At 37.8% G+C, this 144,179-nt stretch overlaps 1 protein-coding gene across 2 annotated transcripts; it reads right to left on the reverse strand.

Moving 5' to 3' along the window:
* Positions 1-4,758: 4,758 nt before the first annotated feature.
* On the reverse strand, positions 4,759-108,501 carry CYYR1 (cysteine and tyrosine rich 1). Of its 2 annotated transcripts, XM_070597247.1 has the most exons (5): positions 107,932-108,323; positions 102,589-102,691; positions 20,524-20,614; positions 19,420-19,577; positions 4,759-7,453 (listed from the first exon to the last, which is right to left on the reverse strand). In XM_070597247.1, exons 1-5 carry the CDS (start codon positions 108,002-108,004, stop codon positions 7,435-7,437), a joined length of 444 nt encoding a protein of 147 aa, XP_070453348.1. In that variant the 5' UTR covers positions 108,005-108,323; the 3' UTR covers positions 4,759-7,434. The 2 variants fall into 2 exon arrangements, with proteins under 2 accessions (XP_070453348.1, XP_008512367.1); XM_008514145.2 differs by lacking the exon at positions 20,524-20,614 and having other exon boundaries at positions 107,932-108,501.
* Positions 108,502-144,179: the final 35,678 nt, after the last annotated feature.

The raw sequence follows: 144,179 nt of genomic DNA on the forward strand, positions 1-144,179 counted from the left end.
AAGATATTTTTCTAGGACTACGAAGTGATACATTTACAATTTCTAAACCTTCAAAATGGTGATAATAATAATACCTACACCATGGAATGGGTAAATGTACTTAAACGTAAAGTTCTTAGACTAGTGCCTGGCACCAACAAACGCCCCAAACTATTGTTGTTATTATTATGATTTAAAGTAACATATTTCTAGGGATATTTCATTGAGAATCAATTTTTTTTACAATGGTATTACTGCTTTTCAGAACTTGGATAAATGCACTATTGCTCTCTGTACATATTAAATAATAATAGCACAAAAGCTGGTAGCCATTTTGTTATCCATTTCCAGCAGTTTTAGTCTTTTCTGTTTCATTTCAGGATACGCAGTGGTTTTTCAACACACCCTGAAGAAATGATAACGTGCAAACTGCGGCATCTTATTTCAGTCAAACGGTCTTTAGTGAATCCTTTGGACACAGCTTTTGAAGTCTAAATTACATTAGAATTCATTCTATGGAAATGTGATTTATGAGGCAATTCTTTTCTGATATTTGCTTGGTATTCTTTTTATGTAAAAAACGAGAAGCTCAATTTTAATCTGAAGAATTATAAAAGTGCCTCTCCCGAACCGGCACCTTGTCTCATTCCCACTGAGTCAGTCAGGATGAGCAGGCTCATTTTCTTGAATGGACATGTGTTAATCCTGTGCTTAATGACACGATCCAACTGTATCTGGATTGAATAAATCATCAGTTAAAAACTATGAAACGATAGCCTTTTTTCCAGTTCTCTGACCCATATCTTGGATTATGGACCCCACTAAGAATATGCTCCTCATCATAAACTCCCTTCCTCTAATTCTTAAAGTTATTTTAACATTCTTTAATGTCAAATATGATTTGCTGACTTAATATATTCAATCATTTGTTTCATGTGCCCAATATCATATAGATACCTCCTGGGGACTACAAATGTCCCAGAGGCTGTCCTTGCTCTCAAAGAGCTTACACAGTCTTCTGGGGTTGACAGACATTTAACAAATCTGTGACAAGGGATATGATAGGAGTACAAAATAGATACCAAAAATGGCAGAGGTGGGAAGAAATGAATTCTGGATGGAGAAATTATCAGACCCCTCCTCAGAGTACATGCCCTTTACCTACATCTGGAAAGATGAGCAGAAGATCCATAGAAGCAAGACACCCATCCCCAGGCAAGGAGATGAGGGAGTTTGTGTTGTGTGTTCAGATGGTGGTGACAGACCCAGGTTGTGGGTCTCCAAAGGCATTTTCACAGGCAAAACAGAAAGAATGGAACACCGACTCCTTAATCTTCAACTGCTTTTAAGTTGTTCTGAGTCAACAGAGAAGTTAATGCACAAGATGTGTGATAATGGAGACATTTACTTATAATAAAATACAAAAGTGGGAAAATCAGATCACTTGGTTCTTTTTGGATGGTAGTCAGAAAAAAATTAAATTATCCATCTTTTAGGCCATGGAATCAATATGAGATGTCTTAATCACTTGTCGCCCACGACCAAATGGGATTCAGAAAATGATTCCCACGTCTTCTCCTCACACTAAGAAATGGCAGGTGGCACACACTTAGAAACTGCTCCTGACTGGGCTAGAAGATGGGAAGCAGAGCAGAAATAGGCATCAAAGAGTCTAACTGTAAACAACTTTTTTAAACCAATTATCCCCTAAAGTCTCTAGAGCAAGCAAACATTCCAGTACATGTTTCTGCAGTTACCAACATTTCGTTGGATTTGTTTTCCATTTTTAGTGAAGGTATTCGGGATTAGGTGAGGTAGCAACTTGATCCACTGAACACTCACCTGGAAACTTGTCTTGGAATTCTTTTCTGATGAAGATTAAATTTCTTGGCCGAAGTTGAAACAAAGGGTAGAACTGGGGCCATGTTAAGACTTGTCTATAAGGTATGTGGCATGTGCTATACTTCATTTCCTGCCCAAATGAGATGTGCTTTAGTGAAGCTCATAAATGAAGTTCATGAGAAACACAAACGTTGTATGTCTCACTACCATATTCCTTAGGAATGCAGCTCTTACGCCGTTAGCACAGCCCTCGGAAAGTTGCTGGCTCCATTCTACTCCTGTCTGTTCGCTAAAAGCGATTTGATCATAGCCAAGCACGGCCCTGGGATCTTTCAGCTATTGAACTGGTACATTCCTGTTAGAGGGAAAATTGCCTAAACTCCAAATAATGAACTTAAGGAGGATGAGATGAAATATCCCTGCTATGATAGGCTGATTACTAAGATAGCTCCTAATGCTCTTTGCCTCCTGGTATTTGTGCCCTCCTGTAATCCCTTCCTCTTTTGTGCAGCTGGACCTAGTAATCTGATTCTAAGGAATGGGATATGGCAAAAATGAGGGGATGTCACTTCCAAGACTAGGTTTTAAAAGTCTGTGACTCCCCTCTTGCCAGCACTATCTTTTGCTAACCTGCTCTCTCACTCTATGGCTCTCCTTGCTCTGGGGAAGGAAGATGACATATTTCAAGTTGCCCTATGGGGAGGCCCATATGGTAAGGAATTGGCCGACAGCCAGTGAGTAAATGAGGCCCTCAGTCCAAATGCCTGCAAGGAATGGAATCCCGTCAACAACCATGCACGCCAGTGAGCTTGAAGGCAGATTTTCCTTCAGTTGCTCACTGAGATGACTACAGCCTGTGAAAGTTGCTGAGCTGGAGGACCCAGCTAAGCCATGCTCAGATTCCAGACCTATAGAAATCAAGATAATAAATGTTTCAAGCCACTAAGTTTTCAGGTATTTGTTACACAGCAATGGATAACTAATACACCTACTTATAGAAGTGGTAAGGCTTGCTAGTGGGAGCACAAAGGTTGGAAAGAGAATGGGTATATTCATTTGTGTCTGTCTGAGTCACCAACCCAGATAGGATCTTTGTGACAGATGGTCTCCATACACTGTTTATAATCACTGCAACAACCTGGGAAAGGTAGCGTTATTCATATATTTTGGCCAAAACTGAGGTTATGGGAGCTTAGTTACTTGGCTCAGAACACATAGCTAGAAGATGACAGAAATGAGAGAGAAACCAAAGGAACTCTTCCTCTGAAGCCTTGGTTCCTTCCTCCGCATTAATGGGTCAGAAGAGGCAAGCATGAGGTTGGGGTGGGGGCTGGGGGGGAAATCAGAATCACCTGGAGATCTTTTTAAAGCTAGTTATGTCACTTTCCTTTCTGGAGGTCCTGACAGTTTGGACTGAACCACAGCACACAGTGGAGTTTCACCAAAACAGCACTGAACTTAACACAAGTTCAGCCATATTCCTTGTAGTTTGGGCCTGTAATCAGAAAATAAAAATTGCACATGTCAAGCAGGTTCTGGTTGAGAATCGGGTAGTCCTTAGAAGCCTCCATGGGTATTGAGGAAGGTGATCATGTGACTTTGGCATTCTGGTGTTGGGTTGTTTTAGCTAAGTTAAAAATAAAATAGCACCCAGAGCTCCACTCTTTGATGGGCTCAATATACAGTCTGATGTGTGCTGCACCCTACCACATCTATAGCCATAAGCTGGTAAAATAGGTTTAGCTAAAAAAGGACAGGTTGGGAGTAGAGTGGATGAGTGGCGGGTGTGAATGGGTGGTGAGTGCTGCTTTCATTTGACGGTGGGAAGAAGATTGTGAAATAATGGAAGAGTACACTTCAATGTTGCATCTTAAAAAGGCATGGGTGGCCCTGGATGCTCCTGTAATGGCTTCTAGAGCTGAGCAGAGCAGCTGCAGAGTTGCTTAGACTCTGAGAACAGGCTGTGGCCCTGTTTCACCAGCTCCTGGGCCAGGTCCTGGGTCTCTCTTCCACCATCAGTCCTTCAGCTCTGGCTATAGCTTCTCCACTCCTGGCCAGGAAAGCCTGGGTGGGTCTCCCATGGCTCATGGGTTCTCATGCCGGTCCCAGCCTTCCTTCCATATGACCTCTTTACGTATTTGTGAGGGACATCACAATTAACTGACAAAGCTTGGTTTCTCCTGGAAAGGATGACTGTAGTGTCTTCTTCTTCATCTCCTTCTTGCTACCTCATTGCATTTTGCATAGAGGATTTTTCTAGAGCAGCACTGCCCAATGATGTAGCCACTAGCCACATGAGGCTATGCAGCATGTAAAATGTGGCTAGGGACTAGGGAATATAGTCAGTAATATTGCAATAACTTTATATCATGACAGATTATTAGACTTATTGTGGGGATCATTGTGTGCCAAATCACTATGACGTGCACCTGAAACTAATAGGATGTTGTATGTCAATCATACTTCAATAAAAAAAGGAAAAATTGAAAAGAAAAATGTGGCTAATGAGACCAAAGAACTGAATTTTTCATTTGGTTTAATTTTAATTCATTTAAATTTAAGAAACCATATGTGGCTGGTAGCTAATGTGTTGGATTGCGCCATTCTAGAGGCTGTCATCCTTATGTTATTCTTTTGTTAATTTATTTTTCTTAATATTTATAGAACATTTCCTATGTGCCAGGCACTATAGTTAGAATTTTTGCATGTATTCATCCAATTTTCACAAAATCTGATGAAGCTGATTATATTATTTACATTTTCCAGAGCAGAAAGTTGAATTTTAGAGGGATGAAGTGTCGTGCCTCAAATCACACAGGCAAGAGACAGGATTCAAAATAAAGTCTATCTGGCTCCAGTCCTGTGTTTCCCATACAGAAGAATGAGGCTAAATCGGTAGGAATGGAGAGTAAAACAAAATGGACAGAAGACAACATATAACCATTGTTATGAGTTATTTCATTTTATTGCATATTATAAACACTTTGGCCACAGGAAATACGTTAGTTTTTAAATAACCATAATTCAAAGCTTTCACATCATATACTATCTTCCTCCAAAATGTATCATCTACAAAAATAGTGAACTCCGAAAGTCTATACTGATAATATGCACATTTATGCTATTGTGACCCTAAATACAAAAGTGAAAATACTCATCTATTGTCGGCCTGTGGGTTTGTGATATGCCTCAAAGGCAGCCATAAAATGACTCAAAGAAGAGAGATGGTGTGGACTGAAATGGCTCCTATGTGGGTAATTTTTACGGGACGTAAGAGGTGCACAATAAATGTTCATTGACGGCGAAGATGATGAGAACTCACTTTCTGCTGGTCTTTCCCTCTCCATTTTTCTTAGAGAATATATGGTACATTTGCAAACAACATTCTGGAAGTCACAGAGACCCTGGCTGCAGTGTAACTGGGACTGATCACACTTGCAGAAGAGAGACAAATTAAAGCATATGTACTGTTAAAATTTTGCTAAAATCTCAGTTACTAGAATAGACTGGAACTCTTGAATGCTTTGTGTCTGTAAGTAAGAAAATCATCAGTGCTCAAAAATCAAGCAAGTCATTCAAAACAAATCTAGCTTTTAGACCTCACTGGCAGTTAGACCATATTTCCATCAGATCAATGTATTTGAAAATGAGATATGCTACTTATATTAACTACTAAGCTCCCAAGTACAAATATGGCAACTATAATTTATACCTTAACACATTACTTTTGATTGTTTTGGTCAGCAAAATTCCTGGCATCATTTTGGGCTTTCACTGAATTATGATGATGATGTTGGATTAAACACTTTAGGTTTAATTGCACAGTGACACAAAAATTTGATCATCTATTCCCAATATTTGACAACATACAATTTTGAATACATGAAATTACCCACATAAAAATATAAATGCTAAAGTTATTTGTGGCAAAATATGGCATATTAGAATTATTATTATTATTATTATTTTTTTTTTTGGTGAGGAAGATTGGCCCTGAGCTAACATTCATGACCAATCCTCCTCTTTTTTGCTGAGGAAGATTCATCCCAAGCTAACATCTGTTGCAAATCTTCCTCTATTTTGTATGTGGGCCACCACCACAGTGTGGCCACTGACCATTGGTGTAGGTCCATGCCTGGGATCCGAACCTGGGCTGCTGAAGTGGAGCATGACCAACCAACCACTGAACCACTGAGGCTGGCCTGCACATTAGAATTATTTGTTAAAAGATTTTACACCTAAAGGTAGGCACTTCATAAAATTTCAATTTTGGCAAAAGGCAATGGTTTGATGTCAATATCTTAACCTTTCCATTAACTGTATAACTTTTTCAAGGGAAGAGATTGTCAAAATGTTACAAAAGAGAAACATAAATTTGTCTAAGCTACATGTGAGTGGGATTCCACAGAAGGGAATCCACACTTCATTTTTCCCCTCTCCTTTTTGTGAGTTGCTGTATATCTTCATGGTCAAGTTCTGAGATTTTACTCCCTGATATAAAGTCTGGTGGGAATATTTGGCTTCTCATCTTTTAATCAGAAGTGAAGTATTTGTTGCTTGTGGAACTTGATACAATTTTTTTCAGTTGGAATGAGCTTTGTCATAATACACTAAATCAGGTGATTTTTAGGTGGCAGCAGCTGGCATTGAAGAGTTCTTGGCTTCAAGCATCTATTGAGTCCCTTTGATCCTTTTAACTCTCAAATTAAATAGATAAGATTCAACTATTCCTGTTGTTTCCATTCTGGGAGGCATAGAAATTCACCTCACATCTACCTAAGACATGAGCAGAACTTTTGGAGCCCGATGGACCCATCTACCATTTGATTTAGCCATCCCTTCTAGAGCATGTCTCTCTACCAGATAGTCAGCCAGGTTCACTGTGAAGTCTTGGTAACGAGAACTTCACAAAGCAATCTAGTCAATAAGAAAGCTCCAATGGCTCTTTCTTATACTAAAACCAAAGTTCCCATTTTGTAGTTTCCATCCAGCGCTTCACACAGCGGAAGGCACAGAGTAGGCCCTCAGGCACTCAATCTGCATTTATTGTTGAACCAAAGAATGGGAATTCTAGTTCTGACTTTTAAAGAACACAGAATATAGCTGTTTCTTATGTAGTCCAGGCTATTCTCCTGTCTTATATAAATCTTCTCTCTTCCAGGATCAATATTGCAACTTCCTTCATCTGTTCCTTAAGCAACATGATTTTCAGATGTTTTGTTTATCTCATTACTCTTCTCTGAATGTGCTTCCATTGATCAGCAGAGCTCTTCAAATGTGGTTCCACTGAACCAACAAAATACTCCAGATGGGGTCAGCTCTGTAGGGGAGAAGCCCTGTATCTCTTAGCCTGGACATTCCACCTGACATAGTATTTGACCCCAAAGAGTATTCCTTAGAGCAATCTTTTCCTGTTTCTGAGATGTTCTGTTTCTGAGTAGAGGCATTTATTCTGGGCAAGATCTCTGACTGGCACATATTCTGTTCTGGGAGAAGGATTATTTCCTTGAATTTCCAGGATAAGGAGGGGGTGGAGAGCGCTGCGCTGAAGCCTGAGGGGTCGGGGAGTACGGAGGAGGCAAGTCTGCACAGTATTCCAGCTCATGGTCGTAACTATAGGGGGGTGGTGCCACTGGAAAAGAAAAGGAAAAAGACATAAGGAATTTAGCAAATATTTGAGTGTCTACTATGTTGAAGTCACGGGGCTAGGTGCTTAGGGAGGGGACATAATTTTTACCTGCAAAAATCTTAGTTTTATCAGGTCAAGCACAAATATGTACGAAAGGGTGAGTGCTCTATAATATGGTGCCTCTGGCCAAAGTATTTAGAATTGGCAGCTTAGGGAAAGTTTCTTGGAAATATGATGCTGAAGGGGCAGAGAGAGAAGGGGCTAAGGGATAATTCAAGTTTGAGCAAAAGCACAGAAGCAGAAGGACACTTTTGTTCAAACAAAAAGTATATGGAGGAAGAAATGGCAAAAGATGTTGAGGAATCTGGTTGTATCATCTTCATGATGGGCTTTGAATATCACATAAGGAGTGTGTGATGTGTAGTTATTGGAGATTTTTTGAATATGCTAGTGAATATGCTTTGGGAAGATGATTCTCTCAGTGGTATGGATTGAGGTGCACTGAAGACAAGCTGAGATGATGTAACAGCATATGTGAGGGATTAGAAGGGACTCATGGCAGCGGGGGAAGATCCTAAGAGCCCTTGGGCAGCTGAGTGCTTAGGTCATGACTGAGTAGGTGGAGAAAGGGGTAGAGAGTAAAAGAAGGTGTCAAGGTATTGGGTCCCCAGTCCCGCTCCCAAAACTCAGAGGGTCATAGAGCCATTACAGGAATAAGAAAAAAATGGAAGACCAGCAGCTTTGGGAATGAGGATAAAGAATTTAGTTGTCTAAATTTTATTTGAAAATTTTTCTTAAATTAATTTTTTTACTGTAATATACCTCAGTGTGTTTTAAAATCACATTTAATACACTTTATCATGACTATGTATGGATGTCTATTTTGTAGTGATCTCAAGTCGATCTCCAGGTTGGAAGAGAGGGACCCACGGAGTTATCCATGTCTTCAAGAACCAAATCATTCTGCAACATGTGAGCAACCTCTCTGAAGATTTGCCAGTAGTTGAATCATCATCAAGATCATGATTCTAATTGGAAATTGACATGCCTTAACCGCTTACTGTGAATGTAGCCTAACTACAAGACTAGTGTCATAATAATGAAATAAATGGCCAAGCTTTTAACCTTAGAATGGCAGAGAAGAACGAGGAACATTTCAACAAATTTATTTCTAAAATGTCTTTTCAACTGTGCTTTTACCAATAGGATTATGCTAGTCTTCTGATCAACATGCATGTACAAACATAGGACTTCCTCCTATATGCAAACATAAACTATTTTTCCTTCTGGATCCCTTTACCTTGCTTCTCTTTACCAGGAGCTCGATGACGGGAACCATTTACTGATCTGCCTATACTCAGGGATGTGAGGAAGCAGGACTGAGTCACCCAGGAAAAGAGGAAGATGGAGACACAGAACTGGGTGGGAGGTCCCCCAAGAACTACTCTGCTGAGCAAAGGCCTTACAAGTCTCTAGTGGGCTGAGCAGCCTGTGGGCTAATGGCAGAGGACACAGCTCTGTAGAGAAAGCAGCATGAGCTCCTCTAAGCTTTGTTTCCTACAACAAAATGGAATAACTCCTGTGGAGTCTAAGCATACATTCCCTCTGCACTGCACCCACGCCTTTGGTTCATTATATCGAGGAAAACTGAGACAAAGAGATTTATAATAAACTTCATCCAAGCCAAGAAATGAAACACTGCAGCTTCCACGTACGATAGGTTACAGCTGGATACCCATGGAAGTGTTTCTTATAAGCATGTGGTTCTACGATGCTTTTATGTTGAAGCTTTTCCCTGCCTCCCACTTGAGGAGCACACTGGCTGCTTCTACAGATTGACTCTGCGTCATTCCCTGTCATGAAGCCATGGTGTGTGTTTATGCTTCAGTAACAAAGCGTTTATAGTCTCCCATCTGCATAAAAACTGCTGGAGGACATTACAGTGAGAATTCGCATGGTTTATACAGCTGCATGTTGAACGCGAAAATCTAAGATGTGAAACAGTATTCTTTCATTCTACAGCCTTTGAATTTTGATAAAATGGTAATATAATGCTGAAGAGCGATATTTTGAGGACTATCCATCATGAAATAAACACAGCACATCTTTTATAGTACTAGCTACTGGAAGACATTTTAAAATAAAACTTGTATAACTGTGAATTGTGCTATCTTTCTTTCCTGCAGATAATAAGGTTTCACTAGAAAGTAAACTTTTCAAGGTATCAATTTTAGAATTCTTAATTAACCCTAAGAGACTTCGTTCTTTCTTAAGGTCAACTCATCTAGAAAAGATGTATGATGCAGAAGGAGATATAGTGCCTTTGAAATTCTTTCACAATCACTATTCCAATTCTGATTTAAGAGGGGCAGATATGCCATTTATCCCTAATGTCATTATAGTTGTCCACAATATTATAAAATTTAGGGATGCTCTGAAATTCATAGAAGATATTTAATGTTCTTCATCCACTCAGGCCAACATTTCTAAAGCGAATGTACAGGGAAGATGCATGGGGTTCTCAAAACTATACAACGTTATTTTAGAAAATTTGGAAACAAGGGAAAATCATCCATAATTTTGTCATCACAATTTAACAAACAATATCTTTATATACTAGCTTCTAGTCATTTGTGGTTTTTTATGTCCTTGTGGTCATACAAAATTGTATACACTTTTTCACTTTATATTATAGCATACTCTTTTTCATTCTGTTTATTTTTCCAATATAAATTTCCCACCATCTCACTCTCTGGATGTACTCCTTTAAACATTTATATTGATTGTTTCCTCTGCTCAGAATGCCTTTGATTGAGGGTACCTTATAGCTTACACCGCAGTAACAAACAGCTCCAAACTAAGTGACATAACCCCACAAAAGTTTATTTCCTGATAAGTCTTTATGAAAATATTTGTGTGGGCATGAGGGGCAGGAGGCAGGCAGAGGGAGTACTTTGCCCCAGGAAGTCTCTCGAGACGCAGATTGATGCAGACTTGGCAGGTGATTTCATCTCTTTGCATTTTCTCATTAATAAAAAGTGAATAAGGATGTCTACCTTTGCACGTCTGTCAGGAGGATGAAATACGTAAAGCACTTTTCTGATGTCCCAAAGAGAACATTCATTCTCTCTCCCTCTCCCTTTCTCCCTATTACTCTCTCTCTTCAACACCTGTAAGAAACATATTCCATCACTCATTTTGCCTTGTATGATAATTATTTTTTTGCCTGCTAGATTTTAAAGGTTGGAGGCCACAGCATGTGTCTTTTCCATTCTTCTGTCTTGTAAGCATCTAGCAGAGTTTCCAGTAGACATTTAAAGATACTTGTTGAATGGAGAGAACTCATGATTCTCGAACAGAATAATGGCTTTTTTTTGGTGCCATGAAAACAGAGGTGTTTGATAAACATATATTAAATGAGTGAGTGAATGAATGAATGAATGATGTTGCTCTGCATCTCAGACAAAGATGTAGGCATTGAGTGTTCCATGTCAGTAAATTTTTTTTTAATATTTTTATTTTTAAAAACTTTAAATAAATTTATACCCTTCATCCATTTCTCCCACCTCCCCACCTCTGACATATTCTTAATGAGAGTTCTTAATAATAATATATTTATACCTGTTTCATCTTTTCCTCCCACCCCCTAATCCACCCCTCCAACTCTGTTATATATTCTTAACAAAGTTTTTTGTTAATGGCTGCATATCATTCCACTGACATTCACTTATTTTGAGGTTAATATTTTTTGGGGAGGGCCATGGGGAGATTGGCCCTGAGCTAACATCCGTGCCCATTTTCCTGTACTTTATATGTGGAACACCTGCCACAGCATGGCTTGACAAGCGGTGTGTAGGTCTGAGCCTGGGATCCGAACTGGCAAACCCTGGGCCACTGAAGCGGAACGTGCAAACTTAACCACTATTCCAACAGCTGGCCCCAAGAGATTAACAATTTTTTATTCCTATAAATAATGGAGTGATTATCATCTTCCTACACATAGATTTTTTATTATCTTGAAATAATTCTTTAGAATAAAAATCCAGGAATTGACTAACTGGCTCAAATAACATGTTCATTTTGGTGCTGAGAGCACATTTTCAAAAAGGACTCTTTAATTCTGTAATGGCACCATCAAGGCATATAGGTATGCTATCATTTAATATTTTGGTCATTTAATAGTGAAAAAATATAGCTCTTTATTTTACCTTTCTTTGATAGTAGCTAGGTTTGACATTGTTTTATATCTTGTTGCCTATTTATAATTCATATTGGGTGATGTTTTTGTTTTGGACTGATACTTTATAAACTGGGATCTTAATAAGAAATAATTAAAATAAGAATTAAGACATAAACAAGTGTACAAAATTATATATCTTTTCTATATATCTTTCTAAGAATAACTCTTTGTCAAAATGGTTTATTTTAGGGGCCCACGGCCAAGTGGTTAAGTTCACACGCTCTGCTTCGGCGGCCCAGGGTTTCCCTGGTTCGGATCCTGGGCATGGACATGGCACCTCTCATCAGGCCATGTTGAGGCAGCATCCCACACGCCACAACTAGAAGGACCCACAACTAATAACATACAACTATGTACTGGGAGGATTTGCCAATCTTAAAAAAAATTGGTTTATTATTTTTACCTTGTTGACATACTCAAGTTTAAAACTCATATATAACAAAATACATGTGTTCTTCATCTTTTTTATCTCTTCAGTGTTGCTTCCAAACTTAAAAATTTGTCTTCTTTTTCAGATATCTTACTCATAACCAACCTATTTCTGAGTTTTTCCGTTTAAATTTTTATATTTAGTACTTCCTTATATCTGTTATTTTATCTGGCGCATTTTTGTGTCAAAGTTTATCTTTTCTAAGTTTTTAATTTTGGTTAAGCCAAATTATCTAAACATAGCCTCTTAATCCTCACTTCTCACATGGTTTTGTTATCCCTCCTTTAGAATTTGTAACATTTTAATCTACTTGTTTCATTCTAATGACTAAAGTATATCTTTTTGTACCAGAAACACCTCATTTTAATTATTATTGATTTTCAATGGTTTTAAACGGTAGGACAGGTGGATCTCATGACACTACTTTTTACAATTTTTTTAATTGAAATATAATTGACATGTAACATTGTGTAAGTTTAAGGTGTACAGCTTGTTGATTTGATACATTTATATATTGTAATATGATTACCACCTGTTAAATTAATTAAACAAGGAGGCCAGTAGACTGAAGTGACTCTAATGCTTGGTACCCATGAGAGCAAACCAAAATCTAAGCCTGTAAATGCCTCAAAGTTACAAAGTCAAAACACTAATGACAACCAATCACAAGTAGCCAACAAGGTTTTAAGCTAGAGCCAATCAAATAATTTCTTTTCTTTGCTTCCACATTTTCTTGATATAGATGGGGAGCTCCTAACCACTTCTGGTTTTTGCTCAAGTAAACTGTTAAAATTTTAATATGCCTCGGTTTATCTTTCAACACACCTTAGCATTAGCTAACACCCCTGTCACTCATGACTTATTTTTGAAGACAACTTCTTTGTTGTCTAACATTATCGCTAGGAGCAAACTTCTGCTCTACCCTTTTGCAAACCCCACTACTCACAGTTTACTTAAACCCCCACTCAGAGCAAAGGCTATAGAGCTTCTGGCAAGGCCTCCACTTCCTCACCCTCACACCATACAAATACATTCCTACCCATTTCTCTTCTACAACGGCCTAAATTGCCACCCCTGAAAGGATGCTATCATTGGAACCTATCATTCTCCTTCCCCTCAGATAACATCAAGACAAGTCTAGTGATGTTTTACATCCCTCTGTTGCCATGAGAAGGACAAGCTCCCAGAGCGTCCTTCATTGTAGACCTTTAGCTCTGCAAGGCTTTGTGCATAATGCTATCAATTTTCCAAGCTTTCCCTACCCGCATTCACTGTGCTCAGTAGAACACAAAGTCTGTCATCAGAAAAGGTGCTCTTTGTATCCTCACCCTCTTTTTATCCTTTTACATGTTACTCTAGCTCAGATTATGAGGAAATTCTCTACTGATTGTGTCTGTTTTCTCAGAGAACTAAGATCTGCTGAGAAATCATCTGCTGAGGGTGAGAAAGGCTGATGGTTTTTGTTGAGTTTTGAGAAGACAGAAGAATGCATGAGATAGTTATCTCAGGGAGCGGAAGTGAACATTCACGTCACCTTCCTATTTTAATTAAAATCTGATTTTCCATGAGAGGACAGCTTCCTCTGCAGCACTATAAATCAGAGCTGTTCTTTTTCTCTCACATCCTACAAACTACAGGGCCAGAAGGTACCCTGGGTGTTCTCTGTGATTCTCATAGCCATTTTTCACACTGTTGGCCATTCTCCCTCTTTAAAAACCCGTGCTCTTCTGTAGCACATGCCATGAGATTATACTACTTTCTGTTGCTGCTTGTTCTCAATATTTGTGGTCCTCTCTGCCCCAAACTCTCATTCAGCAAAGATTTAGCATCAGGTCCACTGTCTTTCTCTCCACCACGACTTCTATTATCATTCTCAGTGATTTCAACATCCACGTAACCCTGCCTCCCAGTCCCTTGGACTTTTTTGCTTTCAAAAATTTTTTCTCACCTTCTTATAACCAATTAACAGTACCAATTTGTAAATCTGACCACTACTCTTTATCTTTCTGAAATACCCATTCCAACACATCTTGGATCTCACCTCAATTTTTAATTTAGTGACGGCATTTTAAAAAAATTAATTTAAACTGATGTCACCTCTTTCCTGTCTGCATGTCTTTCTTTATTCAGCTTAGATTTATGGTCAATCAGTAAAATTACTTCTGTGCATCTACTGTCAACTTTCTTATCTCTTTCTTTACTCATTGCCTGACAAAACCCCAATCCCAATTAAACACAATACTTTGGTTAGCGCAGATCTGTATCTAGCAGCTTAATGTGGCTAGAGAAATATGCACAATCGTGCTAACTGATTTCACTTTAAATGAATAACCATTTTCTTAAATGTGGAGGCTCTTGGCATTGCTTGGAAATTATACATTTCTTTATGCATTTCACTACCCCTCCATTCTCTGAGATCATTTTTTCACACTTTTTGCATTCTCCTTAACTACAAATACATCCTCGACCCACTTTCAGCATAAGACTTGCTTCTTATTTCACTAAGAAAATAGGCACAATCAGAAAAGACCATCCTCATATCACAAAATCCTCTGATGAGGACATGAAAATCTTCCTCTGTTCAGTCTATGTACTATAAGGTTACCCTCATTTGTGAATTCAATGATGCAAATAGAGTTTTGAGTTCTTCATGAAATATTTCCAAGAGATTCTAAAGACTATAAGACAATTATTTTATACAATGTCCCTCAACTTGGGTTTGTCAAATATTTTTTCATGCTAAGTTTTAGCCTGTGAACTTCCAGCCAGAACAGTACACACTACACAACACGAAGTTGTGTCATCCTGAGTAATACACAAAGGTGCAAGACATCCATGTGCCCCTCTTTGGTGATCTTAGTTTTTACACCTGATCAAGATGTCGTCTGGTTTCTCCACTGTGTAGTTACTACTTTCTCCCTTATAACTAACAAGAAGTCTGGGGATAGACACTTTAAGAGCATGCAAATATCCTGCTCCTCAGCAACCCTTCCCCCCAGATTTAGCATCGATTGATGATTCTTATCCCAAACTTTTCTTACGATGGTTTTCAAATGTGATTTTTGCAATTGCACAACTCCTGTCTACATGTATCCTTTGGCATTTTTCTGTTAGCAACAGCTTCCCCTCCTTCTCCATTGTTTATCTATAACATCTATCTACGTATCTATGTATCAATCTATCTATGTTTCTATCTATCATCGGGGGACTCAATAGTGTACTTCAAATCTCAATTTTCTTGACAGCATTGAAACTCCTTGTTTTCCTTTTGCTGGCATTTGATTTTTATATCTTTGCCAAGTCTTTTGTTATCGTCTTTCTATATTTTCTTTCAGGTGTGTATCATCCAAACTTATTTTTTTTAGAAGGGGTTAACATGATCACTTTCCTTTGTTTAGACGGAAGTTCTGGAAAGTATGGAAATGTAAGACTTGACAAATAAGTCTTATTTTCATACTGATGGCTTTAGAAATAATTTTAGTTAAACAAGAGACTGTTAATTTTACCCAAGATGACAGTAGTAAAAAACTACTTTGGACTGTCACTGTCCAACAAAGGGTCAGGTGTGGCAGATAACGTTTTCTTGGTAATCTCCCCACAGTGCAGAGTAATACTCTTCGCTGTAGGATTACCTCCTGGGAATTTTCACCAAGGAATCATATAACCTTGGCTAAATTATTTTCTCCTCATTTATGTGGCCTCCAGGATTTGGACAATACAATAATTTGGGTTGTTATCTCAATTATCACAGTGTTAATTAATTAATGTGGATAAAAACATTTTATATTTCCACAGATGAAAGATTTTGAAAAGTATTCAATACTACTCTGTGTTGTTTCCTGATCCTTTAAGTAAAAGCTTAATTAGTGACTTTGAGAAGGAAATGGGAAGTAATCAAGCACATTATGTTTTCAAAGACCTAGCCTTTTTGCAGTAAAAATACTTCCACCAAGGTTCATTATGTTTTTTGCATTATTCAGTTCCAAGAACAATGCACTTACTGAAAATGCAACATGCCCCTGTGATCTGCCAGTATAAATGGTGCCACTATAAAGTTTTAAAAGCATGTTTCCATGCATGAAATAGAAACCTCAAACCTAAGAAAGCACAAGACTACACATTGAAATATTTTGTATCTTCTATTCTAATTTTATAAAAAACATTTTTAAATGTTTGAAAAATTAATTTTAGGGGCTGGTCCAGTGGAGCAGTGGTTAAGTTTGAGCACTCTGCTTTGGCAGCCCGGGGTTCACGGGTTTGGATCCTGGGTGCACCTACACTCTACTCATCAAGCCACGCTGTGGTGGCACCCCACATATAAAATAGAGGAAGACTGGCACAGACAGCTCAGCAACATCTTCCTCAAGCAAAAAGAAGATTGGCAATGGGTGTTAGCTCAGGGCTAATCTTCCTCACTAAAAAAAATAAATAAATAAAATTAGTTTTGACTAAAGTTTTTTTGGATCAAGCAAAAATGCATCTGGAATGTTATCAACAGAGTGTTTCTCCTTGCCGTCTCCCTAATTATTGTCTCTGCCTGACTCTCCTTTGTTCTTCTCCAGCTATGGGTTAATCAGGTGAAACTGGGGAGACGTGGAAAATAAAAAATAATTCCCCCTATTTTTCCCTTATACCCTAGTCCTAACATCTTACACTAACCCCAACAATATTCTTAGTAAGCTGGGAAGATTCAAAATTGTAAATTGCTTTTGTCGTGAGTAAAAGCTGCATAGCCAACCCTGGAGGTCTAGATTCAGCACTATTACCACCAGGCCCAGATTCATTTCTTAGCCTGTCTGTCAGTTATCACACTGTGGTGGCTGCATGTTGCTGTGATGCTAAAAGCGATGCCACCAGGATTTCTAATACCAGTAGGGTCATCCACAGTGGACAGATTTCAGCAGAGCTTCCAGACTAAGACAAACTAGGAAGAAGGAAGTGGCCACCCACTTCTGAAAAAATTGGCCATGAAAACCCTATGAACAGCAGTGGAGCATTGTCTGATACAGCAGCAGAAGGTGAGAGGATGGCACAAATAGACAGGGCAGCGTTCTGTTCTAGTGGACACAGGGTTGCTGGAAGTTGGAATCAGCTTCATGGCACTAACAGCAAAAGCTACATATTCCAGGGTGAAATTTGAGGTAAATTCCATAGCTATTGCTATATAGCAAAATCAGATCTTGTCATGAGTTGTGTTCTTCATTTGTTCACATTTGTTCAGCCATGTCTACTGAGTGCCCATTAAGTGCTAGTCTTGATCTTATCAGCATGGGATTGAGTAGCGAACAAAATAGACAAAGATCCCTGCCTCCTAGAGCTAATATTCTAGAAGAAGAGGATGGACAATAAACAATAAACTTAATGATTAGGTAAACTACATGGTATTCTTAGAAGATTAAAACATTCTGGAAAGGAAGTAGAGTAGAGTAAGGAGGATGGGATGCTGTGAGGAGGGACATGTTACAATCATAAACAGGATGATCAGAGTAGCCCTCATTCAGAGGTGGCCTTTGATCAAAGACTTGAATTAAGTGAGGGGGTCAGTGTTCTAGGCAGAGCCCTAAGATGGGAGTGTGCCCTGTTTCTTCATGGAACAGCAAAGGAAAAAGTGTGACTGGAGCCAGAATGGCAAGAAGGAGAGTAGAAGGCAATGAGGTCAGAAAAATAAAAGCAAAAGCCAGATCACACATTGCCCTGCAGGGTCTGATAAAGAATCTACCTTTTACTTTGGATAAACGAGGAACCACTGGCTTTGACTCTTCCTCTTGGGGAAACGGGGAGCCACTGGAGATTTTGAGCCGAGGAGTGATATGATTTGACCTCTACTTTAAAAGGTCCATTCTGCCTACTGTGTTGCGAATGGACCCCAGGGGGCCAAGAGTGGATGCTGGGAAACCGGTTAGGTTGTTACCCCATAAATGGAGGGAGGGCTGGTGGTGGCTCCCACCAGGAGTAACAGTGGGCACTGTGAGAAGTAGTCAGATACTGAATACATTTTGATGATGCAGCTGAGAAGATTTCCTGGCAAACTGCATGTAGGTTTGAGGGAAAGACAAGAGTCAAGGATGACTCTAAGGCATTTAGCTCGAGCCACTAGAAGGCTAGAGATACCATCAGCTGATTTGGTAAAGGCTGTGAGGGAAAGAGGATTTGAGGGGTTAACCAGAATCATAGCTTTAGACATGTTAAATTTGAGGTATCTATTAGACATCCAAGTGGAGATGTCCAACAGGCAGTGGGATCAAATGAATCTGAAACTCAGGAAAGAGATTTGGAGCAGAGATATACAACTTTGGGAGGCATTAGCATATAATGGCACTTAGTACCACAAGGCCAAATGGTATAACCAAAGAAGTGAGTGTAGATACAGGATGAAAAAAGACATAAGACTGAGCCCCGAGGCACTCCAACATGAAGATATTGGAGAAGAGGAGGAACAGACAGAAGAGGAACAGGAGAAATGGTCACTCTCTCATTCATCTGAAATTTGCTCCCTCAAGTTGAAGACGATAGGGGAAAGGTTAAGAGAGGAAGGAAGGATCAGGGAATTGACATACAAGGCAGATTGCACGTAGAAGGGATCATTTTCCTTTCCTATAGGGATGGAGAGAGAGGTTAGGAAATCATCTTCCTAAGGATGTGTTAGATTTAGAACTTGACTCCTTTCTATATGTCACATTGTACATAAACAGATTGACTTAGAAAGCACTATTGAAATCATCTAATGCAAAATGCAATATTTTGTTTACAGAGTCCTATGTGTTCAATATATTTATATGTGAAACTTCTAGCAGATTCTCAACAAATACTTGTCAAATTATTAATTTATTACTTTTGCTCTTTGTTGAGAATTTTAATATTATATTAAAACTGTTTTCTTTGCATAAAGTGGACACATAAGAACTTTCTTCAATACTTTTTCTCAAGATCTATCAAATTACATGCCAGCTTATTCAGATATGTGACTTACACTTTTTATAACTATTTGTCAGAAGTCACCAGATAATAGTCGCTGTTGGTGTGAATTGTCTATTTCTCTTAACCCTGGCTGATTGGCAACTGTGGTCAATGAGACAACCATCGAAAATAAGACTGTCTTCAAATATGAGATGGATTTTATTATTTGGATCTAAGTAATCTCCATTCGAAGTTAGAGCTCCAATCTACATTTACTTAGAATTACCCTATGCACTTGGAGATTCTTCCGGTGAAAGTCTTTAATGCTTCCTCTCTCCAAGGAGTAGAGCATAACTAACAAATATGACTCTTCCTTCAGAAGGAGTAAGCAATTTTGCTTACCAGGATAGGAGGAGATGGCATTGATGTGGGTGGTCCTGATGACGCCCACCCGGGTCCCACGATTGTTTTTCATGCACATGCAGATACATATGGCAATTCCAGCAATGACCCCCATGATGAATACAATTCCAAACACTATGCCAGCAATTGCTGTGCCCCTAAAATGAGAAAACAAAAGTACATTTATAGTAAAGGCTCTTAAATATTCTTCAGCCTTTCAAATACAGCTCCGTAACTATATGACAAGTGCTTCTTTACAAATGTCCTTAAGGATAATGTTAAAAAAGGATAATTCTCTGAATTGGTCAAGGAAATAGTCTTGTGCATTGCTATGGATAGGAAAAAGGTATCAACCTTCAGGGAATCGTCTTCCAGCAAAATTTACCCATCGTTCAGATTCTGGTTTTAAAAATTCATGTATTTATACAAAGCACAATTCTCCAGATATGCTCTCTAAAACGATAATTAAAAAACCATTCTGCTGTGTACTTATACAGCAAAGAACTTATCTATTGTTTGTCAAGTACGTGTGTTTAATGAAAACAACTTGATAAGTGCCAAAATATTAAACAAAATTTAACATTTATTCCTGATTAAAACTCTTCATAAAGTAGAACCAGAATATTTTCTTTTCTAACAAAACAAAGAAAACCAAACCAAACATCATTTTTTTTATTATTCATAGAATGGTTATGACAAACAAGTATTCATTCCCATTAAATTCAAGAACAATATAAGCAAAACCTTTACTTCTATTAATGTTCATGTTTTTCTCCAGAAAGTTTTATCTCATGCAACAAGATCATAGGAAGAAAAAAACACTGCAAGAAAGAATCAACAATATCATTATGTGTAGATACTATGATTTGTAGGAGTCTACATTTGTCCACCATTTTGGAAAGTAATATGGAAATCTTTACCAAAATGTAAAATTTCACCATTCAGTATCATTTCTATTAATGCTTCCTAAGGTAATACAGCACATGTGTGCACAAATAATGTAACAAGAATGTTCATCAAAGTCTTGTTGCTAATAGCAAAATATCAGAAGCACGCTAATGTCCATAAAAAAGGAATTGACAAAAAAGGAAAAAAATACGATACATCAGAGAATGGATCCTCGACCACGATAGAAAGGGTGAAGAGGTCCACGTGGATTGAGGTGAAATGTTCATGACACATGGTTAACGTAACACTATGAACAAAAAAAGCAAGTATTAACAGAATAATACCAGTATTATCAGAAGAATTGCAACGGGGTAAACTATATTGTTATATATAAAATTTTTCAATGTATATTCAATGTGTATATACAAGTGATTATCTTGTAGACACGGAAAAGTAAAGAAAATTTCCATTTTCTAATTTCCGTACTCCCCAGAGGCAACCATTTTCAACTCTCTCAGCAATTTTTTTCGAGTATTTTTCTTCCTATTTCTCAATATTATTACATTCTTTTAATTTTTAATTTTTATTTTTACATATTATCTATTGGCTCCTCTTATAGCATTTGGGAATGTGATCCCTTAGACAAACTTAATCCTTGGTTACATTAGTCATCAGTGGTATTTATTTATATTACCATGACATTGCTTACTGCTGAGCCAAGCGATGTACTCTGCTTACCTTTCATTTCTCTTATATTTATTTTTTTTTTACGGAATTTCCATGAGTTCTCTTTTTTTTTTTTTCATCTACCTATTGCTGGTCCCCTTCCCCTGAAAAATTCTTAGAAATCTTCCAAACAATTATCAGCAACTTTTTCAAACACTCAAACACAGTAACAATCACTTTATCAGTTCTGTTTTATCTCCATGGAGACTTCTGTCTTACTCCAGTGGTTCCTCTGGAGTTTGGAACTGTTTCTAGATCTGTGTGGTGGTCCTCAGGTTTCTAGTTTCTGGACCCCATTCCTGCATTTTCATGGTGAACTTCCCTGTTTGCCAAAGCACATTCCTGAGTGGCTTCTTACAGAAAGGTTCAGGGGAGATAAATGTTTTGAGTCCTTGTATGCTTGAAACTGAATTAATGCTACATACATGATTGATAGTTTGGCTGTGTATGGAATTCTAAGCTGAAAGACATTATTTCTCAGGAATATGAAGGCATTGTTCATTGTCTTCTAGAATTTGGTATTGCTGTAGAGAAATCCTATGGCATTCTAATTATTTTCCTTTGTGTGATAGTGTTTTTTTCTCTTCTTTTTTGCTGGAAGTTCTTAGCATCTTCTTTTTACTCCTTGTATCCTGGAACTTCGCAATATGTTTGGATTTTTTTAAAAAATTATTTTGCCAGGCCCTCAGGATTTTTCATGCTAGAGACTTACATTCTTCAGGTCTTGTAACTGTCCATAAATAGATAATTTCCTCTCCATCACTTTCTCTGTTTCTCTTTCTGGAAGCCTATTCTGAAATAAGTCTCTGAATCTCCCAGACGGCTTTTCTAATTTTTCTTAACTCTGTTTTCTTGAATTACTTTCTGGGGAATTTCATTGACTTTATCTTCCAAAGTTTTACTGAACTTTTAAATTTCAGCTACCATATTGTTAATTTCCAGGTGCTCTATCTTATCCTCTGTCACATCCCTCCCTTTTTTTCATAGTGTCCTGTTTTGCTTTCGTGGATGCAATTTCTTCTCTTAATCTCCAAAGATACTAATGATATACTTTTAGAAACTTTCCCTACTCTTCATATTTCCCCTGTGGCATCTAGGTTCCCTTTTATTGATTGTTTATTTTGACCTATGTCATGTTTGACATTTTCCTTAAATGTCTGGTGATCCTTCAATCTCCTCCTATTTAAAACAGAGGTACTAAATAGTTGCTTGGAAATCCACTGTGCAAGGCCAGCATTGGACAGGTGAGCCCCACAGAAGAGGATCACCTGAGATCAGTCCTCATAGTCTTTTTTATTTGGGGCTGTTCATTTTTCTCCATAAAAGGAACCTCCAATTTCATACTTGGGAAGCATAAGCTGGGCTGCCAGCATCCCAGAGCCTGGGGATTTACACACAAGGGTACGAACTTTCACAAAATCCTCCTGCTTTCAGCTCAGAGACTCCGTCTCTCTGCTGTGACTGTGGAGGCTTTCAGGATAAGTCTTCAAAAACAAAATCTTCGTGGCTTAAAAGCATGACTTCTGAAGCGAGACTGCCCGGATTCCAGGTAGCTGGGTAACCTTGGGCAAGTCGCTCAACCCTTCGGTTTCTTTACTGATGAAATGAAGGTCAGCTTGGTGCTGCTTTCATTCTCCTAAATTCCATGTCATGAAATATCTGTGCTCATGGCTCTCTTGCCAGACAAATAAGTTCTTACTCTCAGACCTATCTGAATATCTATCTTATACTTTTTCTAGGACAGGTCCATATTCTCTCATCCCAAGCCCTTGGGGCCACACACATCTTGTAAATCAGGAATTTTCAGATTTTGGACAGGGGATACAGTATATACACTGTATATTGTATGATACTCCCAGGGCTAGCATTCTGAGCACAATGAATTTACATGTCTGCAGCAAAGGTGGGAATACTAACCCTCATGGATTACATAGAGACTAGAAGAAAGCCCCAGGTTCATTCAGGTCCCATCTTGCCACCCATCGACTTATATCAAACCTTTCATTTTCCAGAGTTTTTTGAGGATTTCAGAATTGCAGATAAGGCATTTTGAACCTGTATTCATTCTTTTCAGAAGAGAATTTTTCTCTCTAAGTCTTTTACACATTCACTTAGAAAACCAGAATACCGTTAAGAATTCCAATAGGCTCCCTTGAAATATTCCTACATGCATTTGTACGTTGTTAGCAAATTAGGAAAGCAGAATGAGAGGCATATTAGGATTGCACTGCTATTACTAATCAAAAATGGCAGAGTCTAGAAGTTTAACAAATAGGGCTTTTCAAGAAAAAAGATTTATCAAAGGAGGTAATATGAAATAAGAAAACTAAAAGTAATCTGGAAACTTCCTTTTTATTGTAATTTTCAGGTCTAAATAAGATTAAATTGGAGGGCTTAATTGATGTTCCAGAAATAATCAATAGCTCAATTATGCAGGCATAGAGTTTCCAAAGTATGTATTATGGAAGCTGTTAAGATATCAAATTGGGACATATTTATATTCATTAATACCCTTTTTAAATAGAGGAAAGTAGAAAATTACTCACATTTTGTTTGCTTGTTGGCAGCTCCAGCAAACATCCCTGCTCTTGAGGTCAATAATGAGGTTGCAACTAATGTGTTAAATGAAGTTTTTTGATGAAATCATGATTTCGATGTCCTTGATCCTTTGATACCCACCAGCAATTGTAAATTAGTTATTTGAGACATGGCAAGTATAAAATTTATAGTATTATCTACTCTGTTATTAATTAAAAGAAACAATAAATAAACCTTTCAGCATATAAATAATTTGGTTTAGTCAACTGTTGGAAAAAGAGAAGCTATTAATTTGAGAAATGCGGCATCATAAAAACTTTGAAAAAATTGCAGGGATTGCACTTTTTTTGAAAGAACACATTGCAGGGTTTGCATATTTTTCTTTTTAAAAAACTTTTATTTTGAAATAATTATACATTTATAAGAAGTTGAAAAAACAGTACAGAATGGTCGTGTGTACCCTTCACTCAGTTTCCCCCAATGGTTACATCTTAGGTAACTACAGGACAACATCAAAACCAGGAAACTGACACTGGTATAAAGTGTGTGTATAGTTCTATGTCATCTGAACACATGCAGAGATTCATGTAACCACTATGTGAGCAAGATTCAAAACTGACCCATCACCATAAAATATTTCTTCTGTGCTACTCTTTTAGAGTCAAACTAACCCCCGCTCCCCACCATCAATATCTCCTCTAACCACTAATTTCTTCTCCATTTCTGCAGTTTTACAGTTTCAAGAATGGTATACAAATGGAATCACATATGTGACCTTTTGAGATGGCTTTTTTCATTCAGCATAATGCCCTTGAAATCCGTCGTAGCTTTTGTGTGTATGAAAACATTCCCTTTTATTACTGAGTAGTATTCCATGGTATGGATATAGCATAGTTTGTTTAACCATTACCTATTGTAGAACATTTTGGCTATTTCCAGTCTTGGCTTTTACAAATAAAACTGCTATGAACAATCATGTACAGGTTTTCATGTGGACATACATATTCATTTCTTTGGGACAAATGCCCAAGAACGTGGTTGTTGAGATATATATGTTTGATTTTTAAAGAATGTACTAAACTATTTTTAGAGTGGCTGTACCATGTTACATTCTCACAGTAACGTGTGAGAGATCCAGTTTCTCTGCATCCTTGCTAGCATTTGGTATTTTCATTATTTTTAATTTTAGCTTTTGTAATGAATGTGTAGTGATATCTCATCGTGATTCTAATTTACATTTCCCTAAAGGCTAGTTAGGTTGAACATGTTTTCATGAACTTATTTACCATTTACATAACTTCTTCAGTGAAGTGTCTCTTCGTGTCTTTTACTCAGGTTCTAATTGGATTGTTTTTTTGCTGTTGAATTTTTGAGAGTTCTTTATACATTGTAGATATGAATCCTTTATCAGATATATAGTTTAAAAATATTTTCTCCCAGGCATGGTTTGTCTTTTCATCCTCTTCACAGAGTCTTTTGCAGAGCAAAAGGCATTCATTTTAATAAAACCCAGTTCATCAATATTTTTCTTTTATGGATCGCGCTTTTGGTGTCATGTCTAAGAACTCTTCACCAAGCCTTAGGTTCTGAAGATTTTCTCCTGTTTCCTTCTAAAAGATTTATAGTTTTATGTTTGATATTTAAACCTATAATCCATTTTGGTTCCATTTTTGTATAAAGTGTCAGATGTAGGTTGAGGCTGATTTTTTTGCTCGTGGATATCCATCCAACTGCTACAGTACCATTTATTGAAAACTGTCCTTCTTCCATTGCATTGCTTTCACAACTTTGCCAAAAATCAGTTGGCCGTGCTTGTTTGGGATTATTTCTCAGGTCTGTACATTTTCCTGTTGTTGGATAGGGTGTTTTATAAATGTTGATTAGATTCCGTTGGTTGATGACTTTTGGTTCTTCTAGGTCCTTGTTGATTTTCTGTCTAGTTGTTCTAATTGTCGAGAGAAGGATGTTGATGCCTCCAATTACAACTGTGGATTTGTCTATTTCTCCTTTCAGGTCTATCAGTTTTGCTCCACATATTTTGCAGCTCTTCTGTCCTGTCTAGGCTCTCCACTTGACATTCACTGGTAGGCGTTGGAGGGGCTGTATTTTTTTCCCATGGTGTTTGGCTGTAGTCACATTGTTATCACGTAAAAGTTTTCTGTCTTGCTAAGCAGCCTCTTTCCGGGTCCTTTGGCTGAAAGATCAGACTTTGGTTGGGGCTTAATTGTCTGCGAGCATTGGTGTTTCCAGATTGCCAGCTTCTTTACTTCCAACTTCGGGAGAAATGAGGCAAAAAGAAAACCCAGGGAGCTCACTCTTGTGTTGTTCTTAACGCCACAAGGTTCCTAGCTGTTCTGTTCACCTTTCAGAGTTTTCTTGTTTGTTTTAGATACAATGTCTAGGGCTTTTAAGTTGTACTTAGAGGGAGGAATAGGAAAAAGTATGTCTACTCTAGCAATGTATTTTTGAAAAATAAAATACTGTAATAAAACGTATTCTTTAAAAATCATTGTAAATTGATTTTTTAAAGCACAATATGTAAACACCTTTATAGAAGAGATGAAAACTGTGATGAATATCTTTAAAGACACAATTTTTAATATGACTTAGGTTTTTAGGGCAAAAACAGTTGTCATTGACATACATACATACACATATATATATATATATATATATCTCCTATGATTCCAAATCATTTCCTATGCATATTGAAGATGCTTAAAAAATCTGTAATAAATACATGAATTAAGCTACTTCACCCACATTCATTAAACTATTATGGAACTATTATCCACAAAATTCTTTCTTTGTAATGAAAATATTTCTTAACGGCACATCTTAACTCTTAAATCAAACCTGAAAGGGTGTTTTTCTCTGGAGAAGAAAGAAATACAACTTCTTTTTGATGCTGTAAATTTTTTAAGTTTTAACCACTGATTTTCTGGATTATAAGGCATAATTTGGATAAATATGTATGCAAAGAGAAGTTTCTGTCTTCAGGAGGTGACTCCAAAACCTTTTATGAATTCTATAAAATTTCAGAAATAATTATCTTCTCATGGTATCTAATAATTTGGTGGAGCTTAGTACTAAACAAAAACGTTCAGTTTTCTTAGTTACATACAATAATCAACAGGCAAAAAAATCCAAGGTTGTTTAAGCAAATTATTTTTCAAATTATTCATTATACTGAATGCTGTTTTAGTCAGTTTAGTCCAGGATTAGGCAAACTAAGGTCATAGGTCAAGTTGTTTTAATAAATAAAGTCTTATTGGAACAAAGCCAACCAATTTGTTTACATGTTGTCTGACTGCTTTGTGCTATAATGTCAAAGTTGAGTAGTTGTGACAGAGACCACATACCTACAAAGGCTAAAATATTTACTATCTAGCCCTGTATAAAAAAGTGTACTGATCTCTGATTTAACTCACTTGTGAATAAATTAGTGTTGCCTTTCCTTGGATAACTTCTTCGAAAAAGTTATGCCATTAATGATATTGTAACAAAGCAAGTAGTAGCATAGGCGGGGCAATTTGCACTAAAAATCTAACGTTCTATTATATTTGGAGGCTCTTTTAAGTCCATTAATTGGAAACTCACAAGAGTTGCAAAGTTTGAATGTTCTTTTGGATTATCCCTAGTAATATTATTTTCTATAGTACATTTCTGATGCTATTTCAATACAAAAACTACTCATGCTTTGTGGTGTAATAAAAAAATAAGTATTTGGTCTTTGTCCCAGGTTCTTGGCACACAGCTCTTAAAACCCTTAGAATCTCTTGAGTGATAGAAGTGTCTTTTGGATGCTAATAAGAGGACTGGTGGCTGGAGGCCCCTAGATAGCTTTAAGATGGAGACTACTCACCAGAAAGACCAAAGCTTGATTAGAGGGTTGGAACTTTCAGCCCCACTTCTGACCTCTGGGGGATGGGGTGGGGACTGGAGATTGAGTTAATCACCAATGGCCAATGATTTGATCAACCATGCCTACACAAGGAGACCTCCATAGAAATCCCTCCATGATGGGGTTCAGAGGACTTCTGGGTTGGTGAACACACTGTGCTGCTGGGAGGGTGCAGCTCCTGGAGAGGATATGGAAGCTCTGGAAGCTCCATACCCCTTCCCCTATACCTTGCCCTACGCATCTCTTCCATTTAGCTATTCCTGAGCTGTATCTTTTGTAATAAATTGGTAATACTAAGTAAAGTGTTTTCCTGAGTCTTGTGAGTTGTTCTAGCAATTAATCAAACCTGAAGGAGGAGGTTGTGGGAATCCCTGACTTTGTAGCCAAGTTGGACAGACGTGTGGGTAACCCAGGGACTCTATACTTGTGACTGGCATCTGAAGGGAGGGCAGTCTTGTGGGACTAAGCCCTTAAGTCTGTGGAGTCTGACATTAACTCTGGGTAGTTAGTGTCAGAATTGAGTTGAATTGTAGGACACCCAGTAGATATGAGAATTGGTTGATGTCAGGAGGAAAAACACTCCCCATGCTTCCTTCTCTGTTCTTCAAAAATCTTTGTAGACGTATGTAAGTATCAGTGTGTATTGTTTAGCTCCATGGGTAGATATTGACCACTTGCTGACAACAAGAAAATTTTGAACAAAATTATGGATTGAAAATTTATACCAAAATGAGACTTTATAATCAAGATACTAAATGTATTTGTAGTGGCTCTAATGATACTATGAAATGATGGTTTATAACAAGGCTCCAAGAAAATATATTTCATTTCATAAATGGCTTTTCATAAGTAAAAAAGATTCTGATAATGTTGCAACTGTTACCATAATATTTACAGCACACTTTTAGGCTCAGCTCTGCTATATAATAACTTAACACAGATATCTTGACATGGTTTTACTATCACATAATGTTTAAGGTAAATAGTAGATATGACAAGAATATCATTATAATATTTCCCTTCTTCTCTGACATGACCAATTTACAAATGCATTTTATGAAACAGCATAATACACAGGACTTATGAATATTTTATGCAATAATTTAGTAACATCAGTTCCAATAAAATAGGAAAATAAAATCAGGTCACAGAGATATTTGATGTCCAAATAATGCAGGCAGAATTATAGAATATTTCCATTAGGAGAAACTTTTCATAGAGACATAAGAGTTTTTAGGAAGTGCATAAGTGAGAGGTAAAAATTTTAGAGGAGAGTTTACTAGGAAAAAAGGCCACAATTTCAAAAGAATAAACTTAAAATGAGTTCATTTCCTATTTGATGAAAAATAAATTATAAGTATAGCAAAGGCATTTTTATCTTTCTATTAAAGAAGGGACTATTAAATAATCTTTTATTTATAATAATCCATACATGATGAATTAAAGCAATAAAAAATATTATTCCAACTGTAGGGATAAAAGTAAAATGTACACATGAGAAAAATAAAATGTGGCAAAATTCTTCTTCAGACTATTCCGTTTGCTCAATAATCCTTCCTTTTGGCCAATGCGTTAAAATATTGTAATACAATATTTTCATATTCATAAGTCTTCAAAACCAATATTTTATTCTAAACTTATTGGGAATTTATAAGGTACATAATTTAGTAATTATGCGTATAATTTAAAAATGATGTGTTTTCCTCTCTATTGCTTTAACAAATTATTACAGAATGGTAAGAATAGAAAAACAAACTCAATGGATTATAGTTTTCAATATTAAGAGAATATAGTTCTGGGACCAGCCCTGTGACCTAGAGGTTAAGTTTGGTGTGCTCCGCTTTGGTGGCCCTGGTTCAGTTCCTGGATGTGGACATACACCACTTGCCAGCGGCCATCCTGTGGTGCTGTGGCATTGTATGTGGAGACCCACATACAAAATAGAGGAAGATTGCTATGGATGTCAACTCATGGCCAATCTTCCTCAGCAAAAACCTCCCCACAAAAACCGAATACATAGTTCTGTAACTTCCACTAATAACAATAGGACTCTAGAAATCCGTCAATATTTATGTCTATATCTAAATCTGTATCCGTGTTTGTGTCTGTCTGTACCTATATCTAGCTACATGTATATCTATCTATATATTTATCCAATAAGAAGATTGCAATTTCAAGTGGTTAAATTATTACTAATTGTCATCAAAATTCCATGTGTCAAATGTTTACAGAGGGTAGAAACACCGATCCATATGATTTTCTCAATACGTCTACATAACTTGCAAAACAATTCTGTAAAATTCAGATACGCCAAAGATGTTTATTTTGCCTTTTTTCATGCTAGTCCTTCTCTCTAATAACTTGACTCATCATATTCTCTTTCTTCGGGGCTTTATGGATAACTTCTCTGCTATTCTCAGAATAACAACATTAAAAACTATATCTGATTTACTGACTCTATTCCTGTGGTAGAGACATTTTCTACTTCAATATCTATCCTCTACATTGTCCTTGATAAAAGAACTCTTGATGGTTAACCGGGTACACGGCTACCTGAAATAAATACCATATTTTCTAGATACCTTTAAAGCTAGAGTTTTTCATGTGGTAAAGTTCTGGAAAATAAATTGTAAGTAAAATATTTTGTGACATCTTTCAAGAAACTACCTTAAAAGATGGATGGAATGGGCTTTTGGCCCCTTCTTTCTCATCTTACTTTCCATCTTGCTTTCTGAAATATCGGTGTAATGGTTGAGCTCTAGTCTCCAGTTGGACCATGAGGACAATCTGCCTAGGGATGGAGGAGGTATGAATTTGAGGGAGTGTGTATCCCTAATAGCTACATGGAGATGCTATATCAGCCTCGAGTTGCCTATCTTTGGATTTCCTTTTCATGAGAGAGAAACAAACTATTTTTTTAAACATTTCATTAAAACTTCTGTGATTTTAGTTTGAGTGTGTGTATGTGTGTGATATGTGCTTGACCTAATCTTACCTAGCACAACTCCTTTGCCAAAATTAGCACACAGTGCAAACAGAAAGAAATATTTAATGTGGAAACAGCAGTTTTAAGGAGCATACAGGTACTCTGAGATTCCCGTGAAAAGGTTCCCAAAAAAAGCATAGCAGAACCAAGAAAATATGAGACTGCATACAACTTCTATGAAATTGGGACCATTTATCTTCCATCCTATGTAGAGTTAAATTTTTATGATTCACTCAGGGACCTTCAAGAAATCTCTACATTGCCCAGACATCAAAGAGGTATACAAAATGAGAATAAAAAATTGTCTTGCATGTGTTGTGAATGGTAGGGTGACCTACACAATAACACTTCATCACTGGAGTTCAATGGCAAATGATTTGATTGATGAAGAAAGCAAGAATAATTCAAGCCAAAAAGTACCCTTTGAGAATTGGTTGGTTTGCACTTATATCCACTGATCAAATTTTCTGAACAAGTGCCCAATTCCTATATTAGATTCATAAAGCAAGTTCAGTGAAGAGCAAATGCCTATAATAAAACAATAATAATATTAAGAACAGCAATTAAATGTTGTTTTCCAGATACATATGTGCATGTGTATATACATATATATATGAATATATTTGATTTGTATTTAGGAAACTGAGTGGAGATTCTCTGAAATATATTGCTTGATACGTTCTGTATGCTCTGTGGATTCCAAAATGTTATTATCTGATCAACTGTCAGTATAGCCTTGAGATAGCACAACACACCATCCTGCAAGTCAAAATCTAAATGCAGTCATTCATAGTTACAGACATTTCCAGAACCTTTTGATCAATATAAATGAATGTGATTCATTTCCTTGTTTACTTAACAGCAACATTTGGAAAAGTAGTACTGACCCACACTTAAGTTGGTTTAATTTTCCAGTGATGCCCTCAAGGCATTTGATTCATTCGTCATTATGCCTGCAATTCCAAATGGCTACCACCAGGTGGCAACATTCATTAATTCATTCATGAAATCTATACTGCACACATATCATGTGCTAGGCACTATTCTGGGTGCTGGGATAGAATGTTGAATGATACACGGTACCTGCCTTCAAGGATTCTAGACCCATGTATGGGATAGTAAGCCAAGAGAGAGATTGAAAGTCAACTATCTCCAGGCATGGAAGACGAAGACAAGAAAACAAAGAATTTGATCATACTCAGCAAAAGAGAATTGTTTTTTAAAGAAACAATGGGACTGTAATAAATTAAAGAGAGTAGTAATGATTTCTTAATACTTCTTAGATACATATAACAGTTTTTTGACCCAGAGGATGCTTTTGTGAAATCGAATCCAATACCCTTGTTTTGCAGGTGAGAAAAACAAATCTGTGAGAGGCTAAAATAAAGATCTTCTTGTGAGTTTCACGGTAAAGAACAGAGCTCAGCAGTCCTAATTTCCACCACAGGGCTGTTTATACTGCAGTGGACTGCCTTGTTCTCATTCCCTCATCCTCTGGGCAAATGTTTATAGAGTCTCTTCACTGTGCCAGATGCTCTATGAAGCACTAGGTATATAAAGATGAGCAAAGTCTTGTTGGGAAGCAGAAGGGGCGAGAAAAAGGATTCCTACAATATCTGGGAAATTGAAGCTCTGAGACTTGATGACTGACTGAATTGGGGAATGAGAGGCAAGAGCGTGGAACGCCTTCCATGCAGGTGACTGCCCCTTGCTGCATAATATACAGTTCGTAAAAACCTGGTGAAATCAAGAATATATGAGACATGCAATCATAAGTTGGATTTAAATAGGTACAGCCACTGCACACAGGCTTCCCTGCCTTTTGCCTTCCAAACCTAAAAACTTCCCAATTATTTCTAGATAAAATACTCCCATTTATAATACTTTGGCACAGTACACCCTTTTGAAGTAATCTTTGCTGAAACTTCACACTGAGCTAATTACCTTAACTTACTTATGAGGATTACTTTAGACAAGACTGTCTTTTTTTTTTTCATTCTGTACCTTTTTATCATCTTTTGAGTGGGAAAAAAAATCACAAACCAGAATTTTTAACAGTGACTATAAGGATTTCTATTGAAAGTCTATTTGTTGAGATTTAAGTCCTGAGAGCATGTAAGACTTAAGAGATTGAATCTGATTACGAAAATTCAGAGCCCTTAGAATAATCTGCTTACTGGAAGGAAATTCCCATCGACTCCAGCATGGAGAACTTCAAATAAATATGGAGGCTCACACAGTTATTGACCTGGCAGAATAGCTGCTACCTTTAGCGCCTAGACATTTAAAAATTTAACAAAGTTCCCATAGGACTGGGGTGGATGTTGGAGGTTGTAAACTTTTCCAAATTAACTGCTGAAGCAGGTAACAGACCTTGATGGCGTAATGGACTGCTGGCAGTGAGCCGACATCCCTCCGAACTTGCCAGTGTTTTCTCAAGTGGCTCTGCCACCTACTAGACCATACACTACAAGCTGGCCTGCTCACCTAAACAATTGCTATCCTCTTCCTGGACCTAGCAAATCCCCATCCTTTGCCAAGACAAGTCTGCAATAGATCGCTGACTGCTGGGGAGGTCTCTGTTTTAGGCCTGCCACTGATTTGCTCAATTCTAACATTTATTATTTACACACAACTCTCATGAGTGTGGGGCTGCCCAGGCTCAAGAGCTGCTGACTGATCACACCTCTTGGAATGCCTTGCTCCCAGCCTCACCTGTGCAGGCCTCCGTGGGTGATCAGAACTGTCACAATTTGGCTTCCAGATAGGATCTAGCTTCATGCCCATTTTAATGATTCTTGAAGTTATTCACAGGCGATACATCCTCATCATAGCATCAATATCATTCTCTCACTGTAAGTGGCTGCCTCTACATAGCTTCAAACAGTTTCCGAGTTTTATGCCTTACAATTATGAGAGAAAAACTGATTCCAGCCATGTCTCATTCCAGTAGATACAATCCCAGAGAAGGAATGTTGATTGGTCCAACTGGAGTTGGGGACCCACCTCTGGATCAATGCACTTGGCCAAGGCCAGGAATACCATGATTGGCCCAGCTTGGGTCATATGTTTGCCCCCAGACCTGCTATATGTAACCAATGGGGAAACTCACGGGGTAGATATAGGTCAGTTCAGGAGTAGAGCCAAAGGGTTTGGCAAACAATGACCCAGACATTCACACACGCTATAATAGTTGACGCTATTAGGAGTCCAGGTCCAAGTGTGAGTTTATGGATATAACCTAGAACTATAAAGAATGAAGACAGAGACAAATGCCCCCGAATTTCAATTCTGTTCATCCTTCACCTAAATATATAAGTGGTACCACAAAGTCAGAAAGGTGACTTTAGGCAAGTATGCAGGTGTGGGACTATGAGGATTTCTAGAGACCATCTGTTCTGAAAGACCTATTTAAAAAAAATCATTTAATCTCAAGATCGAAGAAAATCATATATCATGCAACACAAAACATTTTTTTTTTTTTTTGAGGAAGATTAGCCCTGAGCTAACTACTGCCAATCCTCCTCTTTTTGCTGAGGAATACTGGCCCTGAGCTAATATCCGTGCCCATCTTCCTCTGCTTTATATGTGGGACGCCTACCACAGCATGGCTTTTGTCAAGCGGTGCCATGTCCGCACCCAGGATCTGAACTGGTGAACCCTGGGCCGCCGAGAAGCGGAACATGTGAACTTAACTGCTGAGCCACCGGGCCGGCCCCACAAAACATTTTTGAGTATCTCCTCTGGCCTAGATATGGTGTCAGAGATTCAAAGAAGACAGAGACTGAGGAGGACACACACACGCATATAACCATAATGCACAGCATTAAGTGCTAATGGGGGAAGCATGGACTAGGTTCCATGAAAGGAGAGGAGAGCAACTAATTCAAATGCATTAGCGTGTGTGCAGGCATGTGTGAGTGTGTGTATGTGAGAGGAGATTGAGTGTGTGTGAGTAGAGAGAGGGTATATGTGGAAGTGTATGTGAGAGAAAGAGGGTGTGGGTATAGACGTATGTTCGGTGGGTGCTTAAGCATAGATTCCTGAAGGAGGTAACCCCTCCTGAATCTTAAAGCAAGATTAGGAATTAATCAAAGTGAATTGAGGGGATTCCATCAGAAGCACATTTCAGATTAAAAAATAACACAAGTGCCATAGGGATGTAATATATTGTGATGTGTTTAAGGGTCCATGAAAAGCTGGGAGCTGCTAGAATAGAGAACAGGGAGGTGAGGATGCAGCATAAGCATAGACTTGGGTGGCAGATTAGGAGGGGCTTCAATGACACTGTAAAGAACTTGGACTTTTTATTGGAGTTTATGGAAAACAAGTAAAAAGCTGTAAGCATGGATCAGTCTAAGAGTAATATGGAGAGTGGTTTGATGGGTACCAGGCTGTACCCAGGTGCTTATATTAAAAGACCATTGTAATTATCTGGACAAAACATGGTGAAAGACTGAACTTGATGATGGCAGTGGGGCAAGGAAGAAGGTGGGGAAGAGAAAGTTCAAGAACAGCATACAAGGTAAAGTTGGCAGTGCCGTAAGTCATCAAGTTCAAATTCCTAAACTATTACTATAACTCTGTGCTATCCCCAGTCACTCAAAGCTTTTGCACACTCCCAGTACTTAAAAGTCATGATGTCTATAGACAGTTTATTCCCTTATGGAAACTACCGTGTAAGTGTGTGACACTTCAGTATGATTTAGTTCATCAGATCTCTTCTCTCTCACAAAGAAGGGACCTTTGCAGAATGAAAGCTCTGATCTTTCATAGGAAAGAAGGGTCAGGTCCAGATGTTGTCACGGAGAGGATGGAGAGGGCAGGAGATAAACTTTGCTTATCCTTGTTGCCTACTGGTCCAACTTTAACCAAGTGTGTTCTCCAAGATGAATATGTTTAAAAAAGGTATATATGCTTTTTAATATTGTGTTACATAAACTTTCACCACAATGAGCATGCATAGCTAAGAGGTTCAGTTTATTTGTATAGTCAATGAACTCTTAGTTGTTCTCTGAAACTAATGTCCTTAAACCTCTGTAAAACATAAATTAAAAATAATAGTCCTTGAGTTATTCTTATATTGCTTAATGCAGTCTGATCTTCCTAGCCAGGTCTTTGTATAGTTAGAACCTAATTGGATCAGATGATGCCTGAGGTCCCCTCCAGCTCCCCAGTACCACAGCTAATTAGTAAAAATTCTACTTTAATAATACAGCTGCTGCAGGTCAAGAAAGGAAAGTAAAGCAGAGGTGGAAATCTCAGCCTAATGAACACTGAAAAAAAGATTAGAAGAGAGATTTTAGTGTGATAATTAATTACAGTCCAACAAGAACAAAATTCTATGAATATTGGTTAATTGTAATTTGAGTTATATTTATTTACACAAATTTCTCCCCAATATCACCTCCAATTCTGAGGTAGAAAGAGAATATCTCTTTTCAATAATTCTTGTCTCATTTATTGTCAATATAAGCAACAATCTCAAGTGTTTGGACATGTAATAAAAATCAAGGTAGTATTAAATATTTTACATAAGTAATTATAACCGAATGTACTCATTCATATTATCAAGCCAGCTCTTTATTAATTATTGTTACTTTGGAAAGACATAGTTTTGTCTCAAAGATCTTGGCAAAAATGGCTATACCATGACACAATAGTTGGTATGGAAGAGAGATGATGTCTTTTTAGACAAAGAATAAAAGATTAAAAAATCAAGTGGATTTTCAGGGCTGGCCTAGTGGTGTAGTAATAAGTTTGGCTTGCTTTGGTGGCCCTGGTTTGAGGTTTGGATCCTGGGTACAGACTTACACCACTCATCAAGCCATGCTGTGGTGGTGACATACAAAACAGAGGAAGATTGGCACAGATGTTAGCTCAGGGCCAATCCAAGCAGCTAATATAATGTGCTTGAATGTTTCGCTGTATTCTTTGAAATTCCAACAGGCCAGGGGGCTACTCACTCTTACAGCCATGCAACTTACAAGGAGGGAACTATGCCTGTGTAGTAAGGCATCACAGTTTGTCTCTTTCGTATGTCTCAGAAGTCAGTCCGACTTCATCTTGTTCTGTCTATTAGGACACGCAAAAGGGAGGAGGAGTGCCCTGAGAAATGACAGTTCTCCTACAAGGAAGAAGAAAATTAGCAAATATAAACTGTGTAGCCTCGTGAAGTAAGGCAAAATACAGTTATTCAAGTAAATTTTATTGACTGTGTAGACAGGCAGAATAGCAAATTACAGTGTGGGTCATCACTATAGATCACTAGCTGATCAAAAATGCAAGTTGGGCAGAGAGAGACAGATCCAATAGGGGGAAACACAGCAACAGGGAATTAAGAGAGTAACCATTTTTAGTTCTATAGGTCCATCTAAGGTACGAAAGTGCTGGCAGCAGGCTGGGTAGGAGAGTGCTGGCAGCAGGGTAAGGTAGGAGAGTGCTGGCAGCTGGCTGCAGAGACAGTAACAGTCAAGTGGTCTTCTACATTTCCCAACTTCCTCTGCATCTTGGAAGGGAAGGGCTGTGTGACTAATTCTCCCCAACAGAATATTAGAGGAAGAGATGCATCACTTCCTGTCAAGGTCAGTTAAGACTTAGTGTTTCTTCCTCACCTTTTACTACCTAACCTTGTCTGTGTGACTAGAATCAAAGGATTCTAGGATGGCAAGCCTACAATATGGAAGGAGACTGAGTCAAAGCATGAGAGAGTCACACAGGTGAGCTGCTGATATGATGAAGAAATAAAATGGCGTTGGGCTAAGTCACTGAGATTTCAGGGTTTACCTGTTTCTGTAGCATAGCCTAACCATCTGGACTAATGCATTGGTGTGATTCAGAGCACAGGATGTGGATTCAGCAAACCAACGTTTAAATCCAGTGTCCACCGCTAATAAGCTCTGTGACTCGACCTCTCTGAGCTTCAGTTTTAGGTGCAAGAATCTTGTTATCAGATGAGACATGGAAGCAGTTTCAACTCAAGAAACAAAATGGAAGTCCAGTGGTGGGCCCTGGAAATACTACATTCCAAGACAGATGAAACTTCTAAGGATGTAGGTGTGACTATCGGGCTCCTTGAGTTATAGAGCTGAATGGGCCTCTTGGGCAATTGATTTGGTAAAGAATATGAGACCCAATCCCTTTTTGCTTCATAGTGAAGGCTGTGTCCTCAACTCTGGCTTCACATTAGATTAAAATTAAATCACCAAAAAAATCCTGACACCTGGGCCTTAACTCAAATCAATTAAATAAGAATCTTTGGGGATGAGATTCAGATATTGTTATATTTTCAAAGTTATCCTGGTGGTGCTAATATAGAACCAGAATTGGGAATCACTGAGTCGGAGTAACAAAAAAGTCTAAAGCTGCTTAAGAGCTTGCTGTCTCAGCTCAAAGTGGTTCAGGAGGTGAAGGACGGAGCCCAGGTAAAAGAAGCATCAGGTGGACTCAGATATGTGGAACTGGAAAAGGAGGTAATTTTAGCAGCAGGTCCAATAAGATCCAAAAAAAGAGACAATAATTTAAGTCAAAACATTTCCCTTTACAGAGATTATATGGAAGAAATATCATTATGAACATTACTATTATTTTCTTTCCAGTATTCATTCTATTTCATATTCTGAGACTACGAAATGCACTTAACATATGGGAAGAAATCATGGGTGTACAAAATAAATATTCAACATAAAAAAGTATTTCTGATTGGTAACATACAAAAGTAGTAAAACATTAACAAGACATTACAGAAATATAGATACTGAACGATTGCTTGCAATCTTTTCTGTTCATATGTAGCCACTGTGAGATATGTTAGACTCTATGAAAACAGGCAGAGTAGTGCTTCCCAAATGGGAAAAAATTTAGTCTAGCAACCTAGAAATTGCCAGATTGATTCAGACCCATTTTTTATTCTATGCTCTGTTCTATTGCTGACATAACCCACATTCAGCAAGGAAGATCAATTTCCTACCAGCTGTGAGTGAATCTTAATGGCAAGGTGGACCTTAATTTCCTTTAGTCATTTTTAACTGTTACTCAAATTTCTCCTAACCGTTTTTGGACCACTAAGGTCCAGCGGGATGACAAACTTGAAAATATCTGCTGGTAATGAAAGGTGTTAATTGGACAGTAAGATACTAAATTACTTGGTTTTGATGATGTAGAAAGATTACTAAGGAGCCCTCAACTTAGTTACACGAAGCTTTTTTCTTCTTTACTTGAAATAAATGTCCACAGTCTTCCTAATTTTGGCTGGTCCTTGAAATATTCTTACATTTGTCCAGATTTAATTTGCAAATGAGCCCTTCCCTACCAATCATCCAGTACTCTCATCAGGAAATCGAAATCATAAAAATTCCAGGGAACACCACCCATAATTTATTTTACGTAAACAGCTTTGGATTATGCCAATCAATTCACCAGTTCATGATTTCAAAGATTGTTTCATCAATCTTGTATCACTCAAGTCAGAGAACATAAAATAAGCCCTTTAACGAGAATTTGGATTTGATTCTCTAAGAAAGACAAGGTTATTTTTAAAAAACCAAGTGAGCTAACAGGAGCACTATGAGAAACATGCCTACAAAGAAAAATGGTCACATTGCCTTTCAGTTCTATGCCATAGATCTTAACCTTTACTTTTTCCTTCTGCTGCTGGTGGATAGTTTGCTTCTTATATTATTCCCTAAGGGAAGCTGTAACACCACATGGGGTGAAGAAATATAATTTGGTCTTTTACTATTTTAAGTTCAAGTTATTAAAATGCCATGGACTCAGTGAAGTGTGGCTCATGTCCATACGACCAACCTGAGAAAGAGTCATACACACTGCCTCCAACAACGATATTGCAATAATGTGAAACTCATTGCTTTTTGGGGGATCAATCAATTTAAGATCAAGCCCCCTAAATGTTATGTTTCAAAATGCCTAAGAAACGCATATTCTTTTCTACATTGAAAGACAAGCAAAACATGGGTTTTTCAGGAGACCCATTTGTAAATATTGATTTTATGCCCTCCACTGAATTAAAAAGTCTGAATTGAATCTCAAATTGAGTTCCCACATTTCATTTGTGTAGTATATTTTCATTTGGTTTGAAATCTCAAGCAGCTAAATTTGACATCAGCTTTACAAGATTTCCATCTCTTAAGTTTGATAAGTTCTCAAACAGGAGTGAGGAACATATCTCTTAATATATTAATTAACTACGGATGAAGTACTTAGTCAGGTATTTGTCTCAGAGTTATGGATACAACAGTGATCCAGAAGGCTTCTGCTTTGACCTCTACTGGGGAAGAAAGACAGTTAGACAGCAAGATATTAAGGAATATTAAGGAAGCAGTAATCAAAATGAGATTTGAAAGGTGAGTTAGTCAAGGAAGAAAAGAACGAGTATTCAAGAAGAGGAAGCAACCTGTGGGAAAATGAGGGAGAGTAGGGCATATTATAAGAGAGAAAAGTTCAGTACAGCAAGTACTGTACACAGTTTCGATGGTAGGAAGGTGTTTGAATAATGGTGGTGGACAGGTTTGGGCAGTGAGACTGGGATGAGCTTGTGAAGGACCTTGAAAGCCATGATAACGGGAAGACTGTAAAGCAGGGGGAGGTGGTGGCAGCAATAGAGTTTCGGGAGGATGTCAGTTGAATGACAAACAGATTGTCAGAGGCAAGAATAAAGAGAGGGACTCCAACTGGGAAGTTGCAAAAGAGGTGAGGAAAGGCACCGGCAAATATAGTGGGTTGAATGACCGCCTCTCCAAAGGTATGTCCATATCACAATTCCAAGAAACTTTTAATGTTACCTTACTTGGAAAGTGTCTTTGCAAATGCAATTAAATGAAAGACCTCGAGATCATCCTGGATTATGTGGGTGGACTCTAAATCCAATGGCAGGTGTCCTTATGAGAGATGCACTGGGGAGATTTGACAGACAGAAGAGAAGGCAATGTGACCACAGAGGGAGAACTTTGAGCATGAATTAAGGAATGTCAACAGCCACCAGGAACTGGAAGACGCAAGAAGGATTCTCCCCTCGAGCCTCCAGAGGGAGCACGGCCCCACTGGGACCTTGATTTTGGATTTTTGGCCCCCAGAACCATGAGAACAAATTTCTCTTGTTTTAATCTTCAGTTTTTGGTAATTTGTTATGGCAGCCACAGGAAACTAACACAGCAAGGCAAGAGAAAGACACCGGGGGAGGGAGAGGACATAGCACACCGCACATCTGGGATGCTGCAAGAGTTCAGTAGAGCAGGATCTAAGGGCGTTCATGGGTGAGGCCGGAAATGAGGCTGGACAGACAAGCTGGAAGTTATATTAGTGAAAAGCTGCTGGGTCTGAATGCACATGGAATGCCAAAATATCAGTGAGTGGATCAGACTGGTTGAAGGAGAAGAATTATGGTCTTGAGCATTGAGAAGGAAAATTGGAAAAGGAGGAAAAATGAACAGAATGTGATATTTTCTGGCCAGAGGAGGGGTCTCTAGTGGTGCAAGGAGGGAGGGGAAAGGGCTGGTCTGGGGAATTTAAACTCCAGCTACAGATAGAGCAGTGTCTTATTCAGCTTGGGCTGCTATACAAATACCATAGGCTGGGTGACTTAAACAACAGACATTTATTTTCTCAGTTTTGGAGGCTTGAAAGTTGAAAATCAAGGTCCCAACAAATTGGTGAGTGCCTTCTTCCTGTCTTGCAGATGACTGCCTTCTCACTGTATCCTCACATGGCAGAAAGAGAAAGCTCTGGTGTCTCCTTCTCTTCTTAGAAGGGCACTAATCCTATCATGGGGGTTCCACCCTCATGACCTCATCTAACGTTATCACCCCAAAGGCCCCCACCACCTAATACCATTACCTTGGAGGCTAGGGCTTCGGCATGATTTTTTGTGGGGACACGAATATTCAGTCCATAATAACATGACTTAAGATGATTTAAGGACCAAAAGAGAGCAAAAAAAGTCATACATCTGCCAAATTTTCAGCCTTCAGAGGGGAAAAGCTTCCTCTAAAAAGGTAGTGGGATAGAGTTGTCTTTTGCTTATCTATTCTGTGAACATAGCATCATGCTTGTTCAACACTCTGTTTAGACATTCAAAGAAAAGGACCAACATCTCCCCCAAGAAATACTAGTAATCAACATACTTCCTCACAACACAGTCAACAAGATGGCAAAGGACCCTTCTGAACAGAAGCTTCCCCAATCCTTTAGTGCTAAATTTAGGATCCACAAATCATGACATGACTATTAAATAATGCTTTTCTCTAATTTTATCCTTTCTTATAATTCTCAGAAGTTTTCTACAGACCTTTCTAAAACATCACACACAGGTTCCATTTGTTTTCCCTAGCCAAGAGAGAGGTCTGTAACAAGGTGAATACAAAAGACTCTGGATCAAGTGCTGGAATTGAAAAACCATTTCTACTTTGTTCACACAGACTCTCTCTTTCCCCTTGGTTCCCCGGTTAATCTTTTGGTCTCATTTTCTTCATCTGTACAGAGGAGATAATGGGTCCCAGTTTCATTCTGTTATCCCAATGGAAGGATTCCCACAGTTAGACCGAATGAAAATCTGACCAGTAATGCCCACTTACCTACCTCTCTGAAATGCCGTAAGAATTAATGATGGCCTGCAAAATGTCCTGAAGATGAAGAGCACACCATGAGAGAGAACTGATGAATATTATTAAAAGTGTCAATGGATAAGTATATTTTAATGATTGTGGAAAGAAACATACAGCAAAGGATCTTGGCTTCCTTGCCCTAGAAGCTCAATGCCTTAGGGTAGAAAGGAATATGCATAATGTCTCAGTAGAAAAATAAAAACAAAACTAAACCTGACAATCCAAGACCATAAATACATTAATAGTGAAATATTCTTTCCATCCTAAAAAATCCAGCTAAATTTTTAAAATAAAGCGCTGATTTATGCTCTAAGGATGTAATGAATTAAACAAGGTACTTTGGAAATTTAGAATAGTCTATAAAGGAAGGCAAAGGACTAAAAATAGAGATGTTAAGGAATAAAACCAAAACAAAGACATCACAGATACCTTCCTCCCCAATTCAAAACGCAGCAGGGGCATAATTCATTCACCACATATGAATTGGATAACTGCTTTTTTTTGGGGGGGGGCCCAAAAAAGAGATGAAATGGAAATATGAATGTTACTTGCTTTGGAGGATAGTTGGAGCTGGTGAAAATGCCTAGCAAATTTGACAGAAACAGTAAGCTACATTTATAGAGCAATAAGAGAAGGATAAGTTATTTATGAATTTCAACATTTTTAAAGAAAGTAAAGTCACTGCTGCCTTCCTGTACACTAACTATTTCAGTCTGTAAACCCTCCAGCAAATAGAGAATGGTTAGATTATTTTTTCCCCTTACAATTTCTCTTGGTCTTTGCACCTACAGGGATGAAATTTTACAACGGCTGTCTTTTCTTTTGGATGGCTATGGTTCCCTTGTATACATAAAACAGGTGTCATAAGTCTATTTATAACATATTTAACTCCAAATACATTTTCTATTTCATATTGTTTGTCTCCATGTTGTAACACACCAGTAAGCTGTCACGAATGTTAAAGCAAAGATAAGGCATTTTACCTTCTCTTATCTCTAACACCATATGTGGAGCAGGCGGTGCTCTGGTCCTGTAGATGAGTATTGTTGATGATGAATTTTTTTCTTTTTCTTCCTTAGTCACATGTGCTAGTTTATTTTTGCCTAAATGTTTCTATTCTGCCCTGTCAATATGATCTGAGCGTATTTGCTGCCGTCAAAGGTGTCTGTTTTATGGTTGATTCTGGAGGGAGGTGGGACAAGGAAAATAAAAGTGGATGCACTTCACTTAAAATTCTTTTTTCTTTTTTTCACGAGGTTCAATCTTAGACCTGCACTGGAGTCTGTGAAAAATCAATCTCTATGACATTAATTCTAATTTCAGTAGGGTAATTTTATCACCATTAAAAACACTTGGAGATACTGTCATAATGGAGAGAATATTTGGAGGACTCATTTATTTAGGATATTAGTGAGATAATCTCGACTGAATCTGTTCTTAAGCGTTGGGGCATATTTTCAAATGTTTAAGTTATGACTTCCCTAACCCCTTATGTCATTCTTTAAAAAAGAAAATAATTTAGGTATATGATCAAAATGGAATCAAAATTATGTATTAAGAGTATGTTATTGAACATTACATTTTATTGATAAAAATTCAAACATTACTAAATAAGTCCTGAATAAAAAACTAAAAATCCCATATCCAATTTAAGAAATTAATGGCAGATGGAAAATTTTCCTTTTTAACTCCTCTCTCCGAGACACTAGAATGTCCCGATCTCAAATGTGCATACATTTCTTCTGAATTCTTCGTTTTTCCAATTCACCATCTCATCTTATTTTCTGTTCACTTTTGTGTCCTCCGCAGTATCTACCTGGAATCCCATTGCCTGGAGACCACTTTGAAGGACATCTACAGCCATGGCCTCTTGGAGATTTAAGACATCTAATGAGGAGCTGACAGAAAGCATCAGCTTGCTCCCAGCAAGTAGCACTTTCTAAAGTCACAATAAAACACCTGTCTGGACATTACCTATTCAGGTAATCATAACAACTAAAGTATAGGAAGCAACGGAGAAAAAAATACCTTTTGAAAAATCTAAATTTTGCAAATCTGTGCAAAAGGGAGGTGGGACAAAAAAAATAAAATCTGCACTTTTTTTTAAAATAGGACATTTCAGGTGTTCCCACGTTGCTTATTTATTCTAATTTTAAAAACTATTCTGAAAGACTCTATTATCTGTGTTTACGGTTCTATTATTTGTCTATTAACATTTTCTTTAGCCCAAAGGAGCTTTGAAGCAGCAAATTCAATAAAATGGCATAAGAACAACTGTGAAAAAAGTCAATGATAAACAAGATAAATGCAGCTATAAGAACTCCTTATCTAAAAAGAAACAATCAACAAAATGAAAAGGCAGCCTACAGAATGGGAGACAATATTTGCAAACCATATATCTGATAAGGGGTTAATATCCAAAATATATAAAGACCTCATACAACTCAATAGCAAAACCAAAAACAAAAAACTCCCAAATAATCCAATTGAAAAAATAGGCAAAGCACCTGTATGGATATTTTTCTACAGAAGATATTCAAATGGCCAACAGGTACATGAAAAAATGCTCAACATCACTAATCATTAGGGAAATAGAAATAAAAACCACAATGAGATATCACCTATGCCTGTTAGAATATTAGCATCAACAAGACAAAAGATAAGTGCTGGTGAGAATGTGGAAAAATGGAACCCTTGTGCATTGTTGGTGGGAATGTAAATTGGTGCAGCCATTATGGAAAACAGTTTGGAGGTTACTCAAAAAATTTAAAATGGAACTACTGTATGATACAGCAATCCCACTTCTGGGTTTATATCCAAAGGAAATGAAATCATTACGTTGAAGAGATATCTGCACTCCTGTGTTCAGTGCAGCATTATTCACAATAGCTAAGACATGGAAAGAAGTAAGTGTCCATCGACAGATGAACAGATATATACATACAGCGAAATACTATTCAGCCGTAAAAAAGAAGGAAACTCTGCCATTTGCATCAACACGGATGGACCTTGAGGGCATTATACTAAGAAATAAGTCAGACAGAGAAAGACAAATACTGTAAGATCTCACTTATATGTGGAATCTAAAAACCAAACTCTAGAAGAAGAGATCAGATTTGCCAGTCAGGAGGTGGGTGGAGGAATTGGGTGAAAGTGGTCAGAATGTACAAACATCCAGTTATAAGATAAATATATACTGAAGATTTAACATACAACGTGATGACTCTAGTTAACAATACTGTATGGTATATTTGAAAGTTGCTGAGAGAGTAGATCCTAAAAGTTCTCATCACGATTTCTTTCTGGTAACTATATGAAGTGACAGATGTTAACCAAAGAGATCGTGGTAATAATTTTGCAATATTACATATGTCAAGTCACTATGCCATACATCTTAACTTAAAAAAAAATCAGGTTGCCTTCTAAAGAAAGACAATATAATAATAATTTTGGAATATAACAAAATAGTACAGAAAAACAGTAGAAAAAATAAAAAAAACTTTATATCAACTTGGGACATTCTGAATAGAGTCTAAGAATTCGAACAGTGTCCAAGGATCAAGAATAGATTAATATATGGTGGAAGATGTGCTCTGGTTAAGAAGTAAGGATTGTATTCATGCTATAGTTTGCATTTTTGAAAGATAGTTAAAATATTTTTTAAACGTTTGTGCTCGAAGGAAGAAAATTATGTAAACTGGAAATTTTATGTGAATTAAAACACAGCTTAGAAATAAAATTAGAAAAAATGCCCCCTTTTCGCTAAACTTTTATGGTTTTGATGCTATTAATTACACTTTGTTTTACATACGATGCCTCATGGTCACCACAGTACAGTAAATTATTTAGAATTAATATTTCTTCCCCCAATTTTTATCCCCAAGCATGTAAAAAGTAATAAAATCTTGAGCTGCAAATAAAGATGTACTTCTCCAGGAGAAATTGGTGGCTGCTGGGAGGTCGAACATTCCAGAGAGCTTAAGATTGTGCTGTGATAACAGACAGACCTAAATTTCTGCCACGTTTCACAATGCGACCACACATTGGCGGCTCAACCTCATTCAACTTCAATTTTCTGGTAGGAAAAATATTTATTGTACTTAGCTCATGAGGTTGTGAGGAAATGAAATGAGTATGTATGTAACCAGAGTGTCTGGAACATTACAAGTGCTTAATAAATATGAGCTATCATCATTATCATCCTTATTAGGTTAAATTAAACCAATATAATCATAAAGTTCTGAGACTGAGTTTGAGGGCAGTTCCAGAGCCACATCACTAATCATGAACTGCTGTTTAAGAAAATGAGAGGAAGTTATTGTCTACATAACACTACACAAAGAGTGCATTCTGAAGAAACTAGGTTAATGTGAAAAAAACAAACAAAAAAAGTTATTAATGTTTTCAGAGCCAGCTCTGGTGGTCTAGTGGTTAAGATTCACCGCTCTAATCGCCATGACCCAAGTTCGTTTCCCAGTCAGGGAACCACACCACTAACTAAAAAGTTAACTAACTTTTAACTAATGAAAAAGTTGCTCACTTTTAGAATAGGAATTCCCTATTCTCTAAAGCAAACAGTAAAACCTTAGGAAATATATTCATCTATATAGCCACAAGGTTGTCCTTCTGCGGCAGCTGTGTGTTGCTGTGATGCTGAAATCTATGCCACCAGGATTTCAAACACCAGCAGGGTCACCCATGGTGGAGAGGTTTCAGCAGAACTTCCAGAGTAAGACAGACTAGGAAGAAGGACCTGGCCACCCACTCTGAAAAAATTGGCCGTGAAAACCCTGTGAATAACAGCGGAGCATTTTCTGATATATTATCTGAAGGTGAGAAGATGGAGCAAAAAAGACCAGGCATTGTTCTCCTCTGCTGTACACAGGGTTGCTAATTATTCTTGAGAGAAGTACAAAAGTCAAGGTCTTGCCCAGTTCAACCCCATCTCTGCTTTGTTTATTCTTTACTGAGGTATAATTTACATAACTAAAGTATATAAATATTAAATGTGCTGCTTGATGAATTTTATGATTTTATGCACATGCCATGTAACCACCATCCCACCAACATGTAGAACTGATCCATCATCTCGATAAGCCCCCTTGCGCCCATTCACACTCAATACATCCTCCAATCCCCAAAGGCAATCACTCTTCTCTTGATGATATGAGGCTTCAGATGCCCTTCCCAATCTAGCAAAAGGACCCTTGAGAAATTTGAAGCCCTGATTCTCTTCCTTCACTAGACTTGACTCCTAAACCATTGCTGTTACTTTACTCACATTCTGTGGTCACCTTGCCTCTAACGTATGTCAATCCTACCATTAACATGACCCTAATCTAATTAATTGGCACTATGTTGAGTATTCTCCAGACATGAATGGCTTATGAACTATGACATCCTTCTGACATTTAGGGGGCTTTCCCCCTATTTATGTTAATGATATTTCACTGTGTTTTTTGATTCACAAACTCTATAAATGTTATTTTCTCAACCATCATTGTATTGTGTTTTACAAGGCATCCTGGGCCAAGGCTAAGTAAGGAGACAAAGAAAATGAATTTTAAGACCTGAGGGTGAACTGTAGGGGCAACTATACTCTCAAACTCAACTTTCCCAAAGAAGATTTTCTGATTCCAGTTTTAGAATTAAATCATGATGCTACAGAAGAATGAGCTTGGCGTTCTTGGTCTGAAGCAGCTCTCCATGTGTGTCTGTCATTGGTGTCTCCTGTGCCCTGAATCTTACCTTGGATACCTTACCTGGGTGCCCATGTTGTGAATCTTCCATTCTAGGGAACAGAAACAGACTCAACAAGTGCATGGAGCTCTGTAGGCCCGCGATACAGTGTAGGAGGATGCCCACTTGCTAAAATGACCCTGGCCCCTCATTTGAGCACTTGACTACTGGTGATTCTACGAGAAAATGAAGCCAATAATGAACAGAGGATCAAGGTTTATACCTGATCACAGAGAAACTAGACTCATTTCTGACATCATCCTTTTCATAACAGTGCTAGTGAGCTCTGAGCTTGGATTTTTCCACATGCTGCATGAAAATATGAAGATTATAATAACACAACTTGGAAAAAAAGTCAAATAGTACCTATGAAAACCCTCAGCCCACAGGTTCCTGTGATTTTCACTTGAGTATGCTCAAGAATTCATTTTACTTTCGACTTTAAAATTCACATTCAATTTTGACACGAGACATATGACTCAGTTCTTTAGAGTACCAATCCTGTAAAAACCAGTGACTCAGGCACCAGTTATAACAGCATATTATTGCAGTATCCAACCAAACATGCCTTATGCTGTCTAGAGAGTTTTCAAGTTGATGAGGCAAAAACAGCAATGTCCTAACTCAGAACATATGCTGTCCTCTAATAAGAAAAAAGCCAAATATAAATACTAAATAACACTGCATCCCTGAAATGTAATCCCTTGAGAAAATCAGGCATCTTTACTTTTCCCGTTATTTGATTATTAATTTTAGAATAGCTGTGCTCTTTAATGAAATCTATTTTTACAGAAATTTCAGAATTCAGATGCCCATATGAATCAAGACACCAGAAGCTGATTTTTCTCAGCAGGTTTCCCTTTCATAGCCAGAGCATTTGGTGCACAAGAAAATGAGGTCAGCCCTAAGAAGTATGGTAATCATTTAATAACAACAGCTGCAAGCCAAAGAAGAATTACAAAGATAAATCAATCTGGAACAATAAAATGCCAAAAAAAAAACCCCAACCCTGAGTAAGAGCAAGTTTGATATTAAAGTACTGTTTATTTTCAACTTACCCAACAAACTGCTGAAAGAAATTACTACATTTTTCCCTCACAAAGGATATGACAGCACAGCACCACTTTCTACCCACCGAGCATCACAGGATGGGTATCGAGATACAGACGTGACATCCTCTTAATTATGTTAACACCAGGAAACAGAGCCAGATAGTATTTAGAATATTAATTCATTTGACATAGACTGAGTACCTACTATGTATCTACTATGCCTCTGTCTTAAGGGGCTTGGCATACAAAGAGTTGTCTTGTGGGGGGTGACAGATGTAAGCTCAAAGTCACCATGGAAATAAAGTTACCTGAAGGGGAGATCAGAGAAGACTTCACAAATGGCATGACATATGCAGAGGCTGAAAGCAGTAGGAATTTGCCAGTTAGACAAGGTGAAAAAATATTCCAGCAGAGGGCATATGCAAAGTCACAGATGTGTGAAATAGCTTATGATGTTTAGAAAACAACAATGAGCTTTGTGTGGCTGCAGCAAAGGTTGCCATCTAGACATGGCAAAGGATGTTGCTAAATATGCAGGCAGGAATCTGATGATGAGGGATCTTTAAACCCAAAGAGTGTCCTTGCATAGAGGGGAGTGACACAACCAGATCTGTGTTTTAGAAAGATGCTTCCTGCAGCAGTGTGCAATGAGAGAACGGGGCCTGAGATACCATTAGGGGCTGTGCCAGCAACCACATGAGAGAGAGTGAAGGCTAGATTTGAAGTTGTGTTGGAGGAAGAGAGACGAAAGGGCAGATCTGAGAGGTGTGTGGGGGAAAGAACTTTTAGAAATGGTTACCACTCTCTGGGGTTTCTAACTTGCTTGAGCTACTGAGGAAATGGGGTTTTCTGAACTGAGAAAAGAAATACAGTCAGCCTGATTTCTGAAGTAGGTAGGTGGTGGTGGGAATGGTTTTATTTTTGGAGACACTGTGCCAAAATGTCTTTTGGGTATCGAGGTGGAAATGACAGAGTAAACAGTTTGTGAGATCAATGCGTTCCCTCTGTCATTATCTAGGATGCTCCAAGTACTGGTTTCATAAAACTATGAAATTACATCCAACTATTTTTTGAAGATTTACAATGGAGGTTCAGGAAAATAAAGACTCTTGCAAGGATTTCTTTGATAGCTTTATGGCAAGTGTTTCAAATCATGGCACTGTGGCCTAGGATATCATTGGGAATGTTAGATAGAAGTTTGATTGTCATCAATATAATTTGCACACCAGCATTGGTTTGGTGAGAACTACGCATGGATCACAACGACAAATGAACAAAGCTGGAATTATATTGCAATGACATCATCCATTGCATGTAATTGTTTAGTATCATAAATATGTTTTTAGAAGACAATCTTTTAAAAATGTAAATCAAACCATGCACTGCATCACACTTCTCAATGGTTTCTTTTGTGCGTGTGTGTGTGTGTGTGTGTGAGCAAGATTGGCTCTGAGCTAACATCTGTTGCTAATCTTCCTCTTTTGCTTGAGGAAGATTGTCACTGAGATAACATCTGTGCCAATCTTACTCTATTTTATGTGTGTTGCCACCACAGCATGGCTAGACGAGACATGCTGGGTCTGTGCTCAGGATCTGAACCTGCAAACCCTGGGCTGCCAAAGTGAGTACATGAACTTCACCACCATGCCACTGGGCTGGCCCCTTCCCACTGGTTTCTGATTTTACTCAGAGTAAGAGCCAAAGTCCTTACAATAGCCCACAAGACCCTCCATGACATGGCTCTTCCTTCTTATCTCTCTGACTCCATTTCTCATTATTCTCCCTCTCCCCCAGTCACTGCATTCCAGCTACACTGGCCTCTTTGCTGCTCCTCAAACATCAGATGCCTGACAACTCCTTTTGTCTAGAATGCATTTCTTGCAGATGTCTATATAGTTTTGAGTTGTTGGTCATGTGTTATCTTTTAAGTGATTACTTCCTTGACCACTTGATGTAAAATTGTGGCACCTAGACCTAACCAATCCTTATCACCTTCTCCTGCTTTATTTTTTCCATAGCACCAGAGAGCAGTTTTTGTACTTCCTTTAAACAACTTAATGAGAGATAATGGTGAACTGCTAATAGCAGCTGTGGAAAGGATCTAGATGAGTCGTATTAGGATAGGCTGAGCTTATGCTGCCGTGACAAACAAGCCCCAAATCTTAGTGGCTTAACTGAGACATTTTGTTTCCTTCTCAATCAAAGTCTGCTTAAGTCGTTTGACTCACTGGGACACCTCTCCTCCATGCAGTGACTCAGTGATCCAGGCTCTTTGCATCTGTAGCCCCACTATCTCCACACAGGGTCTCCATGCTTCCCTCCAAAAAGGAAGAGAGAGTGTTGAAAGTCCCACAGAAGCTTTTATCTAACCCAGGCCAGACATGACACACATAATTTCTGCTCATGGTCCAATGGTCAGAGCTAGTGTACAGTCCCACTTAAATACAAGAGTGCTGGCTGGGAAGTGTAGTCTTCCAAGTGCCCTAGAAGGAGAGGAGGCCTGGATATTGGTGAGCAATTCTCAGATCTACCACAGCAGCCAACTTTGGAATGATATTCTATTTGTCAGTTTTCTATATTCATTTAAAATTCATAGATTGACAGTCTAAAATACCAGACACCAGAAACCAGTCAGTACTAGGGTAACTAATACACAAAAATCCATATGAGAATCTTCTAATTGAACCTTGCCATGGAATTCTCCTGCCGAGTCACTGGCCCACATAACTTTACTGGGATGAACAAAAGAAGATGGATTCAATAAGCCCAGCCACAAATAGATACCCACAGTCACGCGCTGGAACGCAGACAGCATACCAACAATCAGATGAAGCCTTCTGAAGCAGAAGGTCACTGAACCAAGATTTCTGACACATACCCAAGTGCTGGCTTTTAAAATGGAGACTAACAGAAAGCACAGTGAATTTTATAAGATATTTTATGCAATGTTGTGATAAAATAGGACCAGGTTATAGAAAAGGGAATGGTCCTTTGTTTCCTTTTGTTGACAAGTTATACTACAGCTTTGACTCAAGGGTTTGGGTTACTTCCCCGTCCCACAGAGATCACAACCTTGAGGATAATTGCTTTTCTCCTTGTATTCTCTGTAGATACTCCTTCCATCCTCTTTTATAAAAGACATTCAGAGGGCTGGTCACAGTACCAAGCTGATGGTCATAAATTGTGTAGCTCTTTTGGAATGGAGAGCATAGAAAAACAGAAAGTCAATGTCAAATGTCCCTCTCTACGTGGCAGTTCAAAAATGGGTCAAAAACAGTGCGTGCGTGCACATACACACAAACACGCACAGCTTCAACTATGGCAGCAGTCTCAGAACTGGCCTCGTATTTCACATCTCTCTTCCCACTAATCTATTTCTTACGCAGATTTAACTGTATCGTGGCTGTCTTTAACAAACACCATCAATGACTTTCCACCAGGCCCCTGTGTCCTACAGCTCTGGGAGTATCATTCACATTGAGTCTGTATCAGGGTTGGCAAACTATAACCTGAGGGCCAAATCTGGCCTGCTGCCCATTTTTGTATGGCTTATGCACTAAGAACATTTTTTTTTTACTTTTTTAAATGGTTGAAAAAAATCAAAAGAATAATATTTTGTGAATTCAAATTTCAGTGTCCATAAATAAAGTTTTATAGGGATACATCCATGCTCCATCACTTACATATTGTCTGTACCTTCTTTTGGGCTACAAAGACAGAGGTACGTGCAACACAGACCACATGGTCTGCAAGGCTTAAAATATTTACTATCTGAAAATAAAAACAGAAAAAGTTTGCCAACCTCCAGTGTATAAGAATAGGACTCCTTGGAGTGGAGCAGTGTATAGCCTGTGTAGCTGTATACTACAGCTCTCATCTCTAATACTCATCATATTAAGGACTTTTTCCCTAGCTGAGCATTTAAGATTTTCCATAACGTAGATCCAGACCAGATTCTCTCTAGCCTTCCCACCTACTATGTACTCTTTTCTCAGTACCCTGTGTCTGCTCATGTTGCTTCTCTGTTCTAGCTGTGTATTCTTTATCTGTTTGTTGATATCTCATCTAATGCTGAAAGCTAAGCTCAAATGTCACTTTCAACATGGCAGCTCAGACATGTGTCAACCTAATGTGATTTCTTGCTTCTGTGAATCCACACAGTATTTTGACCTTCTCTTACACACTTACCATCTCCTGACTTGCACTGTACTTAGTCATGCATTGGTCTCATGTCCTCTACTCTGTTATACAGTCCTTAAGAATAAGGACTTGTCTTAGTCATTTCTGTACATTTAAGAGTGGTGTGGACGTGGAAAGGGCTGGTACAGATCCCTGTAGACTGAGGGACTAGTGCCAGGAGTCACTCCAGGCCTCAGAACACACGTAATCACATACTTCCTTAGTTGCGGGGTCCAGAGGAAATTCCAGTGGCATGGCAAAAGACCCAAGTGAGTGCTCTAATAAAGCTGCTGTGGGGAGGGGTGGCTCAGTTCCATAAAAAACAAACAAAAGCTTTGATGGGCACAAGCCCAGGATCCAATCCAGAAGTAGGAGGTATGCCGAAGACCAGTCAGGCCCTAAACATCATGACTGTCATTGTGAATAGCAAAATTCCATTAATCAGACCAAATTTCAGGACAACAGAGCCAACAGAAAAGGAGGTCAAGTAGGGGCTGTGTCATTTGGCAAGAAGATAGAGGCTCCTTAGAAAGACTGTAGTTCTAAGGAGGTGACTAGACAGAAGTCCAAAGATAGAACCAACACAAGATTAGAGCTTAACTATTACCAAGTGGGTGATCTGAGCTGTGTCCCAAATGTTGAGTAGGGGCTCCTTAAATTACTCTTGCTTAGGTTTAAATTTAATTCCAGGATCTATAGAGCAGAGAAGCCTGTAAAGAAAGACGAAGTGGCCCCAGCTGTCAAGGAAGACAAGAGACTCAGAGGAAGGGACAGAACAGAGCCTGGAAAGGGCCTGGGTAAGACGGAACTAACTTTTCTTGAGCACTAACCACCCGTCAGGCTCTGTGATAAGGCTTTTACTTATAATGTCTCATTTAAAAAGCACAGGAGCTCTGCATGGAACAGCATTATTCCCATTTTACAGATGAGGAAATTTGGCTTAGAGACATTATCAGTAATTAGTGGAGCCGAGATTTGAAGGCAGGCCTAAGTGAACCCAGACTAGATTCCCCTGCTCCCCATCACTACTTCATACTTCAATAAATATTTATTAAATGAATAATTAAGATAGAAATATTATAAGTGGATAATCTTTTTACAATTCAACATGGTAAGTGTGACAGTACTTATCTTTCGTTTCAAGTTTTTTCTAGGTTTTCCTTGTGAGTTAGATAGCTTTTGTCTCTTCTATGGCTGGCCCATTGAAAATACAACTCATGGATACTGTGTGCCACATGCCAACAGACACATGAAGTAATCTAAGAACATACTGGTTGCTCTAGGCAGTTGCTTTAGATTTCTGGGCTGCCAAACCTTTCACAAGCTAGTCCAAATTTCCTTTCTAGGCTCTCTCTATTTTGTTCAAACCTCTTCGGCTACTTACTATCTTCCACTGAACGCTTATACAGCTTGTCCCTTCTAGTTAAATGTTACATCCTCAATAAAACCCACTCTGATCTCTTTAGTCAGAAATGATGTCTCTTTCTTTCGTCCACTCTTATACCATTTCTTTCTATACGTTTCTATGGTTCTATACTTGATCTGAAAAAATACTTGTGTATGTAATATAGACTTCCAAGAACTTTAGAGTTTGTACACATCTTTTTACCCTCCACAGTGTCTACAGTCTCATTCATACAGAAGAGTTGTTTAAAAAGATATAAGTGCTAAACAATAATGTATTAATGAAATTTCACTTTCTTAGACTCCTCTATGCGGGCAAATTTTCCCTCAGAAGTTTGTTCCCACATTCACCCCCCCTATTTTTGACTTGGTTCTTTCTAGCTAATACAATTCTTTCAGGTCCACTGGAATTCTTTAGAAAGAAGCAGTTCTATGAAATGGAAGAAGTTGGCATACTGAAGGAGGACTATGGCTCTTTGATACCACTTGCAAAGCCAATATGAGGATTTACAACGTGCAAAAATACTCTCCACTTATTGGCATGCAATCTGTTTTCTAAAGTCCTAATGAAATATACTGATTTGCATCCTATGATCATGTATACTTCCAAGAAGTTCCATTTAAATAACTGCATAATTTCTATTACGACATAACTGACATCAATGTGACGGTCTGATAGTTCACAGAGGCCCTTTGAAAGCCAACTTGGATTAGAGGGCAAAATTTATATTTAGGATATTTAGAAAACATATTATAAAGTGACTTTTCCTTTCATTTGATAAATATTAATGCATTTATTAATGGATGATCAAAGGATACTAATTTATGAAAAAATAATCTTGAGTTTGCAGTGATTACAAGAAAATTCACCACTATTAAAGCTAAAAAATGAAATGCATTCTTTTGAAAATTGCACCTTAAAAATATTGATGGCGGAATATCAAACTGATGGGTTCTGCTGGATGATAAATTCCCTAGTTTTCATAGGTTTACAGAGGCTTCTCAAAATGTAATCAATTTTTCATTACCTGGGCAAATAGACAATGGTAGCCATGTATATTATGGATGATAATGGTCAAACTTAAAGCCACTTATATTGGCTTCTAGAATGTGTTATATATTTTAAGGCATATTTGCTTCTAAATTCTTTGCTTAACTTAATTTTAAAATTATTCTGCAAGCTAGTAAGTAAGGAAGAGATTCTAGAAAATAATAAAAGGAATATTTAGCCAGGATTTAAGAATTCACTAGGATAGTCTACCCAATTATAATTTTGACTATGATCAAGGCTAAAAATAATGTAGCTATCAATAAAGTGAATTATGAAGAAGAAACAGAACACCATATACTAGGATTATTTGAGCCTATTCCTTCTAGAATTCATTTTTTATGTTATTACATGCAATTTTAATATGGTATTACTTCTAATCTTTCAAGTACTGCTGTCAGATAAACCTAATTATTTCCCAGAAGTGGCTTGCAACTGAAAGAAAAATGCAGCAGAAAACTTATCCATCCATTTATATATATTTAGTCTATATAAAAATATTTTCCTTTTTATTCTTTTGTCTAAAAAGAGAAGATTGAGACAGATGAGGAATCAGGCATATTGGTAGAGGTGAGAGCAGGGGTGGGGTGGGGGAGGAGGAGCCCAGACCATTCTTCATTAAACCTCTAAGAGACTCCAGAAGATTTCTCCACAGGCACATACAAGTATTTCTTGGGGACTGCTATGGACTAATATTTGTGTCCCTTCAAGATTCACATGTCGTAGCCCTAACTCCAATGCAATAATATTTGGAGGTGGGGCCTTTGGGAGGTAATTAGGTTTAGATGAAGAGGGAGACCCCATGATGGGATTAGTGCCCGTATAAAAAGAGACCAGAGAGCTTGCTCTCCCTCTCTCTCCTCTTCCCGCCCCCCCCCCACCCCCCGTCTCGCTAGCAACAAGGCAGTTGCCTATAAACCAGCAAGAGGGCCTTGACCAAGAACCCAACCAAGCTGACTGATCTTTGATTCCCCTGTCTCCAGAACTTTGAGAAATAAATGTTGGTTGTTTAAGCCACCCGGTCAACGGTATTCTACTCTAGCAGTCTGAATGGACTGTGACATGAGGGTATATCAGTGTTCTTCTCACACGGCCCCCAGACCTTGTCACACAACATCAGTGAGTCTTTGTGTCTCACACCTATGCTGCCTGCACACAGCCATGATGAAGACATTGGATCTTTAACAAGGAAGGGTTGATTTCAGATGTGGGTGAGGCACTCCTTGAGCATTTGGGAAGGCAGTGCTGAGACAGCTGTCTGGGTTACGAAAGCAGAAATCAGCCCTGATGTATCTGCAACCATCTGAGACCCAAACTTAGACCCCTGATATCGTTGTCCAGGACACTAACTTCTTGAACCTATTGCTTTAATCTCCTTATTTGTGAAAAGCAGAGATTATGCTACTTTATTCCTTGTAGCTCCATACTTTATGATGCTCCCAGACTGCTACTTCCTAAAGCTCACCCTTCCGACACACCAACCAAAGGTTCAGTTTAGTTCCTTGCCAACTGACTAGCTAAGACAGGGAAAGGGTCCGGGATCAGGGTGTCACTCTGAGTTTGAAAATTAGGGAGCAATTTACATTTTTTGAGCATCACCGAGGTCCTTGCAACAGATGTCTTTTCCCCTGAAGTTGAGTAGATTTGGAAGAACCATCCCTGCTCCATCACTCAGGCCTGTCTGTGAGCAGTGGCAAGCATTCTAGTGTAGTTCCTAAAATTAGAGGCAAATTCAGTTTTGGACAGGATCATGTCTTCTTATTCATTTTTGTATCCTCAAGATGAGTTAATACATCAATCTTAGGCTGCACAGCCAATCCATCCATTCATTTGATTCAACAAATATATTAAGAGCCTACTATGTGGCAAGTACTATTTTAGATGTTTGGAATATATTATTAAGAAAGATACCTATCCTTGAAGATATTATATTCTGGAAGGAATGGGGAAACAGGTAATACAAATAACAAATAAATAAATAAAATATTGTCCAAAGTTATTAAATTCTACAAGGAATAAAAGAAGCAGTTAGCAGGATAAGGAGGATCAAGGGAAGGGATGTGGGTGAGTTGAGAAATAAAGACTTGAAGGTGATGAAGGAGTTGGCCAAGCAGACACCTGGGCAAGGACATTCCAGGCAGATGGCACAGCTAGAGCAGGAGCATATGGCGTGTCTCATATATTCAAGCAAGGACGTCAATATGACTGAAGTGGAGTGCCTAAGAGAAAGAATAGTAGGAGATCATATCAGAGGTTAAGAGGCCTCAGGGACTTGTAGGCCATTTAAGAATTTTGGCTCTTACTCTGCATGAAAATGGGGAGGTGCTAAAGGATTTTGAGCAGCAGAGTGACATAATCCAGCCTCGGACTCTTTTGAAAGGAATCAGTCTGGTTGCTGGACTGGGAAAAGACTGAAGGAGTGAGAATAAAGTAGGGAGATGAGGTAGGAGGCAAATGTGGTAATCCAGGAGAGAGATATTTTTAAGAGATTAAATCAGCAACCGTGGTATCCCCATTAATTTACCTATCATGCTCTCTAGCCCAGACTGAAATTGCTTTATATGTATACTAAAGAAATCTTGTTAAACAGAAGTAGCACTGGCAATAAGTCTTCGCCTGAAGATATGCTCAGGTATTGTCTTAATTCTTGAGTTTTGTAAACAAGTGGTACACAGAATAAGCACTGAATTCAATAACACATTCCAATAAAAACCATCAGGACTAAGTTATCTGAAAGGAGCATTCAAATTCACATCAATTGATAATAGCAAATAATGGCCTCCTTTAATTTATTCTAAATTTTGACAAGTAATGGTATTTCCACGCTCTTTTTTTTTTTTTTTTTTTTGCAGGGAAAGATTTGCCCTGAGCTAACATCCATTGCCAATGTTCCTCCTTTTTCCTCCGCAAAGCCCTAGAGGATGGTTGTATATCATAGTTGTAAGTCCTTCTAGTTCTTCTAGGTCAGCTGCCACCACAAAATGGCAACTGACGGATGGGTGGTGTGGTTCCATGACTGGGAAATGAACCTGGACCAGGAAAGCAGTGAGAGCACTGAACTTTAACTGCTAGGCCATCAGGGCTGGCTCTCCCTCTATTTTTTTAAAAGACTCCCTGATGGACTCCTACCTCTATTGAACTCTTGAATGTATCTTATTCCAAAGAGAATGATCAACAAAGTGTTGTTTCATTGGGTCCTGGATATATGCTATACATTCCAATATACCTACCCTTAGCTTATCTATGACATAGCCTCTGAGTCAAAGACAGGACCACTATATTTCAAAGAAGAAAACATTAAGAGACCAAATAAAACGTTTGCTCATATTCAGGAAAAAATTCAATCCACTTCTTTAATAGGCTAAGGTGGCATTTATCATGTTTTCTCTTTTTTGGAGCACCTTGTTAGCTGTTTTGTCTTTTAGGAAGGGATCTGTGGTGGGACGGATTGAAAAGGTTACACTGTCATCATTGTACAAATGAATTCCCTCTGGAGTGAAAATTCACCTACAGTTTTACATTGACGTTGTATCGTTCTATGTGTTATTTTGGCAACGCTATATGCCATCTCAAACAAAGATTTCACCTTTATTTATTAGTACATTTAAACCAACCACAGTATTGGACGCCTACAGTATGAGAATAGTAACAATTGACAGAGTGGGTAATATTCCAATAGAGAAGATTTATTGCATATTATTTTTATAAAGCTTACAGAAGATACTTTAACTAGTCTTGATCTATTCCGTGAGCAGGATTTAGTGGGCCTGGAAGCCTCTAAAATTATTTGCAAAGTTGTGTATTGATATGAATCTGTTAAATGATCCAACAGTTTCTATCACAATTTTAAAGGCATTTGTGATGGCACTCCCTTAGATTAAAAAGAAATGAACATAAAAAAACACTGACTTAGAAAAATGCACAAATAGCATTTTTAAGGGTTATTTATATATGAAGAGAATACTCAATTTATGAATGGTTTGATTGCTCACAAAATTTAGTTCTGTTTTGATCAAAGTGAACTTTTTGCTTTCATATCTTGATTTTCTAGAGAAAATATTCTAAGGTACCCATCATAATTTTTCGTAGTGGCACAGCCCTTTATTTCAACCAATATTTATGTCACCCACTATACATTGGGGGATACAATGATGAAAAAAGATAAAAAGACCAGGTTCCTGCCCTTGAGAATCTCATAGTCTATTAGGAGAGAGGGAGGCACAGCTATTGATCATATACCGTGAAAAACATTATTAGGGAAATGAATTCACGGGCAGTTTTATCCCCAGGACAACTGAATTCTGCCAAGGGTTATTGGGACTGGAAAGATGAATAAGTTTTTCCAGGCACAGGAAGAAAGCTAGAGTGCTCAGGGCACAAAAAGAACAATAGGCATGAAAATGTTGTCGTGCAGCTAGGCAGGAACACAGGCTTTAGGGGGCGCTTGGCTGAAGGGAAGTCTGGAAGCTGAGGGAAGACTGCAAAGATCCTTGGGACCATCCTAAGTGTCTGGACTTGTGTGTGTAAAGTGATGAGGAAGCCCTGGAAGGGTTAAGATAAAGGAGAAACAGAATCTGGATTATTTTACAAGTCTAACTGGTGGGTGATGAGGACAGATTGAAAATAGTTAGGAAGATGCTGAAAAAAAGATAATATGTTGAATTAGTGAAAGAATATAGTTATTCTCGCCTCTTTGTTTGTTTCTTTGTTTATATACAAGTTTCTTCTTCATTATAGCCTATATATAGATCACAAGCTCCTTTCAAAACAATTTCATGGTCCAGAGAGAGCCCACTAGTAGCAGAATAGGCCAGATTAGCTTCACTGCAGTCATTCAAATTGTTATTTTAGATTGAGAACTCTTCCTTTTCATTTCAGAAGTCTAGAACATCTCTAGTCTAGAAGTTTCCTTTTTCTAACTTTTTCCATCCAATCTATCAGCAATTATTATCAACTACTATTGATTCTACTTCTAAAACATATTCGAAAGCTGTCCACTTCTTTTATTCCCATGCCATTACCTGAGGAAAAGGCCCCCTCTTCTCGCCCCTTCTCCTCTGAGTTAGCTCCTAAGTAGTGTCTCTGCTTTCTCTCTGCCCCTCACAATCTGTTCTCCACATGGCAGGGAGCGACCTTTTAAAACAAAATACAAACCAAACCATTCCATTCCCTTCTTTAAAACTTTCATGGATTCCCACTGCACTTAGGAGTCATATGAAAACTTCTTCTTGTGGTTTGCCAGGCCCTCTGTGATTTGACCCCCTTTGATGTGTCCTGTACCTTCTTCATTCCCTACCCTTCCCGCACTCGATGATGATGCTCCAGCCACACCAGTATTCTTCCCATTCCTGGACCACTCCAAATTCCTTTCTGCCTTGAATCTTCTGTACGAAATGCTCTTCTCCTTCACCTTTGCATGGCTGACTTTTTAGGTTCCAGATGAAGTGCCACCTTGTCAGGGATGCCTTCCTGACCACTCAACCTAACGTAGCTGCCCAATCTCATCACACCATCTTCTCTTTAGTAATTTTCTTATGTATTTATTTGCTTACACATTTAATATCTATCCTCTTCTCTCTCTGTTGCCCCCCTAATCATGCATGCTCCATAACAAGCAGGGAATCTTGACTGTATTGTTCCCTGCTCTATTTTTGGCAGAATGTCTAGCACTGTGCTTCCAATACAGCAGCCACCAGCTAGATGTAGCTATTTAGATTTTAGTTAAAATTAAATTTAAAAATTCAGTCCCTCAGTTGCACTAGCAACACTTCAAGTGCTCAAAAGCCACATATGGTTACTATATTGGACAGAACAGATACAGAACATTTCCATCATTGCAGAAAGGTTTAGCCTATAGTCAATGATCCAGAAATATTTGTGGAATGAACAAATTGTTGAACGAGAAATGCAAAGTACTACTACCTACCTCAACTTGACCTCATGGTAAGTGGCTACTCATTTCACAAAAACTAATCAAAACTCTGTATCTTACTCAAATGAGAAAAAAAAAGGAAAGAGAAACTCTGTAAGATTCTAGTATTGTTAACTTTAAGATACAAATATCCAGTTGTTAGGGACTGAATGCTGTGTTCCCCTGAAATTCCTATGTTGAAGCCCTAGTCCAACGTGATGGTTCTTGGAGGTAGGGTCTTTGGGAAGTAACTGGGTTTAGATGAGGTCATGAGGGTGGGGTCTCCATGAGGGGATTAGTTTCCTTATAAGAAGAGGAAGAGGCACCAGAGTTCCCTCTCTCTGCCGCATGAGGATACAGCAGGAATGGTCACCTGCAGGAGAGGAGGAGGGTCCTCACCAAGAACTGAATCTGTCAACACCCTGATATTGGACTTCCCAGTCTTTAGAACTGTGAGAAATAAATGTCTGTTGTTTAAGTCAAGCAGGCTATAGTGTTTCGCTATCCAGCCCAAGCTGACTAAGACACCAACACATAGTTTTGGCCAACATTCATTGTTTTGGCAAGCAGGCACTCCCAAAGCAATGAATATTGGCAAAAACTTTGTGAGTTGGTGTCTTAGTTCTAAGGTCCAGATTTGACAATAAGACAAATATACGCATATATGTGTGCATTCCATTTGTAGGTTGTCTATACTTGTTCTGTTTAAACATTTTGTATACTGAGGGTTGTTTTGTGTTTTTGGTATTCTAAGAGCTCGAACAATGTATGTATATATGTATATAGTCTGTTTGCAATTCTTAATCTTTAACCATTTTATTTCTCAAAATGTATGTTTGTACTGACATTAAATTCAATTCAGTATCATTAAAAAGTTCTTACTCTCAACGTGAATCCACTAGGATATCCAAATTTGCTAGTCTTGAATTTAACTCAACAATATCAAAGAGCTTTCATTCAACGTTTTGGCCCCACCAACCAAAGCTGATGTAGAAAGCAGGAATAAAGATATTTGGCTTGCATATATAAAATCCTGATCCCCTTTCCTCAGCAGCTAACTCCAGAAGACATTCAAAGCACTGTGTGGTGGAGAAATAAAGGCTTAACTGAGCTTTAGGCAGTTCTGTTGGATTCAGAAGCCTGGAAACTGAGTGTGCCTGGTCACCAACCTGGAAGTCAGCCGCCCAGTCTCGCCCTGCTCTTCTCTCTCCTTTCATCCCTCCAGCCTCCCAGGATCTCTCTCCCTCCTTCTCTCCCAGCCCTTTTCTTTCTTTCTGTCAGCCCTGGTGCTCTAGTGGTTAAGATTTGGTGGTCTCATCGCTGTGGACCAGGTCTGTTTCCCGGTCAGGGAACCACAACACCCATCTGTTTGTATGTCTGTCAGTTGTCATACTGTGGCAGCTGCGTGTTGCTGTGATGTTGAAAGCTATGCTTCCAGGATTTCAAACACCAGCAGGGTCACCCATGGCGGACAGGTTTCAGCGGAGCTTCCAGACTAAGACAGACTAGGAAGAAGTATCTGGCCACACACTTTCAAAAAATTGGCCATGAAAACCCTATGAATAGCAGTGGAGCATTGTCTGATTCAGTGCCAGAAGGTGAGAGGATGGTGCAAAAAGACCAGGCAGGGTTCTGCTCTACTGGACACACAGCCACTAGACGTTGAAATCAACTCCACGGCACCAACAACAAAACATTTTACTTAAACATACCAAGGATCGTGTAACAAACAGCCATGTACCCACCACCCAGAATACCTTGCTCAGAACATTTTGTCACTTGTCTCAGATATTTTTTGGGGAGAGTGAGGAAGATTGGCCCTGAGCTAACATCTGTGCCAGTCTTCCTCTATTTTATGTGGGATGCTGTCACAGCATGGCTTGACGAGCAGTGTGTAGGTCCACATCTGGGATCCAAACCTGCAAACCCTGGGTTGCCGAAGCAGAGCATGCAAACGTAAGCACTACGCCTCTGGGCCGACCCCTCAGATAATTTTTTTTTAAGAAAATAAATGTTTATAGATAAAGATAATGTTGCTGATATATTCTTCCACAGTCCATTTCCTTCTATTTTTCCCCAAAGACAATCCCTGTATGAAGTTGGGCTCTAGCTGGACCATATTTTATACCTTTCTAAAAATATGCATCCATAACTAATGGAGCATTTTGTTAGTGAAATTTTACGTATGTATATTGTTCTACAGCTTCTTATTTTCTTTCACTTAATATTCTTTCTTCTTAACCACTGTATTGTATTCCATTGCCTGAATAGCCCGTAATTTATTTATTTTTTCCATCTTTAATGAATATTTTGAGGTTTTTTTTTTCTCTGTCATGACTAATAACACTCCAGTGAATATCTTTGAATATGCTCCTTTCCCTGTGTGTCAAAGGTTCTACTGATCTACATTCCAATTAGTGGTGCAAAAAAAGATGTTTTTATTATTTCCTTCCTTTTACTTTCTTTGACACTACAGCTATTTTCAGACATCCTGAGCTGAATGCTTAACTCTAGTATTTTCAATCCTTTTAAGATTATATACTTTCCTCTAAGTAATTTACTTTGCATTTCAGAAAACTTTGTATAGTGCTTTTGATGCTATTGAGTTCAAATCATTTTGTAATTTCCATTAAGATTTCTCTTTAATCCACAATTTATTTAGGAGTGATTTTTTTTTCCAGTTTCTGAACTTAGGTTGTCATATTTTAACCATCTTTATATACTTGAAATTTAAGTTTATTTGTATCTTGGGTGGTCTGTATGACATTGCTTCTTCATATCTGTTTATTTCTTTGTAGTAATACTTTGTAAATGTCACATATATTCTCTAAAGGAAAGTGAATTCTCTGTTTTTTTGGTGCAGGAGTTTTGACTGACATATTTACCTGTGTTCTCATCTGCTAGATCCTTACAAATTATATGTGTGAAAGGTCTATTTGTTTCTGAGAATTGTGTTAAAATCTCCCATTGTCATTATAGGGCATTATCAATTTCTCTTTGTAGTTCTGTCAATTTTCGTTTTATAGAATTTAAGGCTATGCTGAAAGATGCATAGGATTAGAATTGTGTATCTTCCTCATGATAAGTGAACTGGAGGACTGTTCCTTTTATCCATAAGTAATAGTCATATTTATAAAATAGTGCCTTTTGCTTTCAAGGTTGCTTAATAGTGCTTGATGATTTAAAGTTTTTTTTGTCTGATTAAATATACAATGCCAAGCTTTCTTTTGATTAATGTTTGCATGGTGTTGCTTTTTTCTTCCTTTATTTTCAAATTTTTTCTATGTCATTTTGTCTCTTGTAAATATCCAATAGTTGAATTAAAAGAAAAAAGTCCAATCTGAACATCTCTGTCCTTTAATATGTGAATTAGGTGGTTTACCTTTATTGTCATTATGATAATTTTGGAACTTCCCAAAGGTCCAGATGCATTATTGTGTGTGTGTGTGAGTGTTTTAAATCATGGATTCTTTTTGCTTTTTTTCCCTCCTTTTCATCTTCTACTAGGTTGGTTAAAATGATTCAATTTATTTTCTTTTTCTTGGTGTTAGTTCAGGAATAATACATTCTATTTTTATTCTTTGAGTGTGTTTAACACGTAGAGTTGGCATAAGTAAGTCTAAAGTTAATTCATATTGTATCTCCATCCACTTTCCAAACAATGCACAGATTGTATCAGAAGATAGAAGCGACACAGTGGTTTCAACAGGGCAAGATTATATATAAAGAAGGATTAAATCTGATGAAATAATAGCTATAAGATATATGGAAACTATATGGCATGCTAAGGCTGAGGAAGAGAACCCAAGGAAGGTCAGACTGGGAAGGTTTCACTTGCTGGAGGTTTAGTTTAGCCACTGGATAGCAGAGAAGTTTGCAGTTTGGCCAGAGGTGGTCTGCAGTCACTGGGACAGCAGGACACCATCCTCCAAAGGGCAGGCTGAGAGCAGGTGATCAGAAACCAGCAGCTTGAGACTGCAGAGTGAGAGGCAGCTCAGTGAGAATTCAATGGGGTGCTGGTGGGCTGCATGGGCATCAGCAGAGCGAGTGGAGTTTTGGTGAGAGTGCTCTACCAAGTAGGGGATCTGCAGAGGAAATCCAGGTGCCTGTGTGGGCAGGAGGACTTTGGTGCAGGCAGGAAGCCTTCAGAGCTCTTGTTTTCATTGTTACTAGGCCTGGGAAAGGTTACTGTCAGGCCAAAGCGGCAAGGTTTTTGAGAGATCTTGCATTCTGGGTGAGTGGGTGGAGTGGAGTTTCAACTGATGTCCTCACAGCCACACTGCTGACCATCTGCAACTCTCATATACCTCCAGTGCTCTCTACCAAGAAGGCATAACATCCTGCTCACTCTGTAAGAGCATTGCTTAAAGAAATCCTGCCTTTTCTTACAGACAATTATTGAAGGATGAATTTGGAACTAAGAGGAAATAAATTGATAATGGCATGGAGATTTGAGAACATTCCCTCTGTCATCCCCTTTCTGATGCCCCTTATGAATTTCTCAGTACTATGTTTCAATTCATTAAATCTCTCTTCAACCATACATAGATTTCATTCTTTTTATCACAATATCACATAATGTCACATTTTTTTCACTTTTAGGGTTTCTAATTATCTCCCCTTCTCTTTTTCCTTCTCCCTCTCCTCTTCATCCTTCTTCTTCGTCTCCTCCTCTTCTCTTTTTCATTTCTGCCTGTTTTTCTTTGTTGCTTTTTCAATTTTTTTAATGGAGTTATGTCTTTATGCTTTTGAGAATCTTTAAAATATTTATTTGGAACTAATTTTCAATGGCTCTATCACATTATTTCATTGCAGTTATTTCAGCCTCTCTGATAGGTAGGTGAGCTGACCTCAGCAGCATAATAGCCTGCAGGTTCAAGCAGTGAGTCTTGTTCCAGTCTCCAGCCCTGTGGACCCCTTCCAATGTGGATCCCCTACAATGTAGATCCCCTACAATGTAGATCCCCTTCCAATGTGGATCCCCTACGATGTGGATCCCCTTCCAATGTGGATCCCCTACAATGTAGATCCCCTTCCAATGTGGATCCCCTAAGATGTGGATCCCCTTCCAATGTGGATCCCCTTCCAATGTGGATCCCCTACAATGTAGATCCCCTTACAATGTGCATCCCCTTACAATGTGGATCCCCTTCCAATGTAGATCCCCTACAATGTAGATCCCCTTCCAATGTGGATCCTCTACAATCTGGATCCCCTTCCAATGTGGATCCCCTACAATACAGATCCCCTTACAATGTGGATCCCCTACTATGTAGATCCCCTTACAATGTGGATCCCCTTCCAATGTAGATCCCTTACAATGTGGATCCCCTACTATGTGGATCCCCTTACAATATGGATCCCCTTACGATGTGGATCCCCTACAATGAGTACAGGACTTTGGAATCTACTCTCAGGGGCCTGCTTCCCTCCCCAGAGGCTTTCATGGAGATATTTATCTTATTTTTAAGCCCTGCTTCAACTTTTTAATTAAAAAATTGATATTCTTATGTGTATATGAGATATTTAATGAGTGAATTTATAGTGCTAAGTTACATGGAAGCTCACTTTTTTTCTGAAGGGATCCACTTATTAGTTAAAGCTGTGTTAGGCTGTCTGACTCCCACGAGCCTCTGTAATCATTACCTACATCTAAAACAATTTTACTCTGCTGACAATGTGGGTACTTCCCACCGGTTGAAGAGTTTTTCTTTAACTTGTTGAAAGTTAACTATAGGCAGTCCTCATTTACTAATAAACTGTTTTCCATAAGTTATACTTTAAATCTCTTACTGTAATGTAGAAGCTACTTCCATGTTAAGATCATTACAGCCAATTTAAATTATATTTATTTGATGAGTATGATAATTTCAGCTGTACTTAAAATAATTTATAAGTGTTTCAAATGAAAAAATGAATTCCAGTTGCAACTACAAGATTCCAGGAACGCATATTCCACCTTGATATTCTAGTGTAAGTTTCAGAAAACCAAGTTGCAATCTCAGTTCAACAATCTACCCATCTCTGCCAGCTGTCTCCATAGACTTCAGCCTTGAGTGACACCTGTGTATTTCTATCCCTTTTTTTTTGTCCATGGAGATACTTATCTTATTTTTGAGTCTTAATACAACCTCTTGACTCTTGAGCTTTTTGGTTGGTTTGTTTGTTTTCATTTTTAAAGTGGCATTAATAATGCTTGTCCTTACTTCAACGTTCTAGATATCAAAAGAAATAAGGAAAGTGAAAGCATTTGAAAATTCAAGAACTCCATTTAGGCACACATCACATGTCCTCCAAACACTGTGGTCCTGTGAATTCTCACTACCTGCCTGAGAGAAGGCATTCCTCTCCCTGCATGAAAGAAGCCACAAGTTCAAGTCAGTCACTCATAATGGATTAGACAATAAAGCAAGTTGACCCCAACGGGGAAGAGGATTTGGCTCTTGTATATTTTTCTTGCAAATATACTAGTGTGTTCATTAACATGAATGATCAGAAGTCAGGAATGGCTGCCCTCATGTAACTCTGTTCTGCCCGAGAAACACGTAAAAGGGGATTCGGACATTTGGAGCAAATCAGAACCAGAGCAAAGGCCAGAAGCACTGCCATTTTCCCTCTTTTTCTTCCTCCCCAGGTCAAAATATTACCAAAATAAGTAGTCAATAAACTGGGGCTTGGAATTTGGAATTAACCAAGTGTAATTTCTAAAACATTATGGCATTTTATTTTTGTTTCATTTTTGCAGGCATGAAGTGGTGTAAGCTCAATATTTTAATGATGTAAAATAATCCAAATTACATAACCAAATAAAGTCAAATCACTTTTTTTTCTCAATGAATGTTGGATAAACCTCAAAGGTTAGAAAGTCCACCAAAAAAGGATATCCAATAGGGAGCTTTTCATATTCTTCCTGAATTTAGGAATCTTTCATTTGATGGACAATTACTGATTGTTGAAAAGTTCTGTTTTCATCATCAAGTAAAAATGGCCTTTTTTGAGATGAATACACTCCACTTCATGCTGCTTCTGTACCTTTCTTTTATTTTGCATGAATATGGCCAGATGAAGCATATATAAAGAAAGCTCAGCTCCTCCAGAACACTGCAATTTTACAAAGAGTTCTGCTGCCCAATTCAAAGCTAAATTCAGTTTTGAGGGATCAGAATCTTTTATGGGTCCCAGGAGAATATTTTGTTCAAATAACATAACAGCTCAGTGATCACAGGTTCTGTTCACCTGTTAGGCCTCTAGAAATACGATATTCTACAAAGTCAGAGGTAATGAAAGTTAAGGCATTATTATTACCTTTTTTAAAATAGCTCAGACAAAAGAGTGAACTGTGTTATAAAAACATCATATAGAAATTTCAAGAAATAAGCTTCTGCAATTCTGTAAAGAAAGGGTAAAGGAAAAAAATTCAGCAACACTTAAAATGAGTAAAAATGCAGAATTATTCTGGTAGAAATCTGGCCAACTGTCAATCAAAGAGAAGCAAACCACTACAGAAGAACTATTTTGACAGAATAGAAATAGAAATATTTATTTTATGCCAAAATATTATCATTTCGGTTAATAACCACATTTCTGCTTTTAGCTCAAAAGGTTTGCATTTGAAAGCCTTTAGTTTATTGTTAGAAATTCCTGTTAAATAATATTTTCCGGAAATTTGTTGATGCAACTTTGGAAAGACCTTAATATGAGGAAATAGGTGAAAGTAGAATCTGAGATTCAGTTCAGTCTGTTGGGATGGTACCATTATTTATACACTCAGAGAGGAGTAATTTCCCGATCGGAAATCAATTTGACCTACTGTTATTGAGGAGCTTGGTTACTGATGATATGTGGCCATCACAGGAGGAAATGTGCAAGAGAAAAGAGAACATTCAAATAAATCTTTTATGAGTCTTTTCAACAAGGGTTTTTCTGGGGCAGGCAGGCTAACACTATAAAGTTTTGTTCATTTAGTATATATTTCACACACACCTAGTCCATTATTAACAGTAAATAAAGGGGCATAGGTGAAATTAAAATAATTATTGCACCCTTCCTCTCTACACTTTACAAAGATTCTTCACATATATTACTTATTTCTCACAACGACCCAACAGATGTGTATTGTCATTGCTACTTAACATATAAAGAAAGGCTGAGAAGGGTTTAGTAACTGGCCTAAAGTCACCTAGCTAGTGAGGGGCAGAGGTAGCAATCTAAATAGAAGCTATGTTTAGTTCAAAGCCCATTCTGTGTGTATCACATCAGATTTTCTTACGTATGTTCCTTTTGCATATTTTAAGAAAGGTATAGAGAATTTTATAAAATAATTGAGTCTCTGATAAGCTGGATATTAATTACCTCTTATAGAATGAGTCACATATTAACATATATAAGAGGCACTCACTAATTCAACAAGTGCCATGCATTATATTTTTTTTGGCGAGGAAGATTCGCCCTGAGCTAACATCTGTGCCAATCTTCCTCTACTGTGTATGTGGGATGCTTCCACGGCATGGCTGATGAGTGGTGTAGGTCCATGTCCAGGATCCGAACCCACAAACTCAGACCACTGAAGTGGAGCATGTGGGACTTTAAACACTCAGTCGTGGGGCCGGCCCCAGTCATGCATTACATTTCATAAAGTATACAATCCATGAAGAAAACAGGTAACCACAATTTTAAGTTAAATTTTAACAACAAATGATCACTCTTGGCTTGGCCTAAAATGAATTAAATCTATACAAAAAATGGTTTTGTGGAGCCAGCAGCAGCTGTATGTGTGGTTTGGGAATAAGGGTCCACTATTGCAGATGCGGAGGCTGTCTGGACCAATCGCATGGCATGTAAAAACAGATCCTGAAGGCACCGGGGAACAAGGTTTGCAGCAGTCGGGGGCAATATCATCAGTCTCTATTTCACTGAATTCAAAATTATCAGCTGCAGCTAGTGTTGTTTTTGACAGAGGCCACTGTGGTTCAATGCTATTGGATTTTATCTTATTAAGCACTTAAGTTGTTTTCTAGAATGACTGAGGGGCAGAGGTGTGTTTGGAGAGGTTAAGGAGTTAGCCCTTAGACTTTGGTAACAATGAGTCTTCAAAATGAAGGAAACAAAGGATCTTGGAGAGCTTCTTTGTTGACAGTTTTATGTCATTGCTCCTCAACCCATCTTCTCTAGTGACAATGATGAACTGAGTAGCAACACTAAAATAATATCAACAGGAATATTGACATGTAAGTATTGGTAAGCAACTCTACAACCATGGTAAATAAATGAACAGTTCTGCCACTGGAGACTAGAGCGAACCCAAGCCATATCATTTGAGGTATGCTGTAAAGCTTAGATTTGTCAGCTATTTGCTTGTATTTGTGTGTTATGAATATCATCAAAATTGAGACACTGCTTATTAAAGTCAAGGTGTTGACAAGCAGCCTACATGATTGTTTTTGCCATAATAAAATTATATTGTTTTAATGGAGAAATTTTACTGGGATCTAGAAGTTGAATATCCTGTGATTTTAGCCACACTACAGGGGCACGTTCATTACAAACACTGACTAGGCTGATGCCATTGCCGTTGGTTGTGTTGGTGGTATTAGTGGTGCTGTGTGTGTGTGTGTGTGTGCATGCTTTGTGCTCAGTGCTTGGTATTGCTTCTGAGAGTGAAAAGACTGTAAAAGTGAATGTTAGCAAACACTAGTTTACATAACACAGCCAGTCAGAGCCACTTATTTTTCCGTGCCAAAAGGCCTAGAAGCTTTTGTTAAGAATTCAGGAATATTGATTCAAATGATATAAAATTCAGTAGCAAATTCTAATTGCACTGCAGACATGAAGTTCCAAGCACACATGGGATGTCATTCACCAGTATTTCTGGCACTATATTGGCGTTTATTTCAAATCAGTTTAAGCAATTTGTCAACCAGAATCTCAAAACAATGGTCTTGTAAAAATACTTTGTCAATATTTCACTAATATCACTATGGTGTACAGTCATTTGCCTGTTTACCTGTCTGATTTTTCCATTACAGCTCTTTCAAGGCAGAGGTGTGGTCTTATTTCTTTGTATCCTCAGTAACTGGCAGAGTTCCTTTACATAATAAGGGCTTAATAAATTGTTAACGTTAAATGAGCCAATCAATGAATAAGAGTTGCTCCTTTCTCACTTCATCACACTCAGATTCAGAGTCCGTGGCCACAGACTGCATCTCTACTATGTGTTAATGTGCTAGATACTATTTTCTTGCCCCTCCTGCCCCACCCTCCACCCTTTTCCATCTAGCTCAGTAATCAGGAAGCTGACCCATGTTGACTGTATCCATAGACCAATTTGCCTTCTGACTTCTATTTGAGTTTGGCCAAGGGAAGCCAGGGATTGTAGGTTGAGAGGAAAGTGAGAAAGACCTATGTTGTGCTGGCTCCCCACCCAGTCAGTCGCCACCTGTTGGCCGCCTTCCACAGACAGCCAGTGCTTGGTGGGAGGCCCACTTCTTACAGCTACTCTCTCTGGATTTTGGTAAGTGCTCCCTCTCCTTGTTCCTTTCAGACTTAAGGATGGTAAAGGCTCTCTGCTGTTGATAGCCCAGAATACTGCAACATCTTCTGTTGGCTTCTCCAGTCCCCATCTGCACCTTTTATATAAGAGCTTCTTTCATTAAACTCTCTTCAATTTCCAGTTTGTGAGTGCTGTTTCCTGCTGGGACCCTGCCAGGTATCATAATAGCTGCTTGCATAGATCTTATGTAGTTAATTTTACTCCTCGCACTTGCAAGGAAAATTAGCCTATTCTTACTTTACAGAATAGCTGTGATAGAAATATATCCTACCAGGAACTTTATTATTATTCATTCATTCATTTGTTCATTTAGTTTCCCATGTCATTAGAAATGTGTCCATTGACATCGCAATTGCTAGGTGTAATTCCTGCTAGAGCAGAATGGCACAGAGATGCCTGGCCCAAAGGGAGCGTCTCTGTTGGATAAAAGAACAAACAAATCTAAGAGGGCTTTTTGCTGAGTGGAGGCAAAAAGGGGGAGGTGGAAATTATAAGAGGAGGCTCAGCTCATAATACTTTTGCTATTATAAAGAACTGTACTATTGAGGGCGGCCCAGTGGCGTAGTGGTTAAGTTCACGTGTTCTACTTCGGCTGCCTGGGGTTTATAGGTTCGGATCCTGGGCACAGATGTAGCACAGCTTGTCAAGCCATGCTATGGTAGCATCTGACATAAAATAGAGGAAGATTGGCACAGATGTTAGCTCAGCGACAATCTTCCTCAAGCAAAAAAAGGAAGGCTGGCAACAGATGTTAGCTCAGGGCCAATCTTCCTCACAAAACAAAAACAAACAAACGAAAAAACTGTACTATTGAAGTTTCTCTCATTCTGCTCATTAGGGTGGAGCGAGACAGGGATGCGAGACTTTTCCTAGTACGCAGCCCAATGGCTACGGAGTGAAGTCAACAAGTTCTCAACTACAGCACCCTCTAAAATCTAGAGGACTCTCTAATTTCATTTGTTTTATACACAGTGTCTGCATTCTGAAGTTATCCTCCTTGCACGTGCTGCCACAGTGAGTGAGTGGCCATTCTCAGATCCCACTCGCCAAGGGCTGCCTCAGTTTCTCCATCAGGCTCAAGAGTCAAGGGAACTCTGAGGCACCACCACCAGAGGATATTTCTGACTTGCCTTTCCAATGGATCGCTGGTAAGTTTGTATGTCTCTTTTGCCACTTCAGCCTTAAGTTTCCAGAGAACACGAAAAAGAAGGCAGATGCAACATATTGTTGAAACCCACACAGATGTTAAGCTCTGCTTTTCTAGGAGATGCTTTATGATGCTTTTAACAAATGGGTATACGTATAGTCTATGTGAATTAAGAAATAGTGTACGTTATCAAAGGAAAGCAACGTCAAATTATAACATTTCAAAATCAGGTATGGCAGAAACTTAAGACTTTTCTCGGAAGCTGTAAGTCGCCCTAGTACATTTTAAACACCATTTCCTCCATACTTCAGAGGTTTTCGTTTTAGAACAGCATGGCAGGAGCCACTCTAATGTGATTATAAAAGGCCTGAAGCTTTGCTTTTAAAATTCAATACTTAGGTAGAAAGAAAATGATAACTTTCTGCCTTTGATTTTTAGTCACTATTTTTATAATGCTAGCAGCTCTGAGACACCAGACTGGAAATGTACCTTCTTCTTGATGTTACCTGGACACCACTAAGCTGCAGTCCTTTAACTGGCTCTGTTTTCATCCATGGCTTGATCTTTCTTCCTGCATTCCCCCAATATCACAGCATTTCTGTATTCTCCAGACTTATTCTCAGCTTTCTTGGTGCTACATTCGCTTGTTCCTTCATTCAATAAATATTTATTGAGCACCTACTATGTGCCAGCCTCAGGCAAAGATGCTGCACTCATGGAGTCAAGCAAAAGAGCCAAGAATTTGTTATTGGAAACACTGATACAGTAATCCTCCCTTATCCATGGTTTTGCTTTCTGAGGTTTCAGTTACTCTCGGTCAACCACGGTCCAAAAATATTAAATAGAAAATTCCAGAAATAAATAAACAATTCATTAGTTTTAAATTGTGTTCTTTTCTGAGTAGCATGATGAAATCTCTCGCCATCCCGTTCCCTTCCACCTGGGACCTCAATCATGCCTTCGTCCAGCAGGTGTCCACGCTCTACACACCACCCGACCATTAGTCACTTAGTAGCCACCTTGGTTATCAGATCTACTGTCCTAGTATCACAGTGCTTGTGTTTGCTTATGTTCGCATCACCCTTATTTTACTTACTACTGGCCCCAAAGCACAAGAGTAGTGATGCTGGAAATTGGGATATGTCAAAGAGAAGCCATAAAGTGCTTCCTTTAAGTGAAAAAATGAAAGTTCTCGACTTAAGGAAAGAAAAAAAAATCATATGCTGAGGTTGTTAAGATCTATGGTAAGAATGAATTTTGAAGAAGGAGAAAGAAATTTGTATTACTTTTGCTGTTTTGCACCTCAAATATGTATTTTTAGGAAAAAACAGTATACACAGGGTTCACCACTATCTGAGGCTTCAGGAATCCACTGGGGGTCTTGGGGTGTATCCCTGTGGATAAGGGGGGGCTACTGTAACTGTAAACCCTGTGAAGGAAGAGTACAAGTGTAGGAGCAAAAAGCCAGGGAACCTCACCTGGCACCTGGGTTAGGAGACGCTTTCCTAGGAAATGATGCTGGGGGAGATTGTGATAGACGAGCCTAAGTTAAGTAATTAACGGAAGAGTACAGGAGAAAGTCTTGGAAGAGTTTATCAGGTAGAAAGAACAGCATATGCATGGACTCAGAGACTGTACGGTGCTAAAATCAGGTATGGATATATGCGATGTTTGACTTTAAACCACTGGACTCCAGGTAACCCATGCATAGGATCAAGGCTCAGATATTAAAGTGTCCAAGTCAGCTTCCTCTGTGCCATTCTTCTGTGTGACATCCTCCTTGGCTCATAACTCAGAACACATAAAGAGCAGGTGCAGGGAGGTAGACGGTAGAGATCCTAGTTTATATTGCAATACGAACAATCTCAAGCTCTCTGTCCTTGGTCCCAGCAAGGTTTCTCTAGTGCTGAGGCTTCAGGTCTAACTTGGGTTGCAGGAAGGAGCTGTCCTGTATCAGCACTCAGCGACCCAGGCTGGCAGAGGCTTTACTGAGACAGAGAGAAGAGCACGTGCCAAATAGTGAACCAGCTCTGAAGCTTCTCTCCAGAAGTGCTGCACATTTCACCGGCCAAAGCAAGTCATAGAGCAATGCTGAACCTGTGACTTAGTGGGGTAAGTCACTATCACAGGAAGAGAGCAGCCTACTACCATGAGGCTGGAAAGTAGAAAGCTAGAAATATTTGATGAGCAACAGTAATGATCACCACAGAGATGAACCTTCATTTATCAGATATTGCAGTCTACAGAAAGACCAAATTACTGGTGCCCTTCCTGCAATCCACCCGTTTTCTAACCTTCTCTCATTTCCAACCACCTGTCACTGGACAGGGGAATGGGTGTGGGTGGGGGCACTGTAGTTGAGTGCACAGAAGTGGAAGCCAGAGGGTGTTTACTAAGCAGTGCGATGTTTTGTAAATGGAACACAGGTGGAGCAGGTAAAACACCATTTCCATCTCTTTGACTTCTTTCTCTACTTCCTGGAAGAAGGAAAAGAATAATGTCCTTAATGTTATTTTCCACATGCCTGTTGACTTTCCCTTTTTAAGGAAGATTGGCCCTGAGCTAACATCTGTGCCAATCTTCTTCTGTTTTATGTGGGATGCTACCACAGTGTGGCTTGATGAGTGGTGCTAGGTCCACGCCCAGGATCCAAACCCATGAACCCTGCACTGCCAAAGTGGAGCACGTGAACTCAACCACTACGCCACTGAGCCAGGCCCGCCTGTTGAACTTTTTATTGAAGCTACTTTGATTGAACCTCCCAGAGCTCTTTGTTCTTTCTTCCTTTGTATGAATTGTCCTGGTCTTGTTTCATGGATGCAATATAGCCTCTAATTTCTCTTTGGGTAGTAACTATGATGTTTCTTTCACATATTTGTTTTCTCACTGCTTTGTTTCTCTCCTCTCTTTGTTCCTTATTTGATTCTATTTTGTTTTTTTCTGTCTCTACCTTTCACAGTGGAGGCTGTCCTCAAATGTCTGGTCTTTCTTAGCAGTCAAATCAAATTTAAAAGCGAGGCCACAAGGACCCTGATTTGGAGCATGAGTGTGGCCTGTCAGTTTGTGAGTCTCACTGTAGGGTCGCTACTATAGGATCATTGGTTTGGTTGGGAGAATCTCCAAATGCCTGTATCCATAGTTTAGAGGTTCTTAACATTTTTTGTGTCATGGCAGTCTGGTGAAGCCTGTGGACTCTATCTCAGAATAATGTTTTTAAATGCATGAAACCAATTGTGTCAAGATATTAAAAATTTGGTGATACAATAATATGTGCTTCTTTATTAATGCACCACATAATAAGCTTTAGAGTTGCATCTAATAACTGTTGAAATAATGAGTGTAAATACTATTTCAAGATATATGCAATGAATAATGTGATAAGAAAATAATTGTGACTCCTATTGGTGACAAAGTTGCAGGTGCTGCTTATACTACGATGGTTTGCTGCCGACATTCAGAAATGACAGACATGCTAACTTTCAGAGGTTAGTGAAAATGAAAAGGAATTTTATTCTCATTCAAGTTCATAGACTCTCTGGTTAAAAATCTCTACTGTACGTCTACACTTTTTGGGTGGATTGACTTTTTCCAGAAGGTAGTTCACCAATCTCTAATCTCAAGTCTGTATGTCTGGCCGCAGGCCTTTTCAGAGCCATGTGGGGAACAAATCGCTCTTCAGGGGGAAGATTTTCCCATAATTCCTGTGAGTTCAGCACAGTAACTCATCCTCTGACCTCAGCTATACTTGCTGTCTCCAGACGCAGAGCCTATCAGATAAAACCTCTCCAAAAATAGACTCAAAGTTTTCTCTGATGGAGCAGGGCTGGAGAGGGAATGGAGGAAGTCTAACTTCTGTTTTAAAGAAGTTCAGTTCACACTCCAGTTTTCGGCCCCATTTTTTGCGCACCTGCTTTTCGAGCAGCAGTTGTCTCCAATCCCAGAGGATTTCAGTAGTTTTGTGTGGAAGTGATTGGCTTTTTGGCTTTCTGTGTCAACAGACTCTGATCACTGCATTCTCTAGTCTAAGGCAGTTACACTATTTTTTCCCAGATTTCAAAATGTTGCTTTTCTTGTCCGCTGTCTTCTTTTTGTCCTTGTGAGGTTTTTTTCCTTAATTCGTTTACTGTCACTGCTTTGTGAGGCTTCAGGAGGAAGTACAGATAGATATTTGCATTCAATATATGCTGTTTAACCAGAAGCTTTGATGCACTCACAAATTCATGAGTAGCATTTTATTATGTCTGGAATTCACATCTTTTTCCCCCTCATAATAGCATATCTCCTTCTCTCTGATTTGATATAAAGTAAGTGAGAAAACAAAGTTGATATGAAACGCATTTTAAGGAAGACATCTATTTTGTGTTTTAGGGAAAGTATTTCCTTCTTTCTTTCCTTCTTCTTTTTTTTTTTTTTTGCTGAGGAAGACTGGCCCTGAGCCAACATTCCTGACCATCTTCCTCCATTTTATATGTGGGACACTTGCCACAGTGTGGCTTGATAAGTGGTGCAAAGGTCTCTGCGCAGGATCCAAACCAGCAAACCCCAGGCCGCCAAAGTGGAGCGTGAGAACTTGATTACTATGCCACTGGGCAAGCCCAGGAAATTATTTCCTAAAAAAACTTTTCTTAGACTCTCCCTAGATGCTTTCAGTGCCTCTGCTTAGGACCCTAGACTACGAGTTTCTCAAGGGAAATGACCAGGGATGTGGGCAGTTTCTTCTTCCGGTAGAATGGTAAAAATGGACCAGCTCCTATGGGTACAAACTTATCACAGACAACAGCAATGAATTCTCGACAAAATATAAATAACAACTCCTTGAAGTCACTGGAGAGACACCAAGGCAGGCACAACTGGAGGAGAGTCAAAACTCGGAAGAAGGAAATAGGATTGAGTGAGTTTCCTGTTGATAAGACTTTTTGCTCAAGGGCATGCCCCAGTCAGATTAAGCAAGTTAGCTAAATCTTGGCTAAAACTCCATGCAGTGTACTGGTTTTAAGAACTAGAGGACAGAGTTTGGGATAATGAAGTAGATGGAAAGTGAGGAGGGAAATCAGGGAAAGGAGAAACTTTGGAGGGAAGGGGACATTAAAGTTTGTGCGTAAATTCTGTGAAAATCTCAGGATGACCTCTGAATTATGTGTGTATGAAGCAACCTGCCGTTAGCCCAGCTACGGCTGAAAAAACAGAACAGAGATTTTAGCTGCTGCCCACTGCAGGGGTGACAATTACTGGGACTTAAGTCCTGCCACATCAACTACCTGATAAAATAAACAAACAAAAAAATCAATACTTGGGGAAATAACAGAATCCAGTCTGTTGTATTTTTCACTATGTCCAGGATACATGTCAAATTACAGTCATGTGTCACTTAATGATGGAGATACTCTGTAAGAAATACGTTGTTAGGCGATTTTGTCATTGTGTAAAAATCATACAGTGTACTTACACAAACCTAGATGGAACAGCTTAACACACACCTAGGCTATATGGTACTAATCTTATGGGAGCACCATCATACATGTGTCTTCATTGACTGGAATGTTATTATGTGGCACATAATGGTACCACATACATAGTTAAGAGGAGAGGCAATTAAAGAAACTGATCCTGTGATGACTCAGATGCTAGAATTAGCAAAAAGGAATTTTAACATAGCTATTATAACTATGCTCAAGGTTACAAAGGAAAATATGTTTGTGATGAATGGATAAATAGTAAATCTCAGCAGAGAGATAGTAGTTATAAAAAAGAACCAAGTGGAAATTCTAGAAATAAAAAATACCCTATCTGAAACAAAAAATTAACTGGATGGGCTTAACGGCACACTGAAAGTGAAAGAAGAGTCAGTGACTTCAAGAAAGCTGAATTGAAATTATACAACGTGGAGAACAGAGAGAAAAAAAGTCAGAAGAAATTCAGAGTCTCAGTAATTTATGGGACTATATCAAAAAGTCAAATACATATGGAGTTTTAGAAGGAGATGAGAGACAGAAGTGGGTAAACCCCAACATGTGAATGAATGAAAATTTCTGAAATTTTACAGATTTAAAAAACTCAGAGAGTGCTATGTAGTATAAACATAAAAAAAAAGCAAACAAAGAAAAACCGTAGGAAATGTGATAGTTAAACTGATGAAAACAAAAGATAAAGAGAAAAGAAGCCTCATTACATATACAGGAACAAAAATACAAGTTACCAATGACTTCTTCACAGAAACATTGCAGGCCAGGATACACAGGAAAGACATCTTTAAAGTGTCAAAGGAAAACAATAAACTGTCAACTCAGAATTCTCTATGGAGCAAAAATAACTTGTAGGAATAAAGGTGAAATAAAAGCACTTTCAGATGAACAAAATTAAATCTAATTCTCCAGCAGACTTTCCCTACAAGAAAAGCTAAAGGAAGTTCTTCAAGCCAAAATAAAAAGATGCCAGATATAAATTTAGATCTTAATTCCTTAAAATATTTATGACTGTTTAAAGTAAAAATGATAGCATGAATAGCATATTATGTAATAAACATGAAAACCAGATCATAAATTACAGGGAGTAAAAGAACTATAAGATTACACTAAAAATAAAAGGGTTGAAAAGTTACTGCATTTTACGACATTAACTTTCAACAGACTGAAAAATTAAGGATGTAAATTGTAATCTGTGGAACAGCACTAAATAACACAAAGAGATAAGAGAAAAAACTAATAGGTAAATTATAATGGAAATCTAAATTCAATTTCAATGAACTCAAAGTGATAGGAGAGGAGCAACAGAGGAACAAAACAAAGGAGACAAAAATAGAAAACAAATAGTAAGCTGACCGACTGAAATCCAACCACATCAATAATTATATTAGTTGGGAATTAAGTATTCCAATTAAAACGTACGAACTATATGCTGTCTACATGAGAGGTACTTTGAATACAAAATTCAGTTAGATGCGCTCCAAATTCAAAGACTTACTTATTAAAGGCTGGGAAGAAAATCTATAAATATTTTCATACTGCTAAAAGTTCAATTCATCAGGAAGATAACATTCATAAATGTATTTGCACCTGGGAACAAAAATAGTTTCAAAATCCATAAAGCAAAAATTGATAGAATTAAAGGGAGGAATAGACAAATTCACAATTACAGTTGGAATTTTAGCACCTCTCTCAGCAATTAATAGAACAACTACATAAAAAGTCAGTATGGATACAGACTGTCTGACCAGCACTATCTACGACCTTGAGTAATTGACATTTACAGAACACTACACCTGACATATGCAGAATGCACATTCTTTTCAAGTGCACATGGCTATTAACCAAGATAGGCCATATACTGGGCCAAACATAAATCTCAATAAAGTTTAAAATTCCAAATATTCCCGAGTATGTTCTCTAAGTGCAACAGAACTAAATTAAAAATCAATAATAATAAGATATTGAGGAAAAACCCCAAGTACCTGGAATTTAAGAAACATGCTTCTACATAACTGATGGGTCCAAAAAGCAATCATAAAAGAAATTAGTATAGATTTTCAAGTCAATGATTATGAAAGTGCATCATAGCAACATTTGTGGGCTGTCAATATACAATGCTTAGGAGAAAATCTATATCTTTAAATGATTATGTTAGAAAAGAAGTAAGGTTAACATCAATGATCTAAGCTTCCAAATTAAGACGCCAGAAAAAAAGATCAGTGCAAACATAGAATAAATAGGAGGATATAATAAAGAGCAGAAATCAGTGTGTTAGAAAACAAACAACAGAGGATGCCAACAAAGCCCAAAGTTGCTTCTTTGAAAATATCAATAAAATTAAGAAACCACCAAATAAGGTAGACTGATAAACAAATAAAGAACAAGAATACAAATTGGCAGTACTCGGAATAAAAGAGGTTTATCACTACAGATCCTACAGATATTGAAAGACAATAAGGGAATATTACAAACAATTTCATAAAATTAAATTTGAGGAGTAGGTGAAATGAAACAACTTTATGAAATATACACAAGTGGAAATAGAAAATCTAAATAGTCCCATTTTTTAAAAATTAAAGTCATTATTAAAAATATTCCCCAAAATAGAACTTCAGACCCAGATGGCTTCACTGATGACTTCCACCACCCTTTAAAGAAGAAATAAATCAGGGGCTAGTATAACCCTGAGAGCAAGACCAAAGACATTTACAAGGAGATAAAATTACAGACCACTATCCCTCATGAACATAGATCCAAAAACCCACAATAAAATCTTACCAAATTAACTTCAGAAATACATTGCAAAGGTTAGAAAAATCTTTGCTAAGTGGGGATTCTCCCAGGAATGCAAGGGTGGTTTAAAATTTGAAAATCAATCAACAGAATTCACATTACAAGAGAACTAAACATAACAATCATTTCAATAGATGCAAAAAAGTATTTGATGAAATTCAACCCCAAGCATTAGGAAAAGAAAGGAATTTCCTCAAACTGACAAAGAGGATCAATGAAAAAACTTACAGTTGTCACATTTAATGGAACGTTTCTCCCTAAGTTCCAGAACAAGCCAAAGATGTCTATTCTAACAACTTTTATTCAATATTTCCAGGGGAATAAGGTAAATAAAAGAAAAAAGGGCATACGTATCAGAAAGGAAGAGGAATAACTCTATTTGCGGATGACAAGTTTTTACATAGACGATCCTAACTAAAGTACAAAATAATTACTAGAAGTACTAGGAATCTAACAAGGTTGTATACAGGATTTATATACAAACACTAATTACATTTTTATATTCTGGCAGCAAACGGAAACAAAATTAAAAACACATCTATGTATTCAAGCATTCAGAAACAAATTACTACTTAGAAATAAATTTAACAAAGGCGAGGACTGAATCACATTTACCATTTCCACAATGATTAATAGAGTTTCTGACAAATAACATACTTAATAAAATTTGTTAAAGAACAAAAGAATGTTTGTCTGCTACAACAGAGATTTAAATTAATGGTTAAACCATTATAAGTTGTTTGTCCTTCATCTACGTCACAGCATAAGTGCACCACGGCTTGAAGGATGGCACCTTCACGTCAGGGGCGTACACTGCTTCCCTTCCCACTTGGATCTGAGCAGTATTTGCATTCCAGCCAGAGTAGAGGTACTGTAAGTCGAGCTGAATTTTGTCCTTTCTAGCTGAAGACTGTAATTCTGTTTCCACTTTTTTGACTCCCTTTGCCAAGGAAAAGTCATGTTTGAACCAGCATGACTTCCCGGTTGTACTAAATACCATCCCCTGACTTGCCCATCATGATGCCATGATTGATACAATGGAAACATACATTAGAGAAGAAGAGATGGTAGCTGATAATTACCAAGGACCAGCTGCTGTTCTAAGCGGTTCATAGGTATTAACTGATTTATTCTCTGTAGCCACCTATGGGACAGGTTCTAATGTTATCACCATTTCACAGCCCTATTTTGGGTAGAGGAAAAGCTTTGTAAATTTCACTGTTCGTGGGCTTCCTCAGAACTCACTGGTCTCCCCTCGCTATTCAAGCACTTTGCTCAAACGTAAATAAATCTTTATAGGATCTTATTTTTCACTGCTGACAATGTACTGAAGTTGTGATTAGCACCTCTGCTCATACACACCTGGCTGTAAATTAGTCACATGGTCACAGAAGGATACTGCAAGGAAGGGTGGGAAATTTAGTGTTTATCCTAGGCAGATATTGTGCTCTATGATAATTATATTACGGTAGCAAAAGAGAGATTGGATATCAGAAGACAACAAGTGGGGCCGGCCTGGTGGCAGAGTGGTTAAGTGCATGTACCACTTCAGCGGCCTGGGGTTCGCTGGTTTGGATCCTGGGTGCAGAAATGGCACCGCTTGGAAAGCCATGCTGAGGTAGGCGTCCCACATATAAAGTAGAGGAAGATGGGCACGGATGTTAGCTCAGGGCCAGTCTTCCTCAGCGAAAAGAGGAGGATTGGCAGCAGATGTTAGCTCAGGGCTAATCTTCCTCAAAAAAAAAAAAGAAGACAAGTAGTTTCTAGCACATCAGTCTTAACCTGGCAGCTACTGTCAATAATAATTTTAATTACCATACTTTACTGTTCTTAAAGGTAAAATACTTTGAAATCATTAATGAATTTAGAGCTTGCTTCTACCAACCCACCTACTAGAATACAGAGAAAGTTCTATTCAGCTGCTGCTTTTATTTAAATGAATTATATGTAAATTATCACTATTAATCATCAACATCCTAAAATATGTGCTTATGAGACCCACTGCTAAATACAGAGCACTTAGAAAACTAAAAACCTACACCAACCAGGATTTATGAATTACATGTTAAAACAGAAATCACAGAGTAAGATTTATACCTGATTAAATTATAGATTTTAGCATACTGACTTATAAATCAGTCACTTGAATCCCAAAGGCAATAAAAGGATTTATAAATCAAAACTGATTTAGGATTTATTAGCCGAATGTCTATCATAAGAATGCAATGTTTATAAATCTCTTTTTCTGACTTACAAAGCTAAATTTTATAAACTTCTTTTAGTTAGGGTCCATGTCTAATGACATTTTCAACCAGTCTCCATTGTGATGTGCCCTGATTGATACTTATGTTATGCTGATTAATGATAATGTCAGAAGGGAAGATAATTTTATTAAAATCCCTTAACATTATTTAAACAAACTTTAAAGGAAAACTTTATAATTAAAACACAATATCTATCTATATATCATTTTTTTCTTTTTGCTGAGGAAGATTTGCCCTGAGCTAACAGACACTGCTCATCTTCCTCTTTTTGTATGTGAGCCACTACCAGAGCACGGCCACTGATGACGAGTGGGGTGGGTCTACAGTGGGGAACTGAACCTGGGTAGCCAAAGTAGAATGTGTCAAACTTAACCACTAGGCCACTGGGGCTGGCCCTACATATCTTTTTATATTTTGGAGATATAGGTTTAAATATTTAGAGAATAAGATAAATTATAATTTGAGTATAAAATTCCATGAAAAGAATAAATTTCTTTTAAAGATTGGCACCTAAGCTAACATCTGCTGCTAATCTTTTTCTTTTTTCCCTTCTTCTCCTCAAAGCCCTCTCAGTACATAGTTATATATTCTAGTTGTAAGTCCTTCTAGTTCTGCTAAAGGAATAATTTAACTAAATAACAAAACCATTTCAGCACAGGTTAAATGTTTCAGAACGCATTAATAACAAAATTCCCCTACTGTAAATCCTGGTCTGTGTTTAATTCGTAATTTGGTAAATTATTTTATGTTAAAATTAAATATTTTATTAAAAATATAAGATATTTGTGCTGTTTTGAAATATCTTATTTTTAAGGTTCAATTTTCTCATTTATTGCATCCAGTTTAGAGTCTCTGGATTGGCCTCCCACCTGGTAGAATGGTAGTCTTCAAAATATTCATAAGTGGGGCCAGCCCAGTGTTGTAGTGGTTAAGTTCGTATGCTCGCTTTGGCGACCCAGGGTTCACAGCTGTGGATCCCGGGAGCCAACTCACACACTGCTCATCAAGCCATGCTGTGGTGGCATCCCACATACAAAATCGAGGAAGACTGCCACAGATGTTAGCTCAGCAACAATCTTCCTCAAGCAAAAAGAGGAAGATTGGCAACAGATGTTAGCTCATGGCTAGTCTTCCTCACCAAAAAAATATACATATATTCATATGGCTGACTTCTTTATTTGGTTCAGTTCTCTGTTCAAATGTCATCTTCTCAGGGCCCCTTACTGCTCATCCTGGACCACCCAGTTTAAAATAGCAATCCCATCACTCTCTGTTCTTTAGGCTGCTTCATTTATCTCTTTTTGTAGGAAGATGCTAATAAACAACTTGGAAGTTTAATTCCAAGATGGCAGAGTTAATGAGTGACAGCACAGGCAAACAGTGACACTGTGAAGTTCCTACTTTCTGGTTAATATGATACTCCTAGAAAAATTAAAGATGGTGAACCTTATTCACTTCTCAATAATGAAAGACCAAACAGATAGCTTAAACTCATTTAAATAAGCATATAAATTAGATGTTTTCTTAGGTGGGACATGGACCTTGCTATCCAGGCCAGACATCGGAGATTTCCCAAATAAAGTAAAGCAGGAAGAAATGGTTTGTAACTTTTAAGACAAAATCCAAGTTCAGTAAATATATCAAGAAAACTATGATCAACTTATTTTTTAATTTTCAGGAAAAGTTAGGATAATTTTTCTGTGGGCTTTAATTCTCTTGATAATTTCTTAAAATGCAGTTTTGAAAATACAAAATGGAAAGTTTTTAAACATAAAATAAAATATAAAATACAAATCATACTTAAAAAAAATCTTTCTCTTGTTGAATAGGTTTGGTTAAATATATCCCTCTGTCCTCATCCTAAGTTCCAATAACGGTGGTGATGTTAATGATAACAAAGCAGATGTTTCTGCTCTAATGCGATGTATGCATGCCTGAAAAAAAAAGTTCTACAATATCACAAATTAAACATAATAGGACTTATGGGAATAACAGGTTAGAGACGGACCAGTTAAGAACTATGCAACCTGCTCCTCAAAGCCAGTGGTGGATCCGTGTTTCCTGGAGTGTGAAGCTTGTAAAATTTTGAGAACCCTTTTTAAAGAAAATTATACATTAGATTAACCGCCTGGCACAATTCAGAAGGCTAATTCCTACATCCTTTACTACATTGTGGGGCTGCAAATTCTTTGAGCTCCTTTTCACATGACAATAACTTTGCAATATCTTTTTCCAAGCAAAGAGGAGAAATCATGCACTCCTTCCTCTAAGCATGATGGATTGAAATTTGCTTTAGTTATCCTCGGCATCAAAAATTACTTTTGGTCTCAGAACCTGTTAGTGGTAATGTTATGTGATTATTTAGGACTGTTATCCAATTTGAGAAAACTTCTATTAGGTTTCCTTCATATACAAGTCGTAATACTGTATCTGGAAGGATTTTCCACAGACAATCTTCTGGCTTCTATATTACAAATGTTGTTTCTCCTTCACTACTCATAAACTTCCATTCTGCATCGTTGTAAGACACACTTCAATCACACATTCACGTTGCCGTCTGACTCCTGCCTTGCCTCTCCTTATAAGAACACGGAGTGAGTTGGTGCAATGGGTTATGTGATCACTTTGGGGAGCCATTCCTACATGGGAATGACTAGCAATAACTTAACTGTGCATGGAAGTGTGACTATGAACCTCACACATATATATATATATATACACTAAACTTAGACTAAATGTATCCACAATCCCACTTCCCCCAGGTGGATCCCCCAAATGGTGCAGCTATTCCAAAGCCTCTGAGGGAGAAGAAATTGAAGTGGAAAGAGACTGTGGTCTTAAAAGAGACAGTTAAAATATCTTACTTCTGCAAACGTTACATAAACGCGTGAACATGTGAACACACCCACCCTGTTCAATGCAATGAAGGAGCCATGCAAGACAGCAGCTCTGAAGAGAAAGCTTCATTAATAGCACAGTAGATTCTACTCAGCTTAGAGCACTCGAGCAACAGTAATGGATACTCAGGAACTAACTTGCCCAGCTCCAGGAGGAAGCTCGTTGTGGCCGCAGGCTGCCTCTGAGGATATTAAAAAGGAAAAAACAAATCCAATCTAGTGGAAATGCCAACTTCCCAGCACTGAGATAGTGCAGATGGAAGTGCAATCTGCCAGAAGTCAAGAGCTGAGCAAGGCTGAGGGTACATTTTTCTGGTTAGGGAGCCCCAAGTGCGAGAGCTCTTTTTTATTTTTCTCAAAATAGAACAAAAAGGGACCAGCCTGTGTAGCATTTAAGTTAAGGGTTTTGTCCTTTCTGGCTGAAGACTGTAATTCTGTTTCCACTTTTTTGACTCCCTTTGCCAAGGAAAAATCATGTTTGAACCAACACAACTTCCCTGTTACACTAAATAGCATTCCCTGATTTACCCATCATCATGCCGTAATTGATGTAATGGAAGCATACATTAGAGAAGAAGAGATGGTAGCTAATAATTACCGAGCACCATCTGCTGTTCTAAGCGGTTCATAAGTATTAACTAATTTACTCCTTGTAGCCACTTGTGGGACAGATTCTAATGTTATCTCCATTTTACAACACTATTTTTGGTAAAGGGAAAAGTTTTGTCCATTTCCCTGTTCACGGGCTTCCTGAGAACTCATTGGTCTCCCCTCTCCATTCAATTACTTAGATTGGACGTGAATAAATCTTCACAGCATTTTGTTTTCAATACTTCTGAATATATCCACCAAAGTAATTTGAAATAAGCCTTTATGTAAGTCTATGTAAGTCTAAAGAAGTTATAGTTCATGAAATGACAGTTTGATTATATTTCTTAATATGTTAACAGAAAAACAGGAGTCCAAAATGAAATGGTTTTTGGTACGGTTTATACAGACCAGCGTGGTCCAAGGGCCATTTGTTCCAGAATTGCCTAGTGGGAGGAGGTTACTAAAAATATTGGCTTCTTGCCCCCGTTTTGGACCTACTGAACCTGAATTTCTAGATTAGGTGTTGGGAAAATGTATATTTAGCAAGCACTCCCAGGCGACACTCATGCATACTAAAGTTTGGCAACCTCTAATTTAAACTCATTTAAATGCTGTGAAATCTCTACTTTCTGCAGAACAGACATAATTAATGTCTGGTGTTTACAATCACAAGACATTTAAAAGCTTGACTGTGATTTAAGAAATGAATAAATATGTTTTTGTTTCTTGTATGCTAATATAAGCTTAAAAATGTTATTTGAAACAAATGATGCAGTACAGGAGGAAAAAAAAAACCCTACAAGGTTTTGCAGATCTTTAAATCAGACCATTGATTAATTGAAACACTTGGGGGTTAGTTTTCCTAATAGCGTAAACTGAAAAGCAGAACAGATTTAACTGGCTTTGGAGAAATCATTTCAGGATAAGCTCTTTTCCCTTATGAACTACTTTCTTCTTGCACCCGGAAAGGAATGAGCTTTTGGGTCTTGTAGCTCTGTGTGAACTCTCCCTTCTCATAAATATTTAGATTAGGGAAAAAAAGCCAAGATCATTCTTTTAAAAAGTTTAATGAATTTTTAAAAATGTATGAAGATAGTTGGAAAAGCCTGCCAGTGATTAAAGAGTCTTGGTTTTATTATTATATTCTTTTCCCTTCCAAAATTCCCTTCCATATTTCATGAAACAATATATTTCCCTTAATAAGTTTACGTTGAAATTAATTATTTAAGTCATTTTTATCACAAAATTTAATTATCGATACTCAATTTTCTGTTTCTCATATCTTTGTCCTTATGCCATGTTACCTACAGGGCACACTCTCCATCCGGTATGTTAAATTAATATTTCTACCATCACTGCAATGAGGTTTTGGTGCACTACAAAAAAACACATGTGTAGGCTATCTCCTTAAAAATCTCATTTCCTGGTTGAGGTGTTTACACATAAAATATGCCAGGGATTGTCAAGTTTTAGCTTGGTTTAGAATTAGAATAGAGTAAGCTTCCTTGGTATTATTTGCAGTTCACTGACAAGACTCATAATTAAAATTAAATAAGAAAAAGAAAAGGAAAATGCAATTTCATCTAATTCTGTATATAAGTCAACATACATATATTGTTTTTTCCCCTTGTAAGGTTTCAACAAACCAAACCTTTGTTTGCAGTTTATAAAAATCAAACATCAAAATTTTGAATACCTCCTTTTGATTGTTATGTCTTCTTGGTTGATTGACCCTTTTCTCATTATGCAATATCACTCTTTATCTCTGGTAATGTTCTCCACTCTGGACTTTGCTTCGTCTTATGTTAATAGAGCTACTCCAGCTTTCGTTTGGTTAACATTTGCATGGTATATCTTTTTCTATCTTTTACTTTTTTTTCCTTTTCATGGTTTGCTAGCTCATTTCTATTTTTCTCCTCATTTTATTGATGTACAATTAACAATTAAAAATTGTATATATTTAAGGTATACTGCTTGGTGATTTTATACATGTATACGTTGTGAAATAATCACCACAATCAAAGTAAGTAGCATATCCATTGCCTCACATAGTTACCTTTTTCTTATGGATGTGTGTGTCCTGAGAAGACTTAAGATCTACCCTCCTAGCGAATTTCAGTTGCAGTCATGTGCTGCATAATGGCGTTTCGGTCAACGATGAACAGCATATACAATGGCGGTCCCATAAGAGTAATACCATACAGCCTAGATGTGTAGTAGGCTATACCACCTAGGGTTGCATAAGCACACTTTATGATGTTCACACAACGACAAAATCAAAATCACCTAACAACACATTTCTCAGAGCATATCCCCATCTTTAAGTGACCCACGGCTGTACACAATAGAGTATCGTTGACTATAGTCACATTGTTATATACTGGATCTCCAGAACTTATTCACCTTCCACAACTGAAATGCTGTACCCCTTGACCAACATCTCCCCGCCTCCTCCCATGCTATAACCTACCTACGTCATCGTAGGTGAAGCGAGTTACATTCACATAGGATAAATTTCTGTCGGTTAGAAAAATCCATTCTCCGTCCTTCATTTAGTGTGTTTTGAGTATTAATGTGATTATTGATATGTTTGATTTAGGTCTATCATTTTATTATTTTCTTTCTACTTTTTTTGTTTGTTTGTTTTTCATTCCTTTGATGACTACATATATTGTGCTGTAGGGTTTTTTCGTTTACTTTTGTTTTTCTTTATAATGGATGCTCTAAGGATTTCAGAATACGTACTTAACTTTTCATCATCACTTAGAGTCACTTTCATACTACTTTAGTTAGAATATCGAACCTCTCCATTTTATGGATCCCTTTACCCTCCCTCTTTATGGTATAGTTGGCTTATATATGACATCTACATTCATTGAAAACATTAACATACAATATTACATGGTTTTAATTCAACAGTCTAACATATTTTAAAGAACTCAAAAGGGGGAAAAGTAGGCTTTTATATTTACCCACACATATGCCAATTTTGATACTCTTCCTTCCTTTCTGATATTCCAAGTTTCTCGCTGGTATCATTTGCCTTCTTTCTGAAGAGCTTCCTTTAGCAATCCTTATAGATCAATTCTGCTCGCTAAATATTTTTTTATTTTTTCTTAATCTGAGAAGGTCTTCATTTCACCTTTATTCCTGAAAGATATTCTTGCTGGTTGTAGAAGTCTGAACTGACAATTCTCTTTTTTCAGCGCTGAAACAACAAGCCACTTCTCTGGCCTCCATGATTGCTGCTGAGAAATATGGAGTCATTCAAATTATAGCTCCCCAATAGGTAATCTGTTGATTTTTTTTGGCTGCTTTCAAGATTGTTTTTCTTTAGTTTTCAGTAGTTTGATCACGATGTGTCTGGGTGTGGTTTTCTTTAAGTTTATCCTTTTTAGAGTTGACTGAACTTCTTGAATCTGTAGCTTCTCTCTTTCACCAAACTTGGAAAGGTTTTAGCACCACACTCTTTCTTCTCTCTTCTGGGATTCTGATGACATGAATGCTAGACCTTTTGTTATTGTCCCACAGCTCCCTGAGACTCTGTTTGCTTTATTTTTTTCCAATATTTTTTCTCTCTGTTGTTCAGACTGGATAATTCCTATTGATTTGTCTCCAAATTCACTTATTCTTTACTCTGATGTCTCTATTCTGCTATTGAGCCTATCCAGTAATTTTTTTTAATCTTGGCTACTGTATTTTTTGTTCTGAAATTTCTATTTCGTTCTTTATATTTTCTATTTTTTCTCTATTTTTCTATTTCAGTCTTTTCACTAATTTCAAATAGCATTTGCCCCTAATTCTTGGATCATTTTTTGTAATAGCTACTTTAGAGTCTCTGTCAGATAAATTCCAACATCTCTGTTGCTTGATGATTGTCTTTCTCTCACGAGTTGTGATTTCCTTGGTTCTTTGTATGCTAGGTAATTATAGACTATATCAGGGACTTTTTGAATATTATGTTATAAGACTTTGGGTTTTGTTTAAATCTATGTAGAATTTTGATATTTTTATTTTAGCAGGCAATCAACCAGGTTCAATTTAGACAAGTTCCAATCAGACTCTGTTGGTTATTCTTTCAATATAAGTTCCAATTTCAAAGCGTTGTAGGCATGTTTGGATCTGTCCCATGTGTACACCACCCAATTGCTAATCTGGGATCTGGGTGGTTGTTTATCCTGTATTCAGTCCTCAAGGTCAAGGTATCCTATTTAGGGTTAGATCCATGCAGGTGCAACTTGAGACGATCCCAAGAGTTCACAAGCAACTTTAGGGGTCACTTTCTTGATTTTCTCCATCTTGATGATTTCCCTAGTACTTTCTGGTTCCCTGGGGCAACTCTTTGTGGTTTTCTGGTCAGAAAGATGGGCTTTATTTACCCTGCTCTTTGCATACTTCCACAAATGGGCTCATATCCAAGGGTAGACAGTGGGAAGACAGAGACAGAAAAAAAGCAATGGGGATTCACCCCATCCTCCTGGTATTACATCAATTTGATCAGAAAGAGTTTTAGGCTCCTGTTGGGTCCTGTTACTGCCATTGTCACTCCCACTGGCACTGCTGCCTCTGCTACCAAAAGACCACTTGGGAGCTGCACAAGAAAACAGAGAAAAGAAAAAATATAGAGGTACTTCCCCCACTGTCTTTGAGCATGAAGATACCTTGCTTATTTACCTAGAACTAGAGAGCTTCTCCCGTAGCTCTGTCTGTTCACGTCCTGGAGGCTACTTACGTGTTTTGGGCTATGTTTAGTCCAGTGTGGGGCAGACAGAGGGAAAAAAACCGATAAACTCAAGGCTAGATAGGCAGTACTTCAAATTTTGGTCTTGTACCCCAATCTGCTTCTCCTATTTGCTTTCCACACACACCTGAAATAGCTGCTCCATGCATTCCCCCCAAATTCTATAGCTGCATTCAGTGGGAGGCAGAAAGTGCAGTGTGCTTTTCTGTCTTACCCAGAGCTAGAAGCAACCCTTCCAACTAAAGATAATGAGACAAAACTGTTTTACCGTAACCACTAAGCGAAATATATAGTATGTACAGTAAACTGACTGTTTAAAGCCAACAAGCTGAATAAAAATAAACTCATTTTAGAATTGATAGACCTCAGCTGATCCTTGCTATGATCAATGACTTTTTATTCACATGCCATCTGGCATTTACTCACTACCACTGAAAATACTTTGAATCTGGCGAATGTTGCAAATGTAGGTTATGTACAGTATCATCAGAGGCAAGATATTACCCTTTTTATTCTTGTAAGTCTTAAAAGCACTGACATATGGAGAGAACTGCTGATGAACACATTTTTCTTAAAGTCTAATCAGGGCAATTCTAAACTTTTACATGCAAAGGCACGCTCAAATCTGTAGAGTACTGTGATCACTCTGATGAAATGGCCAGAGGTGACAAGACTGTTTTGTGAATTAATTACTGACATGTCATCAATAGAGATGAACCAGTTGTACACACAATACATATTTCTGAAAAGTGGTGAATAAAATAAATTTTGAAAGAAGAATTAATTGGAACTCCATCATGAATCCTTTTGTAAAGCAAATCATTGCCCCCCGATTTTTGGTATTACATGTGTGATTTTTTAATAAATCAGGTTTCTCTAGTTTTATTTAGTTGTGTTTACCCCTTTTTGAGATGATTTCTGTAATGCACAGGTCAGCCTAGGGCAACATGGCAGGTTTGTGTATTTAATGCACGACTCTTTGGTCTGTATTATGCTTTTAGCAACTGCTGGGCAGCAGGACACAGAACTTAATTAGCTGCCTTTGGAGTTATCAGACTGCAATCACATTTGATTAAGAAGGCCATTTATTTCAGTCAAGGCTGAGCGTGCTCTAGGGAGGAGAGATGCCCACGTTTTGTCCCAGAGGACCAGGGAGAGAACCTCACACTCAAAGTGGTGCTCGGTTGCTTAGTCACGGGCTCTCCAAATGACCTTGAGAAGCCAGTTTGCTCCCCATCTGCTTCCTCTTTGCCCAAAGTCCAGATGTTTTCAGAGCCCAATGTTTTCATTAATGACAAGAAAAATTTACAAAACCCTTCGAAGTACTTTTAGGTACAAATATATCCTTCAGCCTAATGCTGAGAGAGAGGCAAGTTGTTACTACTTGTCCCTCTTTACAAATTAATAAATGGAGGCTCAGTGATATTAGGAGAATCAAGTTCGCACAGCATAAAAGAAGAGGAACTCAAACCCCATTTTTGTGAATCCAAATATTCTTGGTCTTTTTTCCAGAACTCCCATCACTAAAACTACTGTTAATTAAGAACAGAATCACAAGAGTTGTTTCCTGTTTCATTCCACCCAGCAAATGGCAAGAAGGTCTATTTCCTTAATGTAAGGATGGGTATTACTCGAGATTGCAACCACAAAGTAGAGTTTTCACCATTTATTTGATAAATTTAGATTCAAAGATTTCCCTCTGTGTAATACTTTGGAGGCTGATTTTGTATTATTCCTGGTATTTGCAGAAGAAACATGTATCAACATCGTACAGCTGTTATTTGCAACCACACGTAGCACTTGTTTTCTGCAAAATGCAGCATGGGGAGATCCAGTTCGGCTCACCTTTTTGACAGTGTGTAGTCATACAGAGTATGTTTGAAGTAATTTGTCATGTTTTTTCTCTATTTTTGTCAGATTTGTGCAAAGGCATACAAAAAGCATTCTTCTTGCTACCTGTAAATCTTCTTTCTTCTTCCCCTTGCCTTAAGAATGAATATTGAAACAAATTCTATTTGTCTCTGAGTTACCATGGGTTAAACAGCCAAAGCTTTCACCCGTGGCACTTTCAGATGGAATCCTATTACACTTTATGAGCTTACCATTGCCCTCTGAAATTTTCATTAGTTATGGGTGTGTTCATCCTAATATTTCGCAGTTGGGAGACAGCTGGAAGACAGTGTGTTCTGGCCTGCAGCTGTCCACCAGAATTTTTCTAATATAACGGAGTAAAAATCATTGTGTGTGCATAATTGTTTCCTCCTCAATTTTATCAATAAAACACTTTATCTCCAAAAATTATGCAAGTGAATAGTGTTGCACAGGTGCCTGTTGCCTTAATAGTCATAGGCTGGCAGCTCATATTGCTTTATTGAGAGAGCACATTCTCTCCAGAAATATGACAAGAGGTTAAATCATTATAATCAAAATGATGTTTGAATTTTAATCCCTATCATCTGATGATAATTTATCATAAACAGCAGTGATCAGAAAGTGAGGACTGACTACAGAGAAATCACTCCTTTTGGTATGTAGTGATATCTGATTTGTTCTCCATGAGAAGAAATTCTCTGAAATCAGTAACATATTTCAATTACAATATGATTTTTCTAAGCAAATACTTATCCAGATGATACATATTTATTTAGGACTCAAAAAGTGTCACGTTTTTCATGTTTAACTGGAGGCTTGACCTGCATTTAAACAATTCATTGTGGATCATTGAGTTGGTTAGGCCTTGTGCCTTCAATGGTAAGCTGTTAGATTGGCTTCTTGTCTTCTCAGGTTCCAGAGTGTGGAAGGGCAGAGATAGTTCAGGAGCTTGAATAACGTGATGATAACAGAGTAGAGAAAGGATAATTTTATGGCAGTTTATAGCAGGGAATTTAATCCAGATACTGAGAGTAAGCAAACCTCAACATATGGTGTTTAGGTTTCATAAGGTCTTATAGCAATGAATAGTTTCCACTCATCCATCTTGAAATCTTCTTCAGATCTTAGGGAGCTGGTGGGGAGTAGCAGAAAGAGGTCAAACACGTGCAGTTTTAAACACCAGCTCATTACACGGTAGCTGTGTGACATTAGACAGATTACTTCACTCTGGGTCTCAACTTCCTCTTCTGTGCAGACAGGAATAATAACACCCAGATCATGAGGGCTATTCTGAAAATTAACAAACTAATGTGTTTTAAGCACCTGGGACAGAGAATGCATTAAATAAATGGTAGCTACCTTCACTCTAAGAATCCCTGCTACCACCAAACACACTTTGTCTTATAATTCCTGACTCTGATTTCTATTTAATTAAGGGAGCTCCTAAAACCTGGAATATATGCCCAGATGTGAGTTGATACGGTTTGGGCACAATCCCAGTAAATAAGGATGGATGGATACTCACATAAACTGCTTTGTTATGAGAACATATTCAATTTAGAATGAACTGAAATACCATGAGTCCTATCTCTCATATAACATAAAACACAAAAAGCTCATAGAAGAAAATAAAGACATCACTGTCCCCGCCACCACGAGATGTGTATTCAGGCTGATTAGCAAAGGACATCAATTTTCATAGACACGAAGGAATTTTGAAGGGATGGAGAACACCTTAAAGGAGGCTGAAACGGAGAACACTGTTCAGGATTCTGATCAAATGTAGAAAGGCGAGAAATCACAGAGTATTCTTGAATTTCCCTGAGGTTCCATCATTGTTTGCTCTTCTCTTTCTTACACCTCTCTTCAGAACATCTCATTCACTCTCACACACCCTCACACCAGCACCTCTAGGCTTTTTACTCCCAAACCTAGAAGTGATGATCCAGGCTCTCTACAGAGTTCAGATTGGTACACTCCACAAATTAAAGGCCCACTGAATCAGGCCTATAGGCTATAGAGCCTATAGCCCCCTCACCCCCCAGGCACTCAACATATTAAAAACGGAATTCATTCCCCTCTTTGAATCTTCTTGAATATTCCCCATTAGTTCCCAGAACACCATCCACCCAATCATCCAAAGTAGAAGCTTAAGAATTAGTTTAGGCTTGTTCCTTTCCTTTAGCCTCAATCCCTAGCCCCACATCCCATCAGTCCTCAGGTCTTAATCTCTTCTATCATTTCAACCTGTAGTACAGGACATTGTCAGATAGCACCAGCCCTCTCTACCCAAGTGTGCCTGGAGGATGGGCAGCATCAGCATCCCCTGAGAGTTTGTTAAAAATGCAGAATTTCAGATCCCACTCCAGACCTGCCAAATCACAATCTGCATGTTAACAAGGTGTTGTGATATTTATAGGAAGAAATATACATTTGGTCTTAGTTCCCGTTTCTGGTACAGAGCTCCTAAACCGCTCTGAATTTCCTAAGTGATATCAGTGAAAAAGGTGTCTTGATATCATAACAAACCCCTTTCAACGACACCCAAGTTTATGTTATTGAGGTGACTTTTGGAAAGCACCTAAGGATGGGTTTATCTCTGCTCTCTATCAAGCTCCCATATGTCAGTTTATAAGCTCTATATTCTATCAGTTTGTCTGTAAACCAATATCATACAATTTATTTTCTGTAACTGTATAATAAATCTTGATATCGTAAGGCATGTCTTCTCATTTTGTTCTTTTTCATAACTGCTTCTCTTTTCTATGCCCTTTACTGTCCCACATAAATTTTAGGCTCAGTCTGTCAAACTCAACAAAAAATGGTCCTGTGGGTTTTGATTGGAATTGCATTGAACTTACATATAGTTCAGGAAGAACTGATATATCCCACGTATTGACATCCTTACAGTATTCCATCCACAATTTGGTATATCTCAATTTCTTTTAGTCTCTCATCTCTTGAAATTTTTATGTATTTATATGACTCCATAAATGCCAAGCATATATTATTATTGGATTTCATACTAAGTATCTTATAGATTTTGACATTGTAAGTAAGATTTGTGTACACACAAACATACTACATTTTCTAATTGCGTGTTGCTGATATATAGGAATGCACTAATTTTTGTACACTGACCTTATATCCTGCAGTGTTGGTGAATAGTCTTATTCATTTTTATAGGCTGAGTAGTATAGGAAATCATATTTTATGTAAATAAAAAAATTTATTTTCTTCCTTTCCAGTTATTACTACCTCTTTTTAATTTGCCTTGTTGATTACAGTGACCAGGACAGTATGATGCTGAACAGCAGTGGTTCTAGATGCTAGCTTGTTTTATAGTTGCCTTGAAAGGGAAAGGTTATAACAGCATATCATTGACTGGGGCTGTTTGTTTGTTCTTTTGATATTTATTAGACTAAGAAATTTTCTTCCATATTGCTAGTTTGCTAGTGTTTTCTTTTAATTCTAAGTGAGTGATGAATTTTATCAATTGCTTTTCAAGACTGATCTTAGAATGACTCTCCTTCAGGAAGTCTTCCTATCACCCTAAAGTTGGACTAAAAGTCCTCCTTTCTGATTCCACTGCATTGTGTGCTTTCCACAGCCTGTTAAACTATCTGTTCATAGGTCTATGTTCTCCAGTAGCCTATAAGCAATTCAAGAGCAGGAGCCATGTTTGATACATGGCTATATCCTCCAGCACCTGGTGCAGAACATAGAATATCTCCCTACGTATTTATAGAAATAAATTGCTAGGAACATGTTCTAGAAACTTCGTCTATTCCTTCCTGAAAACAAGTTATGTTTCTGACAACTAGCTTAATTTACAAAGGGAATTATGAAAGAATAGACTACAATTGACTGAAAAGAGTTTTAGATATCTACACATTTATATTTGCTCTGAATGAAACAACACATAAAGTGAAAACATATGTCTTCTGAGAAACAATGACTTTCTTCTTATATCAAACATAATTTGTTACTACATTTTAAATCAAGTTCATACTTATTGTAATGTTATACTAGTTTTTTATCTTTGCATTATTATTAAAACAAAAATAAGACTTCCACAAACTTTGATTTGCTCAGTATGTACCTTTCAGAGGTGTTTTTTTAAATATCTAGGTACTAAGAATATTTATATTTAGTTAATTTTAATGATGTTTTTACCAATGCCAAAGGCCTTTCAAAATGCATTATGTTTCTGTCGCTGTTTGAATAGCTTCACGTGTTTTATTCAGAATGCTCAGCTACTTAATGAGCATAGGACCTCAAATGCCATTTGGAAATATGAAACCTTTATCTTTTAACTCAATTTTGCTTTCATGCATAACATAACTCTAACATCACAGTTGTGATATTTATTAGCTGTCTTTGCAAAACCGTGGGCAATACATCTTTCACATTTCATTGAGAAGAAAAGAAACCTAATCCCATCAGGATCTCCATTATTAGTTCTTCCTCTTGATTTTTCCCTGTGGGGATTTTGTGTTGGCCAGATGGTACTCTGAAGAAGCCCTAGGCAGATCTGCATTTTACAAAGGCAAACTAGAATAGCAAAAATCTGCTTTTGAGTAAGGGGATTAAATTTTATATTTTGTCATCTGGCCCACTATGTCCAACCTCGCCATTATGTGGTTCATATTCAATATTGTACAGTTATTCTCTTACTGACACAGCAGTGTACCTTCCTTTTCAGTAAAGTCCTACTTTTAGTTTGTTCCATTAGTAACAGTAATTAGCCAATCAATTGCACCCTCTATTCCCTTGAATTCTACAATTCTAAAGAGTACTCTGCAAACCACATCTTTATGCTGGATCCTCTCTTCTAAGGGAATGTCAATCACATTTCATCAGAAGCAAGAATTGAAATGCTCCTTTCCATATTCATCACAGGATGTTGAGCTTTCATGGGGAGGAGTGGCTGAATGAAATGTTTGAGAATCAGTTTGATGAGAAATTGTTTATTTCTTGAATTGGCCCAACTCTCATTTTCAAACAGTGAGGTTTTTCAGGTAGTTGTCCTCACGATCAAAAATGTCAAAAACGGAGAAAGAATTCCAAGGTCACATATTCTATGGTAAATAATACTAAATAGAGCAACATCTCCAAGTGTTCGTTCCAAATCTTTTTTACATGAAATAAATAAAAATAATCTCCTTTGACACCGTCTCATTTTTGTCCCTTGTCTTTGTGGTGTCTCGGAATGTGTCCTGTCTATATAAAACCAGCTATCTTATTTCTAGAAAAGTATGGAATTATTTTGTTTTAGTTTTGTTAGGCACATCCAATACAAGTATGTAGTCCACCAATAAAAGTAGATAAAGTAACTGTCTAGCTTTTGTCTTACCTACTTATTCATGCTATATTCAAAGTTTAACATTTCTTCTCTAGCAACACTGAACAACAGGGGCTTTCCCAAACTAAGCATTTCCTTTCTTCTATCTTTGCCTTTGTAAGAGAATCTCTCTGTCTGGAATGTTCTTCCATTTCATCATTGTCCATTGATGTAAATGTCTATTCTTCCTTCAAAATTATGTTCAAATTTCGTGTTTATGAGGCTTTTTCTAGACATCCCTTTCTAAACACACCCACACACTCACAGACTAGCTGTTTTCTCTCTTCCCAGCCCTTTAATAATGCTTCATAGATTAGTTCATTGAATTAGAATTATTTGTCTATACTCTCCTCTCTTATTAGATTGTGAGATGCCTCAGGCCAGGGTTACATCATTTATTCATCTTTGGATTCCAGGAACTAGCTCAGTACTGCCATGGTAACAGGCGCTCAATATGTATCTGTAAATAACTGACTGCACAGAATATGCTGACTTTTGTAAAAATTATTCTTAAATGCTGGAAAATAATACTATTATTTTTCTGTATTGAAGTCAACATCATCTGTGACCATAGTGATCAAATGTAGGTATGTTATTTCAAATAGACTTATGTCAAATACACTTAGTGTGGTGATCATTTTGCAACATACACAAATATCGAATCATTATGTTGTATACCTGAAACTAACATAATGTTATATGTTGATTATATCCCAATTTTTAAAAAGTAGATATGCGATTTTAAAAGTTTAATTTTGAAAGTTTTTCATGAGATGCAAGTAAATTTTAAAATTCTTAACTGAGAAAAGAAAAAAAGGGAGGGGTAGAATCTGAATTTATTTGTCAAAAATAACTCATATTTGGAATATAAAATGGAGGGACTGGAGTAAAATAAGACTTCAACTAAAAGGCAAATTGAAAGAGTGATCTCTTTATAAACGTCTTTATGATTAATTCGCAAAAGAAAAAGGAGAGTTGAAGTAAAAGAGAATTAAGGGCTTAATATCACCACTGATTATTTTAGAAGGTGACTAAGGAGAGGCCTCAGCAATTTACCAACAGTCTAGAATGACCCAAATTGTATTTCATACTCTTTTTAGCTCGTTTTAAACTGAGCCAAGACATTTTCTATTTTGAAAACAAAAATAGAAACTGACTTAGAACAAATTTATAAAATTATTCATTTAGGATACATAACATTTTTTCCTTACTATTTCTCTGATAACCACAAAGATTTGATTTTCTGTTAAGATGATTAAAATGATTTTACTAAGAATGTTTCTGGATGCTTGGAAGAGAGGAAGCCAGTTTATGAGTTCCAAAATAGCAATATTTGAAAACACGAGCATGAAAGAACTTTTGTAAGCATTCTTGGAATGATTTTTTTCTCTCTGCACCCCCCACCCCAACTTAAAAAAAAAGCTTTGGGTGGAGTTGAGCATGCTTTTCAAATCTTAAACAATAACTGGAAATCCTGAAAATGTATTCTCCTTTATCCACTGGGGAAAACACTTTAAAGCCCTTTTTGCCCCTAAGAATTGTTTAGCTAGAGATTTACTTAGTGGTTTCTATTTTGAACCAAAAATTCAGTTTTAACTGCCTGAAATATAATACCATCTGTGTTTATGTCCACCCCCTACAAAACAAAATTCTTTTTTTCAAACATAGCAAATACATAGCCCTAATAACCCAGATAAATGTATCAACTCAACTAATTCTTTAACCAAGTGGCGAAATTAGTTAAAAGACTTAGAATATGTACCACAAAAATGTGAATCTGATTGCAGATATAAAACATATTAAGCATACCTGTAAATTTAAAATTTTTAAGTATTTTGATTAATAAGTAATTATGTCCTTTATATATATATTTACCAGGGTGGAGGTAGCTATGAGGTGAGAAATAGGGGCACAACACACGCCATGATGTGGGCAGAGAAATGAGCCAGGAGCCAGAGGACGAAACACTCACAGAATCACGCTAACCGCAAGTTCCACAAACCTATACCACCTGTGGGCCCACTCACACATCTATCTGGAACAGCAGCATCTGGCACGTGGAGACCACTCAAAAATAATATTTTAACTTAGTAATAATGTATTTTAAATGACTTTAAAAGTGCGAAGTGATATACAAACGTGAAACATCATTATGTATTTATATTTAAGGTATTCTCCGCTGATTAATTTCTGTATGTATCATTCTGGCGGTTCTCTAACGTAAGAAGGGGACTTAATCTCTTTTCCACCAAGTCTTCCACGAGAAAAAAAAAAATCCACACATCTTACGTAGAGTTTATTTGCATTTCAAAGAATGCTTAAGTTCTGTTCATCAATCTTTACTACAGCCTGACAATTCTTACATAGCGATGTTAGCCTTCAAGAGTATCCTGAAGCATGATTCTTTTTGGCCTTATTCAGAGAAATATGATCTCTAATATCAGCCCCAACTTTGATTCCAGAAAGTTTATTTAGTGCCGTGTTTTCTATTCTCAGGAAATAGAGGATGAGTTATAAGCCATCTCAATGGACACATCGCTAAACAGCCAGGCACACCCTTAGTGCCTGATCTTTCCTGGGTCTACTTAAGCCTTCACAGGGCATGAGTCTTCAGAGGGCACGGGAGCAGAACAGCTCCCAAGTCATCCTGATATTCACTTGAAAAATAAAAACTAAGGAGGACAGTGGCTAGACTCCTGCTGCTATCTGAAAATCATGGGTGATTTTGACTCAGGAAAGTCTAATGTTCCTAATTCTCTACCTACTATTTCTCAACTTGATGGTCTGTATAGAGGAACTGAGAATTGTACACTTTTCAGACATACAACCCTGAAAGCAGTTCCTGCTTCTCCCTTTCCCTTTGCCCAGAAGCATCTCTAAAATAAATTCTTAATTTGCTATGGAGAAATGCTTAACACATTCTATGTTTCACTGATGTTTGCAGTTGGTTATCACTTTACATCGTTGGTGTCTAGCCTTCCTTGGGCTCTAAACCTGTTTCCTAAAGTTGCTTAATATGCATTATGTAGAATATTGACATTCCATATCTCAACGTTTTTTAATTCATAATATCTCTTTCCCCTGATATCTACCTGAGGAGTTAGACAAATACTTGTATGGCAAAATAAACCAGCCATAATTAAATGACAAATTCTAACTTACAAATTCTTCAACAAAGCAGACAAAAACATAACTTACAACGTTAAAAAAATGATCAATAATAAGAATATTGTCTAGTTAAAACATTAGTATAGTACACAAAATTAAACAATAAAGGAATACTTCTTTCAATTTCCTTAGAATAAAAGCAATTTATTTTGTATATTAATTTACCCATTTTGTCAAACAACATAACACACGAGGTAGTGATGAGTGTTTAGTATCCCCAGTAAAGATTTTATGTCAATAACCAATCTTACCATTTCTTGCCCATGCCTACAACTTAGTACTTTTTGAAAACATAACTGAAGAAGGGAAAGAGTATCAATATTGCCAAATTTGACCCATACTCACGAGAGGATATTCCCAATATAGGCATAGTAGGAGCAGCAGTAGGGCGTGGTTCCATCACAGCAATAAGATCTGCAGTCTTTGCCGCACTGAGCAAGGCAGTTGTCTACAAAATAAAAGCAGGTGCAGTTATAGTTCTGAAATCACAGCTTCAGGAGAAATCATTCTATTTCATATCTTAATTGGTCAATGACCTCTCTTCAGTGCATTTCTATCTTCATTTTACCTACTCAGAATTCTAAAACATTTGTAATCATCTAAACTAATCCTTCTTCCCTCTTAGTCATAAATCTAGAAAAGGCAAAGACCATTCTACTTTGAATCTCCTGTGTCAAGTACCATAATTAGGAGTCAGAGTGGGTTGAATGAGATAATGAAGGGGGGAATGAATGATCCAACTAGTCAGTCATTCAATTTGTCAATAGAGTTCTTATAGTAATTCTTAAATGACAAAGTCTTTTGACTTTACGGTATTACTACCAATTAACTTCATTTAATGGAAAGTGTTATTGACATGGATAATGTCAAATGGAAATAATTTTTAAATAATGTATATTTTTCATGACCATGCATTTTGTGCTCTTCTTTCTCTACCATTTTTTACCTTCAAAATTACAGTTTGCACACATATGATAAGACAAATGTCTGCATATCCTGTCAATCTATTTAGATTGGAGGATAATGAGTTAGTTATAGGAAGAAGTTCCCATGGATAATTAACTTGTGAATAATTAAGAGTTTAATGTCATATTTGAGAATTATTAAGCTATGAAATAGCACTGTTCACATAGTGAATAGCACTTCACTATGTGAAGGGGGAAAGATTATTTTCTGACTAAAATAAACATGTTGGGGCTGAAAACCAAATTACTGTCTTTTTTCTAAGTGTTTTGGAAAGGAAAATTATACCAAAGACGGTGAATAAAAATTACTCTAGCTTTTAAAAATTCTTTACCTCATCAAAATGATTTAGGTTTAATAAGTTAAGGTTATCATTTAGTTATAATCAGTGGTATAAATTATAATGGGTATGTGAGTTTCAGGTACATGGTTAGGAAAACATTAAGTATAATATGAAAATGTAAGTTACATGTTCAAGAATCACAAAATAAGTCACTTCCAACTCAATCTGTGAAGGTAATAACTACTATCTAAATTATATAAGACTTTTGTTTTCCTGTCAAAGTCATAACATAAAAGTGCAAGACGTTATATTTATGTCTACATGTCCCTGTAATTGATTTATCTAGAAAGGAAAATTCAGATTTTGCTTTGAAATCACCTCACTACCAAGATAATTGTTTACAAATGGATGTGATCAAAAAGTAACAAAGTTCATTCACCTTTATCAATAATGCATGGCCTTTGTGTAACAAGTGAAAAAATTCATATTTTCTTCCCCTCAATTTTACTTCCACCTCAGAAATGAGCAAACCTGGATGTTTTCCTCTGGGATATGGTAAGAAGAAATGAGAGGAAAAGATAATTACCTTTGTAAGATTCAGTGACTGCTTAAATCCACTTTAAAATTTTGAAGCCAGAAATACAATTTAATGATTTACTGATAGTGTATGCTTTTTGCAGAGTGCATCACCCTTTTTAAGGCTATTTATTTTTTTGTTTTCCCGGTGAATTTCTATAGCTCTCATTTTTAGTGACGTTTAATTAATTCAAATATTTAGACTGGTCAGTTATCTCAAGGGCTTAGCAGGGACATTTTGCTTCATGTTCTTCAAAGCCATTCAGATAGCAAGAGAAGGACACTTCTGTGGGGGAAGGACAACCAATGTGTAAGTAGCTTCATGGGCTGCCTTTTTTTTTTTTTTTTTTGCTGAGGAAGATTTACCCTGAGCTAACATCTGTGCTAATCCTCCTCTATTTTCTATATAGGTCATTGCCACAGCATGGCTGCCAATGAGTGGTGTAGGTCTGAGCCTGGGAACCAAACCCAGGCTGCCAAAGTGGAGCATGCCGTACTTAACCACTAAGCCACAACTCTGGCCCACAGGGTGCCTTTTGAAGGATGCCCAGGACAGAGACATCTTATTAAGCTCTCATGAATACCAAAGACTCGATTACTTGGACTCCAATTACTACTATTATAAGGACACGGTGTTATCAAAATATTTTGAACCAATGTTACAGGAAACCAAGCCCAAAATCTTGTAGCCAAGAAGCTGGATTATACCTGAGACAAACATCTAGATCATGTCACACATTGTTCATTATTTTTATGGCATTTTCCAGCACTCATGTCTACTTCCCAGAATTAAACAACTGAAAAAGACATTTAATCGTGTTGCAAATACATTCACAATCTCACCATTTCCAGAGGTTTCAACCACACCTCAAAACCTATTATGATGCGTTACTTGCTTTCACCAGTTTGAGAATAATTCTATGAAGATTAGAGTTTGGATGATACAAGAGCATTTTCTCACTTGTAAAAGAAAGGAATGTTCCAATTGTCCTCAGAAGGTGAATAATATTACTTCTCATACTCAAGTTAATATCCTTGAACATCAGCCACCTCAAAGTTTCTTCAGTGACTTTAATTCAAGGCACGGTGTGGAAGAAGTCCCCGTTCCCTCCCTTTCCCCTTGCCCCTAAGGAATGTGTAGCGCAGGAAAAGCAACATCTGGCTCCAAGCACTTGCTCAGAAATGGTTCTTCAAGCTATAGCTAAGGATAAGAAAGGAAGGAAAGGGAGGGGACAGAAGTCACTGGCTGAGGCCGGGAAGGTGAAACCTTGGCCAGATCCTGTCTTTGTAGCCAGCAGTGGGAGTTGCATAATAATATAAACACTTCACTGGGTCTCTTTCCACAAGCGATTCCGTAGTAAAACATGATGCTTCAGGTATAGAAACCTTGCTGTGAGAGCCTTAACAAATAGAACGTGTATTTAATGCATTTGCTTTGGGGGAAATAATTCAGGTTATGGACAGTTCACCTGCTTAGGTTTTTGTCCCATTAAAATTGGCAATTCATTTACCAGGGTGCCTGAACTGTTTTTATTTCTGCAGTGTTCCCCCATCTCACCCCAATCCTCACTTCCAGCTGGATCTCACAGTTCTAACCAAACTGAATTACCTACTTTTGCATATACACATCTCATGTGATATGCTCACAGTATATCCTACTCCACCTCCTATGTCCGAGGCTTCTCTATCCATCAAAGGTCTCACTCCTGAAAGTCCTCTTCAGTTCAATTTCTCTGAGCAAATATTTACTGAGCTTCTCTTACGGGTCAGGCGTTTTGCTGTCTCTGAGAATATTATGCTGAATGAAACAGACATCATCTTCGTGGACCTTACACTACTAAGCCAGCAATAAGGTCCCCTCCTTTGAACACCTATAGCACGTGCTTGCAGCACTCCTATGACACAGCCTTTTATACATTAAAGTAACAGGCACACTTTGTCTGCCCGCAAGACTTAGAGCACGGCCTCTGTCCAACACATCACTCAACATATTTCACTCAGTAAATATTAGTTGAATCAATATGGCAGGCGTAAAAAGGCCTTTGAAATAAAGAGTTCAGGAATTAACACCAAACACACTAGCTCAACATTTCTTATCCAAGACAATAAGTCATTATTGGCTTGTGATACTTTGTAGCTTGTTAGGGAGGGTGGGTAAGGAGGCGAGAAATGGAGAAAGCTTTCTAAACTAACCAACCCTGCTGCTGGGCAGCTTTGTGAGTTTCCTGAACCTGGGGTGGGGGTTGGGGGGTTGAGGGGGGTATTTTGTACCCAGCCCTGGGGGAACAGGAGGAAAGGAAACTAGAAGCTTTTGGCTTTACCATGGGGAATAAAACAGACAAAAGAATAAGAAAAGTTGTTGTTTAATGGTGTGGTTGATTAAGGCAAACGAGGGTATTAAAGTTTTATTTGCTGTGTTCTATTTTCTTGTTTTTGTTTTCTTTTGATAAGCAGAAGAGGTGGAAATATTATCATTACTTCAAGTGAATAAAGATATTTTAATATAAAATTAGTATTAATGCAATTGATTCTGTTAGTCTCTCAAATTCTGAAAGCCTTATACGATTTAAGTAAAAGAAATACGTGTTGTAAACAGATTACAGTGTGGATTCTCGTTACATAGGAGGTATTTTTCCTACTTTTATGAATTTCTGTGTTTGAAAGTCAGCTTTTTCCCTACAATAAAATATCTTTAAAATAACTTATAGATAGCCACTAATTTGGATTTTAATAAAGAGTTAGAAAATTACTCCAGAAGTTGTGGCTCATTTCTGGCAAGGTTGAATGAGCAATTCAACTCTTTTGATGTTCAGGTAACAACGTTGCAGAACATCTTAATTCCACTTGCAGTATCTTTTTAAGTACCAAAGAGTAAATCATAGCTCTAAACATAAATTTAGTATTGCAAGGTCATGCGTAAGCTGTGGATTTTCTCATAGGGAATTAAAGATATGAAAACGTTTCATAAAGAAATTTGCTGTTAGTTTGTTTTGTGAACAGGAAGCAGATGCCAAACCACATGTGTAAGTAACTTTATACACGAATAACCAATGAAAGGCCATTTTGGACTCCATATCAACTACAATAAAATCAACTACTAAAATAAGAAAACAGCTTTGCTTCATCAACTTTTCCCAATTCTCACTAAGAATAATTAGGAGGAGGGAAATGAGATGCCCTTCACCTGTAAACAAGTTCTTAAAGAAATCAAGGAAAGCAGATTAGATTCTGGGTGAATTTATGCCTCTCAAAAACCTTATATTTGAACTCAAAGCATCCAGTTGCCCAGTCTACTATGCTTGAGAATCATCTTCTAAAGAATTAAAATAAAAGTGTAAGGCTTTTGATTTCTGAAAGGGAAAACCCAGAATATTCAGAATGTGGAGATGGACGGGCAGTGGGTTGTCTATACTGAAATGGAAAAGTCACCAGATTAGTTTATTTTAAAACTTAAGCAATACCTCTAAACTTCAGGTGCCTTTTAAAAATGCTTTCCTCCCACCGCTCAGCCTCCGCCCTCACCCCCAGATTCCTCCTGAGTCGTGGTTACAATTGGATACCTTTACGCTCCCCACAGAGTAAAATTCCCTAAACCGGGATTGGGGTTTCCACGTTGCTTTGCAGAGAGAGAGAAAGAAAAAGGAAAGAAAAGAAAAAACGAAAAGGAACAGAATAAAACAAAACAACACTGATTGGAGATGAGCCGGGGTTCCAGCGCGCGGGTTCTGCTCGCGCCGCAGCCGGACCGCATAGTCTCCCCTCCCACCAAGGTCCCGGTGCGTCCCGCCCAACCCGCGTGGCCCGGTGTGCGACCCAAGCGCAGCCCCCAGTCCCCTTCCCCTCTCCCGCCGCCCTGTGTCACTGACCTGCGTAGACAAAGAGCAAGACCAACTTCGGAAGCAAAACCACTGGGCACCCGGGCAGCCTGCGCGCGTCCATCCAAGCCGGTGGCCGGAGGTTGCGCGCCAGGACAGAGGGACAGACAGAATGGAGAGAGGACTGGGAGTGCAGGGAGAACCCGGAACGGGGAGGGGATGGAGGGGTGGAGGGGCTGGTGGGCGGTCAGAGGAACAGGGACGCGCTCCCGAGAAGGGGGGCGCGCGGAGACCTGGCCATTACCCTGGGAGCCTTCGAGGGGAGCCCAGGCTGGCCGAGGTCTCTTTGTCTCTCCTGGTCGCGCTCGGCCAGCGGGCGGGCGGCCGTTCGGCGTCCTCGGCCACCCCGACTCACATTTCATCTCCGCGGGTGGCACCAACTCAGGGGCGGGAGTGGCCCGACTCCTCCCCATATTCCTGTTCTTCCATCTATAGAGTGACTCCGGGAGCAGAGCCCTCTCCTAAAGGAACTTTTCCTAACCCTTTGCTTTGGCCATTGCTATGGAGTTTAGCAAGCTCCTTTTTCGCCCTGCCCTCCTGTCCAATTTTTCCATTTCAAACAATGGGTGAAGAAGAACTTTGTTTTTTATCTTTAAACAAATGGAAGAAATTTTAAAAGTTGAAGGTATTGGACCAAGAAAGGCAGTGAAGAAAAGCCAGGAGAACTGGAAAGTTCAGAAACAGTGTATAGTATCTCTGCTGAAAGCTGATACAATGTTTATTTATTAAATACCTAAAGCATTTCCAGTGAAGTCAGGGAAAAACACAACAGGGATGCACACTGTCATCACTCCTATTTGACACTATCCTTGGAGTCACTGGCCTATGCAATTAGACAAGAGAAAGAAAAAAGAATTATAAAAAATTGGAATACAGGGGGCCGTGGAGTGGTGCAGTGGTGCATGTTTTGCTTCAGTGGCTTGGTGTTCTCTGGTCCGGATCCAGGTGTGGACATGGCACTGCTTGTCAAGCCATGCTGTGGTAGGCGTCCCACATATAAAGTAGAGGAAGATGGGCACGGATGTTAGCTCAGGGCCAGTCTTCCTCAGCGAAAAGAGGAGGATTGGCGGCAGATGTTATCTCAGGGCTAATCTTTCTAAAAAAGAAAAATTGGAATACAAATTATCATTTGCACACAGTATGCTTGTATACTTGGGAAACAAAGAGAATCAACTATAAAGCTCTTAACTAAAGTTGAGTAACTAAAAAGTCAATAGTTTTCTTTCATGCAAATAAAAATCCGAAAGTTCTTAGTTTTACGCATGAAGGAAAAAAAGGACATGAATAAGTGAATAAAGATATCTCTCTTGACTAAGAAAATTCAATATCATAAAGATAACATTTTCCCAAATTAATCTATAAATCTTGGAATTAAAATGAATTCAATAAAAATACCAACATGAATTGTTTTCAAACCCATCTGGTTCTAAAGTTTACATAGAAAATAAACATGTAAGAAGAACTATAAAAAAATGAGAGTGATGAATGCAATAAACCGCAACAGATAATAAATATAGCATCACAATATTTGAAACAGTTTTGATTAATACTAGAATAGATAGGCTCAATGGAACAGAATAGAGAATCCAAAAATAGAGATATATGTACAGAAATTTAATTTATGGTTTAAAAAGTATCATTTTAAAGCAAAGGGGAAATTATGAGATATTCCATGAATTATGTTGGGGCCATAAGTAGTCATCTGTGAAGTCTTTACCTACTTTCATCAAAATCAATTCCATATGAATTAAATATGCAAACAATTGTTGCACACAACTCTAGGAAAGGCTGGCTGCTGCCATTGATGCCAGCAGGAAGTTGCCATATTGGTCAGAGCAGCCTCTCTCAGCTTACTTTTGATGACAGAGAGGCTTCTCCTCATAGGGTTCAACAGATTGACCAAGCAAGCCTGCTGCTTCACCATTGCAAAAAGAAATTCCATCTTAACATACTCAGGTACTTAGGAAACCCACCTCTATTGACATCCAAAGGCAAAGAACGATATCAAGTCATTTAAGGAAATGTGGCAGTGTGAAGAAAGAATTTGAAGGAGAAATACAAGAAAAAACCTATATAGGTGTATGTATATACATGTATACACAAAAATATATGAAATGAGAAACCTTCAGAGCACAACATTAGAAGGCATAAAAGAATTTCTGGGAATTAACATAAAACTTGATTTGAGATTTTAAAAGATCACAGAAAAAATTTATAAAATGGTCACATTAAAAAAAACTTAGACTGTTAAATCAAATAGCATATTTCATAACAGAGAAAAAAATACAAAGACATAGAAACCATGAATAAAAATATAAAAAACTGTCACATAGAGGAGACCTAATATGATAATAATATGCAGGCTGCAGCAGTTTTAGAAGAAACAAAAAGTGACGAAACAAACACCAAAAAGATTTTTTATTAAAATTCTAAACTATAGTAAAATTTTAATTTTCAGATTTGAAATGGTTAGTTCCAAGAGTAATGTTTTTAAAGAGGCATGCATGTATCCTACAGACGGATTCAAAGTATAATTTGAAAATCATAGAAATTTTCATGTGTTATAAAAAATTTACTTAAAAAAGAAAAAAGAATCAGATAGGCATCTGATTTCTCATTTGCAACCTTGGAATTTAAAAGAGAGTGAAAATATTCCTCAACTGTTGAAAGATAAAGACTGTCTAAGAATACTATTCCTAAATCAGATTCTATTGATATTTGAGTCCATGAAGATATTTATAACAGTATTTATTATCATTTTAAAATGTGATAAAGAACTTACATGTCCAACCGAAGTAGAACAGTTTAGTAAATGAGGATCCACACATATTATGGATTAATATCCAATACTTTAAAATGCTGGGGAAAATCCTTAACATAAACAGATGAAGGGAAAAATGGGAAAGGAAAACTGAAAATAATCCATGGATAAACAAATTGTGCTATATCCGTACAATGAAACACAACTCAGCAATAAAAAATGTTTGAAGTATATGCAACAACATGGATAAATCTCTGTAACAATATGCTGAGCAAAGAAGCCAGACACAAACAAATGACTGTGCAATTTTGTTTATAAAATTCTAGAAGGACACGATTAATCCATAGTGACAGAAAGCAGATTAATGGTTGCCTGTGGGAGGGGGTAGGAATAGGAGGTTGATTGCAGAGGATCACGAGGGAACTTTTTGGGGGTGATGGAAATATTCCATGTCTTGATAATGGCGGCTGTTACATAGGTGTATACATGTGCCAAAGTCACGTAACTGAACACTTAACAGTACACTTAAAATGTGTATGTTTTAGTGTACATAAATTATACCTCAAGGATATTGATTTTGTGTGTGTATGTGAGGAAGATTGTCACTGAGCTAACATCTGTTGCCAGTCTTCCTCTATTTTGTGGGTGGGACACCCCCAGAGCGTTACTTGATGAGTGGTGTGTAGGTCCATGCCCGGGGATCTAGACCTGTGGACCCCGGGCTGCCGAAGTGGAGCACACGAACTTAACCACTATGCCACTGGGCCAGTCCCAGAAGTTGATTTTTTTAAAGCTGTAATTAATACATATATGGTGTCCATTGCTGAAATTCTAATTAATGGTTATTACATAATTTTCTCAAAATTTTACTTAAGGTTCTACATAGCTCTTAGACTATAGTAAATGCTAGTTTTAAAAGAGATGGCAAGTTCATTTTGCAATATTATTTCATCATTAAACTCAGAATACTTAAAAGTATAGAAAAATGCTCATGGTCTCTCTAAGGAGGAATCCAAGCTGTATTTACTTTAAGATCCTAATTTAGTATATGCATAGACATGTATCTTTATTCTTGTTTTTAATATTTTATTTAAAAAGTACTGTTTTGTAATGAGAAAAATGAGTTTTTAAGTAAAATCTTTTAGTCTGATCATGCCAATTAGAGTGAGTATTTCCTAACAACTAATACGAAAGCTTTTAAATACCACTGCATTTTGAAAATTGAATGATTTAACCTCTGGAGATATTTTAATTTCAGCTACGGTTCTGAAGTTTTAAGGGACATGTTTGTTAATGGTCATTTATTAGTATAGCAAGAGTAATTTGGTGTGGCATTTGTATTACAGTTCTGCTTTTGAATGATGTATATATCTACATTTTAAATGCCTGGAGATGACTAAAAAGCTATACATGATATACAACAGCTGAGGAATTTTAACCTATAGGTATAACTCTTATTTGGAACTGAAGAGTTAAAATATGATAGGACTTCAGAAACTGTCTAGGTCAGTTTCCCTGTTTTATAGAGGAGAAAACTAAAACCAAATTACCAAGTCAGTTTGAGGTAGGGCAGAGTCCCATGCTGAGAGGTCACAGATCAGATATTGCTCTGATATGATGAAGTTTGCCTATTATGTGATTTCCTTTGAGTTCTCCTGACCCACAATTTCTTTCTTCAAATAATTTATTTCACCATAAAGTCAGACTGATCAGTATAACTTCCTGTAATTAGTTACTCATTAGTAAATAAGACAAAAATATTTTATGTCCATTTATGGCTTCTGGTCTTCATTTTCATTAGAAAATGTGTGGATGCCAAGAAAAAAAGTGTCCGTACAGACATAGGCAAAAAACCCAGAAGAAAGCAAGGAGAAAAAAATGAAGAAGGAAAAGGCAGATGACCTAAATGTGGCTTTCAGAGCATAGAAAGATTATTGAATGCTTATTAGGTGCCAGGACCATTTCTAAGTTCTTCAAAATTTTGATTAATACTCTCAACATCCTGAGGAGATGGATACTAATATTATTAACACCCTTGTTATATGAGCAAAGTCATTGAGGCCCAGCGTGCATAAATAACTTTGCCCAAGGTCACACAGCAATGAGTGGTACCCTGATAGTGTCACTCTGATGCAGGGTCGGTGGGCCGAGGAGTCGAAAGAAAGATTTCTTAGACTCTTAAGATCTGGCAGTAGCGCTCTTTTATTTAGAGAATAGTATAGAATAGCATGGGGACAGGACCCATGGGCAGTCAGAGCTTCTGCTGCCCCAAGTTGAGGGTTAGAGCTAAATTTAAGGCATAGGTATGTGAGTTATCTCTTTACGAGACAAAGAAAAAAAAGTTAAAATGGTACCAGTGCCGGTAGGGTCCGGCCATTGGGCGGTCCCACAACTTTTAGATAAGAATCAAACCGGATTGAGTAAATGGCAGAAGTCACCACTCAAATATTATCTTCAGCTAAAGACAAAGGAGGATTTTGGGGTGGGGGGGGTCAGTTACATGAGGTTGCCAGACGGTAAACAACTTAAGTTCTTGCCTTCCCCATTAAGAGTTTCCAGAGATAAGGCCATCCCCTCTTCCTCCTGGCGCAGAGAGGGAGGCATGGAGATTTCCTTCACAAATGCAACTGTCGCTGATCAAAGGGCAAGCAAATTCCACTCCTTGGAGCCTGCTTCTTATCTGTAGTTTTAAAAGTAACCAGCCTAAAAATCCTCGTCATAAACTGTTTTAAAATTAAGCAGCCTAAAAATCCTCATCAACTCCGGGGCAGAGTAACTCCCTTAATCATAGCCACTAAACTTCTCTCAAAACTAATAGCTTGTTTGGTTTTGGTGACGTTTAAGCCTCCCAGTTGGGCCATATCAAAAACAAGAGATAAAATGCTTTCTGATGACCTTTCTCAACAGAAATTATTTCAGTTAGCATCCATAAAGCTTAATGACTATCTCCTGTGTGCAAGACCTAGTACCAAGTGTGGGAAAGTTTAAGGAAATAACTTTCTTTAAAGCTTTTTGGAAGAGCAGTTTGATAAGAGCTCAAAGTACTACTGGTTTTAGGATTTCCTCTCGCACAATTCTATGTCACACAATAATAATCTACCATTGAAGATGAATGTCTTTATTACAGATAAGAAAGTCATCCCTACATGTGTAATATTTAATCCTAAAACAGATTGTCTTACTATTATTATTTTTTATTATTATTGTTACATTATAGTTTAGAAGTATAGTTCCAAAAGTTTAGTGTACATCAGAATCACCTGCAGGACCTGTTAAAAACACAGAGCCCCATACTTATCCCCAATTTAGTAGGTTGGGGGTGGCTTCCGAGAATTTACATTTCTGGAAAGTTCTTAGTAGATGATTCTGCTGCTGCTCAGGTACCACAATGAAAACACTGGTTTAGAAAATTCTGACTTAGGGAATCTTGCTCCTTGCCTGGAGCTACTTCTAAGATGAAGAAGCAGGTTTTGAATCTGGGTTTCTATTTCCAGATCTCATGCCCATTTGAGAACACCACTGTTTCTCATCCTCGCCTTTCACCATGGTGACTGTTAACAATCTTCCAAATCGTACTCTAAAAGTCCTCATCTTTATGTCTCACAAGGATTTCTGGTGAGCCTCTCATAATTAAAAGTGGGATTTGAGTTTGTGGAGATGTTTTCCCACTCAGTATGGCTCTGTTAACTTTTCAAAGGAAATTTGGGAGAGATTCACGTAATAACCGTATGCTTTGAAATATTAATTTAGTTTAGAAAACCTATCTACAGGGAAGTAATTTTGTTTTTGTTTTCCATCTTATGTGGCATTAAATGTTTGGCTCTTAAAAGAGGGCAGTGTAGGAACTTCACATTTTGGGGGAAATATACTAGGATTACTAAGCATGTGATGCTGCCTATTTTAACTATTTTAATCAGATTCTTCATTCTTTCTTTAAGTTTGTGGAAAAAGCCCTAATCAGTCCCTAATTCAAAGAAAGACAAACGACAAGGTGGGAACTTATTGTTTAGTTGTTTTCTTGTTCTTCCTCTCATTTGTGGCACTTGAATTTACTCAGAGGACGATGAAACAATGGCATTTGGGTACACTTATTTTTTGTTTTGTTTTTTCCTTTTTATTTGGAAATAATGTCAAACAGAAAATTTGCAAGAGTAGTACAAAGACAACCATATCCCCTTACCCAGATTCACGTATTGTTGACATTTTCCTCCATTTGTTTAATCATTTGCTCTTTCTCTATATAGGTGCACACATTATTGCTTTTTCAAACCATTCAAGAGTGAGTTGCTTACATGATAGCTCTTTCCCCTAAATACTTCAGTGTGCATGTTAATTTGTTGGAAGTTTCCACTAAATAGTTTCTGCTTTTTCTTTTCCTGAGAATGTGCAGTCTGTGGGGATATATTAATTCATGCAAATATCCTGCTCTTCAATAAATGCCTCCTCCCTCTTTAGATTTAGTATTAATGATTTTTGCTTGAAGCAGTCTTTACTCTGAGGGTTGCAAAATGATGATTTTTAAAACTTCCACTCTGCCCTCTGTGTTTGCCAATTGGCACTGGGCATTCGATACAAGAATGTCTTCTCTTATTGATTGATTGATTGGTTACCAGTACAGACTCATGAATTCCTATTTTTTAAAGGGTTTATAATTCATTAATCTCAAAATCTCCCATATTTGGCCAGTGAAGTCCCTTCAAGCTGGCTCTTGTGTCCTTGGGACATATCCCCACAATTGTTTTGGTCATGTTTTAGCTTTCTGACATAAAAGATGTTCCAGATGTATTGAATCTTTCATGCCCCAGCTCTGGAATCAGTCGTTCCTCTGATGAGTCTGGTTCCTTTTAATGGCTCAGAAGTTAAGATCTCATCACTAGATGCGTTTATTGCTACTGGAGTGCCTCTGCTTCTTGGCCTTTCCAGTGGACAGAGTTAGAAAATGTATGCATGTTTGTACGCACACACATGTGTCCACATATCCATGCATACACGTGTGCACATAGGTATGAATACATATACACATACAGATATCTATCCTAGAAATCATTAGTCTACACTAATACCTCCATTTCCAATCCATCGCCACAGGCTTCTTCCTTAATTTGCCCTATTCCATAGCTGTAACTCTCTTTTTATGTTAACTTATTTGTTGGCTTATTCCTATAATACATCTAAAAGTGCTTCAGAATTACTTTGTCTATATCACTACCAAAAATAATAACAAGGCAAACAATACTAAAAAGAGCTTAGGATTTGTTTTCATTGTATCCTCCACCCTACTTGACCCAAGACTAAGTATATATAGTTGCTTACTGTGTTCATCCTTTACTTGAATTAGTCGACCCCCCAACCCATGCCCCAACTTTATTTAATTGAAGTGCAGTTGGGTTCATTTATTTCCATTTGCTCTCAGTTTTCAGTTTTGTGATTGTTGCTGTTGTGGTTGTTTGTTTTGTTTTCTTCCATCCTTGCTGATTTAACTACGTTTTTTGAATGTAGATCTTCTAAACGTCAAAAGCATACGGAAGGATATATTCAGAGAAGTGTCAATGCTTCATATATGCCTTCCATCCCATTCTCCCTACTTCTAGAATGTAACTAGCTTCATTGTTTTCTAGTTTATGTCTCATGTGTTTCTCTTTTTTTGTAAAGATGAGCAGATTTTTAATTGTTTCTTTTTTTTGTAGTGATATGGGCAGAGCAATTCTGAAACTATTTTAGTTGTATCATAGGATTATGGAAGTGGGAACAGAAAAAAAGAACCTGTAGTGATGGATTAAAATTGGAGTTAATGGTATAAATGGCATTATTTCTCTTTTTCAAAAAAATTAGTTTTATTGAGATATAATTAACATGTTATATTAATTTCAGGTATACGACATAATGGTTCAACATTTGTATAAATTATGAAATGGTCACCACAATGTCTGGTTAACACCTGTGACCATGCATAGCTACAAAGTTCTTTTCTTATGATGAGAACTTTTAAGATCTACTCTCTCAGCAACTTGCAAATATGCAATACAGTATGATTAACTATAGTCATTGTGCTGTACATTACATCCCCAAGACTTATTTATTTTATAACCAGAAGTTTGTTTTCTTTCTTTCTTACACAAAAAGTAGCATACTATGTGTGCTCTTTTGCACTTTGTCTTTTTTCACTAAATAACACATCTTGAAAATTACTCCAAATCAGTTCATACAGGTAACTTCATTCATTTTTTATTGCTCTATAGTATTCCAATGTATACATGTACTATAGTTTTCTCATATGTCTGTAAGACAGTTTCCAATATTTTGCAATTACAAATAATGCTGCAATGAATAAACTTGAGAATATGTATTCTATTATTGTTGAAGCTGTATCTTCAGCACAAATTCACAGAATGGGAATTTCTGGTTGAAAGATAAGTGGATATGTAGTTTCATTAAATCTTGCCAAATTCTCCTCTAGAGGGACTGTACCATTTTGCATTCCTACCAGAAGTGCATGTGAGTGCCTGTTTCCCCACAGAGTTGCCAACATAATATCTTATTACACTTTTGATTTTTTTTGTTTTGCCACTTTGATGGGATAAGTTGTATCTCTTGCATTTCTCTTATTATGAGTGAAATTGAACATCTTCTCATAGGCTGTTATTTTGAATCTTTTTGTGAATAATATATTGAAATCTTTGCCCATTTTTGGTAGGATTTTGGTGTTTTTTTCCTCAATTAAAAAATTATTTGTAGGGGCCGGCCCTGTGGCCGAGTGGTTAAGTTCACGCGCTCTGCTGCAGGTGACCCAGGGTTTCGGCGGTTTGGATCCTGGGCTCGGACATGGCACTGCTCGTTAGGCCATGCTGAGGCGGCGTCCCATATGACACAACTAGAAGGACCCACAACTAAGAATATACAACTATGTATCGGGGGGCTTTGGGGAGAAAAAGGAAAAAAATAAAAAAATCTAAAAAAAAAATTATTTGTATATTAGGGATGTTAGATCTTTTAAAGTGATACATGTTACAATTATTTTCTCTCAGTTTTTCTTTTGTATTTTATCTTTGCTTTTGCTATTTATGCTATGCAGATTATTTTAATTTTTAAGAGGTAAAAATTTTCTATTTTTGGCATCTGGATTTTTGAAGTCACGGGTAGAAAGCCTTTTCTATTCCCAGGTTATAGACGAATTCACGTTCAATAATAATAAGTGTATAGTTTCATTTTAGATATTTAGATACCTTTGTTGTTAGATGCACAATTCAGCAGAGTAGCAGGCTATAAAATTAGCATGTAGCAGTAATTAAGCGTTTAAGTATACAAATCATAACTAGCTAGAAGATAATATATTTGTTTTGTTGTTGAGAGGTTATATGGGGAGATTTGAAATCATATGGCCAACGTTGTTTTCCAGTTGTAGATCTGATGCACTTATTTGTAACAGAATGAGGAATTCTTCAAATGGTAATATCTTGTTTCTGGCGGTAATGCAGAGAGTGATATAGAAAAACAAACGGAATGCCTTTTTGTATTAAAAAGGTAAACTGAAACTCACTCTGCAGTGATCCAGACAAATGCAAACGTGGCTCATACTATAAACATTTTGTCTTCTGGGCTGATAAGAATCCTTTGTTCTTCTAAGAGGATAGGCAAGAGAAATCTGTCAATTAACTAAAGAAAGTTTCCCAATTTATGTTGTTCTAAAGTAATATTATATGAATTTAAATCTTGAAAATGGAAAAGTAACATACATATTCCCTTTTTTGTTGCTGTTTTTTGAGGTGGGTGGGGCGTATTCTCATTTAGTCTTTGTATGCATGCATAACTTCACAGAGTTGAAGCATTATGTCTGTTCGATTTTACATTCTGCTTTTTTTTTCAGTTAACATTCTATCCTTAAAATTTTCAGTATTTGTACAGTCTTCATAATCATTATTGTCAGTAGCTGCTTAGAGTTCCACTAGACTGTTTTAGCATATTTTCCTTAGCCCTCCCTTTATTGTTCTGCCCATTTCCATTTTGATCGTATTCAATCAGCTTTCCAGGCATTAGCCTGAGTAACAATTTAGAAATTATATTAGTTCCCCATATTCCACTCACTGAAATTCTTTCATGTATTTCCTTTGCAGTTTGAATAAAATTCAACCTCCTTACCAAGACATACGGAACCATGCACAATTTGGTCCCCATCTGCCTTTCTGACTTCTCACCGCATTTTCATCCTTCCCCACTATGATCTGGCCGCAAGAGCTTCTTGGAGTTCCTCAGAAGTTCTAATCATTTTCTTGCCTCTAGCTCATACTATTGCATCTCTCTGCAGCAGTCTTCTCTCCAAATCTTCACTTTCAGACCTCACCTGAAAGGTCGCTTCTTCAGATTCCTTTCTTGATCACTCTCTGTTATTCACAATTGAAACACTGTATTAGTTTAACATGCCTTCCAGGTAATTCTGAAGCATATTAAAATTTGAGAACCACTGGTCTAGAAAATTGCCGCCCCCCCAAAAAATATAACATGAGCCACATACATAATTTAAAGTTTTCCGTAGCCATGTTAAAAAAGTAAAATGGAAGAGGTGAAATTAATTTAAAGATATATTTTACTTATCTTGATCAGTCCAAAATATTGTTAAAACATGTAATCAATATAAACAATTATTGAAGTATTTCACATTATTTTTTATATTGTCTCCAAAATCTTGTGTGTATTTTACACTTAACAGTCCATCTTGATGTGGATACATAATTTCCATCAGAAAACTTGATCTGAATTTTGCCTTCATAAAATTTACAGTTGAAAGAGTAGATATACATACCAAAGTTGTTCCAAATATAATTAAAAGGTTTCCAATAACTAAATGAAGCAGCTGTTCTAAATTTTAATTTAAATTAATTTAAAAATTTAGTTCATCAGTTGCATTATCCACATTCCAAGGGCCTGATAGATGCATATGGCTATCAGCTACCATATTGGATGGTACAAATCTAAAAAATATCCAAATTACACCATGAGGCTGCATAACTGAGGACTCCGTATCTTGGGCACCAAATACTATTACAAGAATCCCTATTACTGGTTCCTCTCTGGCCTGGGTGACTTTGCAATGCCATGCCACCCTCACAAAAAGTGGATTCTCTGTGTGCCTTCATGTTCATGGAGCTTTCTTCTCTATTTAATCTCTTAACAGTTCATATGATTAGAAGGGTCATAGCCATATGCCTATGCTCTGGTTGCAAGACAGGCTGAGGCATTCAGTTTCTGGAATCTTCCTTGGTGAAGCAGACCTCCTGAGGTGGAAAATTTGCAAAACACCAGAAGGGTACTCAAAGTAAGCTCCCAAAGGGACTGTGTCTATTCTGTTCATGGGTATTTTATCCAGAGCTTTCAACGTGGTTTGGCTCCAAGGGCTGTGCAATAATTTTTGTTTAATACATGAGTTTATGATTCACACCAGAGAGTGTGAACTATGACATATAAAACATATGTTTGTTTCAGTGTCTGGGGAAAATCACTTTCAGTCTTACACTGTTGTGAGGGAGACATCTACTTATCTATTTGCTTCTAACCTCTGCTACTGCAGCGATGATTTTTCTGATATCTTTCAGTGATTTCTCTGGATGATAAATTAAAACTGGAACATGAATGATAACAGAGCTGAAGGGTAGAACGACCTTGAGGGCACAGCAAAGGGGGATTCAGCTGGTGATTTCAGGAGATATGTCAGTCTGGAAGCTTGCTTACCCACAGGCTCTTTAAAGAGACAGCGACTTGACAGCAGTCTCACTCAAGGGAAACTGGCATTCAGTTTTGGCATGAATTTTGGCATTCAGTGACCTTTTTCCATCACAGACTTGTTGATTAATTAGGAAAGAGCACCTGATGCAAGAGTAGTCAATTCTTAGACTGGCATTCCCTGGAACAAAAAGAGAAGTTCTGCCCATCGGATGGATTCAGTTGAGAAAATACAAAATAAGAAGAAGAATGGGAGCTGAAAATGGAGGAGGGTGGGATTAGGAAAGAGCAGGCAACTTTAATGGGCCATTTGCTGGCCTGACTTAATGAGGGAGGAGCAACTCTGAATAAACAGAAGCAAGGAAGCAGAGAAGAACGGTTTAAATGTATGTATGTATACATGCTATCTCAGTTTGTTCGGGCTGCTGTAACAAAAATTCCATAGACTGGTGGCTTATAAACAACAGGAATTTATTTATCACAGTTCTCAAGGCTGAAGTCCAAGATCACGGAGCTGGCAGATTCCATGTCTGATGAGGACCTGCTGCCTAGTTGGCTGTCTTCGGTGTGTCTTCACATGGTAGAAGGGGCTAGGGAGCTCTGTGGGGTCCCTTTTACAAGAGCACTAATCCCATTCATGAAAGCTCCATCCTCATGACCTAATCATCCCCCCAAAGGCCCCATCTCCTAATACCATCAACTTTGGGGGTTAGGATTTCAACACATGAATACTGGGGGGACACACACACATGTTCATACCACAGCACATAGATACAAACATACACATACATATGTACACATAAGGCCCTGGCTCTTTCCTTCTCCTGGAGCCCTCTTTCTAGGTCTTCGTATGGGACATCTCATCTCACTATCTCCTCTAATTATCTTTTGGGCTTTGAGTCAGATGTCACATCTTTGCTGGGTCTTCCCTGACTTCTCAGTTTAATATTACCTTCTCTGCTTCTCCCCCTTGCTCCACCCCACTCATCTCTAACACATTGTACTTTTTATTTTCTATATAGCATTTATCACCACCTGAGCTAAGTTATTTATTGATCAGTTTGCTATTTACTATCGATTGCCCCACATAAATATAAACACCATGAAGGTAGAGGCCCTAAATATCACATACTCCGCTGTATATGCAGTGCCTCCAATGGTCCCTGACATATGGTGGGTGGGAAATAAATACTTGTTAAAAGATTATGTGATAAATATAAATTTATATGTGACATGTATAATGGAATATTGGTACACAGAAATGAAATACGGAAAACTGCAGGGACACTGAATGCTGTAAATAGTGAAATACTTAGGTGAAGATCAAAGGATCCTACTGCTGAGGTCTGAGCAACCTTGGCTCCTTCCATTTCTCACTTGTCCTGGGGTCTGATTTCTTTTCCTTAAGATCAGAGGAACAAGAATTAGAAAATCTTGCCGCAAGGTTTTTCAAGTCACATTTTTGTTGACTAAATTAAGGAGTAGAGGAGTTTTCTTCTGTTTGTCACTCTCTCTTCTTTACTTTGGTGACAGTACTCCAATTTCTCTCTGTATCAGTGGTTGTCAACCTGGGAAAATTTCTCCCCCAGGAGACATCGCCAGATAATATCTGGAGACATTTTTTATTTGTCACAACTAGGAGGATGGGTGGTGACCAAGGATACTGCTAAAGATCCTACAATGCACAGGACAGCTCCCCACAACAAAGAGTTATCCAGTCCCAAATGTCAGTAGTGCTGAGGTTCAGAAATGCTGCTCTAACCTATCACCCCATTCATTGTTCTTATACAGATGATGTAGTGTTTTTGCCTCCAATCCAAGGGTTTTCTGCCACTTAGAGAAATCAAGTTAATGCTAGGCATGCTTCTCATTAACCAGGCATATCGATTACATGCATGTATCTACTCTCCCTCCCAAACTTCACTAAAGAAGAATTAAGAATTAAAAGTGTATCGATTCAAGAAGTCAAAGAGAATAAGAGAGAAGGTATCTGTGGACGAGAGATTGCTACGAATTTTGGAAGCCAGAAATCAGTTGAGAAGAACTACCTGACCTAGCAGAGGGAAGAGACACTTCAAATTAAGTATCTGCAAAAGGTAATCCAATTGCAATGCTCAGAACTTGGAGGTATCAGGTAAAAACAAGAGGTAGTGGTAGAAAGCAGGAGTGAAGTGAGGATTGGTTTAAAGTGGATACGTAATTATAGATGGACTCTAGATCTCCTCAGCAACCATGAAATCTCAGTTGCTATGCTTCCCTTCTCCTTTCCCTCCTCCTCCACTCTTTCTTCCCTCCTACTCTCATGAGCACCTTATATTTGGACTCTAGAAAATGTGAAGGAGAGAATTTCTGGAATCAGTGAACCCAAGCATGACTGGGCTAATATAAGCAAGAGGGTAGTGGTATGAGATGGTGGTGTTAGACTCAATTGGAATCATACATAGGTATGACTGACTAAATCATTGGCCATTGGTGATTGATTCACCCTCTAGCCTATCTCCTTGCCCTGGAGATTGAGGGGGTGGGATTATTAGTCCTGGTAGACCATAGCAAGAAGTTCAAAATTCATTCTAAATATGGCAGGAAGACTTTGAGAGTTTCAAGAAGAGAAAAGTCATGATTTGATTTGTCTTTTAAAAAATTTACTCTAGTTGTTGTATGGAAAATTGATTAAAGAGAGATGACGATATAAACAAGGAGATAATTTTTGAGGCTGCTTTTGTATTTCATGGTGATTTGGACCTGTGTGGTGGCAGACTAGATGAGAGAAATGGATGATTCAGTTCTCATTATGGAAGTCAAAGAATGAGAACAAAATTTTGGTGGAAATACGTAGGAGATGAAGGTAAGGGGTTTTTTTGGTGTTCTGAGACTCAATTTCCAATCTGGGGTGAGGCTCCCCCCATACCAACAAGCAATTCTCTGCACACCAGCAGGATGTCCTAAAATTCAATTCAATCCTGACACTAGGTACCTGGAGATAGCATCAGACTCCACAGGTTAAGGGTTCAGTCCTATGGGACTGCCCCTCCACTTCCCCTTCAGATGCCAGTATCAAGCCCAGGTTATCAGCTGTGCTTCTGACCAACTGGCTATAGACTTGGGGTTCCAACAGCCTCCTCCTTGGACTTCAGAAGCCAGTTTCAAGTCCAGGTTGTTACCTGTACTTCTGACCCACTGGCTATAAATTAGAAGATCCCAGGACTCACTACTTGGGTCCAATTAATTTGTTAGAGCGGCTCACAGCACTCCAGAGAAACATGTTACCCACTAGATCCCTGGTTTATTGTAAAAGGGTGTAACTCAGGAACAGCCAGATGGAAGAGTATGTATATGTTTTCTATTATCTCACAGGGAGGAACAATAGATGACTTTTAGATTTTTAAACTGGATCATGAGGTATATGTTAGCCCCATTCACTGAGATGAAGAAGGCTGAGAAACGAAAGGTTTGGAGGTAGGGATTGGAAAAGTTGATAAGTTTTGCACATGTTGAGATGCCTATTTAGGTATCCAAGTGGAGATGCCCGGGTGAGCAATAGGGAAATCGCTCAGGATCAATACTAAAGATATAAATTTGGGAATCATCAGTATACTGATGGTGTTATGGGTTAAATTGTGCCCCTCCCCAAAGATATATTGAAGTCCTAACCCCCTGTACCTTAGAATGTAAGCTGTTCTAGAACTATGGTCATTGCAGATGTAATTAGTCAAGTTAAGATGAGGTCATACTGGAGTAGGGTGGGCACTAAATCTAATATGATTGGTGTCCTTATAAGAATAAAAGAGTCAGAGTTACAGAAACACAAGGAGAGAATCCCATATAATGACAGAGGTAGAAATTGGAGGGATACTGAAGGAGAAATTGGAGTGACGCAGCTGCAAACCAAGGAAATTCAAGGATTGCCATCAAATCACCAGGAGCTAGGAAGAAGCAAGGAAGAATTCTCTTCTGCAGGTTTCAGACGGAACATGGCCCTAACAATGCCTTGGTTTGGGACTTCTAGCCTCCAGAACTGTCAGACAATAAATTTCTGTTGTTTCAAGCCACCTAGTTTGTAGTAATAGGCTATGGCAGCCCCAGGAAATTGTGATGCTATTTAAGGTCAAGAACCTGGATGGAAACATTCAAGGAGAGAATATATACAAAGAAGAGGGCCAAGAACTGAGCCATGGCGCACTCCAACTGGGAGGTTCTGTGTCATTACCCCAGTTTCTGACCACAGCAGTAACTCAGTACTTCCTCCTACATAGACAAGGTTATGATAACCTACCTAAATTCTCCAGATATCTTGGTCGTAGCCTCCCCTGGTGTTGTCCTTGCGCTTCTGTCTTTTACAGTGACTCACCCCAGTGCTGCCTTATGAAGACAAGAGAGGAAGGTTGGCAACCCTGTGAGGTACCGCTTTTATTACCATCTGTTAAAGGAGTTTACAGATGTGCCTAATTCACAGCTAATGAGCAACAGGAGCCTGAATATTATGATCAGAGGATTTCAAAACTCATTTTCTTTCTACTATACCCTATTATGACAATTCTGAGATGAGGCGGTCTTTATAACGTTATGAACATTGTGATATTCTTTCTGCTTTGGTGGACTCAGGGACTCGCCTTCATAACATCTGATGCAATCCATGTTCCATACCATAGACCTAATGATTATCTACCTTCAAGGGAATGTTTAAGCTGAGAAGGAGGAAATCTCACCTTCCGTCCACTGGAATTAAAGCCTCTGCTCTGCAGTTATCCAGCAAGCATACAAGGCTTCTCTTAGATATTCCCTCTTGATTATGAACAAAATATGATATCCTTTAATGCAAGTTTGCCATCTCCCATTTCTCTATGACCACACACTTTCTCTTTCTATTTCCTAACATGCAAAGCAAGCAGGAGTGCAAGAGTGCTTCTCTTTTATAAAGTTAGTTGAACCTTAGGAGGGTGGAGAGGAGTTAATTGTGGAACTGACATAAATCTATTTTATCCCATCTATTCCCTAGATCATATTAGAGGTTTCAGTTTTAGTTTAGAATCTCTTCCCCGACCTCTACTCCAGAGCTTCACCCATCTTTTCCTTCTATCCATGTTCTGACTTCTGTCACCCATCTCCTAATTACAGCTCTCCTAAGAGAATTTTTTTTCTGCGTGTATCTCTCATTCTGCATTTTGGGTCTCTTTCTTTCTTCTCTGGCTCTTTTCCTCAGTTTGTAAACATGACTGCAGATGTTATAAACTGAGAAACTATGTAGTCTCTTTGGTAATTTTAACTGTTGTGCATAAGTTTTTGGCAAAGCTATGTCTCTACAGATTTTGTTGCTTCTTTGAGAGATGCATTTTGGCTTTATGAATATATTTATAATGTAGCCTGCTTGTATACTGTAATTTATTCTTTGAGATTGCCTGTCTTCTTGCTTGAGGAGCTGTTTTTTGAAATGAGGATCTCAGATGAAGAGGGCTTCAGGAAAGAGACACAGAAATAATTTTAAACTTACACTGGAAAGAATCCAGAAAAGGAAGGACATTTATTTTTGAGTGTGAACATTTTTATGGACCTTTGATTTCTTAGCAATGGTGTTGTCTAAGACGGAATGACTCGGATGCTGAGAAATGACTTCTTGTAGGGCTCCTAAGTTCAGATATGATTGTCCTGTTGGCCAGAGGAAAAGGCTACATCTCTGCTAGGGTGGGAGGTCTCTCCTTATGGGAGAAGATAGTCCCTCAGTTAATCAGCTAGGAAAAATGGAGATCCTGTGACAGGAAGGCAAAGCTCATGGTAGGGAGAAAGGGAGAATTTTCTTTCAGTTGGCGTCTTAGGGCAAGACAAGCTATAGTCAGAGGTGTGATGGTAGTCAGGACGCGTGTAGAGGTGTGAGTTGGCACTGCCATGTTGAATGTGGCCAGCAGGAGGAAAAATGCATGACTCTTAGAATGGCCTTGAACCTGGAGGCTCTGAGACCAGCAGAGGTTGATAGATACTCCCTGTGTTGTAATTTCCCCCATTATCACTGAATCTTCAGTAAGGCATTAAAAGATCCAGCCTTGTCTTGGCTCTATGACTTAGGACGTGGTCAGACGTACTTAGCATGTTGACAGCAGCAGTGGGCACCAGTCCAGGATGGCTGAACCTGGCAGAGTGGCAACCTTTTGCCAAAGCAGCAGTTGCCAGCTCCATGAGAAGGCCATAGGAAACTCACAGATACAACTAGAATATTATTAAGTTTCTAGGAGGGTAGATACGAGCTCAGAGTCATGGCCCTTTGGGGGCATCCATAGACATGTGTCTTTCAAGCCTAGTCATACAACGCTATCTTCAACAGTCCTTCATTCCCCCTCCTGTTCCACAAGAAAAAGTATCTCTTTCCTCTAACCCTGAGAATATGAAATGAAAAAGTAATGATTATACTCTAAATCATTGACATGGTGAACATTAAAATGATGTCAAGAAAAGTATATTAACTTTATTTTATTTGAAAAATTTCACAACATCTTTCTTCATAAAATATTTCTCTTTTAACTATATATAACTTAATCGCTTCTCAGCCTTCTGGCTAAGATCAAGTGTATATATAACTGAAAGAATTAAGTTGAAAAGAAGCTGCATGAGAGAAAGATAAATAGTACAACCCTGTGTTATGGAAAGCTTAATCTATTTCCATGGTAGTTATATTTATTTCCATCAGAGTATGAACATCTTCTGACCAAAAAAAAAAAAAGTGTCTCGGGCCAGAAGCTCTTTGGGGATAAAAAATATTTTGTGATATTGCACATTTTAGAAATCTTTGTGAGAATGTAGCTTATGGAAACACGCAGATGCCCAGCCATATTAAGCCGTTCACAATAACTGATGAAAATCCACTTGGGACAAATAACCATTATTGCTAATTTGGTAAAATTTTGTGGTCTGCTTTTTTGTTTTGTTTTGTTTTCAATAAGGAAAATTCACATCAAACCTATAGTGCAATAGTAATGTGTGGGGCTGTGCAGCTTTAATCTGTCAAGTAACAAGACTGGGGGTAAAGCATTTCATATACATTACTGACTACACACCTGAGTTTTGCCATAATTTTAGGAGATGAAGCTGGTTTAGACGACATTGTTCCTTGCGGTTAAGTTTTTCTGTGACTGTTTTACTGTGGATTCAAGTCATACAACTTTTATTCACTTGGAATAAATACACCCTGAGGGATCATCTTGATTCCTAGAACCATTGCTGATTGTTAGTGACTCTTAAGATGGCTGGAATTTTCTCAGCTAGTTGTAGAGATCCAGTATAAATATAACTTAACTGACGTTTTATTCAGGAATGTGTTTAGCAGGTGTCCATCTTTGTGCTTACTACACTTTTAACCACCCACTCCGCTTCCAGACTGTATTTCCGCACTCTGTCAGCATCGAATAGGGAATTAAAACTAACTTTAATATTATATGAAGCAAAACATAATTAAGAAAATGTGTAAGAAATTAAAAAGCCGCAATCCTCATAATGCAGTTCAAAGCTAAATAGAAATCATTTTTTAATTATACGCTCATTTGAATTATGTGCCACAGATTCCCAAGAGAGATGTCTGTTTAGACGCAAGTACTGACCTCGGTACTTCCCTAAGACACCAGGGGGTAGTGTAAAAGGCAGCAAAATGACCCTTCTCTGTCCCCTCCCTCCTTCCTTCTTGTCCAAGTCTCAGGATGGAGTAAGGTAGGAATATGGCCCCCACCTTTCTCAAGCCAGCATTCTTTCCTCTTCTCAAGAGTGTGTCCAGGGGCCTGCCTGGTGGCGCAGTGGTTAAGTTCGCAGGTTCTGCTTTGGCGGCCTGCCGTTGGCCAGTTTGGATGCCGGGTGCGGACATGGTACCGCTTGGCACACCATGCTGTGGTAGGCGTCCCACATATAAAGTAGAGGAAGACGGGCATGGATGTTAGCTCAGGGCCAGTCTTTCTCAGCAAAAAGAGGAGGATTGGCAGCAGTTAGCTCAGGGCTAATCTTTCTCAAAAAAAAAAAAAAAAAACAAAGTTGAAAAAAAAAGAGTGTGTTCAATTCTGGGTCATTGATTGGGGAAGGACCTCTTACTGACCTGTTTAATTTGGGAATCTCAATCATCCCTCCTGTTTTGAGCCCCGTTTGCCCTCCCCGTTCAGCTCTTCGGCCTTTTTGTAGTTCTTAGGGCCAGTGGATTGCTTTGGGGGAAGGCAGGCAGTGCTGAGCTTTGTCCAGCCAGCTAAGTCCTTTATCGCTCACTTGTCTCTTCTCCAGTTTCTAACATTTTGTTGACCTTTCTGCTCTTGTCTCTTCTACTACTCTCTTTATCCTTGTGGGAGTATGACTTTTACCTTTTTTGTCTCTTTATTGTCATTTTGGTGAGATCCCTGAAGGCAGCTTGGGAAAATCTGTCTATGCAAACTGCCACTCTAAAACAGATGTCCCTGAGACAGTATTTTGAATGAGGGGGAAATAAGTCTTTGCTCTTCATCTCTCTCTCTCTGCAATCTTTGTCCTTTATTTCTGTCTCACTTAGGCCTTGGAAGGTACCTATAAAATTCTCAGCCAGCTGTCAGTTCATCTCCACCAAGGCATTACTTGATATCAGTTTAAAGAATTAGCCTGTGTAGGAACATTGCATATATTTTTTCCATTCTCCAGAAGGAACACATTCTCTTTGCAGCAAGAAAAACGATACAGAAGAATACAAAGGAATAGCAGAATTTCTTTTAAATGAGAGTCTAAAAGACCAAAAAGACTTCCAGACTACCAAAAAATAAGTAACTCTTAACAGAAATTTCAGGCTGAGCCAATTGCTTAGGGACAGAAGATTATCTCTAATGGAATCTGGTTTACCTGGGTCAATTCAGACAACCTACTCCTCTCTGAGATTCAAACAGTTGGTATGATATTAACCAAAAGTTTCCCACTGTAGATCAATAACTGAGTGAATCAACAAAAGCAGCACATCTTTCTTCCATAAAGTCAGCATTTTTCACACTGGGGCCCCTTTTTAATTGATTAGCTTGGGTGACATTTATTTATTTATTTATTTATTGTTTGCTGAGGAAGATTAGCCCCGAGCTAACATCTGTTGCCAGTTTTCCCCTATTTTGTATGTAGGTTGTGGCCACAGCATGGCTGCTGATGAGTGGTGTAGGTCTGTGACCAGGAACCAAACCCAGACTGCCAAAGCAGAGCGACCTGAACTTCACCACTAGGCCACTGGAGCTGGCCTTGGGTGACACTTCTAAGTAGCGTTTATACTCCAAAAGATTAGAGAAAAAACTCTTTTCAAAATTTCAAAATTTGTAAGTATTAGTTCAAGTTTACAAAAAAATACATTCTTAAGAGCATTCACATTGAGGGCATAAACACAGATTAAGAAAATAACTTGATAGTCAATTGTGTGGTATCTCGGAGAAAATTACTAAAACAGCTTTCTCTTGAATTACTACTTGTGTTTTATATGTCTTAAAGCCTTGATAGCTGGAGAGATGCTGAAATCAATCCAAGAAAACATTCTTGAATGTGTTCACAAATGCTCAAAAAAATAAATTCTTGAGTATATTATTTCTTCATAGAGTAGACAGAAAATGAAACAAATCTCCCAAATCCCAAGGAAAAAATAAGCAGTAATTAAAAATCTATTATTAAACAGTGAGAAAAGCAAAATTCATTTTTATAGCTCTCTGGTAATAATGGAAGTAATTTTTTTAAGCTCTATATGTAGCAATATTTACCATAAGCCAGCTCCGTGTACAGAACATTCCCAAATGAAAATTTTAGAAATTTTACCTGATGTTAAATCTTTAAGAAAGAAGCTGACCTGGTAATATTCTTAAGTCCTCCTAGGAAAGTCACATTGTTCGGGCTTTCATTCTGTTTTACCTTAAAAAAGAAACTTCTTAGGTTAGATCATCTTTCTGGTTTTAATCGAGAGTTAAAGAAAAAATTTGCCCACTGAATGCTATCATTTAATTACTGTGCCTGAAGTGCTGAGCTGAAGACAAGGAGACACAAAACCAATTCTGATTTAATTGCAGAATTTCCCATGTTATTTGAGATTTTCATCTTATCACAAAGTATTTCTTAATCCGCCTTCAAGAGTAAACCTCCAGCAGGCCTGAAGCCTGGAAAATTTACTCCTGCCTCTCAAAAGTTTAGAAACGTGGTGGGAATTGCTTTACGTTGGATTCCTGCACCTGTTCAGCAGGCAGAGCCATCGCCTGAGTCTTTCCAACAATTCAGTGGCGAGAAGGAGGGACAAGGAGGCCTAAAACCTCTAAAGGAATGCACGAGAAACGTTTCCAACCTGGTTGTATTCCTTCTCCTGACAGATGAGATCACGCACAGCTGTGCATCCCTAACTCTTTCCACGATAGTTCTGGGAATTGAGAAACCGTACCTCCTAGTAATCTTCTCTAGATGTAACCAGGCCCAGGCATTTCCATAGCTTTTGCTATGAGCTTAGCTCTTTTAACTGTATTTGTTGACTTCTTTCTATCAAGGACATCACTATTTCACGTGATAACAATGCATTCATCAAAGGTAAGTTGGTAGCATAAATCAACCACGATGGGAGTGTTTATGCCATTTGACCATCATTACAAATCAGGCTTTTAGTGCCGACCTCTTTCTAAACAGGTTATTAAACATTTACCGGGATGCTACTGTCCCCAAATTATCTATAAGTTCATGTACCTTCTGATCTATTTAAATGTTATGCTTTAGCATAGATAGTAAAAAGCATCGAACTGAAAATATTTTTCCAAAGCAACTTCTCTAGTCCCGAGAAAAGATCAGATACGTATATTCTCCAATGGTTATCTGATCCTTCTCTCATCATGCTTAACAATTTGAGATGTTGATTCACAAAATTAAGAATCTGGAATTTCAGCGGCTCTAGTGTCTCCCAAACATTCTGGCTTAAACTCTTTTTACCCTAATATAGTTTCTGAAAGATCCTCTTAGGAACTTGCTAGATCATGTTTACTTTTGGGTGGCTTAGTACCAGGAAAGGAAATTTGTTATTACAGTAGTCTCCCCTTATTCATTGTCTCACTTTCCGTAGTTTCAGGTAACTGCAGTCAACTGTGGTCCAAAAATATTAAATGGAAAATTCCAGAAATAAACAATTCGTGTTTTAAATAGCATTCTGTTCTAAGTAGGGTGATGAAATCTTGTGCCATCCTGCTTATCCTGCCAGGGACATGAATCAGCTCCTTGTCCAGGTTATCCGCTACCCTCCCATTAGTCACTTAGTAGCCATCTTGGTTAGCAGATGACTGTCTCAGTATCACAGTGCTTGCATTCACATGACCCTTATTTTACTTAGTAACGGGTCCAAAGCACAAGAGTAGTGATGCTGGCAATTTGGGTATGCCAAAGAGAAGTTGTTGTTAGTCTCTTACTTTGCCTAATTTATAAATTAAACTTTATTGTAGGTATGAACATATATGAAAAATATGTATATATAGGGTTCCATGCTATCTGTGATTTCAAGCATCCACGGGGGGTCTTGGAATGTATCCCCTGCAGGTAAGGGGGAGGGGTTACTGTATTATTAAATATTTCAGAAATAATACAAGACACAGAGATGTTATAATGACAGCTCACATATCCACAACCCCACCCAAAAAAATTAGTTGAAGCTTCCTGTCTCACGCTCCTTTCATTTCTGTGGAGGTAACTATTATCCTCCAAATGATGTTTATCATTTCTATGTATTTCTTTGTCTGTTTTCTACATAATATGTGCTCTTCTTTTATTGCTGTAAATATTTAAACAAAAAGTATCATAACATTCTTTTAAATTTGCTTTTTTTGTTCAATCAATTACATTTGTGAGAATTATCCAAGTAGATACAGCAGCTCATATTTAGTTATTTTCCTTGTTATATAATATTCAATTTAAGGATGTATATCACAATGTATCCATTTGTCTATGGACAACACATTTATGCTGTTTTGACTTTTTTGTTTTTATTAAAAATGCTGCTATGAACATTTTTCTAGATGTCTGCTTATGCACATATCTGAGAGTTTCTTTAAAATATATTACTAGAGGTGGAATTACTGGATAGTGGAGAATGCACCTCCACAATTTTCTTAAATATTGCCAAATTGCTTTCCAAAGTGATTATAATAATTTGCATTCCATCCAGCAGAGTATGAGTTCTGGTTGTTATATAATCTTCCCAAATGTGTTGCTGTTAGGCTGATATGATGGACATAAAATTAACAAAGTGATTTTAAGTAAAACATAGTAGATTGATACATTGTTAAACACACATTTCCCAAACTGGAGAAACCCAAAGGTACTTCAACAAGGGAACGGATAAACAAACAATCATGTACTTATACAACATTATACCACTTAGCAATAGTAAATAGATACCACTTAGCAATAAAAAGACATGAAGGAGTGTTACATAAAATATATGGATAAACCACAAAATGGTGATAGAAATAATCACACTGGTAGGCTCTATTAATTGTAGGGAACTGCTTGACAAGGGTGCAAAGGAGCTTTCTGGGCTCACGGAAATATTCTTTATAGTTTGAACATTGGGAGTTGGTTACACAGATGTATATATTTGTCAAAACTCATTAAACTGTCCATTTAAGATCTGTACATTTTATAGACTATAAATTATACATCTGTTTTTTAAGAAGACTATTGGAAGAAAATAATAGCGTAGATGTCAAAGGAAAAATATTGAGTATGAATATGTACAGTCTTTCCCCCACCTCCACATTAGGACAAAGAGTCTTTTATTGCTTGAGCAACTCCCAGAGTTGCATTTTTATTTCATTATTCTTATTAAAATATATGTTGATCAGAACAATGGAAGCAATTGCAAAGATTTAGGAAGAAAAACTGTGGGGAAGCAGGGTGGAGAGAGAGATCCACGTTGTATAAGATATTGAAAGACAGTCACAGATAAAGAGATTTTAACACATTTTGCTCAGAGTTAAAAATATAGTGCCTCTTTAATGCTTTCCAAAAGCAGCAGTAAAAATGTAAATTACCTTCCAATCTCTCTTGGTTGTCACACTGGTGCTTCATCTAAATGTATTCTCTCTGCTGAGATAGACCAGAAAACAGTTTCTCCTGAGACACACTAGTGTAATATGTTACATTTTAGTACATTTCTATGACTATTCTTAAGACACATAACACGTTTTAGCTTTTTTTCAAATGATAAGTGACAACCACTGGTTAATTTATTGAAATTAATTATACAGAAAAAGTGCGATTTGCAACTAAATAATAAAGAATGAACATATTTTATTTTGGAACTCAAATGTGTGTGGAATATTAAGTACTGTGGTATTGAAAATATACAAAAGCAACTTTCATTATCTGCTTTTGGGAAATCTTGCAATTTGTAATTTTTTTCATAATTTTCTGTTTTGTTTTTAGGTGGACACATATGAGAGGTTATTTAAGATTATTTCCAGGGGTCTGGCCCCATGGCTGAGTGATTAAATTCATGTACTCTGCTTCAGAGGCTGGGGATTCAGGGTTCGCTGGTTCAGATCCTGGGTGCAGACCTACAAACTGCACATCAAGCCATGCTGTGGGGGCATCCCACATAGAAGAACTAGAATGACTTACAACTAGGATATACAACTGTGTACTGGGGCTTTGGGAGTGAAAAAAAAAAGGAAGATTGGCAACAGATGTTAGCTCAGGGCCAATCTTCCTCACCAAAAAAGCATACCTTAAAAAAAAAAAGAAAGAAAACATGGAGCTAAGTCAGTCTCCATTTAAAAAAAAAAAAGAAAAAGATTATTTCCATCATGCTTTGTAAATATGCTTTGCGAACCTAGGAAATCCTTATTTCCAAGAAGGTAAAAGTCAGATTAGAGGTATTCCATTCCTGTGTTGTCTGTTTAATGTTGATTTTAAACTTGAAGAATTATCTTAAAATGCTGGGTAGGAATTTTGATCAGCAGATCTAGTACGGATTACCCTGAAATAAAATTTTAGATGTTTGTCCTTTGTATGGCTTTCCTTATCTTTAATTCAAAATCATGATTCCTTACACTTATTGCTTTTAATGAATGCTTTAATATGAGTATACCTTATACAAGATGCGACCAAAATTAAAAGGAGTGAAAAAAAGATCAAACCATCACACCCCTCAAAACCACCAGGATAACCAGTCAGGCACAGTTGAGTCGTAAATCCATGAGTGATGCTCAGGGGCATAACAGATCACTCACCTGCTTGCTCCATGTTCCACTGTAAAGAGAAACTATTTAAATTTTGTTTTATGAATTGATTAACGATGCAGAAATGGAAGCAGTCATGAACTTTCTGGAATGCTTTGACACACTGCGGTCATTCACAAGTCATGAGTAATAAAAAGTTATCTAGTTCATGCTCTTAATCTTGGGCAAGATAAAACCAGCCCTGTAAATAACATATCCCATACCCAAATTTCCTAAGATATAGAAGCATAATGTGCAAAAATCACAACCTGGTAGACATAATCCTAATGAGTATATTTATATATTTTCTAATTGATCAATAAGGATATTAAGGCACATATATGAAGCTAATCAGTGAACAAGACAATTCATAATAAAATGCACTTCTGGGTATTTATCCAAAGGAATTGAAAACAGGATCTCAAAGAGATATTTGCACTTCCATGTTCACTGCAATGTTATTCACAATAACCAAGAGGTGAAAACAACCTAAATGTCCATCGATGGATGAATGGATTAAGACAATGTGGTATGTACATACAATGGAATATTATTCAGCCTGAAAAAGAAGGAATTTCTGTCGTATGTGACAACATGATTGACTTTAAAGGACCTTACACTAGCGGAAGAAGCTAATCACAGAAAGACAAATCTACTTATAGGAGATTCTACTTATAGGAGAAATCTAAAGTAGTTAAACTCATAGAAGCAGAAAGCAGAATGGTGCTTACCAGGGGCTGTGGGAGGGACAAGTGAGGGCTTGCTGTGCATTGAGTCGTGCAAGGTGAAAAAGTTCTAGAGGTCTGCTATTCAACAATGCTCATATAGTCAGCAATACTGTGCTTTTCACTTAAAACTTTATTAATATGGTATATCTCATGTTGTGTGTTTTTTATGACAATAAAAAATGCTAAATATATGTAATAAATATGATTTTCTGTTCATTATTTGTAGGTGGTTGTTTATATGAGTTTTAACAGCTGTGAGGGAGCAAATCCCTTAGTAGCTACCTTACTAGTACCTTAGTAAGGGTAGCTTCAGCAGAGTTTGGGATTTCACGGCAAGAAGGGTGAATTATAATGTTGCATATCTACTTACACCCAATTTTAGAATTTGGGGAGCAACCATCTGTAAACTAGGGTTTATTCTCTCTTTTTTTCTCAGTCAACAGATCAAATGGAACTCCCCATGAGATTCCAGCAGTGGGTAGGGTGACAGGTGGCAGTTGAGTTCAGGGCAAGGACAGGTTCCCCAGGCAGGCAGACTGACTTCAGAGTTCAGGAAGCTGCTGTGAGGAGTGTTCTTGGAACCAACACTACGGGAGTGAAGGGAGTAGAATTGGACAGAGAGAGAAGCCAAGTTCTGCAACCACAACCAAGCCTCTGCCAACTTGGCAGGTAGCTGGAGCTGGATGGCCCTTCAGAGTTAACTCAGGTAGGGCCAAGGGATTGGGCCTCCATTACCGTACATCCACCAGTCACTGGATGCTGGCAGCCTTTCGGACGTGACCTTGATCTCTTTTGTGGAGGGTAACCACATGGAGATGGGTGAGATGGAGGATCTTCAAGGTGGAGAAGGGAAGCTCAGTAATGGGGAAGGCACACATCAGTCTAGAAGGGGGCTCCATGAACCAAATCAGAGTGTTCACTAGTGGGGGTTGAGAGAAATGAAGACAGTCTATTCAGAGGTTAAAGGGATCCAGAAAGTGAGGCAGGAAAGAGGGAAATGGATGAACTGGAGATAGGTAGTAATGGTGCCATTTTGAAGAACAAAAGATATGGCTTGGAATGTAGGACTATATTTCTGAGTCTGAAAACAAGTGTGCCCAAATAAGAGTTTATACACATGTCTCTATTTAAAGTTGTAGTATTAGTCTAGGAACTCTCGTTTACCTGAATATGGTTAAGTATATGTTACAAACACAATTTATTATTATTTTTGAAATAAATGCCATTTTATATAAAATCTAGTGCAACTTTCTGTCTTTAGACGTGTGGCTAAATATTTACTCTTGTTATGATAATTATCTATCTCCCTGATGCAAGTTTTACTTGTGTATCACAAGTTCTTAATGAAAAATTTTCTTTACCCTCTAATCTCCTCTTGGAGGTTATAATAGCAATTATATATCCTTCTTGTTCATACATAATACATGAATATTGCAGAAGTAGGTTATTGAAGTATTTCACTTATCTCCTGCATCACCTTTTCAGCTAATGTGTAGTAAGTAGAAATTTAATATACAGATGTTTTCTTCTATGTTTATGTCCCAGTTGGAAATCTAGGTTGCATGTATATAAAAAAGAGTTTAAAGGGGCCAGCCTGGTGACGTAGTGGTTAAGTTCACACACTCTGCTTCGGTGCCCCGGGGTTCACAGATTCAGATCCCGGGTGCGGACCTAGCACTGCTCTTCAAGCCATGCTGTGGTGGCGTCCCACAAAAAAATAGAAGAAGATTGGCACAGATGTTATCTCAGAGACAATCTTCCTTAAGCAAAAAGAGGAAGATTGGCAATGGATGTCAGCTCACGGCCACTCTTCCTCACAAAAAAAGAGTTGGAGTTAGTTATATTTTGGAATAAACAGTGTACTAGACTGGGTTTCATTCCTTGCTTTGCTATTAACTTTGTGTAGGATGTTGATCACGCAGTTTCATCTCTCTTGGTCTCATTGATTATCTGCAAATTGTAGCTTTGGATTGCATGATTTATAATGACCCTGCTGAGCCCCCATTTCATTGTCCATTGAGTGAATAGATAGAAGTTTTCAAAGAAAATTTTTTTTCAAAGAAAATGAATTTTTTCTTATTCACTGTATCTCAGCATACACAGATTATTTTGGTGTACAACTAAGGTTCAAACATTACACTTTCACTTGGTTTAGATCCAGCTCAAAGCTGTGGCAGCGTCAATTATGTACACCTATTATGTCATATGTTATAAAATTTAATAGTTTCATTATTTTCCAAAATTGATCAAGAATTCCTAGCAACCTTCCAATGCCACTGAGGGCAAGAAAATTCCAACTTCCTTTCAAGCCTGTTTCTCTGTCCCCATCCTGTGTCCCAAGTGAGAAGACAGTTTGCATGTCCCCATGGGGACAAAGGGAGGGGCTCAGGTCTATGTGTGAATTGTTGTGTGTCCTCAGCACTCTCATGGGTCTATCATCTAACTGGCCACCCACTTTGGTGTCTCCTGTGGTACAGTTGGCTACTCTGGTTATGCTGTGGTCTGTGTCCCACCAGCCGCTGAAGTCTGGGGATTGAGAAGCTTCTCTGTAGGTACCACTGTTCTGGTTTCTAGAACTATGACTTCTGGCTGCTGGTTCCTTGTGAGGCATATTGACGGTCTTCAGGCACTAGCTGGATATCACTTCCACAGCTTCCTGAAGTTGGGGATCCAATGGAGTCTTGATTGCTACGTCTACCTCTCAATCATTTGCAAGTGATCCAAACATTGCCTCTCTGTGGGATTCTTTTACCTTTCTGGGTGGTTTTTCTTTAGAGTCTGGAGAGTTGGCTCATGTTGTGAGCAATCACCTCTGTCCCTTTCTAGGCACCTGCATAGCTAGGAATTTCCACTACACTCATCTCAAATCTAAGAGCTTTGGGGTTCTCAACTTGTCTGATTGTTTTTAGCAGATTCACCTATTCCATAAGCCTGAGCATGAATGTTTGACCTTCTGTACTTTCTTTCCCCTCTTCTTATCTCAGGCTCCACCTGAGACCAATAAAGTCTCTCCCACATCCCTTTCGGTCTGGCAGGGACTTCTTTGTTGGTGCTGTCCTCCAACTTTCCAAAATGAGATTTATCCTCCACCTTACCTGGAGGTGTGATGGTTATTAATAAGAAAGATACTATGGGTAGTATTTGAAACATATTCTCAGTACTACAGCATGTAGTTAAATCCCCTCAAAACTAAAAAATAAGTTACTGGTTATTGTATTAAGGAGAAGGAAAAATGCTTCATGGGCCCCTTTAATTTTGATGGCAATGTATATCACATTGGAGACGCTGCTCTGACCACTTCCTGGGTGATCCTGTAAACTGCTGAGCTTAAGTGCGGCCCAGAGAAATTTCTTTAGCAGGTCCTGCAAGGCGAGCAACTTTGCCATTTGGACATTTTGAACCAGCAGAATCAATTTTGCTTGAGCTTTCTGCAGCTGACTGGATTGTTCTGTGGTTCCTTTGGCAAATCCCAGTGGAAGAATTACCATGAGGCCTCTAGGGCAGCATGTTTCAAAGTGTGCATTGTGACCCATTAGTGAGTTGTGAAATCCATTTAACAGGTCTTGAGCAGCATTTTAAAAAATATGAAAGAGGATAGAATGGAAAGAAAAATATCAGAGTACATTACCTTTAGTAAGGGCAACATTTATTGAAACTTGTTTATTGTACTCAAGATCTTCTGAGTGCATTGTACTGGATTACAAATTAAAACGCATTTCTTACTGTTCTGTGGTTGTCAGTCAGCCTCCTTCTCCAGCAACCCCAACACTCGCTCAATGGTGTTAAAGTGGCCAAGGCAGCAGAAACACGTGAGTTTAAAAACGTGGACTTCCCCTTCCCAGGGCTTATCTCACCATTGGAGGCTCAATTTGCCATTAGCAGAAATAAAACCTGAGTCCATGTGGCAGATATTACTGATTGCCTACTGGACAGTTATACCCTGAGAGAAGAGAGGTATACATGAGAAATAAATATCTGCTCCTTCTTTCAGCCTTTGGATATTGTCACAGCATCGCATGAAGCTCAGAACTGTGGCAGCCGTTTTACCACCTGGAGAGGAGAGCCAAGAGAGTCAAAGAAACATTTGACCCAGAGATCTGGCCATCTTTGAATGGCTGAATTAGTCAACCCTGGATTGCTGTGACATAAGAGGATAAATCTTTATTGTTTAAGCCACTTTTTATTGAGTATATTTGTTTTATATGGCTGCTGTAACAAATGACCACAAACTTGGTGGTTTGAAAAAACAAACATTTTTCTATTACGCTTCTGGAAGTCAGAATTCCAAAATCAGTTTTATTGGGCTGAAATCAAGGTATAGACGGGGTCACGTTTCTCCAGATGCTCTAGGGAAAATCAGTTTCCTTTTCTTTTCCAGCTTCTAGAGCTACCTTCCTTGCATTCCTTGGCTTGTGGCCCCTTCCTCCATCTTCAAATGAAAAACTCATTTCGTAGTAAAAAAAAAAAAAGAATAAGAAGGAGAAGAAGAAGGTGGGGCTGAGGCTGAAGGAATTCACTAGTCTTATCACGTCCCCCGTAAGTTAGAAGCTTTCAGTCTTCCAGAATAAAGAAAAGGATTATTGTGACCTAGTTATAGCCCAGCTGGGAGACTACTTTTTGCAACATACGGTATGAACCAGAAGCCAATATGTATTGCTGATTCTCTCATTGCCAGAATATATAGATTCGGAGAGCAGGGCATAGAAGTGAAGGTGGCAATTCTCATATTTACACATGCATGCAAATTGTTGCTCCTATCCCCTGATTCTGGGATATATTGGTTTGGAGATTTTAGAGATCAAGAAATAAATGCCCTCATCATGGGACACAATAGTTTCTTCAAATTGAGACTGGCTGTTTCAGGCTTTTCAGTTAAACGATGAACATCCAAAAAAAAAAGGAAAAAGAAAATAAAGTAAATCGTAGCATTATTGGGGGTGATCTATCCTATCCAAAGGAAATAGAATTGTAATGTGCATCCATATTTCTTTACTTGCTGTGTAATACGTATTTACGTATTATTTTATGTACAACCTCCCCTCCCACCTTTGTGGTTAAAATGTAACTTAGGCTACGCATCAAGGAATCTCAAAAGAAAATGGTAACTGAACCGGAGAAAGATTGCAACATCCCAGAGATGCTTCAGATGATTAGGTTTGGTGAAAATGGTAACTCTGACACATAGATTTTATAGAAATTACAGTTTTGGTTGATAAGTACAAAGAAGAAATTTGCAGCAAACCATAAGACTGCCTATTAGGCTGCAGGATGCTCAGTGATCATGATCCCTTAAGTTTACCCAAGTCTTCATTGGTGAAGGAAGATGTGCCAGTTAAAGAGAAAAGTGAGCTTTTACTAATGGTAATTTTTGCATAATCATGTTGTTCATTGGATATAACTTCAAGGCAAAATTCACTTATAAAACTACATGGTATATAAATCAGTGGTAAGTCATTTGAGGGAAATTTAAAAATGCTTTGTAAATTAGAAGTTCCACAGTGACTCAAATACATTAAATTTGTCAGAAGTCATATCCTGTCCAAGATATATTTACTCTCTCTGTCCTCTAGAATTAACAATATGAAGGGAAAAAGGAAGAGTGCGTGAAGCCTAAAGAAATATAGAAGTCCAACAATTACAGAGCTTCCCTAGACGGATGCTCTACTGTTAGGTTTAAGAAACAGTGAGGTTGTTTGGGAAAAGTTTTTCAGAAGACATAGAATTTGTACTGCTGTTTAAAGGATGAGAGGAAGGCAAAATGACATGCAAGGTGAAGAAAGCTGATTAATATGGGGTTCAGAGGGAGACTAAAATGGATAAGTAAAAAATGTGTGCAGGAGATCCACAACAAGTTAGACTAGTACTGAGGATGTTTAGTGGTTAGAAAAAAGATAGATATTGGAACAGACAGATAAGGTGAGAAATAGCAGAGATAAGCAAATGCAATAATGTTTCTGTTTGATACAAAAGAAGTTTCTATTTGATTCAATGATATGAAGGATAAAAAAGTGCTTAGAGAGTTTTAAATAGAAAACATATTAAAGAAAAATTAGAATTATTAAGCTAACAGAATATTCTAGAACCACAAGTTGGTAAAATTATGCTGCAATTATGTAAGCAATAGATAGACTATATTTATTCAATGTATATATTAAGATAAATAATATTTGATTTCTTTTGATCCTTTAATATAATAGGAAGTGGTGTCATATGTAAATATTCACATTCAAATGAGGATGACATCAAAATTAGATGTTGATGTTTGTTTAAAATATTTTTATAGTCTTTAAAACTACTTTGCCTTTAGGAACTCAATTTACTCTAATGGCTTTATATCTGTTTAGAATTTTTAGTAATTTGTCCATTTTGCTCTATTGTGTTGAGTTGGCTATTTCTTAACCTTAAGCTCTTTCCATCAACCAGACGTTCTTTGTGAACAAGTAAATTTGACTTTTCTCAGAAAATGTAAACCTTAACCTAAAAAGCTATATTTTATGTCTAGAAGATATAACTGATATGGTACATTTTAATAAAATGCATACATCAATTTCTACAGTTATTGCATAATTTCCTTCTGACAGAATTAGTTCCATTATTTTCAAGCAAATAAAAAGAAAAATATATTGTATTGGAATGTCTGTTAAGGTCTATACTATCTATCATACTTTCTTCCACATTTTTGTAATTGATACAAATTAATTTTAGACATCCTTTTATATACAAAAGAATTACTTGTTTAACTGATAGCATAAAATATTTTCATTAGCATCACTCCGGTTTGCCTCATGCAAAGAATGATTGGTTTAAAAACAACAGCAGAAAACCTCTCACCTAATTACATACTTCGTCGATGGACCATGAAAGCTCCAAAGAGACTCATTCAGGTTTATTGAGTAAATAGGTATTTACTCATGATAGAGTTATTCCAGTCTCATGTAAAAGCTTATTTTAGAACTTCTCCAAAAAGATTTTTTTAATGCACTTACATAACTGTAGTACAATTATAATCTGAGAAAGGAGGTTGGCACTAAAATCAAAGAGATGCTAGATGTTCCTTGTTTGAATACAGAGAAGAAATAATTTAAAATTAATAAGGACTTGCATTTTTTCTAGGGATAATTCCTTAAATAATCTAGTAAGTAAAGAACTATTTCAAATTGTTCCCTTCATTTTTCCAACATTATCTTTTATGAAGGAAAAAAACACACATTTTAAAAGCAACAATACATGAAGGGATAATACAAATGCATTTTATTAATGAAAAATTATTAAAACTATAACCGTTCTGTTTCTAAACTTAATCCTCAAAGCAAGTGGAAAAACAGAAAGAGGCCAAATGTTTCCCTAAGCTGTTTGGTCATACAAATTGGATTTTATTTGACTCTTAAAGAAGTTCCTCTTAGATTTACACAGCCATGTTTAAATAACCAGCTCCAAAGGTCTCAAAGTGAGGGTCAAGTAGTATGTTTCTAATTTCAAGAGTACTTCTCAGATTTATCCCAAATCCTCTAACACTGTATTTCTATAAGAAACTCAGTTAAGGGTATTATTCCACTTAAATATGGAGCCATCCTTTATGTCCATAAAGCTCCTTTTGAATGCAGTCAGACCTGTGTGAGGGTAGAGGATAAATGGGTTATGGGGAAAAAATGATAATCTGACCCTCAGCTGTTCTATTAAAAAATAAAATAAAATGTAGCATTTCTGTGCCTTGTGAAAATAATGTTGCTATGGAGACTGCCTTTATGAATCCCAATGAAATTGATGTTAGTAACATTCTTCCGATTTTGACTGCCCGAGAGTTAAGGCTGCTTCTCATTCTCTAAATCTTTTTATTCTCTGTTGAATATGCATCTCTGGGGCAGAAGAGCAAGGCATGTAAATCTATAGGACAGTCACCTTTTTCCATAACAACATAGAAAATATGGAGCTAAGATATTGGCATTTTCAAGGAAAGGGATGCACTTGCACATTGTATGGAGAATATTCATAAAACTAGCACGTAGAGTAAAAGGACGAAAAGCATAAGAAGTTTGAAGATTACTTTTCTGTGTTTTTTTACAGCTTTTTATGTGGAAACACTGCATAAGTAATATGTAAACATGTTAATTTGATCTATTGATGGACAAGAAATATAGCATACACTGAATTAAATTTTCTCAATAACATTTTTTTCTTTAAATTTGGCAATAATAACAGATGTCCTATTTTTGCTTCCATAAGCAGTCACCAACTTCTCTTTCTAGAAGTTACTGTAATCCAGGTTGTAGAATTTAGGGAGATGAGAGCGAAACCCGAAACCACACCTACCCAAACCAAACCATAATGAAAACCTGTTTCCTCAGTGTAAAGACACTAACGACCAAGCTGAGAAAGAGCAAAAGATCTTTCCTTGATTTGGAATTTAACGGGTCCAACTTTAATTTATGAAGCACTCATTTTTTAACATATTGTCCCTTTTAAAGCTGGTGATTTGATTAATATAATAATACCACTTTGAGCATTTTCTCCTCTGAGTTCTCACAGCATCTTGTATACTTCTTAGAATGCTGGTCCATTATGGTAATAATTTGCTTCCTTATCTGTGTCTTCTAGAGACCCTGAGATGTTGGATGCTGGACCTGTGTTCACTGTTCACAGGATGCTGGACCTGTGTTCTCATTGTCCTTCTGTCCCCAGCACACTGCTTAGTGCCTGGAAAATGTGAGGTGCTTGGTCTTTCTTGAAGAAACACGAATCAAGTCCTTGCTAAATACTTGATGAATTCTTCCTGTCTCTTTTTGAAAGTTCTCTTTAAAATGCTTATTTCTGGTGCTCAGTTGAATGTATACCTTAAACTTTCAG

The sequence above is a fragment of the Equus przewalskii genome, chromosome 27, assembly GCF_037783145.1.
Source record: "Equus przewalskii isolate Varuska chromosome 27, EquPr2, whole genome shotgun sequence".
Lineage (NCBI taxonomy): Eukaryota > Metazoa > Chordata > Mammalia > Perissodactyla > Equidae > Equus > Equus przewalskii.

Coding starts and splice junctions, on each gene's coding strand:
- CYYR1 (XM_008514145.2), bottom strand. CDS start 108,004: ATGGACGCGCGCAGGCTGCCCGGGTGCCCAGTGGTTTTGCTTCCGAAG. Junction 102,692..107,931: donor CTTGCTCTTTGTCTACGCAG/GTCAGTGACACA, acceptor TTTATTTTGTAG/ACAACTGCCTTGCTCAGTGC. Junction 7,454..19,419: donor TGCCATCTCCTCCTATCCTG/GTAAGCAAAATT, acceptor TTTCTTTTCCAG/TGGCACCACCCCCCTATAGT.